The following is a 144,179-nucleotide window of genomic DNA, read 5'->3' as shown; positions in this document are numbered from 1 at the left end:
TCCACGTTTCGACATAACTTCCATGGAACAGTACCTCCATATTATAGTAATTCTGTAGGTTGCGACGTTAATATACCACCGAAAGTCTGAAATTTGTTATTTAGTCTTCCATGGGGTTATAAAATATTCCAGAAGAGAATTATCAGTATAGGTCCGCGGGTTCCTATATCGCCAATAGAAGCATACCTTTTTATTTATAGTATTCTGACTGATATTCGTCGGTATAGGTCCACTTTTCGACATAACTTCCATGGAACAGTACCTCCATATTTTCGTAATTCTGTAGGTTTCTACGTTAATATACCACCGAAAGCCTGAAGCTTGTTATTTAGACTTCCATGGGTATGGGTCCGCGGGTTCCTATATCGCCAATAGAAGCGTACCTCTTTATTTTTCGTATTTTAAAGGTTTTACCGAAATATCGAAAATTTGGTATTTAGTCTTCTTTGAGTCTATAAACTTTCCGCCATAAATTTTAAGTTATAGATCGACGTTTTGATATAGCCACCATGGAACCGTGCCTCCCGAATTTCGGTAGTTTGAAGGTTAGCCAATTTTTTTTACCGAACGTGCTGAAATTTGGTAATTAGTCTTCTTCATAAACCAAAGGAAACTCATTTTTCCATTTTACTTCAATACAATTCGTGGTGGTAAAAACCCCCTACGGCCACCATGTGTGTAGTGGCTTGTAGGCACCACAACTCTCAAACCGAATACTGCGTTCATCTAAACTTTGCATATCGTAATATTTCTACGAATAAAATATGAAGTTCGAAGATGGTGGTTCTTGGTCCACTCCTTAAGGTACCTCCCTCACAAAAGTTTAAGATTTTTGTTTAAGTGCACTTTAAGGTCTGATCGAGGATCTTTTTGAAATTTTTACCATAGGTACTCTTTGCGGTGCTGCTTACAGTGATATTATGTTTTTCGTGGGCAAGTCAATGCTACCTGATATAATGGTCCAAAAGCTCTTAATTATACAGTGACTAACGGCAATGACCGATGGGCGCGCTACCTATCTACAGGAATGCCTCCAAAATAAGATTCACTTCCAATATAGAATATGTGGTCCATTCCTTCAGGTACCATCTCCGCATCACTTTTGAGCTTTAATCGAAATCCATATTTTTGTCGGCAATTTCATACTTCCAGAAAGGGCCCACAAATTCTGAAAATCATCTTAATAAATAATTTTTGTGGAAAAGAATTTTTCTTTGTTCTCCCGTTCTAAGAATGTGGCTGTTTCGATGGGATATAACCACTTATGTACCGGAGTTATTTCAGTAGGTTTGACAGGGCAGTTGACAAGGTTCAGTGTGTCGTACGGACCTTTGCCGCATGCTGAGCAGATGTTTTGCACTGTGCCATTCATCCTTCCACTACATGAATTCAGATGACTGCACCATCCCGAGCGTAGTTGAGACAAAACTACCCTGGTTTGTCTTGGAAGGTGACGCTCCTAAGCTGCGATAGATGGGGATGTTCTCTGAGGACCGCATTTACACGATAGTTGTTTATGGAATCTGCTATTGAATCGGTGTGAATGCTATATAAACCTGCTTGATAGGCTTGTTGATCTAGGGGTTATCTCTTGTAACGCTGGATCTCTCTTTCTACATTATGAAGATTCCTCCTGACATGCCTAGGTGGGGGAGTACTATCCACCGTATTGTTCTCACGATAACATCCGAGCTAGTACTGCAACTGGAAGAATCTTTGTCTCCTCATGTAGATGGTCTAGACTAGATGAGGAACCCTATTGCAGTTCTCAGGGCGGCATTCTGACAGGTTTGAATATTTTTTCATCGCATTAGCGGATCAAACTGCAGCATAGTTTATTACAGACGACCTATCGCGTTATACATGGTCAACAAGGTTTCTTTTTCTGCACCCCAAGAGCTGCCGACTTAAGGACCCTGTTCCAAACTTCAGCTTGTCGCAGACAGTTGTGGCATGTGACATGAACATGCTGCCGAATGTTACTGCTAAAATGTTTGGGGTAGTTTGTGGTCGGATTTCTTCTACCATCGACTTTAACATTCAACTCTGTTCTCACCTCTGTAGTTCATGTGATGAACAGAGTGGCCGTAGATTTAGTGCCGGATATTTCCAAATTCAGTCAGAAGAGGGTGAGACTTTCATGAAAGATACTTGAAATCAAGATATTACATTCATCGGCATACGTTAAGATCTCAATGCCGTCTGGATGAGGCGGAATACAGGTCAGGTAGAGATAAAACAGTGCGGGAGATATCACACCACCTTGGGGAACTCCCTGTTCCACTCTACTTATAATTGTTTATCCAACGTTTCATATTTGGCCGGAGGCTTGTCTGTTCCATGTCCTCAAACAGCGCGACCTGGCAGTATCAACGGCACTGCCCTTTCGCACGGCTTTTTCTGGTTGAGTCCTCGACAAATATGTGTGGAGATGCCATGCAGCGCTGTTGTCATACTGTGCTGCTTACGGAACTCATTCTGATGATCGGCAACTGGATAGCAATTTTTGACGCTGGGGAGGACTAAGACCTCAATCGGTTTTCACCTTTGCCGGCTTCAGCAGCGGGACCACCCCATCCATTTTCCAGACTTCGGGATCGATGTAGGTGGCTAGCGACAGGTTGAAAACTTTAGTGAGATACTCGACTCTCGGCTCATCCATCTGCTTCACCATTACCATGAAGATTCCATCAGGGCCCAATGCATTGGATGATTTAGCGTTGCTGATGACATTCGCAACATCATCCATTGTAAACTGTGATGGTTCATCCTCGGCAGGAAGAGATCTAATGCGACGCAATACTCTTCTCGTCGCACCTCCCGGGTTGCTCGACAAACTTCCAATTGAAATAACTTGCTAACCTCTTCGGATCAGTTAGAGTAACGTCGCCTAACGTTACTGAGGTACTACCTTTTCCATTTCCAGGGTTCGAGAGTGACTTAACCGTTGCCCATAATTCACTTATTCCCGCTCCAATGATAGTTTAACTACTTGTTTCGCTTATGCTCACCGACCAAAATTTTAACCTCCATGTCAGCTCCCTGACTCTAGAGACAAATGAGTTGGTTGGATGAACGTGAGCGTGATGAGGTTCATTTGCTAATCCCGTCTCCTGTGCTCGGAGATTTGGTCTCACTTTAGATATCCGGCCAGCAGGTAAATGGCGATCGGCTGCAGCAGTGATGTCTCGGAACGTCCTTTCTACTACCCGAACAACAGAGACTCGACCAATGATTCATGATTAGACAGCGGAATCCTATGCAAATGCATATATGGTTAGGATGGTCGTAGAGAAAATCTGATTAGACAGAAACTCGTGTTATAACAAAATAAAACGAATTAGGCCCAGAAAATTTTGCATATTTTGCATACTACTTACTTACTTGACTTGTCTGAAGAGAATTTTAAACAGAAAAATTGTACACACAAACAGTTTTGCACCTATTATTGAAATATTTGTTGCATAAGAAAATTTATGCATTTTGCATAATATTTCATATGTCATATGTTTCGATTGCAATTTAATCAGAAGCCAAAAATATGCCCAGTCCCAAAGTTTTACATGAATCGGACCAAAAATAGGGGGTGCATAAAATTCCGCTGTCTATTCATGATTGATGAAAGTTCGGCGTTCAGCGGTGATGAAATCGGTAGGTCTGCTGATGGAGACAATTGTGGGTACATGATCTGATCTAAGAGAAACGACGTGGTGCCTGTTGACGTAATGTGGATCCTTTTAATGAGCGGATAAACGGCTATATTTGGATATCTATGGATAACAATGGACGGAAGATCATCTACATACCTTCATTGGATACAAGATCTTTTATTGAGCTTCTCTAAAGCTAACCAATGGATATAAGTTGTTTATGTGTTATATGGGTAAAATGCCTTTTTATGGTGTTTAAAGGATAAAATACTTTCTATATTTCTGTTACGGACAGTAAAAGTTTTACTTCTCCTATAAGTCTTCTCTAGTTTGAACTTTTAGAGCAGTGTTAATCACCACTGGGCTCGCGAGCCGTGTCTGTGTGAACACACACAATCGAAATTGTGGTGGGTTTAAACATTTCTCTCACCACCGATTATCTTCTTTGTTTTAGCAATGAATTAACGCACACGATGTTTATCTAGAGAGGGATAGATAATCTCGTGTGTGTGCCCAACACAAACGCAGCGGTTGAATTTGTTGTTGCTGGTGAACACTGTTTTAGAGATAGCAGTATTTTAAAAGTATTCTATAGACAGAATATCTTTCTAAGGGGTTGGAAGGGAAGAAAAAACCTCCTGAAGATCTTCTAAGGTATAAGATATTAATTTAAAGTATTCTGTGGATAGAAGGCCTTCTACAGGTCCTCGGTGGAAACATGGCCTACTATAAGTTTCTCATGCATAGGTTATCTTCCAAAGATTTTGTTATCTATAGAAGTTTTCTTATAATTCATCTATGATCTATATTATATATTTCCATAATCTATATTTTTTCTGTAAGTTTTTCATAAGTTTTTTATGAGATTTTCCATGGTGAGAAAACCTATATTTATTTTGTAGGCTACTTGATTGTCGGTTCCACCCGTCTGCGAATATTCGCCATTACATGATCTATAGTTGCATTTTTTTTGCTGTTGTTTGCCATCATGCCACTCAATTTGCTACCCCCTCTTGTTGTGCTATTCTGCATCTCGTCCTGACATCTTAATTACATTTCAATTTAAATTCATGGTGTATGCTTTTCGAATATTGATTGTTTCGAATGTGCGGTTACAGCTGCTGCTGTTGTGTGGTATCATCCGCACTAAATTGAGTTGTTTGTTTTGAATAATGGCCTATTTGGGTGGGAAAGGAGAGGTGAGAATTATTTGTAATTTTATTTAATACTTTATAAATATAATTATTTTATAAAATACCAATTAATTGCGGTCAGATTACAGTTTACAAAAAAAGAAAAGAAAAACAAAATAAATTGGTTGGGATGAGAATGAATACAAATTGATGTATTTAATGTTTGAATTGTTGGTGTTAGTACTTAATCAGTAAGTATATGGAGATATTTAATTTCCTGACTTTATTTTCATTGACAGACCCTTAACCACTCTTAAACAAAAATGTTGATCATTTGTGTAGAAATGGTTAAAGTTAGTTTGGACCAAATAATTCGAGATTCAAAGTTTGGACCAAAACGGTTGCTCCGTTTATGAGATATTGCGATTACCATTTTATCGAATATTTTCGAACTTTTGTGGGGGAGGTACCGGAAGGAGTGGACCTATAAGCACCATTTTCCAATTTTATCTAATATTCTAAGAAATATTACGATATGCAAAGTGTGGTATTCGGTTCGGAGTTGTCGTGAGCACCAGCAACTACACATACTGGCCGTAGGGTTTTTTTTTTACAGTTTTCGTGTCATTTTCTCAAATGATATGGGCATGCCACTGAAAAAACTTGTACCATAGTAATATGGGCCTTGAGTGCAACCTGTTGCAAAAACAATCAAAACGATTCGAAAGGAGGTCCTTACCTGCAGTTTTCCATTTTAACCTGATCTTTGAAATATTAAGATGTCCAAAGGTTACTGCCTTCGAGATTTATTATGCGCACCATTTTAGCGAAAAACTTTTAAATATTGTGTGGGGTGGTATCCAATAGAGTGTACCAATAAGGCCCATCTTAGTACTTGAATTAACTTTGAGCAAAATTTTCGAGGGTTCGAGAGTTATCCATCTACAACACATGGTGCCATAGCAGGTTTTTACAGCTTTCAGGTCATTTTCTCTGGAAGTATGCACTTGCCCCTGAAAAAGCTTGCACCGTCGTAATGGAGGCAGCGAATACAAGTTGTTACAACAAAAACAAAAGGATTCGAGAGGAGGTCTCTAACTGTACTTTTCCGAAATGTTGTGTGGGAGATACACGAAGAAGGGGCCCGAGACATAGAACATGTTCGAATGTTGACTGTATTCGAACTTGTTCTATGTCTCGTAGAAATATTACGATGTTCAAAGTTATGTAAAATTCGGTTAGTCCCTTCGCGAGTTATCGTGCGCACAATTTAAGCGAACACTTTTGAACTTTTATGGGGGAGGTACCCGAAGGAGTGGACCGATATGGCCCATCTTCGAGCTAAAACTAAGTTTGGAAAAAATATTACGAATGCCAAATTTTGGACCCGATCGCTTGCTTCATTCGAGAGGTATCGTGCGCATCAGCCAGACAGATGGACAAATGGACGGACATGGCTAAATCGACTCCAAAACTGTCTGTAACACATTTTGCCCAAAGATACTTAGGGTCTGAATCCATTAGTTCGTATTATATACCCTTGTCAGCATAAATGCTGAGGGTATAGAAATCGCTTATATAAATATTGTAGAAGACGGGCGCCAAAAGTTAACAATCATAAATAGTACACTTTTCCTCTGACTCGCTGCCATCCAAATATATAAAAAATTTCCTATTATTTCAAGAAAGAACGTCAAACGGCCATTGAAAGTAGGAAGTATTGACCAATATTCGGGGGTTATTACAGGGAGTTGCCGGAAAATGCAGATTCTATTGCTGTTCCCGTCATAAGGAATATTAAGTCATACCAGAATATTAAGTGTATCTGCCGATATTTTAAATAGTTAACTAAAGGCATCAGTTAACTAAAGTCCACAAGTCCCAATCGAGGCCTACGATCGGGGGATTGGGCAGGCCAATGAAAAACTTCTGTCGAATTGCTTCGAAATCGCTTCTTAACTTCATTCAATGCATGTTTTTTTTCCTTGAATGTCCACCTAATATCTTTCAAATAGTTAACTAAAGTCGAATAAGAACAAGTAAAAAAGAGTTAAGTTTCGTTGATTTTTGAGTTATCGATCTCCAACAGGTCCCAATCGAGGCCTTAGATTAGGGGAGGGGATTGGGCAGGCCAATGGAGAACTTCTGTCAACATTTTTTGAAATCGTTTCTTAACAACTTTCAATGCATGTTTTGGCTCTTTATTTTCCTGGAATATCCACCTAAGTGGCCACATTGCTTTGCGGACATAACTACAAAAAAAAAAAATTGCGTAACATTTTTGAACTTCGTAAATAGTGATTTTTTGTTTTTGTAAAAAATCGCGCGATTTTTTCAAAAATATTTTCGCCTGCGTCGGTTTTTGTTTTTTAGACGGTATTTAAATATATTTACAAGCATTTTTTATCTTCTTAAATATTTTTTTTTGAAGATTTAAGCTACATTTTCCTAAAATTAATTATTTCGCCTGAAAAAACTAAAAATGTTATATCCTCTATGCCCACAAGATGCGCGTGTGCCATCCAGAATAAAGGATACGCAAGGAAATATTCATTTCATTATTTTTTTTTCTTCCTTAAATTGGAGAGTGTTTTAGATTTCTCCACTTATATTTGTGACTTAAAACTTTTTTTTTTAATTTTAGCTTTTTACATTGATTTATTTAACTTGCATTGCACAGTGGATGCGCCCAACGATAAAAATCAAAAAATTCTTGACATCATTTTAAGATATTAAATATGTCAATCGCTTCTAAACATTCTAAATTTTTCGAAACTCAACTTTAATTTTCCATTTTTCGCGGTTGTTTAGGAGAAAACGCCTTAAAAACATGACAAATTTTGGAGAAAAGAACTGTATTTAAAAATGAGAAAAAATACTCGTAGTTATATTTAAAACGACTTTCTTAATCCAAGGACTATTATTTATGCCTTAACTTAATTTGCATCATTTAGTAGATTGCATAAGCTTCATTTTCTTCTTATAACAATTCCTCTCAATTGCAAGGGTTTCCAAATATTTTGGTTATAATATTGGGCAAAATGGAAATATTTAATGTAGATGTATGTATTTCTTTAAAGTTTTAGTTACTTTCCAAGTATATGCAAGAATCGCCACTAGTACCAAATTAATACCAAGGGTCTATTGATTTCAAAACTGTTTAGACTTTTTTCGGAAATTCGCCGTTTTTGCAGTTATGACCAAAAGTTTATCACGGTTTTTAGGTGCTGAATTTATATTTTTTTTGGAATATTTTTAAGTAATTTTATTTCATTTTCTTATGTGTATGTTCAATAAAATGTTTTTTTTTTGCTGCTGTTAGTGATTTCTTTTATCATGGCAACTAGGAGCCGCACTGAAAACTCGTGAAAGAAAAAAATCATTTCGCGGAATACACTTTAATAAATATGTTTTCTTTTTTGGGACACCCTAATGTTGCAACACGCCAAAACATGGAAATTCTCCCCTCACTGAGAACCAAAAATACGTTATTTCAGGTAATTCTGCAGAAAAAGGAGATTCAATCCTATAAAGTACGGAAAGTGGAATGAATGAATGAATGACAACCCTAAATGGAGGCTGTGGTCAAAAGTGGAGCGATATCACATTTCTTTATAAGATTATGTTCTAAACTCTGAGCTCTATATGTAAGCTATTATATGTTGTATAGTAACATGGGGCGCCTTCGTCACTGGGGCGGCTACGCCATCGCCGATTTTCTCACAAAATACAAATGATAGACAACATCCGTTAACGGAAAAATTGTGAGTTTAATGTAGATCTATCATCTGACAAAAGTTGGCAGTTGTGTCACAGGTATGATAGCGGACGCATGCGGTTTTGTGTTTTCAGAGTATTGGGAAAAATAATTATGTTAGGTATTTTTTGTGATATCTTCTTTACCTTTTGTGATATCAAAATCATGGCGCCTACGCCATGATTGGGACGTGGTGGTCTAATGTTAGAAATTTGTCATGTTTAACTTAAATTCTTTATACTATAGATATCCCACACTATAATGTGAAGTTAAAATAAAATATTATCCTAAACGTATCTTGTTTTAGTTATATTATGATTTATGTACCTAAATTCAAGGTACCTACTTCAATTAACCGCTAGAATCGGTTACTTTTTGTGAATTTTAAAATCATTTTTGATTATTCAATAGAAAACACGTTCTTTTTTGCATAATGTTGATACTTAAGGAAGAAGTGTGGTAAATTACAGTTTAGAGTCCGTTGGAGAATGTTCAATATCGACATTTAGACATTTTGTAAATTCTCAAAATTAATATTTTAAAAACAAAATTATAACTATTTTTATATCAAAACTTATAGTCAAGATACGCTAATATTTGTACCAAAAATAATATTTGAAAAAACGTTAACGATGTTGGTATGAGAACACTTTGAACAAAAACGTGGCGAAGGCGCCCCATGTTACCATATGTATTAAATGGAGATAGAAATCATGTAAAGAGTATAGCAATTCATGGACTAATATTGACAATTTTTTGGGGAGTTTTACTATGTTATAAGAACACCTAGTACCGGATTACAGCGAATTCGGTAGAACAAAGTGTCCGTAACTGTAAAGTACCACAATTCAGGATGATTCGTAATATGGGAACCACGCGAAAACGTGGACCTAAGACTCCAATATTGTTGTTAATGTGTTTTTAGGCCACGAGGACCCATTGTAAAATTTTCAGTTCGATATATTATCTAGAAATGTTGGTGTCTGTTTAGTTCAAAATTTGTAACTCATTTTCCACACAGTTGTAGTTGACCACCAACTAAAACTTTGCACATTTTTCAGATTTTATCTCCATTTTCGGCCAACATAAGCTGTAATTTTGTTATGGGGTTTTCAGTGGTCAAAAAAAATGCATTTTCTAAAAAGTTAAAAATAGAAAAAATAATTAAAATAATTAAACTACAGTGTTTATTTATAAATGCACAAAAGGCTAGAAAATAAGTTTTAGCTTAGCATCAAGTAGTATATTCTTCTTCATGGTGGAATCTCTCAAATAAATGCAAGCGCTTTATTTGAGAGATTCCATAATGAAGAAGAATATACTTGATGCTAAGCGAAAAATTAGTGTATTTATAAATAAAACACTGTAGTTTAATTTTATAATTATTTTTTATTTATTTATTTTGGTGGAGAAGTTTTGTGACTTCTGTGAACCTCAAATGTAAAATACAACATTTAGCTAAAATACTCAAAACGCCGTAAATCGGGAGGTATCGTTATATGGGGGCTATACCTAAACATGGAGCTATGTTGAAAATTTTTTGTGAATAAGTGTTCTTACCCCTTACTTATTTACTGAGCTGGTTCATTACAGAACATTTGTTCTATAAGCCGAACTAAGAAAAGATCTCCAATTCCATCTATTTGTTGCTTCGCTCTCTGGAATACCGAGACTTTTCATCTCTTCTTCCACTTGTTTGTTCCATGGATTCCTTCGCCTTCCAGTTTTGCGTGTACCGCCATGTGGTCCGTATTTATACACCTTTTTAGCGGGTTCATCATCGTTCATTCTTATGACATGGCCTAGCCAACCCAATCGTTGTATCTCGATACGTTTATCTATACTGATGTCGTTGTATAGTAGATACAGCTCGTGGTTCAAACGACGTCGATATTCGCCATCAATCCAGATTGGTCGGCAGATCTTTCGAAGAATTTTTTTCCCAAACACAGCAAGCACTGCCTTGTCCGCTTGTGCAAGCACCCATGTTTCGGAGCACGGGTAGTATCAGTGTTTTGTAAAGTGTTACTTTTGTTTGACGAGATGTGGCTTTGTTTTTAAACTGCTTACTTAAGCCAAAGTAGCATCTGTTAGCCAATATATTTATTCTTTTTATTTCACAACTAATGTTGTTTGTTGTTATTACGGTGGTGCCGATGGGATGCAACCGTAGTTCGCCTCCTCGTGGTGCATCCTGGGTAACGCTAAATGAACTACAGCGAATCGGAAGCCAAAGAATCAAGTTTTATTCAATATCAACCGAAGAGAACCTCCTGGCTTAAGAAGAAAAAATACACAGAGTTTACAAGAAATGTCGAATAAAACCCAACAAATTGATAAATAAAAATAAAAGAAAAAAAAAACTGTCCGATTCTCAGGTGAACATATGCCTGATATTCGTATTGATATCTATCCAAGATAATTATATATACATGAGCAAAAAAAAAAAGGTTAAAAGGAACCAGAAACCACCTAAGCACACATAATTGAACAAATGGCAAAATCATAATGGCAAAAATAAAGCAGTAGGACCGCAGGTCCGAGTATGCCAACTAAACATTGAAGGCATCAGCAATGCTAAGTCAGACTATCTGTCCCGCATACTGGCAGATGAAAAAATTGACGTTGTCCTAATACAGGAAACCCACACATCATCCCAGCAAATATTAGACAACAGAGGCCACATCCCCGGCTATAAACTTTTAGCAGCCATCAACCACCCAAAATACGGTATCGCGACGTACATCCATAACAACATTAGCGGCGCCGAGGTTATCCAATGTACAGACGAAGGTGATATATCCCTAATCACAACACGAATTCAAGGTCTGCATATCTCTAATATATACAAACCTCCTGCTATATTTTGGTCTGAAAATGTACTCCCCACTTATCCCCACCCAGCTATATATTGTGGAGATTTTAACAGCCACCATAGCCTCTGGAGGTACGTCAACGAAGACGAAAATGGTGAACAACTATCCCAATGGGCCGAAATGAACGATTTGCACCTGCTATTCGACGCAAAAGATCCCGGTAGTTTTCACTCGGCGAGATGGAACCGCGATTACAATCCTGACTTATGTTTTGTATCCTGCGTTAACGGCACACCGCTCCATGCATCACGACATATACTCCCCAACTTCCCACAAAGTCAACACCGGCCAGCTATAATAAATATCGGTGTTACAATACCAGCCATACGGTCCAACCCAAAACCAAGATGGAACTTCAGGAAAGCCGACTGGTCGAAATACACAACAAAACTTGATTGCGATATCAGATTCATCCCTCCAACTGCAAGGAATTTCGATCGGCTCACCGGACTTATCATCGCAACAGCAAAAAAGTGTATCCCCCGTGGTTACCGAAAAGATTTCATCCCTTGCTGGAACGAAGAAAGTGAACGCCTTCTGGAAGAGTTCCGTTCCACACAAGACCCAGAAGTTGCAGATGAATTAATAAAAAGCCTTGACGAAGCTAGAAAATCGGAGTGGGTCAACACCGTCAACACTATGAACTTCAAGCACTCCAGTCGCAAAGCTTGGAGTCTCCTACGAAAGCTCGGAGCTGCTAACCCTCCTCCATCTTCAAAACCATCTGTGAATGCAAATGCCATCGCTTCACATATAATAAAACTATCTAAAGCCGATCAAGACAAACCATTTTCACGCAAAATCAACCTCGAAGTCAAACAACTACGCAACAACACAACCCCAAACGATCTCTATTCACATCCTTTCTCTACATCTGAAATCGACCATGCTCTCTCAAAAATGAAACCAGGAACAGCCGCCGGCGTCGACTGCATCTACCCTGAATTTATTCTACACAGCGGACCACGTACGAAAGCATGGCTAGCAAGATTTTACACAGACATTCTGCACTCTGGCCACCTCCCCCGCTCCTTTAAAAGATCAAAAGTAATCGCGCTTTTGAAACCAGGTAAAGATCCAGCGGAAGCATCGAGTTATCGGCCCATTGCTCTTCTTTCGGTGTGCTTGAAGCTTTTCGAGCGTCTAATTTTATGCCGCATTGAAGATGAAATTGACAAATTCATCCCCAACGAACAAGCAGGTTTCCGCAAGGGCCGAAGTTGCACCGACCAAGTACTGGCACTCACGAACTACATCGAGAATGGTTTCGACAGAATGCAGAAAACCGGAGTGTCCTTCATTGATCTAACGGCAGCCTACGACACAGTCTGGAAGAATGGTCTGTTACTAAAACTAAACAAAATAATCCCCTGCAGTAGGATATGCAACATTATACAGGATATGCTCAGCGACAGACTTTTTACCGTCCACTTAAACGACAGCTCCAGCAGAACCAAAAAACTCAATAACGGCCTTCCCCAGGGTTCGGTCCTTGCCCCAACCCTGTTTAATCTTTACATCCATGATCTTCCGGAAACAGCTTCCCGTAAATTCAATTATGCAGACGATATGGCAATCGCAACTCAAAACACGAACTTCGAAATCATAGAGAAGGTTCTGGAATCAGATTTGTCTTTAATATCATCGTACTGCCACAAATGGAGACTAAAACCTAGCCTCTCAAAAACAGAAGTCTGCTGTTTCCACCTCACTCACGTCGAAGCAAACAGGAAACTTTTAATAAATTTTAACGGTGCCACCCTCTGTCACAACTTCAATCCGAAATACCTTGGTATAATTCTTGACAGAACCCTATCTTTCAAACAGCACCTAGAAAAATCGGCCCAAAAACTGAAGACAAGAAACAATTTAATCCAGAAACTCGCTGGAACAACTTGGGGAGCATCCGCCAGCTGCCTTCGTACGTCTGCTCTGGCCCTGGTGTATCCGACTGCTGAATATGGTTCTCCGATCTGGCTGAATAGCCCTCACGTAAGACGCATCGACACACAATTGAACACCTCCATGAGAATCATAACTGGAACATTAAAGGCCACACCGACAGATTGGTTACCAATGTTAGCTAATATCCAACCCCCCTCTTTAAGAAGAAGACAATCTCTGCTCCAAGAGTATACAAAAATAGTGGCAAACCCCAGTATCCCTCTTAATCAAGACTTATCGATAAACTACGCATCGAGACTCAAGTCAAGAAAACCGCCATTGCTGTTAGCTAAGCAACTCCATATCGAGAATTATAATATACAACAAGAATGGTCGATGCGGTGGAATGATTGCGGCCGCAGCAGCCCTCTATTTAATCCTGATAACCGGACAACAGAATTCAACCTTCCCAGAAAAACATGGTGCAACCTAAACCGCTTACGTACTTCCACAGCCAGAACATCAGAGTCTCTAACAAGGTGGGGCCTTTCCGATGACGCTAGCTGTGTATGTGGTGCGCCTTCCCAGACTATAGAACACATTATCCACACCTGCCCTATCCTTTCATTCTCAGGACGCATTGAGGAAATCCAATCCCTTACACCAGAAGCAATATCCTGGCTCAGTTCATTAAACCTTTAAAATCTATATATCTGCTAAAAATAAAAAAATTATATAATATATAGTTTATACTAAACTCTGTACCTATCTTCGGAAAATCCATACGCTAAATAAATAATTGCGTGTCGACACCATCAACTTTGTCTTTTCGCCGTTTACTGCCAAACCCACTTTTGCTGATTCTTCTTCGACCTTCATAAAGGTATCGGTTACTTCTCTTACTGATCGTCCCATGATGTCTATATCATCAGCATAAACAAGTAACATGTGGCTGTTGGTGTAGATTGTGCCAATTCTTTTGACGTTTGCCTCTCGTATAACCTTTTCTAGCAGGATGTTGAATAGATCACACGAAAGGCTGTCTCCTTCCCTGAAACCTCTTTTGGTACAAAACTCTTCGGAGATGTTGTTTTCTATTTTAACTGAAAATATCGTGTCAGTTAGAGTCATTTTACAAAGCCGAATGAGCTTTGGTGGATACCAAATTCAGACATGGCTTGGAATACCTTTGAACGTAGGGGGCTGTCGAAGGCTGCTTTATAATCGACAAAGAGGTGGTAGGTGTCCATCTGCATCTCTTGGATCTTCTCCAGGATTTATCGCAGGATAAATATCAATGGTGGTGATCAATAGTGGATTTGTCAGGTCTAAAGCATTGGTACGGTCCAATTATATCGTTGACAATAGGCTTTAGTTGTTCGCACAATATCCCTGGCACTATCTTGTATGCAATAGGATGAAGACTTATGTCCCTATAGTTAGAGCATACAGTTTTATCCCCTTTCTTATGGACGGGACACAGGATGATCAGGTTCCAATCGTCGGGTACGCGTTCTTCCTGCCAGATGGTGCTAACTAGCTGACGAATACACCTTCTCAGCATGTCGTCTCCGCTTTTGAACAGTTCGGCTGCTAAGCCATCGCACGTAGGGTTAAAATTCGAAAAAACGGCGCTTAATTCAAAAATCAAAACATACTTTTTTAATAATCTGTCTTGACAGGATCAAAGAGTACAAAATTCTAGCTCACTACCCAAAATAGCAATTTCGTATGTTGTTTAATTTCTTTTTGCACTGTGTCAAAGTTGAGAAAATTTTCAAGTTTTTGCGAACATGTACGAGGGCGGTTCGGAAACTTCTTAGCCTATCAATGAAAGAGAATAGTTAGTTTTTCAAAAATATTTTTATCTCCTGAAACTTCAATACACTTAGTCCAACGCTTTTCTAGCAATTCTATCCCTTGATTAAAATAGTTTTCCTCAAGGTCTTCAAAATAGTGGTTTACAACTGTAATTGCATCTTCATTTGAGGTAAAACGCTTGCCAGCAAAGAATTTTTTAGATTTGGGAACAAGTTGAAGTTCAGGAGAATAAGGTGGGTGGTCAAGCAACTCGTATTTTAATTCATTGATTTTAGCCATTGTTAAAACACTCTTGTGCGCTGGTGCGTTGTCTTGATGAAAATTTATTTTTTTGTGTTGTAAGCCAGGACGTTTTTCTCGAATTTGTAAATTTAATTGATCCAAAAGGTTGCAATAGTACTCTGAATTTATTGTTTTACCCTTTTGCAGATAGTCAATCAATAAAATACCTTTGAAGTCCCAAAAAACCGTTGCCATAACCTTACCAGCCGATTGAATTGTTTTTGCCTTCTTTGGGGCACTTCCTCCAGCTTCAGTCCAATGTTTGGATTGTTCTTTGTCTCTGGAGTATAGTGGTGGATCCATGTCTCATCAACAGTTATGAAACGACGCTTTAAATCCATTTTATTTCGCTTAAAACGATACAAACCAGGTTGAGAAATGTTCATTCTTATGTGTTTTTGATCGACTGTTAACAAATGCGGCACCCATCTTGCAGAAAGCTTTTTCATCTGTAGTTCTTCATGCAAAATTAAATGGACTCGATCATTTGAGATGTCCGTGATATTAGCAATTTCACGCACTTTTATTCGTCGATCATTTAATACCATATCATGCACTTTGGCTACAATTTCTGTTGTTGTTGCTGATTTTGGACGTCCACTACGTGGTTCATCTTCAATGCTTTTACGACCACGTTTAAATTCAGCAACACAATTTTTTACTGTTGCATATGAAGGAGCACTTTCACCTAACACATTCACCATATCATTATGAATTTCTTGTCCCGATAAACCTTTTTTATGTAAATATTTAATGACAGCACGCATTTCTACTCGTATTAGAGTATAGAAAAAAAGAGTGTCGAGAAGGTCGTAAGAAAATTGTTTGTACATATTTTTCTCTTGACTGTTTTCTATAATTTGCCGCTAAAACCCCATGCCATTTTTTGCGCATTTTGAGTTATGTCAAAAATGGTGAAAATAGTCATGGTTCATATTTTTTGGCTTTTTGGGCTTTTCTCTTCATTTGCTCTGGCCTTGTTGTATATTATGTCGTGTTTTGCATTGATGCCTGTGTTCACCCTAGATAAGACTATGTGTGCAATTTGGATTTCATTTCGTTCTTATGAAAGTTTGTTTTAATTTTCATATAAACTTCCACTCAAGGTGCAATCCCAGCTAAAGTCTACTTCTGCTATGAGAATATACGGAGGGACGAACTTGCATGAAAACCCAAAAAATAAAATGCAAAAAAATCATAGCTCTACTATTTTTCAACCGACTCCTTCTTGCTTTAAGTAAATAATTTCTCAGTTTGGTATCTTCTACTCAGCCCAGAGAACAAGGAAAAGCATTTTCCTGATTTTTAATTCGTTTTTTATTTTCACACTTAAATCACTATAACATATCCAATTATTAACCAATTTTAAACAGTTATGGCTTGTTAGAAATCTGTTGTTTAAAAATAAGTTATGCCCGTTACAAGTTTATAATCCAAGCAACTCCGTTTTTCACTACATTTTCAGTTATAATATCAAAAACCGAAGTGTCTCAAAGACACCAAACGTATCTTCATCTTCCATGGACTCCCACAAAACAATTTATGCATCAGAACACCTGCAAAATTTTTTGTCAACTTTTGTATCACTGTGTTATTGATCAAACAAAATAAGTTTCGGCAATTGAAATGAAATCAACACAGTAAATTTTACAAAAATTGAAGCTGAAATAAAAAATGCACAACTCTAGCTCGAAAACTAATACCAATATTTTTGTGGGCTTATTTAGGACATCGAAATCTAGACCTTTATTGACAGATGTATTTAAAAATATTAATTTGAAATTTTATGATAAAAACTTGGTCCTTTTAACGTAGAAATTTGTAATTTGATTTGACTGTCCACCATTTGTGTATAAACTAATATTTTGTAAAATCCGCCCATGAAGAACAATATTTTTATATTCTAAATAACCCCACAAAAATATAGGCTGAATTTATTTTCTAGTTAGAGTAGTCACCGCTTTATTAAAAAAGTGTTTCGTAGACGGTCATTTGCCACAAAACTATGTAATATTTTTAAAAAACAAAAATTTAGAATTTAGCTTAAAATGTGCTCTTTCAGATGAAAAAACAAAACACCGAAGAAGTTTTGTAGTTTTCTTACAAAAAATTAATAAAATGGCAGCACATATGGGGATTAAGCCTTGAAAACTAAAATATTAATAGAATACATATTTATTAACTTTAAGTTGTGTTTAGAAATAGTTTTTTGAGATTAATGTGTCACCGGGATTCAAAAAATACAAAGCTTTGTGTTCAAAATGATTCCCTGAATTAATCTCCGTTTTTATGGATTTTACCCCAATGTGCATCGGTTTGTTGCTGTCTTTACCTCATCTTGGCTGTGTGGTATACATTCAATACCATCTTCTGGGATTGGATCTGTGGTATCTTCGCCGTCATCGCTAGTAGCGGATACCAACAGTTTGGAAAAATGTTCTTTCCATAACCTGAGCACACTATCTGCATCAGTTACCAAATTACTTTGCTGGTCTCCACAGGAGGATGTGCCTGTACCAAAACCATCAGTTTGATGCTTCACTCTTTGGTAGAATTTTCGAACTTCATTCTGGCTCCTGTACATCTGGATTCTTTCACACTCCCGCTTTTCCATTTCTCCCTTTTTCCTGTGGAAAAGATGTTTTTTGAGATTAATGTGTCACCGGGATTCAAAACAATACAAAGCTTTGAACACCAAAATGATTCCCTGAATTAATCTCCGTTTTTATGGATTTTACCCCAATGTGCATCGGTTTGTTGCTGTTATAAACTAATATTTTGTAAAATCCGCCTATGAAGAACAATATTTTTATATTCTAAATAACTTCACAAAAATATAGGAAGATAAATTCATTCGTTTTCTAGTTAGAGTAGTCACCGCTTTATTAAAAAAAGTGTTTTGTAGACGGTCATTTGCCACAAAACTTTGTAATATTTTTAAAAAACAAAAATTTAGAATTTAGCTTCAAATGTGCTCTTTCATATGAAAAAACAAAACACCGAAAAAGTTTTGTAGTTTTCTTACAAACAATTAATAAAATGGCAGCACATATGGGGATTAAGCCTTGAAAACTAAAATATTAATAGAATACATATTTATTAACTTTAAGTTGTGCTTAGAAATTGTGTTTTGAGATTAATGTGTCACCGGGATTCAAAAAAATACAAAGCTATGAACACCCAAATGATTCCCTGAATTAATCTCCGTTTTTATGGATTTTACCCCAATGTGCATCGGTTTGTTGCTGTCTCATCTTGGCTGTGTGGTATACATTCAATACCATCTTCTGGGATTGGATCTGTGGTATCTTCGCCGTCATCGCTAGTAGCGGATACCAACAGCATGGAAAAATGTTCTTTCCATAACCTGAGCACACTATCTGCATCAGTTACCAAATTACTTTGCTGGTCTCCACAGGAGGATGTGCCTGTACCAAAGCATCAGTTTGATGCTTCACTCTTTGATAGAATTTTCGAACTTCATTCTGGCTCCTGTACATCTGGATTCTTTCACACTCCCGCTTTTCCATTTCTCCCTTTTTCCTGCGGAAAAGATGTTTCTCCCTTCTATTTTTCTCCCGATACCTACGCTACGTGTTGCTACTGATTGTAGAGTAGCCCTATGGCCGCATTTTTATCTTCGATAGCAACACGACACTCCAGGTCATACCATGGGTTCTTTGGTGAAAGTCTCTGGTATCCATCTATCACAACATGATGAATTTGATTACTTGTTCTTTGATCTGGAGACAGCCAGATGCTTAAATCTGGTAATGCTAACTACCATGTTTTTTGCCGTTGCGAAGACTATCAACCTCATTTCATTGTCTGATGTTTCACTGTGGAGACTGAATTTCCAGACTGTAGGGCCAAACAGTGATGCCAGATTTGCCGATTTATCGGCATTTTGCCGATTTTTAGTCCAAAAAATAGAAATGCCGATTTGCCGATTTTTACCCCTAAAATGCCGATTTTTAGTTAAGGCAGCTTGTTCACATAAAATTTCCGTTTTGTATGAATATTGTGGTTGACAACAATATCGTCAAGAGTAGTTTCATTAATTTTTTAACATATTTTTTAACATATTATAAAAACAGTTTGAATTTTCTTGATTACCAAAACGTGTACTTCAGTATATACGCCAAGGAAATTGTTCAAAAAACGAAACTGTCGAAAAGTGGGTTAGTGGAAATAATTAAAAACTGCACAAACTTTTACATTGAACTTTGTTGTCAGATTTTGAAGCGGTTTAATTTAGAAAATAAACTGGAGTGCCTAGCTTCAGTAAATCAAAGTTTTATAATAAATGGCACAGAAGATTCATTTTTCGACATTATAGAGGAATACGAATGCTTTATAAACATAAACGAAAAGCAAGTATCACGCGAACTTTCACGTTTAAATTTCAGAAATTTGTTTAAAGATAAAAACGTAAAGTTGCTAGAATTTTGGAAAACAGTGTGTGAATTAATATGTGCAAATTCTGAACCATTATTTCCTATTTTGTCCAATTTATTAAACATATTTTATTCTTGCCACATTCTTCAGCAAATGTGGAAAGAGTTTCTAGCCAAGTAAAATAATATATATATATATATATATATATATATATATATATATATATATATACCCAGCAAAATAAATTGGAAGTAGTGCAATGTAGACTAGTTCTGTCACGGCATGTTTTGATGCAGTTCAACTGGAGTCGTGAAAAAGGCACTCCATTCCTCACATTTTAACCGCATTTGGATGCAATCCAAAGAATCACATCCATTTGTCACATTTTAACAACATCCAAAGGCAGTTCAACGGAGTCGGGAAAAAGGCACTCCAATTCCTCACAATTTAACAGCATCCGGATGCAGTGCAAACAGAGTCCTGAAAAAGGCACTCCGTTCACTACATTTTATTAGCAGTTGTTAGAGATCCCTACATGTACATAAATCAGTTTGTACATCTCTACAGCAGCGGAATACATTTGTTAATACAAACTAAATAATATTTAATTTGTGAAAATTTTTCCGGTAACTCACGAGAAGAAAATTTCCCAATGGAGTGCTGTTGGAGTACATGTCGAAATCTTAACTGGTGATGGGAAGACAATATCAAACCCATTTAGCGGATGAAGCAAAAGCAGTTAAGCTTGGATTAAATGAAAAGCGGTTGAAACACACATGTTTGCAATTAAATTCAATAGAGAATTTTCATAATTTGAGTTCATTTAATAAAGTTATTAATATTTTTATTTTACACAAATAATAAATGCATTTTATTTTGTTATTCAAAACACGTGCTCCGGACTGCCTCCTATTCTACTCCAAAGGGTCAGTTAAAATGCAATGCCAAAGGGTCAGTTAAAATGCAGTGCCAAAGGTTCAGTTAAAATGCAATGCCAAAGGGTCAGTTAAAATGCAGTGCCAAAGGTTCAGTTAAAATGCAATGCCAAAGGGTCAGTTAAAATGCGATGCAATGGAGTGCCTCTTTCCGGGGTCACTCCCTTGTAAAAATCATGAGTGAAAATGCATAATTTGATGCACTTCCAAATCACTTATACATATCATTTAACTGCCTCTTTGGAGGCAAACTTTTCGCTGGGTATATATATATATATATATATATATATATATATATATAATATAATAATATATAATAAAAAAGACTTATAATAATGGGGGTAACTGTTATAATGTTGTCATTAAAAATGATTTGTTACAAATATTTATTACAGAAATTGAATTTAATTGTAAACCAAAATTTCAAAATTCCAATACAACTAGTAAGAAAGTGTCAGTTGGCTTTGCTGACAGAGGTATACCCTCAGCCTATGTGAATTGAAACTTTCTTCTTCGGACAGATCGAATGTTTTTAAGGTCTTTTCAGAATTTTGTGGCCTTTTTTAGATATTTGAACTTGCCGAAAAATGTGGATCAAAATTTAAATTCAAAAGTGTTGTGGAGTTGGTACTTAAAGGAATGGACCGCCATGAGAGTTATATCTTTTCGATAGATATCGCGCCCACTAGTCATTTCAGTGGGTCATCGTATAACTTTTGGAATCGGTTGATCAGTTCGAGAATTATCGTGCTCTACATCCACTACATTTGGTGCCATAGGGCTTTTTACACCTCTCGGGCTTTATTCTCATGAAGTATGGACATGCCCCTGAAAAAGCTTTTACCGTCATAATGGAGGCAGCGTATAGAAATTGTTGCAACAAAAACCAAAGCGATTCGAGAGCAGGCCCTAAACTGAACTTATCCAAAATTTTGTGTGGAAGGTTCCCGAAAGAGTGGACCGATTGCGGGCGCATTGGAACCTCATCTAAGTCTGGTAGACATTTCACGATGTGCAAAGTATGGACCAAATAGGTTACTCCCTTCAAGGGTTATCGTACGCACAAATTTTCCGAACATTTTCGAACTTTTGTGGGATAGGTACCTGAAGGAGTTGACCGATAATGCCCATCTTCGAACTTAAACTAAGTTTTTTACAAAATATTACGAAAGCCAAACTTTGGAAAAAATCGGCTCATCCGTTCGAGAGTTATCGTGCGCACCAGTCAGCCAGACAGACAGACGGGCGACTCCAAATTGTCTGAAACACATTTCGTCCAAACATACTTGGGGTCTAAAACCATTATTTCGATCAGGCACATTTTGCCCGTATGAAAGTTTATATACCCTCGTTAGCATAAAAGCTGAGGGTATAAAAACAATCACCTTATTAATTATCCTCTTAAGACAATATTTGTATACGTTTTGTTAAGCTTGACTATTGACTATTATTTTCATACATATTTTGAATTATTGTCTTGGTTTATGAATTGCTAATTGTTTCTTTGTACTTAAAATGTTATTCTTTAAACTTATGCTTATTAAATAAAGCGATAATTTGAACTGAAATAAATGTTTTTTAATTTGCCGATTTTTTGCCGATTTTGAAAATTTTTTGCCGATTTTGGCACCCGAAAAGTGCCGATTTTCGACCAAACTTATCTGGCATCACTGGGGCCAAACATATTCTACTTTCCAATTTAAGAATTAAAATCGCCCAGTATTGTTTTAATGTCATGGGCAGGGCAACGGTCATAAGTTTCTTTTAGGCGCTCGTAGAATATATCTTTGGTCGGTTCGTCCTTACCTTCCGTTGGAGCATGAGCGCAGATAAAGATAATGTTGAAGAATTTTGCTTTTATCCGAATTGTAGCAAGTCTTTCATTCACTGGGTTGAAGATGGAGATCAGATGTTTTTAGAAGGGTTTGTTTTTTCGTTCGTTTTTTTTTCATAGTAAGCTGCTTTTTTTCTAGGGGATGGTTATTAACCCGACGCATAAAACCAAGGTTTTAAAGTACTTATGGGTGAACTTCACGTGGCGTATGTTAGCTCACTACCTTTAACGGGTGTTAAAGGCAGCTCCCCAGGAGACAACACGGAAAAGTCAGTGTCCAATTGAGATAAGAGAGGGACCAAGATAAATCTTGGGCTTTGCCATGTTAAAGCCGGTCAGGATCGTTCGTTGGTCATACTAACCACTACCAACGGAAATTAACCCACATAAATCCACTGGTCGTTCTAACGTCACAAAAAATATTTGCAAAAATGTACGTAAAGCTCGGATATTTTCGCAATTTTTTGTGTTTTTTTTTTATTTTCTGTTAGTATTGTCTGTTATCTGTCATTCCATGTTTATAAAGCTTCATTTCGCCTATGCATACCCACGCAATTCGCCTAAAACGCAAGAAATTCAAAAAAATTGATTTTTTTGTAATTTTAGAATTTTTATGAAAAATTTAAATATGCGATAAAGATTTAAATATAAATTGTACATTCATATAAAGTCAGGAATTTGTTACGAAGGTAGTAAGAGTATTTTCTCAATCAAAAACCATATAAGAATACACCTCTATTACCCATCAAAGTTTTCAAAGAAGGCCCGCTTGCAGGAATAACTATTCGTTTTAGATAAAACATTTATTTGTTAAAAAATGCTTAATATGTCTAAAAAATATAATTTTCATACAAAATTTTAAGTTTTCTCGCAAAAAAAATCTCGGAGCTAAGTGGGTTAATAACATCTGGGTAATAGTCATTAAATTTAAGTTTTTATATAATCCTGGGTTGTGACTTTTATATATAATTGTTCCACAAACATCCCATACGGCACAAGGGAGACTTCTCTCATGTCAATGAGTGCACTCCGATTCATATTAGCTCAATGATAAGGGACCTACTGTTTATTGCCGAGTCCAAACGGAGTGTCCTAAGACACCACTTGTAGAGAAGTTGTACATGGCTGAAATACTCAGGAAATATCGCCAACATTGCTGAGGGGTATTTTTTGCCACCGTTGAAATTTTTGATGATGCCTGGCCGGGGAATCGGACCCACGACCTTTAGCTTGCAAGGCGGGTGTGCATACCATTGCACCACGGTGACTCTTAAAAACCTCAAATGTCAAATTACAGCTAGTTCGGTTAAAAATTGTAGCTAAAATACTCAAGATACCGAAAATCGGGACGTACCGTTATATGGAGGCTATGCCAAAATATGGGCCAATAAAGCCCATTTTCGAACTTGACCTGCCTACCTCAACTTTTGTGGACGTTACTACAGACGGAAGGCGGACATTGTAAGATCCTGATCAAGAATATATATACTGCATAGGGTCGGAAATGCTTATTTCAATGCGTTACAAACGGAAAAACAAACTTAATATTGTCTCCATAATATGGAGGAAGCTATAGAAAAAACTCTTAAATTCTTTGTCTAATGATCAGATATTTATAACACAAATTTGATTTCGATGCACTAGTCTGAACATTTTGCTCAATTAACCCTCTATATTCAATGTGCTAAGCTGTCGAGCCACTGGCATAACTTAATTTAATAAACTGACAGATTATTAATAACTTATTCGTTTACTTCTGCAACATACCCAATAAATTTATACCGACAATAAATTTCAAGCATCACCAAGTTTTCTTGTAATTAGTGTTCAATCTGTTCGACATGATGCCGTCAATAAATCACATCACAATTCTAAATGATCTGTTAAGTCTGGCAGATAACAACTTCATTGATTCCAATTAGCATTCTAGGCAGGTAATTCCGAAATCTCTGCAAAAAAAAGAACATAAAAAGTTGTTTATTTTATAGTCACATTTTCTTAACAAGGAATACAAATCGTTGATAATGATAACATCTAAGTAACAGTACCTTCAAAAAAACTGATATCTTTCATTTCATGTGGGACGGAACACACAAAAAATCGAGAAACTCCCATTTATTATTTTTTCTACGAATCCCAAAAAAAACGTAAAAGAAAACAATAAAAAAGTTTTCGGATAATTACATATTCTACTTTAAATGAATAACAATTCCCTCATTGATTTGTAACAATTGAGACGATGTTATTGTGGGACACCATGGATAACAACCACCCTACCTATATACGCCCACTTTTGGCATTTGTCTGGGCGAAAAATTCGACCAAATGTGATTATATGCTTCTCGCATGTAGAACACGACCACAGACACACATTACTTTAACACCAGTAAACCAAATCAAAACCATGGCGGCAAATCCACCAATCCTCCGTGAAAAACAAAAACAACAACCTTTATTAACAATGCACACAGGAAGTAATTACAATGTCACACGTCCCATCCCTGGGGATATGAGAATCCGACTCCATTCACATTTGAATGGTTGTTATCTCATACTCATTTGCTTGGCAAACAGTCTCTTGGGTATTTGGTTGGTTGGCTGGCTGGCTTGCACACTCTCACACATCCTCCCCCTCAAAAAAAAAAAAAACAAATAAAGAACAAGGAAACAATGCATCCAGCCAGCCATCCATCGTCGTCCATCATTGTTACATGAAAATCAATTATAAACAACAAAAAGTTTTTTCTCTCCAAAATTACAGAAATAATTCCCAGTTACGCTTATATTAGTAATTTGCGTACCTTCTGTTACTTGTTCAACGCTATTCTTATTTTGGAAAGCTTCCACCGCCACTACTGGATACAGAGTATGAGTTTTGGAATTTGTTTTCAAACGTAAACGTGATGGAGTTAATAATGGCCTTAAATTGTTTTTTAAATACAATCTCAAGGGAACCGCAAATACAGTGAGAGAAATGTGTGAATTCCACATTGGGTTTACAAAAGAAGCTTTGATACAAGAGCGATACAAGACTGATATATATAAATATCACACAACGGCCCTGATTGACTTCAACGTAGCAAAATTCACCTGTGTGGATAAAAGACTAGCAATAATTTGGAAAAAACCTGGTGTTTAATATCAGTCTTATTTGTCGCCATGACCTTATCGAAATCAAGGACTATAATTTAGAAGGCTATAATTTACAACAGTTTAGAAGGAGAAATTAAAATTGTTCTTGGGAATTTTAATTTAAACTAGTAAAAAAGTATCAGTCAGCCTGTGTATATTGAAACATTTTTTCTCAAAAAACGTATGCATTTTGGATGTATGAACCGACAAAAACGTTGATTAGGATTAAAAATCAAAAGTTTTGCGGAGGAGATACTTAAAGGAATGGATCGACATTGACCATTATGGAAGTGGATGTCCAGCCACTACATATGGTGCCATAGGGGGTTTTACACCCTTCAGGCTGTTTGCTCAAGAAGTACGGACTTGCCCCTGAAATAAATTTACCATCGTAATTGAGGCAGCGAATGCAAGTTGCAAAAATCAACGTGATTCGATTGCAGGTCTTAAAGTGAACTTATCCGAAATTTTGTATGGGAGGAGAGTGGACAAATATAGTCCATATTTAAACCTGATCTATATCTGGTAGATATATTATGATGTGTAACGTATGGACCAATTCGGCCACTCCCTTAAAGAGTTATCGTACGAACGATTTTTCCGAACATTTTTGAACTTTTGTGGGGGAGGTACCTGAAGGAGTGGACCGATATGGCATATCTTCGAACTTAAACTATGTTTGGACAAAATATTACTAACGCCAAAATTTGGGCCGAATCGGCAGATCCGTTCGAGAGTTATCTTGCGCTCCAACCACCTCACACGGTGTCATAGGGTTATTTTGCAACTTTGGGGCTATTTTCTCAAGAAGTGTCGACGGGCTCCTGATGAAACTTGTACCGTCGTATAGGGGGCAGTGAATGCAAGTTGCTAAAACAAAAATCAAAGCGATTCGAGAGCAGGTCCTAAACTGAAATTATCCCAAATTTTGTGTGGGAGGTACCCGAAGGAGTGGACCGATTGAGTCCATATTAAAACCTTATCTAAGTCTGGTAGACATTTCACGATTTGCAAATTATGAACCAAATCGGTTACACCCTTCAAGAGTTATCGTACGTACAAATTTTCCGAACATTTTCGAACTTTTGTGGGGGAGGTACCGGAAGGAGTGGACCGATATAACCCATCTTCGAACTTAAACTAAGTTTGGACAAAATATTACGAAAGCCAAATTTTGGATCGAGCGATTGATCCGTTCGAGAGTTATCGTGCCCTCCAGCCATCCAGACAGACAGACAGACTGACGGACATTGCTCAATCGACTCCAAATTGTCTGAAACACATTCCGTCCAAACATACTTGGGGTCTAAAACCATTATTTCGATGAGGCACATTTTGCCCGTATGAAAGTGTATATACCCTCTTTAGCATAAATGCTGAGGGTATAAAAATTAAAGGAAAGCAATATTTGTGCAAGTCCCAAAAATTTTGAGTACCTACCGATTTCCGGACCTATGACGATCCGATCAAAATTGCCACCTGTAGCGTGATTACAAGGTTTAGATGGACAGACGGACGGACACACAAAGCCAGATCGACTCAGCTTGTCGAAACATTCATTTTGGTATATATAAGTATGGGTCTGCGACCATTATTTCGATGCGTTACAAGCTTTTTGTAGGGTATACAAATTGTCACCATAGGTCCATGTTTTGGTATAGCCCCCATATTACGGTACCTCCCGATTTAATGTATTTTGAGGACATTTTTAACTAAACTACAGGTAAATTTGGCGACATCGATTATGCAGATGACATTTGCTTTTTCGCCCACAACTTCGACCACATCAAAACCAAATTGGAATCGCTTACCCGAAATGCCTCAAAAGTTGGTCTAAAAATAAACACCGCAAAGACAAAGCTTATGAGATTAGGCACAACAAGTCAAACGCCACTCTCAATAAACGGGCAAATTATCGAAGACGTAGAACACTTCTGTTACTTAGGTAGCAAGATTACCAAAGACGGCGGATCAGAAGCAGATATCAACGATCGTATTAACAAAGCTAGAAATGCGTTCCGATCACTCAATAAAGTCTGGAGGTGTAGTGCCATATCAATCACAACTAAAATTAGGATATTTAACTGCAGTGTCAAATCTATTCTACTGTATGGTTGTACGACTTGGAGTTTTACGCAAGCGACCACTAGAAAGCTCCAAGTATTTATCAATCGGTGCCTACGCCAACTTCTAAGAATCTTCTGGCCTAATAAAATATCAAATTCGGAACTACTACTCCGAACCAATTGTAGCCCTGTCGAGGTAGAAATTCGAAGGAGGAAATGGACTTGGATAGGCCACATCTTTCGGCGACCACACAGTGACATCGCCAGAACAGTTCTAGACTGGAATCCGCAAGGACAACGTAAGAGAGGACGCCCAAGAAACAAATGGATCCGTTGTACAAAAAGAGAGCTTGAATCAGCCCATATATCCTGGGGCCAGGCAAAACATCTGGCCAATGATAGAAGGAGATGGAGAGAGCTTGTCGATGCCCTATGTTCTACCTGAACTTTTTACATCTGTTTTTTATGTAATTAATGCAATTTTTTTATGTAAGATATACTGATGTAAATAAAGGACATATATATATACAGGTAAATTTAACATTTGGGGTTCCCTACGAGCATAAGAGGAGATTGCTACTGTTCTCCAGAAATTACCATTGTGGCACCTGGCCTGATAAATTAAGACCACCATCGTATAATCGTCTCCGAAACTTCTCCACTAAAAATTAAAGGAAAGCAATGTTTATCAGAGTTCGAAAATAAACAGTACACTAACATAGTGTACCGCTCCGAGAACAGTATCACTAAAATATTTTTAGCGTTAGTGTTCCGGAACACAAACACTAAAAAAAATTTTAGTGATACTGTTCCGGAGCACAACGAAAAACGTAGTGTACCACATTTTGGTACACTAAAAACGTTGGGTACCGCAGTCGGAACACTAAAAATCGTAGTGCTCCGCAGTCGGAGCACTAAAAATCGTAATGCTCCGGAGTCGGAACACTAAAAATCGTAGTGCTCCGCAGTCGGAACACTAAAAATCGTAGTGCTCCGCAGTAGGAACACTAAAAATCGTAGTGTTCCGCAGTCGGAGCACTAAAAAATCGTTGTGTACCACATGTCGGAACACTAAAAAATAACGTAATGATAATGTACCACACACGAGTTTATTATGATTTGCGAGGAAAATTAAATATTTATAATTTTTGAGATAAGTAGAAATTAAGACATAAAAACTCAGATACACCTCTTAAATCCATGTATGTATACATATTAATTAATAACGTTGGGAACTTAAGTAGAAAATATGAAAAACATTGATTCGGTTGTTGTACAATGGCGCACTACAAATTGTAGTGTTCTGACTGTGGATACATAAGTTTATTATGATTTTTGAGGAAAATTAAATATGTTATAATTTTTTTTAATAAATACAAATTAAAAAATAAAATTTAATAGAACACGTGAAAAACACCTGATTTGATTTTTGGACAATGGATCAATAAATATCGTAGTGTTCGGTTGCGGAGCACTAAAATCGTAGTGTTCAGACTGCCGGATCACTAAAAATTTTAGTGTTCCGACTGCCGGATCACTAAAAATCGTAGTGTTCCGACTGCCGGATCTCTAAAAATCGAAACAATGGAACAAAAAAAATCGTAGTGTTCGGCTGCGGAGCACTAAAAATCGTAATGTTCCGACTGCCGGATCACTAAAAATTTTAGTGTTCCGACTGCCGGATCTCTAAAAATCGAAACAATGGAACAATAAAAATCGTAGTGTTCGGCTGCGGAGCACTAAAAATCGTAGTGTTCCCACTGCCGGATCGCTAAAAATCGTAGTGTTCCGACTGCCGGATCACTAAAAATTTTAGTGTTCCGACTGCCGGATCTCTAAAAATCGAAACAATGGAACAATAAAAATCGTAGTGTTCGGCTGCGGAGCACTAAAAATAGTAGTGTTCCGACTGCCGGATCGCTAAAAATCGTAGTGTTCCGACTGCCGGATCTCTAAAAATCGAAACAATGGAACAATAAAAATCGTGGTGAGCTGATGGCCTTTGTCGCTAATGCTGTATCTTGTATATTAGTCTTATATTTACTATAAGCCTAATTATAAATAAATAAATAAAAATCGTGGTGTTCGGTTGTGAAAAACTAAAAATCGTAGTGCTCCATTGTCCAAAAATCAAATCAGATATTTTACACATTTACTTCTAATTTTTATTTATTAATATGTATTTATCCTAAAAACATAAAATATTTAATTTCCCTCATAAATCATAATAAACAGACGATTACCTTAACGTTACTTTTTAGCGTTTCGGCTCGTGGTACGCTACGATTTTTAGTGTTCCGACAGTCGGAACATTACGATGTTTAATGTTCTGCAGTCGAACACTACGATTTTTAGTGCTCCATTGTCCAAAAACCAAATCAAACATACATACATGGATGTAACATTTTATCTTAATTTTTATTAATCAAATTTAACCAAATATTTCATTTTCCTAAGAAAACATAATTCCTTTGTTATTTTTTAGTGTTCCAACACGTGGTGCACTACGATTTTTAGTGATCCGGCAGTCGGAACACTACGATTTTTTGTGCTCCGACAGTCGGAACACTACGATTTTTAGTGCTTCATTGTCCAAAAACCAAATCAGATGTTTTTCACATTTTCTTTTAATTTTTATTTATTAAAAAAATATACATATATATAATATTTAATTTCCTCAGAAATCACAATAAATTAATGTATGGTTCATTACCTTATAGTTTCAAAACGTGGTACAAAACGATTTTTAGTGCTCCGGCACGACGATTTTTGTGCTTCATTCCACAAAAACTAAATATTGTTTTTTCACAATTTTGACCAAATTTCGCAATGTGTTTAACTAATTTAAACATACATGGATGTAACAGTTTATCTTAATTTTTATTTGATCAAATTTACCCAAATATTTAATTTTCCTAAAAAACATAGTACCATTATTATTTTTTAGTGTTTCAACACGTGGTGCACTATGATTTTTAGTGATCCGGCAGTCGGAACACTAACATTTTTAGTCCTCCGCAGTCGGAGCACTAAAATTTTTAATGCTCCGCAGTCGGAGCACTACGATTTTTAGTGCTCCGGCACTAGGAACACTAAAATTTTTAGTGCTCCGCAGTCGGAACACTACGATTTTTAGTCCTCCGCAGTCGGAGCACTACGATTTTTAGTGCTCCGGCATGCGGTACACTACGATTATCGTTGTGTTCCGGTACAGTATCACTAAAATATTTTTTAGTGTTTGTGTTCCGGAGCGGTACACTATCGTAGTGTACCTATCCACCTTGGTACGGTACAGAACGGTACGGTACGATACCATAGTGTTTATTTTCGAACACTGATGTTTATGCAAGTCCCAAAAATGTTGAGTACCTACCGATTTTCGGTATATTGTGGATTTTACCTAATATTTTTGACCGTACTACCTGTAATTTAACATTTTAGGTTCCCAGTGGTCACAAAATATCTCCATCAACAAGTGAAAAAAGGCTATAGACGGGACGGGGCCGACTATGTGATACCCTACACCACTACCCCTAAGCATATGCTTTCACTCCTAAACATTTCTTTTAGGGAGATACTAAAGTTTTCACCTAACTGGCATTTACTCGTATACCAAATGATATAAGGCGAAGTGAACCAAAATAATTAATATTTAATTTTATATTTCACTACTGTCGACATCTACTTGGTACTAATTAAACTTTGCTTTACATGTCTTTAATACACCAAATAGAATCGGAAGTATTTGTCAATAAAGGTAAAACTTCAAAATATTAAAATTGTGATAGCTTAGCGCCTTTTGCAATAACTCTGATATTTTACCATAAATGCCACATTTTGTATTAATTTTAAGCTCAGTTTCATTATGAAGCTTTCTCCTTGGAATATGTCCAAACGAATCAGAAATATCTGACATGGAAATAAAATTCTATAAATTGGATATTGTGATATTGCAGGTTCTTTTCAACATCACAAGCACTTCATCAATTTTGGTAACGAAATTCTGAACATATTAAAGCTCAGAATGTCTTCATTGTTGAAACGCATCCAACCAAACCTGAGATACTCGTCAGTACAATTAAAATAAAAAAATGGAAATTGGGATGTGCGCCAACCTATTTAGCATCATAATAAAGGTGATATTTTCCTTATCCATTGAAAGACTTTCCTTTTGGAATACGACTACCAAAAGCGGAGATATTCGCGTAAGAATAAAACTTTGAATTTTTGTCCGCATAATTTTTTTGCCCATTCCGACACTTGAATATTATCCGACCATCAACAAACTTCTTCCTCTCTGGGAGCCCTATTAACAACCAAAATTTCGTGACGATCCTATCAAAATTGCGTGGTTATAAAAATTGAAAAATGGGATGCATTACGACTTTTGCGATATCTTCATTGTTTGACCACGTACGCCAACCTAGTTTGCAACAATGTAAAGGGAATCTTACTTTCTTCCATTGACGGGTTTTCCTTTTGGAATGCGCCTACTAGACAGAGACATTCGCCTATGAATAAAACGGTTAATGTACTCCACATAATTTGTGTGCTCATTCCGTCCCTTAAATATTTTCAGACCATCAGGCTTCTTTTTCTGTGAGACCCTCATCAACCCCCAAAATTTCGTGATGACCCGATCAAAATTCCGACGTACTTGTGATGGCACAAAAAACGAAAAAGGGATGCATTAAGGACTATTGTGATATCTCTGTTGTTTGACCACCTACGACAACCCGTTGTAAAAGTGATATTTTCACTTTCTTTGTTTTGCTTTTAATATACCTATTATAGAATCAGAGATATTCCGAACAAAATTTGCTATCTGAAGGTGATTTAAAAAAAAAAAAATGGAACAACAAATGGAAAAATGGGACCACCTTCTTTTCTACTTTCATAGTCAGGCTTTCCTTTTGGAAAATGAGAAGCTGCGTTTCATTTGACCACCTACGACAACTACTTTACATCGTTCATTGTCAGGTTTTGCTTTTGATATACCCTTATAGAAGGGTTGTCTTTTTCACAAAATCAGTTTTTGCCCATTACGACCCCCAAATATTATTCGACCATCACCAAAATCAATAGGTTTCTTTCCGGGACCCCCATCAACATTCGATCTGTGACGATCCGATTACAAGGTTTAGATGGACAGACGGAGGGACACACATAGCTGGATGGACCCTGCAATCACTTCTCCACATAGGTCAATGTGTTGGCATAGACCTCATACAACAGTAAGATAAGATTAGAACAAATCTTAATTATAAGGTGATTCGATGAAAAAGCTCATGCACAAAGTCATTTGCAAATTTTTCCATATGAGCAATTTTGACAAACTTTTGAAGTCACTATAAGCAGATATACACATGCATATCTGAAAATATGCTTTGGAGCCACACGACATATTTTCATATATAATATAAATTAGTGGTTTGTGCGGGACCTTTTTCGATATTTAAATTGTATAAAAGTTATTAAAGTCAATAATAGACAAAAGGCCATTCATTCGTGCAACAGAAAATATATTTTTGAGAATTTTTCTAATCCATACACGCAGCGAAAAATATTTTTTTAACTGGTGGTGGGGAAAATTTTATTTTGTCTGCCACCAAATAATTTTTGTGGCGCACATATTATTTTAAAGGAGATAATGTATATTGCAAATTTTGATTCTGTTCACCGTATAAAACAACAACAAATCAACAAATTTCGATATATGGTAATATTTTCATAATTATCTGATGGTCAATCCAACCACAATATGCTTAACTTGACATATGAAGTGTCAAATACTAGGAAATTTGCCGATGCACCACAACAGCTGTTCACTGCCAAAAGCTCTGTTCTCTTATTAGTTGTTCTGCCGCTGAGCAAAAAGGTTGTAAATTTTGTTTAATTTCCATTTGAATGAATGGTATAAAATTAGTAAAAACAGCATTCCAAACAAAGAATGAAATAGTTCGAGTGTTTTTTGACGGTATTAATGACTACAATATATTTGTGAATGAAGATATGAAAATGTGTAGAAAGAAAAATCAAAAAGTGACAAAAAGATATCAGTGCCTGAGTTGTGTTCAGCGTTGCCGACAGTTTTTGATCGGAAATCGTCAAAACTGATCGGAAATCGTCATTAAAATTTGGAAAATCGTCAAAAAATCGTCAAAATAGCCCAAAACTCGGTTTGGTCACCGTTTAATGCGATTTTTCGCTGATATTTTTGTGAATGAGACTGGCAACATAAGATATACAACCCGCAGCAACAAATCTAACCCAATATCACTTAAATACGCTATAAAAACAGCACTCAGTAGATGATAGTTTCCTATGGTTATCGAGTTTGCAGTAATGCAGCATGGTAAAGCTGGGTACACATTGTCATTTTGAATTACAGCTTAGCTCAAAAATAGCTTTCTTGACAGTGTGACCTCCCATGTTTGTCGGTACACGTACATTTTGGTTGTTGGGCAGTCTGAAATCGATAAAAATTGTCATACAAAACTGGCTGACAGTTTAAAGGGGGCATTAATAGGAAGTTAAAAGAGCGTGACTCATATTTTTTACAACATAATAGATACAATTGATATTTTATCTCGAAAACTTTTCAACAAAGATTTTCATCCATTAACAAAACTAAACGAACATTTTCAGCTGATGTAATTTTAACGTGGAGCAAAAACTATGAAAATACCTGTATTTCAGATATGTGCCTAAATACAGTCATTCCGTCTGGCAATTGCTATAAAACATTAAAAAAGCTAAAAAATCGAGTTTGGAACATTGTTTTCCTTAAAATCTTTCGGAAATTTTGGTCAAAGTGAAGTTATCGTCTTTTATTTCATGCATTTCTGGCTTAAGTGAAAAATCGTCATTTTGGACCATAAAATCGTCAAATCGTCATTTTTCAATTTTGGGCCAAAAAATCGTCAAAATGACGATAAATCGTCAAATTCGGCAACACTGGTTGTGTTTCATTTTTTAAGTAACAAACACTTCTTAAATAAAAAGAGTCTCCGAATATTTCGTGCAAATTTTGCGCATTATTTCGTTTTGTTATTGACCCCACATTTAATAATTAATAGAAATCGAAAAGAATGAATGTATGTATGTATGTATGTATGTACATATCGCTCATTTACTCAAAGAGTGACACATCTCAAAAAATCCAGTTTCGAGAAAAACGCGTTTTAAGTTGGCGATTGAAATTTGACTTCCCAAATTAAAAAGATTATTACACAAAAACTAAAATCAATACTTGGACCCTATTTTGCAGACAGCTAGCTAGATATCAGTGATAAATTTCAGTGCAATATCAATCATGATTTGAAGTGTTTTAGTGCTTCATAACCTCGAAACACTTTTGTGTTGAATTATTGGCAACTGGAAGTAAATGAACTGTAACTCGTCGAATTTTAGGGATATCAGCATGAAAATTTGACACAAGATAAAGTGGAAGTCGTAGAAAAAATAGAAATTGCTAACTCAGAAAACGCATTTTTTGAGTTATGCCACTCTTTGAGTAAATGAGCGATATAACCTAAACATCTGTTGTTGTTTCATAATGTTCTCCAACATAAACATGTGATCGGTTTAAGTATGGACCAAACGGAGAGACAACAGAGAGAACTGAATGGTGTTTTATTGGTATAAAGTATAAGTGTATTCTAAATTATACTCCTTTATTCTTTTATATTCAAATTGTTCTTAAATAAATAAAACTTTTATTTACAATATATTGAAAAATCTTTTAATGGGCAACTAATCACAAAGGTACAGTATAATTCCGATAAAAAAACTACTTATTAGAGGCAACCACAACATGTTTCTCCTGCTACCACAACATTTTAAAATATTTCAAAAATTGTATTATTAGAATATGATAACGGTTACCATATATTTATAATATATGTTTTTCTTTCAAAATATGGTGGCATTTTTCTCTGCATGTAGTATTTAAAAAAAATTACAGTGGTTTGTGCGTGACCTTTTTAATACTTAAATGAAATAAACCTTACTTTAGTCTTGTTGCTACACGAAATACTTTTTGAGAAAAAGGCAAAAGGTCATGACCCTGGTGTCCATACATAGATGTATAGTTGTGCCCTGCACTGACAGACACTTTTTGGCCTAAGCGTACTCAGGACAGTTTGACATACGACCAGGTGTTGGGTTGTTTACAGTAGCTTGATTGCGACACCTCCAAAACATGAATTTTGAACGCTTTTACAGCACCTTCTATCGACGAAAATCGTTGACCAAGCTTATTTTCGTGATGTGCTGGAATCAAATGAAGTCATTGGATCACCAGTCAGGGCTGCACGCATAACCCATCAATTCCACGTTTTTTTCGCATTGTCATGATGCAGAATGATTCGTCTTCTCTTGTTCGTTTTTCGAATTTCTCAGGAGACTTCAGGCAAACAAATTGTAGTGTAAAACTCAGAATTAACCGTCCTACATTACTCAAGCCGTTTAATCGCTACACTGTCAGTTTTGTCGTAGAAACAGGGGACTATTTGCTTCGAAGGTCTTCTCCCATGAACAACTTTCGTTGGATTTGGCTCGCTTGCGAAGACCCAAACGGTCGATTCCTGTTTTGTTTAGGCCTCCTAAGTATAGATCCAAGATTCGTCTGTGACAATCTTACAAATGTCGTTTGAAGCACCGCGATTGTTTTTATTCAAAATTCCTTTGCACCAATCAAGAAGAGCCTTTTTTTGAGCGAATGACCAATTTTGCTGAATCTAGCGAGAAAAATCCATTTTTGCTGCCTGGTGTTCATGCAATATCAAATGTTAGTTGGTGGAAGAAAAGCCCAAGGATGCTTCTATCTCACGGTACATAACATGGCGATCTTACATTATCCGTTCACGCAAGGATTAATTTTTTCTGCCAAAACGGTCGTTTTTGGACGACCCTCACGAACTTCGTTTTCTTTGACGAGTGTCGGCAGAATGAATTCATTAAACCAGTTTTTATACCCTCCACCATATGGAGGGTATAATTAAATTTGTCATTCCGTTTGTAACACATCGAAATATTCGTCGGAGACCCTATAAAGTATATATATTATTGATCAACATAAAAAAAATGTCGATTTGACCATGTCCGTTTGTCCGTCCGTCCGTCCGTCCGTCTGTCTGTCTGTTGAAATCAAGATACAGCTCACAATTTTAAAGATAGAGAGTCAAAATTTGGTGCAGAAGTTTTTATTACTTGCAGGATGGTTGGCATTGAAAAATGGGATATATCGGTCCACGTTTTGATATAGCCCCCATAGAACGGTACCTCCCGATTTTCGGTATTTTGAAGATTTTAGCTTCATTATCACACCGAAATGGCTCAAATTTGGTACTTAGTCTACGTTGGTGGTATAAAACTTTCCCCCAGAACTTCGTCGGTATCGGTCCATGCCTTCATATAGCCCCCATACAACGGTACCTCCCGATTTTCGGTATTTTGAACGTTGTGGCCTCAATATTTCACCGAAATAACTGAAATTTGGTATTTAGACTTCGTTGGGGGTATAGGTCCACGCCTTCGTATAGCCCCCATGGAAAGGTACCTCCAGATTTTTGGTATTTTGAATGTTGTGTCTTCAATATTCCACCAAAATGGCTGAAATTTCGTGTTTAGTCTTCAATGTGATATAAAACTGTTCGCCAGAAATATATCTGTACAGGTCCACGCTTTCATATTGCCCCATTTCTGACTAAAATTCGTCGTTATAGGTCCACGTTTCGATATAGCTCCCATAGAACGGTACCTCCCGATTTTCGTAATACTGAAGATTGTAACGTCAATATTCAACCGAAATGGCTGAAATTCGTTATTTCGACTTCCAAGAGTTATAAAATATTCCAGAAGAGTATTATCAGTATAGATCCACGTCTTCCTATATCCCATTGGAGGGTGCTTCTTTATTTTCGGTATTTTTTAAGTTTTAGTCACATTCTCTTACCGAAATATAGGAAATTCGGTATTTAGTCTTCTTTGAGCCTAAAAACTTTCCGTCAGAAATTTGTCGGTATAGATCGACGTTTGGAAATAGCCCCCATAAAATGGTGCCTCACATTGTTTTACCGAAATTGCTGAAATTTAGTATTAAGTCTTCTTCATACACGAAAGGAAACTAATTATTCCATTTTACTTCAATATAACTTGTGGTGGAGGCTATAAATAGTTCGGCCCGGCCGAACTTAACGCCGTTCTTCCTTGTTCATACGCAAAAAACGGCCTCTCTAACATATGTCCCAAACATATTTTGCAGCAAACATATATATGTTTGCAACAGTCCCAAACATAATATATGTTTGGGTCTGCAAACTAATAGATGTTTGGGTGGAAACAAATATATGTTTGGGTGCAAAAAATACAAACCCAAAAGGCACAAGAAAAACAAACACATGCACCAGTGGACGCTTACTGAGAGCAAGGGCGCGTAAAATTCAATGTAAAACACTTTAAAATGTGTGCTCACTTGCTCTCAGTAAGAACTCACAGGCTATCTCTATAGCAGGAGGAGGCATTGTGACTCACAAGAGAGCCCATGTGCTCTAAGTGAGCGTAAAGTTGTTATCGCTCACAGCCTGTGTAGATGCTAACACGTTGTGAACAACAACAAATTTACGCTCATTGAGAGCACAAGAGAGACCCAAAAATGTTCTCTGCCTCACTCTGCTCTATAGTATACACACAAATGTTGTGGTTTTTTATTGAAAGGCAAAAGAACAACAAACACATAGGTACATACAAAATTCAAAAGAAATACATAACACACTTTAATAAAAGAAAAACTGATTGAAATAATTTGTAAATAGTCACACTTTTAAAAAGGAAAAATATATAGAAACGTAGTTGAACGCTTCTCCTTAGTTGTGAAGTAAAACAAATTGTCCTCATAGTTGAAATCATCAGCGGGGAACCGGCATCTAGAATCAAATGATTATGTAATGTAATAAATAAATATGGATATGCCATATTTCAAATATACATAAGTATGTATGTAATTACCAATATTAAATTCGATTTCTTCCTTGTCCAATAAAATAATTCCATTCAACTTTCCGATTCAATTATAAAATGTATTGAGCATTTAATTTACTAAAAAGCACAATTTCTTTAAGAAAACACAAAACACAGATTTATTCACTCACTTTACCGTCTTGACTCTACAAAGGCAACTAAAACACTGAAGAAAGAAAAAAAATATAATTCATATCATTTCTTCTTTTCTTCTTCGCCAGCTAAGTTGGTTAACAACAACAAACCAAGAAACACACGAGTTTGACGCATACATGCCACCAAAGCCCCCTTCTTCGCTTCTACGTCTTCTATTATACAATACACACAACTCTTTATTATAAAACAGCATTCCACAGCCGCGTGAGCGCTGTTATAACTCTCGTTGACAAACATCCTCTCTCCACCCATGAAAAAAATGTTCTAACATAAAAAATATATTTTACCCAAACATATCAAATTGAGATATGTAACAAAATGTTGCAAACATATATTTGTTTGGACCCAAACATATTATGTTTGGATCCAAACATATATTTGTTTGCAACCGGTCCCAAACATATATTTGTTTGGATCCAAACATATTTCTAACATCAATTTTTCTGCGTGTAGTGCTATTGGCTGGTCCTTTATCGTCATACAAATATTTAATTTGATCGATGCACTTTTGCCGTGATTATCCACGTCGAAAATTGTGAAAAATTATCGCACGAAAATGTTCACAAATAAATTCCAAAGTGATTTTTTCAAGTCTCTGTAAACCACCCAACACATGGTCGTATGTCAAACTGTCCTGAGCACGCTTAGGCTAAAAACTGTCAAACATTCTTAAAAAAAAAAATTTTAAATGCAAAAGGGAATATATCATACCGGAGAATATTGTAAAAAACAATAAAACCTTTTTGAATGATAAATATTCGAGTTTTCATTACTAGGGCAGAAACGTATAGAGTAGCCCTCGTATCCCGACGCCCAACCCAAGTTTTTATCGTTCTTATGGTTCACCCAGTGAACACTTGTTAGCTCACTACCTTCGACTGGTGTTAAAAGCGATTTCCAAGGTGACACTACGGGGAGGTCAGTATCCACTAGAAATAAAATACTGAATAAGATAAGTCGTGGGCTTTGCCATGTTAATGTCGGTTAGGCCTTATGTCACCCCGAAGTAATGGGGTATTTATTCTGGTACTTCCCGAGTGGAAGCACGATATTACCTGCAAACCGATTGCTGCTTTCGGAATTATTATTAGCATATATCTAATATATGGGCATATGTCAAATCGCTTCTGAATCAGTTGAGCAAATCGTACATGCTAGGGTTTCGATAAATGGTTTTTTTTACATGAAATAACCTTTTTTTTCAAAGTGTAAATACTTACCAACTAAGAACTCACTTATAAATAGGCATTCGAAGTGAATATAACTTTGAGGCATGAAATGACAATCCGCTCAAACAAAAACAACAATAACAACTGACAAATGGAATCATTACAAAACCAAGGTTATGTTAGGTCGTCTAACTGTCTGTTTGTCGGTCGGCTGACTGGTTATTTGGTTTGTTCTTTTAAAAAGCTTTCGACATAAAAGCATTCACTTCCTTCAAAAGAGGGGAGTAAACCCCGACGTGATGTATCATCACACCGGAGACCTTGGCAACATCCTTTGACAAAAATATGCTCGCTGTGCTGAAAATTGTACAGGCCACAAAAGAACATTTTTGGACAATTGAATGTGATTTAATGTGGCACAGAATACCATCCCTTATCGGATTACAATGCATCAGTACAGCCAAAAATTAGAATGGGATCTAAAGAAAGCTTCTTATGATTATTTGCAATAAATTGAAAAGGTTTTGTATCTGCCATATGTACGCCAGAAGCACGACAACCATCATGTAATTAATAAGCAATCAAATTATCTGAATAATTATTTTTAGTTCAAATAAAAGGAGAGAAAAATTAAATGAGGACAGTTTCTATTATAATTACCCTGAGGAAGAGAGGGGAGGAGTTGAATTATTTGAATTATGATGTTGCCGTTGGCGAAATGATTGCTGGTGTTGCATTTCGTAATTGAAAAGAAACATTTAGCAGTTGAATATAGTAATGGTTGGTGGGCGTAATGTCTGCGATGGTGGTGGTGCTAATACTCTGGAAAGACTCATATGAATTTGAGGGGTTGCACAGAACGAATTGATTAGTGGGTGTGAATTTGAGGACAATGTTAATAAATTGTTTTCGTTTTTGAACTGTATTGTATTTTTGAATATTCTTCATAATGTATTTTGAATTTGTATCAACTTAGACGAATACGACATTAAATAAAAATTTGATATAGGAGATGGAGGAGTAGAAAAATTTTATACCTGGAGAAATAATTATGGTTTTTCAAAAATAACTATTGATTTATTAGAAAAACAAGTAAGAACGGCGAAAAAACATAAAATTGGGCAATACCAACTAGACCAAAACCTGGATATTCTTGATTTGGATACTTTACGAACATCGGTGGGATATTGATGGCACAACTTTCAAAATATCCAAAATTGGAGCGCTATTTGAAAACATAGACATTCTCTTTTGCAATATTTTATACCCCCTTGGAAATCTAAATACCAAATTTCAGTCGTATCGGTGGTATATTGGGGCCACAATTTTAAAAATATCGTAAAGCGGTAGGTCTATGGGGGCTATGTGAGACCACAACTTTCGAAGTACCGAAAATAGGGAGGTACCCTTTAATGGGGGCTACATGAAGACGTGGACCTATACCGAATAATTTTAGGTTTAAAGTTTTATACCACCAACGAAGACTAAATTACCAAATTTAAGCCATTTCGTTGCGACATTGAAGCAACAACCTTGACAATACCGAAAGTCGGGAGCTACCGTTCTCAGGGGGCTATATGTAGACGCAGACCTATACCGAAAAATTTAAAGTTTAAAATTGTATACGCCCAACGAAGACTAACTACCAAATGTCAGTCATTTTGCTGGGATATTGAGGACACAACCTTCAACATACCGAAAATCCGGAGGTACCGTTGTATGGGGCTATAGAAGACGTGGACCTTTACCGACAAATTTCCGGTTAAAAGTTTTGCACCCCAGCTAAAACACAACCTTCACAATAATATGAAGGCCTTGACCTATACCGACAAATTTCAGGTGGAAAATTGTATACCTTCGGCGAAAGCTAAGTACCATATTTCAGACATTCCGTTGGGATATTGAGGGCAGAACCTTCGAAATACAGAAAATCGGGAGATACTGTTCTATGGGGGCTATATAAGGCGTGGACCTATACCGACACATTTAATGTGGAAAGTTGTATACCCCCAACGAAGACTAACTACCAAATGCCTGCCATTTCGATGGGAACTATACTAAGACGTAGACCTTTACCGACAAATTTCAGGTTGAAAGTTTTGCACCCCAGCTAACACTAAATATCGAATTTCAGCCATTTCGGTGGAATATTGAGAACACAACCTTTAAAATAATATGAACCCGTTGACCTATACTGACAGATTTCAGGTGGAAAATTGTATACCTTTGGCGAAGGCTAAGTACCATATTTCAGCCATTTCGTTGGGATATTGAGGTCAGAACCTTCGAAATACAGAAAATCGGGAGATACTGTTCTATGGGGGCTACATGTAGACATGGACCTATACCAAACACTAAATAACAAATTTCAGCCATTTCGGTGGGATATTAAGGACACGACCTTCACAATACCAAAAATTGGGAGGTACCTTCAAAATATCGAAAATCGGGATTTACCGTTCTATAGAGGTATATCAAAACGTGGACCGATACCGACAAATTCCTAGGAGATAACTTAGTAGCACAAAGGAGGACTAAATACCAAATTTCAGCCAGTTTGCTAGGACAATATAGCTAAAACCTTCAAAATACCGAAAATCGGGAGATACCGTCCTATGGGGGCTATATCAAAACGTGGACCTATGTAAACATATTTTGGTAGAAATGTGTTTTTGCCTCTGCAGACACAAAATACCAAATTACAACCAATCCGGTGGTCAAATGTGACAAATATTTTAAAAATTCCTTAAAATGACGACGCGTCACTTTGTATTGGGGCTATACCAAAACGTTACAAATGGAATTACAAACTTAATATACCCCCATAAGAAATTGGGACAGGTTTTTCGGCAAAACGTCGATTTTTGCAAAACTCGCGGTATAATTCGAAGTTAAAATGAAAATTTCGGAAACAAAATAAAAACTCCAAGCAGAATTTAAACGCAATTTGTAAGGGAACAAAATTACAGTTCTTTATTATATACTTTTACAAAAGTGTCCAACTTTGTGAAAGAGATCTGAGTCAACTACACAATATACCAAGTTGCGATTTTTGAGTTATATCACTTACTTGCAGAAAAAATATTTTTTTTTTTAATTTTTGGTTTGGTGAAGAAAATATTAAACACAAAAAAGCATCCGATTTGAACTAAAAAGACATTTTCTTTAAAGAAATATTCACCATGTGTTGTAAAAGTGTACAGACGTGACGTGGTCAACAGTTTTGTTAATTATAGCTGTGATACGTTCTAACTAAGGATCTTGATTGCGTGATTTATTTCGTCCTTTAAAAAAAATAATATTTATAAAGATCTTTTCGAGAATCAATATTTTAAACATATCAATGTTTATAAAAATCTTTTGGCGGATCAGTATTTTAGTTCAACCGTTAACCCTTTTTCTTTTGTTTTAACCGCGTTCATTGGGTTGGAACGAATAAAATAGGTAAAATGAGAATAGGGGGTAGGAAAAAGAAAATTTGTTCATTATATCCAGCGTTCGTTATAAACTTGTTCATCTGTAAAATTCGTATAAAAGCTAACTTTTAAATATCATGTATTAAAATATTTGAAACAGTGCTTAAATTATTCGCTATCCGCCTGTGCTTAAAAGCGGACTTGAAAATCCTAACAAATGGTAAAAATTCCACTCGCGGGTGACAATTTTTGATCGTTATAATTGTGGTCGTTTTAAGAAGTTAAATGTGTGTACAAATTTTAAGAAAAATTCTATGGGAACACAGAACTTTGTTCGTTATAAACGTAGTTTCTTAAAACTATATCCGAATTTTGCCGTGTAATTCTCTGTTTTAGCTTACTTTTGCATACATTAAAAATTTATAAAAAGACCATAATTCCACCGCTATTAATTTTTGCCTCAAAAACAGTCGAGATGATTCAGCGTGACTACACCACGCTGAGTCGCTTCAACCCGACTACACCAAGTCTAGTGTCATCAACACGTCAACTCCAAGCCGAGTCGCTTCAGCCTGGCTATCATGAATCCGACTACACCAACTTAAAGCCACTGCCGTTTAAACGCCACCAAAAATTTTATATTTTTGTGGGGTTTATGCATTTTGTTATAATATTGTCTGTTAACTCCCAGCAAGTTTTTGCATTTTGTTTTAATATTGTCTGTCAACTCCTAGCAAACCAAATGTCTGATGTCTGACATACCGGAACAATTTCGGAAGCAAAATCGTTCAGATTTCGTTCCGATTTCTAAACGATTTTTCGTAGGGGAATTCGTTCAGATGTCGAAGAAAATACCGGAAGTAAATTTCCCTTCGAATATGATAATGTTTTTCTTCCGATTTCGCTACGAATTCAGATCGGTATATCGGAAACAAATTTCCCTTCGCACAACAGCTACCTTTTGTATATATCTATCAAGCAACATTTTAGTTTGTTGTCGAAAAACAAAGTGGTTGGTTATAAAATTCGCATATAAAATGTTTAAATATTTTAAATATAAATGCAACATATTATAATCCAAGTTAGTGTTTATATACTCAACATATTCGTGTACAAGGTTTACATTGTTCTACTATAACTACAAAATGATAACAGTGAAAATCATTACATACGTTTGAAATTATAATCTTGCAATAAAAAAAGAAAAACTGATCAATAAAAAAAGAAGCTTCAGAGAAAAATTTTTCCTTCGATATTCTTACGACATTATTCCAAAATCGACAAATCGACAAATACGACATTATTCCGAAATCTTTCAGAAATCTGTACGAAAATTTGGAGGAAAAAATTCGCATTCCGAATTTCCCAAGGATTTTCCTCCGATTTCGTTTAGAATTCTGACCGAAATCGATCCGATTTCGTTCCGATATTTCGTTCCGAAATTATGTCAACCACTCCATACAACTTTCGTTAAGATATCGTTACGATTTCGGATCCGATATCGGACGTATCGTCCGAATTTTTTCTGATTTCGTTACGATATCGGTAAGATTGGTTTGCTGGGCTATTATTTCACTCCCATAAAGTTTCATTTGTCCTACGTATTTCCATGCATTTGGTCTAAAACGCAAACAATCGACGCAAAAAAAAATCGACTTCTTTGTAATTTTCGACTTCCGATGAAAAATTTAAATATGCCATAAAAATTTTATCAAAAACGTTACATTCGATTAACTTCAGGGATTTATTAGGAATGTAGTAAGAGTATTTTCTCAATAAAAACCCAAGGGAATGTCATCGAAGAATACACCTATAATACCCTTCAAAGTTTTCAGCACTTTTAAAATAAGACCCGATTGCAGGAAACTATTCGTTTTAGAAAAAAAGTTATTTATTAAGAAATGCTTAGAAAGTCCCAAAAATATAATTTTCAAACAAAATTTTCTGTGCTAAGTGGATTAAATATCATCAGCACGGCGACACCTGCCACCTGAGCACTGCCGAGCCTACTGCCACAACTTTACCAACATCCCACATTTTTGTGGTCTCGCCAAGCCAACCCGAAGTCGATTGTTTGTTAGCCCCCACCGTACGAATCCACCCAGCAGAGACGAATACCCAATCTATCGAAGCCAAACACCATACCACGTAAATTCCACATGTTAAGCACAACTTAATCACCAGCGACTTAGCTTACATCGGCCTTAAATAAAACCACTCGTTAAAAATGATCTTCAATATATTCACCTAAACAGCTTCCACACACAAAATAATTGGACAGCTAAAATTAAAATTCTGCTAAAACTTAATACATGAAAATTTTATCCCTACGTATAAGCATTCAAAATCAAACTTATAACTTCGGAAAACTAAGCTAAAAAGCGTTTGTCATAGAAGACATTGCATTTGTAAGCTCAAAGTCCGATGGCAAGCATGATCTCTTAATCACAATAATCGCAGTTACAATATTACAATAACTTCGGTATAAGTATACGATTCGAAGTATTGTTAAGAAAAGCCAATACCTACAGCAACCGATATGTCTGATGAGCTGCGTAACTAACAGCGAAACAGCATAATTTGGTGGTTGTGTGGGAATTTCTTCGGCTTTCTTTTTCATATGCGAAAAAAAATCGTCGATCGTTCAGCATAACTCCAACGAGTAATTAATAAAACTATCTTACTTCTTTCGGTACCTCCCCAGCGTAAACGCTCAGGCAATCTTGTTTAACTGTATTTGAAGGCTACTTCTCGATATAAAGCATACGAAAAACGGATGTACATATCTCGTTATATAGCAATAAATTTACAAAAATTATTGTTTTTTTTTTGTGTTTTTAAGAATAATATTTTTTATTTATTTGAAGATTTTGCCTTTTTACGCGAAGATCATTTTTAGAATTAATTTTTTAATTACTTTCTCGTTGGAATCGAGCTTGATGATCAATAATGCAATTGAAAACGGAAAGCCGACGACTCGAACCCACACACCCACCACTATGTGACATTATATGTTTCGCCTTTGGTAAAGGCTCCTCAGACATATCGGATGTAGGACGGCTTCGCTATCATCTAACTTTTCCTCTTTCAAATGCAATTTGTTTTTACAACGCTGAATATTTGTTCAATCATTGTATGGCTTTCATGACAAACTCTTATTAGCGTAGTCTTTGAAAGTTATGAGTTTGGCTCTGAACACTTTTCAATTGCATTATTGATCATCAAGCTCTATTCCCACGAGAAATTAATTTAAAAAATTAATTCTAAAAATGATCTCCGCCGAAAAAGGCAAAATCTTCAAATAAATAAAATCAGCTGAGCCAGGCTGGGGTTTGAACCCACGTCCTTGAAAAACACAAGGAAAAAAGTGTTGTCACGGCGTGTTAGTGATCAGAGCCAAACTCACAACTTTCAAAGACTACGCTAATAACCGTTTGTCATGAGAGCCATACAATGATTGAACAAATATTCAGCGCTGTAAAAAACAAATTGCATTTGAAAGAGGAAAAGTTAGATGATAGCGAAGCCGTTCTACATCCGATATGTCTGAGGAGCCTTTGCCAAAGGCGAAACATATAATGTCACATAGTGGTGGGTGTGTGGGTTTGAGTCGTCGGCTTTCCTTTTTCAATTGGATTATTGATCATCAAGCTCGATTCCAACGAGAAATTAATTAAAAAAGTGATATTTTTTGTTGAATGGAATCTAACCACAAATGTTATGTAATGGTAAGACCAATTCTTCTTTCATTAGGGGTATGAAACATTCCACAAGAAATTTATCTCTATGGGTTAACGTTTTCGTATATACTATTATATTTTATATACGGCACTACCTAAGTGTCCACTACTGCGTATGCGGAAAGAGATTGCAAACTATTTGATATGGAAATGATGAAATATGAATATTTCGTCTTCCTCCTTTAGTTTGAATTTCCAAAAAAATTGGGCATATTCCGCCCCAAACTATAAACAGCGATCAATATTATGATTGAAAGTGGAGCAGCAAAAAAACCCTACTAAAAATGGGTTTTTATTGTACTTATTGGTAGTCGTAACTACTTACAAAACCCAACAAAGGCATGACGCACTAAATAACTAGTTATTCTGAGACCACACGCAGAAATATATGTTAGGATCCAAACAAATATTTGTTTGGGACTGATTGCAAACAATTATATGTTTGGATCCAAACACATATTTTTATGTTAGAACCATAGATGGGCTTTCTCGCACGCCAGCGTTGCTGTGGTTTGTTTCTCTTTTTCGTTGTAACAACATAAATAAACATTTATGGGTAGTTTTGTTATTGTTTTTTTAATAAAATTGTTTTTTGTAATGTTTAAGATGCCGCCAGTTTCTTAAAAATATTTAAAAAGTGCAAAATTCTAACAAAAACGCTGTTTTAATTTTTCCCTTAAAACATATTTAAGAGTAATTTTGACCATCTATGGCATAGATTCTATGGTTAGAACATATATTTTATGGGTGGAGAGGATTTTTGTCAAAGAGACTAACAACAGGGCTATCGCAGCTGCAGAATGCTGGTTTATAATAAAGAGCTGTGTGCATAGTGTAATGCGTAAAACACGTGTGTTTCGTGCTTTGTTGTTGTTAACCAAGGTAGCAAGCGAAGAGGAAAAGAAAAAAAAAAAATGGCATTAATTATGTTGGTCTTTTTTCATCAGTGTTATAGAGAACATCGTTGAGTAAAGACGGTAAAGTGAGTGAATAAATCAGTGTTTTGTCTTTTCTTAAAGAAATTGTGCCTTTTAGTACATTAAATGTCCAATACATTTTATAATTGAATCAAAAAGGTGAATGGAAATATTTTATTGGACAAGGAAGCAATCGAATTTAATATTGGTAATTACATCAATACTTTTTTCATATACATACATACATAAATACATACAGTATCGGCCAAAACTAAAGCACCCCCTCAGTAATTTTTTTTGAAATGATAATTTTTTTATGAAAACTAAATTATAAATTTATTTTTTATTTTTCTTTTTATTTATTTATATCTTTATAATTGAAAAATACAAAAATAAGGAGATCAGAATTTAATAAACAAAAGTTAAAATTCAAAAAACATTTTAGTCGCAAATATAAGCGGACAAAACTAAAGCACCCCCCCATTTGAGGTACAGCAAAAACTATTGAAATCAATATTTCGTTGCATATCCTCTATTCTGGATGACACAGTGACATCTTTTAGGCATAAAGGATACTAAATTATTAATTATTGCAGGCGAAATAATCGGTTTTCGGAAAATTTTGCTTAAATCCTCAAAATACTGAAAATCGGAAGGTACCGTTATATGGAGGCTATACCCAAACGTGGACTCAGGTCCACGATTTTTGGTGGATGGGTTTTGTGACCACTAAGAACTCTAAGTACCAAATTACAGCTAATTTAGTAGGAAAATTTGGCTTAAATATCCGAAATACCGAAGATCGGAAGATACCGCTATAAGGGGGCTATACCAAAACATTAGCCGATATTGTTCATATTCATCCAAAAATGATGCTACAGCATCCACTAGTCAAATACAATACGCTAACGTTTAAAAATTAGCAAAAGAACGAATTGCAGAAGAACGATAGACGCTGGCTTATTCAGTCGACGACCAAAAAAAAAATTATCATTTCAAAAAAATTTACTGAGGGGGTGCTTTAGTTTTGGCCGATACTGTATGTATATTTGAAATATGGATGTACCTATTTACTACACTATATAATCATTTGATTCCAGATACCGATTTCCTGCTGATGATTTAAACTTTGAAGAAAATGTGTTTTATTTCACAACTAAGAAGAAGCGTTCAACGATTTTTTTCAGATGAATTTTTGATCATAAAGCTCGATTTCCTACGAGAAATTAATTAAAAATTAATACTAACTAGTAAGAACGGCGTTAAGTTCGGCCGGGCCTAACTTGTTATACCCTCCACCACAAGTTGTATTGAAGTAAAATAGAATAATTAGTTTCCTTTCGTGTATGAAGAAGACTTAATACTAAATTTCAGCAATTTCGGTAAAACAATGTGAGGCACCATTCAAAACGTCGATCTATACCGACAAATTTCTGACGGAAAGTTTTTAGGCTTAAAGAAGACTAAATACCAAATTTCCTATATTTCGGTAAGAGAATGTGGCTAAAACGAAAAAAATACCGAAAATCAAGAAGTAAGCTTCTATGGGGATATAGGAAGACGTGGACCTATACTGATAATACTCTTCTGAAATATTTTATAACTCTTGGAAGACGAAATAACAAATGTCAGCCATTTCGGTTGGATACTGACGTCATAATCTTCAGTATTACGAAAATCCGGAGCTACCGTTCTATGGGGGCTATATCGAAACGTGGACTTATACCGACGAATTTTAGTCAGAAATGGGGCAATATGAAAGCGTGGGCCTGTACAGACATATTTCTGGCGAACAGTTTTATATCACACTGAAGACTAAATACCAAATTTCAGCCATTTTGGTGGAATATTGAAGACACAACCTTCAAAATACGAAAAATCGGGAGGTACCTTTCCATGGGGGCTATATGAAGTCGTGGACCTATACCGACAACTTTAAAAGGGAAGTTTGAGTGCCCCTAACGAAGTCTAAATACCAATTTTCAGCCATTTCGGTGGAATATTATTATTAATACCGAAAATCGGGAGGTACCGTTATATGGGGGCTATATGAAGGTGTCGACCGATACCGACAAAATTCTGGGGGAAAGTTTTGTACCCCTAAAGAAGACTACGTACCAAATTTCAGCCATTTTGGTAGGATAATGAAGCTAAAACCTTCAAAATACCGAAAATCGGGAGGGCTATATGAAGGTGTGGACCGATACCGACAAAATTCTGGGGGAATGTTTTATAGCCCTAAAGAAGACTATGTACCAAATTTCAGCCATTTTGGTAGCATAATGAAGCTAAAACCTTCAAAATACCGAAAATCGGGAAGTACCGTTATATGGGGGCTATATAAAGTTGTGGACCGATACTGACAAAATTCTGGGGGATAGTTTTGTACCCCTAAAGAAGACTACGTACCAAATTTCAGCCATTTTAGTAGGATAATGAAGCTAAAACCTTAAAAATACCGAAAATCGGGAGGTACCGTTCTATGGGGGCTATATGAAGGTGTGGACCGATAGCGACAAAATTCTGGGGAAAAGTTTTATACCCCTAAAGAAGACTACGTACCAAATTTCAGCCATTTTGGTAGGGTAATGAAGCTAAAACCTTAAAAATACCGAAAATCGGGAGGTACCGTTCTATGGGGGCTATATCAAAACGTGGACCGATATATCCCATTTTCAATACCAACCATCCTGCAAGTAATAAAAACTTCTGTACCAAATATTGACTCTCTATCTTTAAAATTGCGAGCTGTATCTTGATTTCAACAGACAGAAGGACGGACAGACGGACATGGTCAAATCGACATATGCTGATCAATAATATATATACTTTATAGGGTCTCCGACGAATATTTCGATGTGTTACACACGGAATGACAAATTTAATTATACCCTCCATATGGTGGAGGTGATCTTCGCCTAAAATGGCAAAAAAATTCAAATAAAATAAAATCAGCTGAGCCAGTCTGGGGTTTGAACCCACGTCCTTGAAAAACACAAGGAAAAAAGTGTTGTCACGGCGTGTTAGTGTTCAGAGCCAAACTCACAACTTTTAACGACTACGCTAAGAAGCGTTTGTCATGAAAGCCATACAATTACTGAACAAAACATTCAGAATTGTAAAAAAAACACATTGCATTTGAAAGAGTAAAAGTTAGATGATATCGAAGCCGCCCCACATCCGATATGTTGGAGGAGCCTTCATTACCAAAGGCGAAACATGTCATGTCACATAGTGGTGGTTGTGTGGGTTCGAGTTGTCGGCTTTCCTTTTTCAGATGCATTATTGATCATAAAGCTCGATTTCCTACGAGTAATTAATTAAAAAGATGTTTCTGTATAATTTTTTTTCTTTTTAAAAGTGCGACTTTTTATAATTTATTTCATTCAGTTTATCTTTTATTAAAGTGTGTTATGTATTTTCTTAGAATTTTGTATGTACCTATGTGTCTTTGTTGCTTTGCTTTTTTCTATGCCCTTCAATAAAAAAACACCACCATTTATAAATGTGTTTACGTGTTAGAAATAGCCAGTTAGCGCTTGCTGAGAGCAAGTGAGCATACATTTCAATGTGTTTCACATTGACATTTACGCTCCCTTGCTCCTAAAAAGCGGGTACTGGTGCATGTGTTTTTTTTTTTTGGCTTTTGGGTTTGTATTTGTTTGCACATATAATTTGTTTGCACGCAAACATATATTTGCTTGCAGGACCCAAACATATGTTATGTTTGGGACTGATTGCAAACAAATATATGTTTGCTGCAAAATTTGTCTGGGACATATGTTAGAGAGGCCATTTTTTCTGTGTGCACTAGAATAACTAGTTATTTTATGGTCCCTGGAAGTATTTTTAGAACTGTTGATGTGAAAATTTTTTTTTATTTCTACCCATTTCATATATTTATTTTATTTTATTTTATTTTGCTCTCTCTATAGGATTTGATCCGAACACACTACCCACTAGGTCAGGCGAACGAACACCAACTGCTCTTTCTTTAAAAAAGTACCCGGCCGACGGTAAGCGTTGGACACACAACCCTCGGATTTGTAGTCAAACATACACGCTCATAATTTGGTAAAGAGTAATATCAGTAGTTATTTTTGCTTACATTAACTTGTAATGGGTTACATAATGCCTAACAGATCCGAATTTTTGCTGGGGGTTTAGTGATTTATAAACTCAACAAACTTTTGATATCAACATGAAAATTTGACATAAGATAAAGTAGAAGTCGTAGAAAGAAATAGAAATTTCTAACTCAGAAAACACATTTTTTGAGTAAATATTTCATTTACTCAAATGTGGCCGATAACAACCTAAAAGAACATAATGGAATAAATCCGTTTTAGACAATCTGGTGTCATTAAGCCCAGTCCACTCGTCTGACTATCTACCTAGCGCGCATGACAGCTCTCAAACCGCGCTTTAATCCAACTTTTGGATTTGTCGACGTGTAGTATTTTGTCAGTATTAAGCAAACAGTTTCTGAAGGTTGGTTTCTGATATTGTTTTTGAGATATTTGTTCGACCATGTTTTGGCAAGGGTCAAACGATACATGTTCAATCTCGCTCATTCGAATTATTCTTCTTTTTGGAGGTAGTTAATTCAGCATTGGTGGCGATTATTTATTTTGGTTTTTCAAAATACTCTGGCTTAATCCCATTTTTGTTGTTTTAACATTTTAAAACAACTAATTTATTATTGGAGAAAGTTAGTTATCCCAAAAAAATGCCACCAATGCTTTATTTGAGAAACACCGGCACGGTTTGTATGTTTGGTTCAGTGTTCGGAAACAAACAGTACCTTATCATAAGGTACCGTACATGTACACAAACACTAAAAAAATTATAAAGTTTATGTACACTTACACAAACATTAAAAATCCATTTTAGTGTGTACGTGTACCCAACGAGATTCGAAAAGTTCGTCAAACACACATGTTTGGTACGCAACCTCCATCGTAATGTAACAACCACGTACCCAACCGAAAAGGTTGCGTACATCAGCGCGTACATTAAAAAACCACGTAGAGTACATCATAATGTACCTTTAGAAAGAAAGTGTTGGTAGGGTACACTTACATTTGTTTGGTTAATAAGGTATTACAAATATTAACTTTAATTTTTGTGGAATATATACAAATGAAATACAAGTAAATATAAATGAATATGTATCTTCAATTAAATAGGACTATAAATGTCATTATTTAAATGTCATAAATACTTATGCAAGAAGTTAGGAATGCCTAACCAAAACGCTCTCATCGAATATCTAAAATTTTGACATTTTTCAAAAGGGTTGCTATAGGGCTGTAGTTTATGGAGGAGTTTTTTTTATTATTAAAAATCGTATCTTTTGTATTGTGAAAACAGGTGGTTCATTTTCAAATTTTAGCAATGTCAAAAAAGCATCGAAGAACAGTTTCAAGTAAATTGTTTTCAGTATCATCTTACAAAAAGAAATGCTACAACACCACAATAAGAATTACTTTTTGCTTTTTTGTGTTTTTCCTAATTATGAATTGCCGTTGAGGTAATCAAGGACTGGAACCTAGGTGTGAATGCAACATCCGCTTTTTGGGTCTGCTATATTTTTAAAGTTAGATTACAGGTAGAATTATCGGAGTTTTTGGTTTTGATAAGTTGGAAAGTCAGAATTAGGTGGAAATATTTTTCCTCGCACACCAAAACCATAAAGTACCTATCCCTTCTTTTTGACATCATAAAAATTATGAGTTAAAAAATTGTAAACCACAATATTGGTTTTTACTTTTTTGTGTATTGTAATAAATTATAACCATTCTGGTACCAGATGAATGATCTAGTTTTTGAGTTTGTTACAATCGTAGTCTTATTGTATAATTTACTGAAAATTTCGCGAAAACCATTTGGAATAGTTGTTTTTAAGAAAATTCATTTTTTGCAAACTATATATGCAAAAGAACCCCTGCAAATGCTTTTTAGTTCATTTTTAAACGTTAAGTGAAAATAATTATAAAAATGCCAAGACCGAAAAATATCGTTCTTCGTGATATGTTCAGTACAAACGAATCAAATCAAACAGTGTGTAATTTACAAAATTGTGTCAACAATGTTTTAAATTGGCATTCCGCAAATTTAGAGCGACATTTGAAAAATGTGCATCCCGATTTGTATGCGAACTATATTGATCAATAGCGGGAAAACGTAAAAGAAAAAAAGTGTCATCAAAGTATTATTAAAAAAATGTGAATCCAAAAAACATTGAAAATCACTGGTGAAACTTTTTACAAAAAATGAACGTCCTTTACATATGGCCGAAGATAAAGCCTTCAGGGATATTATTTTCCCTTAAGATGGATATCGCGACAAGAGTGGACTTAAGTATGCTAGGTATTAATGTTCAATACATTAAACATGGTAAAATCGTTGCTAAAAAGTTGGTTATAAAGGAGACGGTTATGTATATTGGATGTTCGAAAGGAATATGATGTTAATATACGTAATATTTTAACGATTACAACCGACAACGGATCAAATATGCTCAAAACTGTACGAATCCTGAACTCTGAAATGCAATTGTCGATAAATAATGATGCCGTGGATTTCGAAGAAGATGAAGATTTTATCGATTGCCGAATAGCTATTGACACAATTGAATCTATTGATTTTAACATCTCGTCGAACACAATTACTAGCATTTGTTGTGGTGCTCACACTCTCCAAATGTGTGTAAACGATGTTCTGAAACAGTCGGCAATAAAAGACAATGTAGATAAGATACGATTCGTGGTAAAAAAAACTTAGAAGTAAAATGATTTTAAATTTTCTAAGAAGTGAACTCTACAAAAAACCTATCATTGATTGTGCAACACGTTTGAATTTTCAACATATAAAATGATTGAAAGAATCCTGGAAATGAAGGAAATTATAAATACACTAAGCAAGGATTATCCTGATTTATTTCTTGAATCTGAAGAATGGTCTTTCGCAACTGAATTCTTGGGACTATTTAAATCTATTTACAATGCTACCGTTAAGTTACAAAGCAAACAGTTGTGCTATAGTGAACTATACATTATTGTTATGGATATAACATTTCAAATTGACGCTTTACCGGATAGCAATATGAAAACCCTTCTCAAGGAGTCCTTGAAGATAAGAAAGGATAAACTTTTAGAAAATGAACTGTTTAACGCAGCTGTGTTCTTGGATCCACGAATCAAAGTATACTTAACCTGCGAACAAAAACAAAGGGCGAAGAACTACATACATACTATCGTTATATATACGCATGAACTCAACAGTACACAATACAAGCCACTCAATATTAGAGGAAACTCCATCACCGAGCAGACCACATGCAGCCAAATCTTTTTCCGATTATCTGCAAATGATAGATCCTACCACAGAAATTCTGAGTTCATCTAATTTACACAATTTAGAAGCTGATTTTGCCACTTATGAACGGCAATCAAGATTACCACTAAATGAAAATATAATAGCATTCTGGTACTCTCAGAAAACCATCATCAGTGAGATTGCTAATATTGTACAGGCAATACCGTCAACCCAAGTAAGCGTGGAACGCTTATTTTCTGCTATGAAATACATATTATCTGATCAGCGCAACCGCATGTCAGCAACAAATCTTGAACATATATTAATAGTAAAAGTCAATGGGGATTTCAATTATGAAAGTTGAGCTTTCTTCTGTTAAATTCTATTTTCTTTAGTATTATATATAATATGTTACATATGTTTTCACATGTTAATCTTTTATATATTCGTTAAATTTTTAAAAAATAAATAAATGTTTTCAAATTTACTGGTTAAATATAAATATATATACTTTTGTATTTTATTTATACGACATTTACTCTTTATTTTTATGGTTGTATTTTTCCTCATGCCATTCATATTTAGTATTTCTTTATAAACATCACTCAGGTGTACGCAACCTCTATTTGTTTTTTAGGGTACATAATGATGTACGCTACGTGGTTTTTTAATGTACACGCAACATTTATAACGGTTGGGTACGTGGTTGTTACTTTACAATGGTGGTTGCGTACCAAACATGTACGCTACGATTACCCAACGATAATCGTAGCGTACATGTTTGGTACGCAACCACCATTGTAAAGTAAAGTACACAAACGCTAAATTTTTTTTTAAAGTTTGTGTACATGTACGGTACCTTATCGTAGTGTAACTTTTCATGCTAGGTACGCTACAAAACGTTATTGTACGGTACCTTAATGTAAGTTTTCGAACGCTGGTTTGGTTGTTGCTGTAAAAAGCAGACCAACAAAATTTTGTTATGTTGCCTCGTTGTAATTCAACGACAAATAACAGTGTAGAATTTTTGTCTTGTTTGGCAAACACTTCCGTTTGGGTTGTGTCAGGTTACCAAAGAAAAACTTCTCACCCTTATACTGATGAGATCTTGTGGCGAGGATCGAAACTAATCTTCCCTGCCTTACCCCTTGGCGAACAATGCCAAAATATATCCACTAATAAATTAGTTGTTTTAAAATATTAAAACAACAATGGTATTAACAGCGTGTTTTTGTAAAAAGTTTTTGCCCATTCGTTCGTCGATTTCATGAACTAAGACACAATTTGGTTTTCATAGCGGTTGACGTTTGTATTCGTGTGACAAACAAATGAAAGCTTTTTATTTTCGTAATTTTTTTGGTTTTCGTAACAAAATCAGACGAACGAATACGTCAAAAATAAACGAATGGAAAAGAACCATCGTTTTGAATGAAAATTAAATAATTTGGGAAATAAATGGCACAAAACACACGAAAACTGGAAGGGAATGCAATTTTATTTATTTCCATAGAAGCACACGCGTATATGTATGTACATCCGTTTCTTCATATTATCACAATTATTTTTGGACAAATTTGATTACATTAGGTCTGTACGATAACCCAAAAGTTTGTACAAATTTGCACAAACTTTTACAAAATGCTGTTCGATAACAAACTTGTAAAGTAAAAGATAGCGAATTTGGAGACAATAGTGAGAGAATTTTGGAGAGCTTTGGAGAGTTTTGTTTACAAGTTTTTGCAAGGAAAATTTTTCTTGTAAGAACTTGCAAGTTTGATCAGCTGATTTAAATTCGAATTTTTTTGTGGCGGACTTCTTGGCAAAATCATAAACAAACGTTTGGATATTAAAAAAAATGGATATAAAAAAGGGGAAAAATTATTAAATAAATTATGGAAAAATAACTTATTTTGTAGTTTGTGGTGACTACTTTTTTATTTTATTATTTATTTAATTTTTTCCGCCAACTTCTTCTTCAAATCAGCTGACTTCTTGCAAGTTTTTGCAAATTGCTGTTCGATAACAATCTGCAAATTTTTAGCTTGGAGAGAGTAAAATTGGTGAAGAGACGTTACTGAGAACTTGCTGAGTACTTGCAAGTACTTTTCACTTGCGAAGTTATCGTATAGACCTATTTTTTTCTTATTTTTTGTTTGTCATCTGTTAATCGGGGTTGCCATCAAGTAACACATTTTACGTGCAGGTGCCTATGCAAAATTCACAAAATAAGTATCATGGAAACCCTGAAATATAAAAGCTTTTATAAAATAGACGAAAGCTTTCAGATAAAAACGAATGGTTCGTAAAATTTTACAAGAACCAAATTTTTAACGTATACGTTTTAGTACGAACGGTTCGTGTGACAGACAAGCATTTTTACAAAAACACGCTGTAAGACAGACTATTTTGAAGTAACAAACGGTAGATAATTCATAGAAGTCGTTCAAGTTGCACTTGAGAATAAATGGAAACCACTATTCACATAAATATGTTAAAAGAAATTTATAGGAAGAAAAACACTGAATTAATAAAACTTTTTGAAATATGGGACTGAAGTTAGGATGTGAAAACTCGATATGTACTATAAAGAAGAAAAAAGCGTTATGTTCGGACGGAATTTTTTATGACCTCCACGACATTAAACCCCTGTAGAAACTCTATTCCACATAATCGCGAAAATAATTATATAAAGATTGCAGTGAGATTCTCAAACCGAAAGGAATCCGAAAATCCATATTTAAGCCGATATTCTTAAAAATTAGGCTAAGATCTTCGAATACTCAAAATCTTAAGATAACAAAACCAATGAAAATTCTATTCGCGAATTAGAACCTAAAATGCCAATTAAGAGCAAATGTGAATTAACATTTTACAATACCGAAAACCGGGCGGAAAATCAACTAACACCAACCTTTAAAATAGCTTTACGAAACGCTACACAACATTTTAAAATGTTATGATTTTTTGTCAAGTCGGGCACCTGCGTACGTCCCTGATTAGTACTTTTCATATACATAAGTACGAATTTCCAAAACTTTCTGCTTTTCACCACTCTATACGCCTACTGCTATCCCAGTACCGAATTTCAAAATTCCAGTTTAGTAATTAACGTATTTCCAAAAAATCCATAAATCGACACCACACACCAACAGGAACTCTAAAACAAAATTTTAGAATTTCGGCATTGTCCGAACACGAAATTTAGGATTTTTTAGATCTATTCGTATATTTATGGTACGTATATCACGGTGCTCTTGAACCAAGTTTGAATAGAAGCTGCTTACACCTGGAAAGTTTTTGCGCATTCTGAAACTACAATGTTCATAGATGCGAAAAATAAAAAAAATCGCCGCAGCGCTTTTTAAATAAATCGCGGTGAAAGTTCACATTTTTATACCCTCCACCATAATATGGAGGGTAAAATTAAATTTGTCATTCCGTTCGTAACAAATCGAAATGTTCATCGGAGACCCTTCAAAATATTGAAATTCGGGTGGTACCGTTCTATGGGGGCTATATCAAAACTTAGACCGATATAGTCCATTTGCAATACCAAACATTCTAGTAGTAATAGAAACTTCTATACGGACGGACATGGTTATATAGACTTAGAATATTTCCCTGATCAAGGATATATATATATATATATGGAGTAAATATTTACCTTTAGTATAGCCCCATAGAACGGTACCTTCCTATTCCGGGTATTTTGAACATTGTGGCCTCAATATTCCACCGAAATGTCTGAAATAAAACCTTTCTCCCAGAAGTTTGTCGGTATAGGTCTACGCTTTCATATAGCCCCCATAGAAATGGCTGAAATTGAGTCTTTGTTGGAGGCAAAACCCTTTCTGACTGAAATTCGGCGGTATAGGTCCACGTACCTGCCGATTTTCGTAATTCTGAAGGTTGTGACTTCAATATCCCACCGAAAGACTGAAAAATTTTTTTAGCCTTCCATTGGGTTATGAAATATTCCAGTATAGGTTTTCCGGGGTTCTTATATCCCCATAGAAGTGTACCTTTTGATTTTCGTTATCGGAAATTTGGTATTCCGAATTATCGGAAATTTGGTATTCCGAATTATCGGAAATTTGGTACGTATTTAGTCTTTGAGTCTAAAAACTTTACGCCAGAAATTTGTAGGTATAGATCGACGTTTTGATATAGCCTCCATGGAACGGTACCTCCCGAATTTCGGTATTTTGAAGGTTAGCCACATAGTTCTTCTGCATAAACCTAAAATAAACCTAAAAATGTGAATTTTGACCGCACCTTATTTAAAAATCCCTTATTTAAAAATTCAAGAGAAACGTGACATATTTCCCAAATCACCTCCACATACCAACGCTGCGCTCCAGTTCTTTCCATCCCTGTATCCAATAACAAATTAATTACCATTTGGTACTTTTCGTATACTTACGGAGCGTATTTACACTACCACATCAACCCTACACCCCAAACGGTCTTTAATACCAACTTTTCGAATCCCAACTCTATTCCTTAACACAATATCAAATTCCGCATCATTTAGTACTTTTCGTACACATAAGCACTCATTTCCGAAATCTGTTTCTTATCTTCATTCTACACACCAACAGTGATCCTAATACAAAACGATATCTCAAGATGAGAGTATTTCTCAACTTTGGCATATATTTTCCTATAGTTCTACGGAACATGTAAAAATGTTCTTCAAAACTCAATCCACCAATCTACGTAAATACACCAATCTACGTAAACTGCCAAACAAATCTCGCACATTGGCCAAAAAGTGATACGCATCTGTAAATACTAAAACCATGAAAACGATTTTAAATGGGATTCTGGTAAATTAATCATTATTTGGCATTCATGCAACTAAAGACAGTGTTGCGATAGTCAGAACCTAAGTGACAAATATAACATTTATTCAGCTTCTAACTGTAGCTTAACTCTTATGGGTATATTATACTATATGTTGTCACTTTGGGTATACTATTATATACACCTGCTGATGTCATACACGTAAAAAACATATAGTGTAATATAACCATTAATAAGGCTGTAACGTATGTGCGAAAAATTTCATCGAAGCACTGTGTTGAGGATTATGAAAAACATTCGGTCGAATAAACAATTTTTTTGTGTACGTTGTTACTATTATTCAGGAAAAAGAGAGAGGTTGAAAAGTAAAGCTTCTTAGGATTATTTACAACACACAAAAACAAGAAGAGATACCTACAATGAGATAAATAAATATTTAAAAATAGCAAACTCAATTCAATTTATCACTCAATTAATGCCCATTATGGCTGGTTGGCTGCCGGTGGTATGGTCGTAACCTTTTTGAAATGTGATACAATTTATACAATTTGTATATGAGGCTAATACGCACCTCACCCTTTGACTTGTACAAACAAACACACAACGTCATGCATAAGTCGTCCTGAGGCAAACCTCATGTAAATTGCTGCCAATAGCTTTATTACCGTTTGGTAACCAAGGCAGTCATTCATACTCTCAGTCTCTCTATTATTCATATTCAATAGTAAGAAAAACAACAAAGGTGTATCCTTTTTTTTTTGAAAAATAAAAGGATTATTTAACGGTTATTATGGCAAATGTGTTTTAAGTGTTCTTCACTTGAGGAAATCGTTTTATTTGATTTTAATGAATGAAATTAAAAATCACCAGCACATCGATGAATGGATGGGTGGATATGTGCGTTGGAAATGTAACAGCCCTTAATTGAAAAATGTTGAAGTGTTTTTTGTTACTTCATTTTGTTACTTTGGTGGTGTTATCTTAAATTAAGCCATATGTTAATATTTTCTTGAAATGCTTGACAAGGAATGGGTAATTAAGTTAAACATTTGGGGGGATTTTTTATATTTTTGGGGATTTAAATAATATTGTGCTTAGAAAAGTTTTCTTTTGAGTGCACTTCAAATAAAATAATTCTAAAAAATTAAACAGAATTACAGTTGAAGTGGCAAAAAATCTTAAGAGCAGGATATTTTTTAGACTTAGTATTAGTATATACCAGAACTTTTAGTAAAATAAACTGTAAAAAACTGTAAAATAATTTGAGTAAAATAAACTGTGTTAGCCCGATTATTAAAATAATAATATGAGTGGAAGCACCACGAGTTGTATTAAAGTAAAACTGAACAATTTGTATCCTTTCGTTTATGAAGAAGACTAAATGCCAAATTCCTGCAATTTCGGTAAAACAATGTGGCTAACTTTCAAAATACGAAAAAAATATGAAATTAGGGAGGTACCGTTCTATGGGCGCTATATGAAGGTGTGAACCTATACCTACAATTTCAGGTGGAAAGATCTGCACCCCCAGCGAAGACTAAATACCAAATTTCAGCCATTTCGGAGGAATATTGAGGCCACAACCTTCAAAATACCGAAAATCGGGAAGGACCGTTCTATGTGGGCTATATGAAGTCGTGGAATATTGAGGCCGCAACCTTTAAAATACCGAAAATCAGGAGGTAAAGTTTTATACCCCAAATGAAGACTTAATACAAAATTTCAGCCATTTCGGAGGAATATTGAGGCCAAAACCTTCCAAATACCGAAAATCGGGAAGGACCGTTCTATGTGGGCTATATGAAGTCGTGGAATATTGAGGCCGCAACCTTTAAAATACCGAAAATCAGGAGGTAAAGTTTTATACCCCAAATGAAGACTAAATACAAAATTTCAGCTATTTCGGAGGAATATTGAGGCCACAACCTTCAAAATTCCGAAAATCGGGAAGGATCGTTCTATGGGGGCTATATGAAGGCGTGGACCTGTACCGACTCATTTCGGGGGAAGCTTTATACCACCAATGAAGGCTAAATAAAAAGTTTCAGCCACTTCGGAGGAATATTGAGGCCACAACCTTCAAAATACCGAAAATCGGGAGGTACCGTTCAATGGGGCTATATTAAGGCGTGGACCTATACCGAAAAATTTCATATGGAATGTTTTATACCCCAAATGAAGACAAAATAAAAAATTTCAGCCATTTCGGAGGAATATTGAGGCCACAACCTTCAAAATACCGAAAATCGGGAAGGACCGTTCTATGAGGGCTATATGAAGGCGTGGACCTGTACCGACTCATTTCTGGGGAAAAACTTTATACCACCAATGAAGGCTAAATAAAAAGTTTCAGCCATTTCAGAGGAATATTGAGGCCACAACCTTCCAAATACCAAAAATCGGGAAGGACCGTTCTATGGGGGCTATATGAAGGCGTGGACCTATACCGACAAATTTCATATGGGAAGTTTTGTACCCCAAATGAAGACAAAATAAAAAATTTCAGCCATTTCGGAGGAATATTGAGGCCGCAACCTTCAAAATACCGAAAATCGAGAAGAACCGTTTTATGAGGGCTATATGAAGGCGTGGACCTGTACCGACTCATTTCTGGGGAAAAGCTTTATACCACCAATGAAGGCTTAATAAAAAGTTTCAGCCATTTCGGAGGAATATTGCCTTCAAAATACCGAAAATCGGGAGGTACCGTTCTATGGGGGCTATATGAAGACGTCGGCCTATACCGACAAATTTCGTAAGGAAAGTTTTATACCCCAAATGAAGACTAAATAGCAAATTTCAGCCATTTCGGAGGTATATTGAGGCCACAACCTTCAAAATACCGAAAATCGGGAAGGACCGTTCTATGGGGGCTATATGAAGGCGTGGACCTGTACCGACTTATTTCTGGGGGAAAGCTTTATACCACCAATGAAGGCTAAATAAAAAGTTTCAGCCACTTCGGAGGAATATTGAGGCCACAACCTTCAAAATTCCGAAAATCTGGAGCTGCCGTTCTATAGGGGTTATATTAAGGCGTGGACCTATACCGACAAATTTCATATGGAAAGTTGTATACCCCAAATGAAGACTTATTACAAAATTTAGCCATTTCGGAGGAATATTGAGGCCATAACCTTCCAAAAACCGAAAATCGGGAGGTACCATTCTATGGGGGCTCTATTAAGGCGTGGATCTGTACCAGCAAATGTCTGTACCCCAACGAAGACTAAATACCAAATTTTAGCTATTTTGGAGAAATATTGAAGCCACAATCATCAAAATACCGAAAATTTGGAGGTACCGTTCTATGGGGGCTATATGAAGGCGTGGGCCTATAAAGACAAATTTCTTGGGGAAAGTTTTATACACCCAACGAAGACTAAGTACCAAATTCGAAAATCGGGAGGTACCGTTCTATGAGGGCTATATGAAGGCGTGGGCCTATACCGACAAATTTCGTAAGGAAAGTTTTATACCATAAATGAAGACTTAATACCAAATTCAGCCATTTTGGAGGAATATTGAGGCCACAATCTTCAAAATACCGAAGATCAGGAGATAGCGTTCTATGGGGGCTATATGAAGGCGTGGACCGATATAGCCCATTTGCAGTACCAAACGTCCTAGGAGTAATAGAAACCTCTATACCAAATTACAAAGCTCTATTTTAAAAATTGAGAGCTGTTACAAACGGAATGGCAAATTTAATTATACCCTCCATATTATGGTGGTGGGTATAAAAATGGAGAAAATCGTTGAAGGAAATGGGTTTTTTTAAGTTAATTTCCAATTAGTGGCTTTACAGCACAGTATAAAGCTCAATGTTCTATGAAAAGGTTGAACAATGGACTTCAAAGATGAGGTTTCTAATGTATGAGTTTTTAATATATCCGCTGTATCTAAATCAAACGGATGCTGACATTTTGAAATGGTGTTTTTTGAATTTTTGTTCTAATCGGGACGCGCAGCTGGATTTATCTTAACATTTAGTATCTGATTGTAGTACTCGCGATTACGCATGTTTGCATGTATAACTCGATAGTGTAACCTTCATTGGATCAGTGCAATCCACTCTCAAAACAAAAATTTTTGTGTGTAAATTTTTTGAAAAAAAAACTTTTTTTTTAATTTACAATTGTCATTTCATTTCCGGGGAAACACGCATTTTCGTGTTTTATATGCATTTCAAAAGTTGTAATATCGAATAGAAGTTTATTTTAATTTTATGCGCCAATTGCAAATCCTTCCGATTTTATATAATGACCTCAAACTTTTCGCCAATAGGAAAACTTTAAGTCAACATTTGGATCCAACGGAATATCTTCAGTATTGCGCGATGTTTTGACGAAAAAGCTGAAAAACTCAAACAATTTTTTCCCTTCAACTTTTCCTATAAAAGCATAAAAAATAAAATTAGAATATGATTTGTATTTTTTCATATTTTTGCAAATAACGCGAATATTATAGCTCCAACTTTCACGAAATGTTCAAATTTAGTATGTGTTATTTTCTTAGGCCCCTTATATATATATCTTTCCCGATTTTGCTATAATTCGCTCAATTTTTGATGAATAGCCTTCAAATTTAACATGGGATTCCTCAGGTCCCTGTTCATATGAGTTATTAAGTTTTATGAAAACCCAAGTAGTATTTTATTTTAATTTTAAAAAAAAAATTAAATTTTTTGTATTTTTTTCGTGAAAAATTTGTGAAAAAAAATTTAAAAATTTTTATTCGAAAATGTTTTTCTTTAAGTTTTTTTTTGGTATTTTTATAGTTTATTTATTGGCGTTTGACAATCTTTAATATATAAGAAGATATAAAAAACACAAAAACACTGATATTTTGATGAAAAATAGTAGAAAAATTCAAAAGTTTAATTTTGACCATGAATTCCTCTGCAACTAACAGGCCGAATTTGACCGCTCACCGGAAAGCTGATTATGTTATCTGTCTAACAAAAAAAATAATAATAAAGAATTGTGAAAATATCTCTATCCGTTCAAAAGTTACAGAATTTTGACCAGGAAAAAACGATTCTGAACCACTGTGCGCTGATACCTTTTCCGCGCAACGATCAGAGTTAGTTACAAAAACATTTCTCATGATATATCTGCACAAGCTGAGTGGCTCTAAACTTCTTTACTGGTCTTTCATTGAAATCGAAAATTATTTCTTGCTCGATATAATCATTACTTTCCAGCAAAAATGTCATTACCAAGTAATGACTTTATTCAATAAATTTTGGCAGTAGTGACTACTTACAAATTGACCGTGAAAGCCATTATTTTTACACGAGGATGTCATAGAAAGGCAATACTTCTTTAATACAGTTTGACAACAAATGTATTGCAAAAGCCAAAATTGTAAAAAATGTCATATAAATTGTTCGCTTACGGCAACAAATTATGTAAAAACTATACGATTTTTTGTTCACAACTCTTGCTGTTGGTCCTCAAAACAATATTCCGTCGAAATCTACAAAGTTTTTTTTTGCAATTTATAACAAATACGGACTAAAATAAGAATTACCTACTACTTTGAGGTGACAATAAATGTTTTGCATAGGGATAATACTATAAAACTAATCATTTTTGAAAATTTGTGTAGTCATTATGCATTTTTATGACTTTTGCGGCTAATAATGGACTAACAGTATTGAATGTGCTAAAGTCCAGTGATAAAACAAGCCATCGTGGAGGGTCTTCAGACAGGTAAATAACGTATGAGACCATATTGACATTAAACAATGACGAATCGGCCGCAAAAAAAGTATGAAAATAATGAACATTTGACTCAATATGTATTGTCGGATAATGGACCAATGCAAAACAGTACGATTTTGGCTTTGAAAACATCGAAATACCTCTGGACACTATAGGGAAAAATAGAACGTCTGTGTATTATTTTGAAAGACAAACAAAAGAGCTCTATTTGCTCTCTCAATATTATTGGAATCACTTCATTTTTACTAAATGGATAGATATTATACTCTGCTATCATAATAAATCCTAAAAAATGTGCCAAATCTAATTAAACCCATCTAATATGGAAATTATTCACCTTCTAGAAAAGCTGGAATACCGAATATTTGGATACTATATTTTAAACCAAGCAAAACAGTATGCAAAATCGGGTTCACGGACATAATAGTGATTGGGAAGACATCTCCACTGACATCATTAGGAATTATTTAATAGTCATTATTCTGAAAGTCCGTAAAACGGGTCCAAAAAGCTCAAACACGTACAAATACCACCATTCCAAAGGTCAGATCATGACATATAAATCTTATTTAACTAAGCTCTATGCTGCTCCAATGAATGTCCAAAGTGGATAGGAAACTCATTAAGGAACATAACTTTGGTAATTCTCCAAAAAACTTGGCATATTTTGTCGGAATATTGTTTTGGGGACCAATAGCAAGAGATTTGCACAAAAAACCGTATAGTTTTTAAATAATTTGTTGCCATAAACAAGCAATTAATATGCAATTTTTTACAATGTTGGCAATGTTGGTTGTTAAGTACATATTTAATCACAAGAAAACATACGTTCTATTTTTTAGAACAATTGAGGTGAATTTATGTTCAAATTCAACACCACATTTTTCTTGTTTTTATTTTTCTTTTATTTTGCTCTCTGCTAGTTTTGAACACACGAACTGTTGATTGGTAGTCAAACACATGTTACACTAGGCCATTCGTACGAACACACAGTAGTCGCTGCCATTGACCAAAATTAAAAAGAATTAAAGTTTAACTTTTGGTACCAAACGTGTTCATATCTACTACATGTTAAATTTCTTTAAAATAAATTTGCTATGGATTACTTTTTACTGTACTCTTTGAGAACATCATCAAAAAAGAGAATATTTAACAGGTTGGATTTCGAGGTAAATGCAGTGAAAAAGTTAGGTGAAAGTAAAATATTAATATCAAACTGAATGAATTCTATATTGACCAAACTAAATTCGAATGTTTTTTTATCATTTTTTCAAATGCGCAGTTGGTACATTTCAGTTTTTAAATACAGTAAAGACATTGTGCGGTTCAGTTATATGAAGGATACCTCAAAATGTGGTCCTCAATGTAAATTTTCAAAAATTCAAACATTTTGATTTTTACGGCTAGAACCGTAAAAATACGGAATATTGGGCGGTACCAATTTATGGGGCAACATCAAAGGGTGCCATTTCGGCCATGTCGAATTAATAATTTATATAAAACCTTCAAAATTATATGGGGACCCTATCAAAACGTGGATCCGATTCAAACATTATTGCAAGAAGGTTTTCTAACACTAAGGAATACCGATAGCCCAGTTTTAGCCAATTTCATTGAAAGATGTGGTCAAGACCCTCAAAATGCCAGAAATCATGGGGTATCGTTCTATGGGGGCTATACCTAAAGTTGGACCTGTGTTGAATTTTTCTTTTGATTTTTTATTTGTGTTGTTAAACTAACCATTATTGACATTTTCGTATTGATATCTGCACAGGAAGTATTTTTGGCCGCTCTTCCCATACAAGTTCGAACACAGTGGAACAGTTAGGGTTGTTTAAACACATGTATGTACATCAACATTTCATCGTAATTTTGTTAACAAAAAACGTCCATGCCGACGCACACTGGTCTGAAATCCTATTTTTCTGGCCAAAACTATTTGTACGTCCTTTTTGTTTTGATATTTAGTTTAATTTATAAAATAACGTTCAAATTGTCAAATTATCTTAAATTGGGGGTACCCTTATATGGGGGCTATACCCCAACATGGACCTATGTCGAAAATTTTTGGTTAAAATATTTTCTGGACTCTCAAAATAAAAATACCAAGTTTTCAGGAAAATCGGTTCGAAATTTCTTAGAATTAAATTTGTACCAGCCGAATATGAAATATTTCGGAATTTGATGTAGCCTGAAAAAAATGTGCATCATTTATCGCAACGAATCGCACCTTGAAATGATTTTTTTATTAAAGTATACATCAAAGTAAAATTATTTCGGTCCAGAACAATTTTACCTTGAAACAAAATGTAAGAATTTAAGAGTGTTCCAGAAATATGTTGATAACTTTTTTTAGATCGAATTTTTCTTCTGTTCTTTTTGGAAAACGAATCTATTAACATTCGTCTTTTTTCTCCATATTTGAGTTTTACCTTTACATTTTTACTCATTGCGATTTTATAACCCACAAATTATCACAAAATGCTGCGCACTCAACTCAATTAATAACACAGTAAACAAATCTCTACTTTGACTCCCTCTCGTCTAACGGTAAAATCAAATTTGGAAAAACCAATTTTTGTTGTTTTGGAGTGTTTACTTTCATATTGCGAAGAAAAAATTCAAAAGAATGTCAAAAAATTTACCCTTAGCCAAAGAATTCACATTTGCGACCAATGTGCGACGGTGAGCTTTGAACAAACAACCCCAGTATTTGTAGGCGGACACAGAAGCTCCGTGCCACAGCACTCGTTACTTAATAATGAGTAAATTGAGTAGTTATGTGAAAGCCATTATTTATGTACTCCCTGATAATGCGGAGAGTAATGAGCTCTCATTACTCGGTAATGCATGAAGTAATGTGCGCCTACCATTTTTTTTGCTGGGTTAGAACACTCACAAGTCGGCAACATTTTAGAGAAAATTATTTTTTTCCTTTGAATTGATCTATTATGTTTTTAGGATTTTCATTGTACAAATATTATTGTGTCTGTAGAAGTCTCCCACATTTAAAAAATATGAGTACGTAAATCGTCCGACTACTATATGACCGTGGCAATGCAGTGATTAATTTTTTAAATTTCTGTGTTATGTTATAATTTTTGTAATTCCTGCATACAATGCAAATGTTTTAAACGGATGGTAGATTTCAAAAAACTAATATTTTAGGTGAAGTTGGAGGTGAAAGAAACCAAGCTTTAACATAACAAAGTCCAGAGCTCAAACACACTTTAAAGTTTGCGAACTAAATTCTGCCGCACGTTCTCACATAAGAACTATTAAAATTTGGGTTGGGTTAGAACCCTTAATGCTAGATATTGTCAAATTCGCTCAGAAAATGTAGCTAAAAAATTCAAAATACCTTAAATCGGGTAATACCGTTATATGGGGGCTAATCTAAAACATAGCACAAAATTACATCCACTTTGGGACGAAAACGTCGACGTAGACGAAAACATCAAAATACCTGAAATCGGTAGTGCTGTTATATGGGCCTATACCGAAACGTCGACCTATATAGTCCATCTTCGAAGTTGAACTGCCTATGAAAAAAGACACTCGTTCTGCCTCAATTATTTTGTACACTAGGGTGATTACAACTGACGGAACTGGTTAGATCGGCTCAGAATTTTACCCTGATGCAGAATATACATGGGAAATTTCTAGGTGAAATCGGTAAATTTTTCAAAAAATGGTTTTTGATTTAAATTATTTTTGGTGTGTTGATGATGCTCAAAAAAAAAGCATTTCAGTATATTTTCAAACTTTTTTCTAACGGTTCCATATATCGCGCCTTGATAAAGTCGAATTCTGCAAAAACTATGTGCAAAGAAATACTAATATGTAACTTCTTTAATGTTGGTCCAAGTAGAACATTTTTTTCTGTATTTTTTGTTTTATCTAATATATATTAGAAGAAAATTTTGCACAGTGGTATTGGATGAAATTTTCGCTCTTTAAAATTTAAAATCAAATTTTAACAATTTTGTACTCTTCGATATTCTTGAAATTTTTTGGTATTAAACTACGATTAATTACAAAAATTGTAAGTCCTCTGTGCAAAATATGTTATTTTCCAAAAAAAAAAAAAAGAAATAATACATTGCATTTATTAACATTTCTTTTGTTGTTTTATTTAGGAAATTATCATAAACAGCTTAAAAACTTCTTCATTTTACGATTTGAAGAATGGTTTAGCAATTAGTGGGTATTACTGAATGAATTTGTTTGTGCCCGTGACAGGTTTAACCATTGCATATTTAAAATTCAAATCCTCTTTCGTATTTAAATAATCTGAAGAAAATATCACTTTAATATTTGGAAGATTTTTTGGATCGGATGCCCAGTCATATAATTCACGAGCTTTAGTTTTTTGATCATCAGTTTAAAGCATTGTGGCGTTTTTTTATTGGGATAGCGTTTGCAATTTTGTTTTTTCAAAATAGTCTGGCTTAATCCCATTGTTGTTGTTTTAATATTTTAAAACAACTACTTTATTAGTGGAAAAGATTAGGCATTGTTCGCCAAGGGGTAAGGCAGGGAATACTATAGTTTCGATCCACGCCACTGGATCTCATCAGTTCCCTTGTTTCTTGTTTGTGGATATTCTCCACCGAAGTTATTTTTCAATAACTTCTTCAACAAGAAACTTTTTATACCCAAACATCAATCGTCAGCTCGAAGTATAAAGGTAAGCAAAGAAAAAAGTTCAATGAGAAGTTTTTCCTTGGCAACCTCATACAACTCCGACGAAAGTGTCTGCGAAACAATTCAAACATCTTCCACTTGTATGTGTCGTCGAATTTTGACGAATGCACACACCAAAATTTGGTTGGTCTGCTTTACAGCAAAAACAACACACGTCGTGCCAGTGTCTTCAATTTGAAGCATTGTGGCGTTTTTTTTTTATTGGGATAGCGTTTGCAATTTTGTTTTTTCAAAATAGTCTTGCTTAATCCCATTGTTGTTGTTTTAATATTTTAAAACAACTACTTTATTAGTGGAAAAGATTTGGCATTGTTCGCCAAGGGGTAAGGCAGGGAATACTATAGTTTCGATCCTAATAAAGTAGTTGTTTTAAAATATTAAAACAACAACAATGGGATTAAGCCAGACTATTTTGAAAAAACAAGATCATCAGTTTAGTTAGTTTATTGCCCGGTTGGTACAATAATTGCTAATCCATTTTCAAAATCGAAAAATAATATTTAAGAAAAATGTCGAAATAAAACAATTAAACAAATCTTAGAAAAATTTTTTTAATTTTTTTTGGAAAATAACAAATGATTCACAAATTCAAATTAAAAAAAAAAACAAGTAAGAAAAATCTATAGTCGGACGGAGCCGACCATGGGATACCCTATACCACTATCCCTGGACAATCGCTCTCCACGGAACTTCTTTTCAATGATTTTGAAAATTTAATTATCAAATATCAGAGATGTAATGTTTTTTACTTATGACCAAAACGTTATCTAGCATGACAAAGACATTTTTGTAGCAGGAAAGGAAAATTTAGTTCAAACAAACTAAAAGGTATTGAAACCCACTTATGTAGCACTACTACTTCCGTTGTTTAACCACTAGGTTATTGACATTTTTACCAATTTCACACAAAAGTTTCAGTCCATTTAACCCGCTAAGTATTATCTGATCTTCACGTTTGTTTGTACGCTTCTTCTTCATCAAAAACTCAAACTTTGTTTAAAATTTTGGGGGTTATTATTTTGACCTACAGAGCCGCTACAAAATTGGTTAAAATTTTGTTTTTGCTTCATTTCATCTCCTGAACATTTCACGATCATCACCAAAAACTAATCATTTCTATTCTGACTCGAACCCAACCTACCTAAAAAAATCGTTACAATCGGTCCATAATTGCGGCCTTAAGCTTGTTTACAATTTTTAATGGACGGACACACATCGCTAAATCACTTTATCTCGTCGAGATATGAATTTTGGCATACCAAATAAGGGGTCTAGGACGAATATTTCGTGGTGTTACATACACTTTTAGAGACAATATGTAGCATGGGATAAAAATGTGGTTCTCTACACATGGGTTCTGTGTATATATTAGGCAGTAGGCCCGTTATCTAGCAAACACTTTATTGCAATTTACATCAGAGGAAAGGTCAGTAGTTTTTTCCCATATGTAGGCTACTTTGCGAAATATATATGTCCTCAAGGAATTAAAATATCGACAAAAATAAAATTGTTATATTTTTCATACAAAAGTAATGGTCCATTTCACCCGCTAAAGAATATCAGATCATCATTCAAAATTGTAGGCATCTTTTTCGACCTATACTCTTACCCGGTGCAAAATTTCGTGACTATTGATGTATAATTGCGACTTCTATCGAGTTTGTTATTACACTACAAACAAATAATGGAATATATTAGGCTGTAAATCTGTTATCTTAGCATGTACACCAACATAATTGGCATCAATTGAAAGGTCAAGCGTTCCACTTTCAAGTATATCTCACTTGTCCGGAATGTCACTTCCAGGAATGAAAATATAAGCTGTATATTAAAATTTTTCACAATTTTCACACAAAAGTTTTGGTCCATTTAACCCTGTAAATATTATCCGCTCGCTATCTCAAATTGCAAGCTTCTCCTTTGTGATATACTCTTACCTTATTTAAAATTACGCGTTGATCGGACTATTATTGAGACCTACAGAGCCGCTAGAAAATTGGATAAATATTATGTTTTTGGTCCATTTCAATCGCTAAATATTTCACGATCATCACCAATAAGAATAGGGATCTATTCTGATCTGAACCCGACCTCCATACAAAATTTCGTGACGATCGGTCCATAATTGCGGCCTGGAGCGTGTTTACAATTTATAATGGACAGACGGACGGACGGACGGACACACATCTCAAAATCGCTTTATCTCGTCGAGATATGAAGATTGGTATACCACATTGGGGGTCTCCGACGAATATTTAGCGGTGTTACATGAATTTTTACCAAAACAAACTTATAATACCCTTTTCCACATTGTGGTATAGGGTATAAAAAATAAGAAATAAATAGTTATTATTCGAATTCCACTACCAAATAGGACTCAAAATTTTTGCAATTAGTCGTAGTTTAATACAAAAAATGTCAAGAAAATCGAAGAGTACAATCATTTATAATAATTTAATCATTTTTAAATATTAAATGGCGAAAATTGCATCCAAGCCCACTGTGCAAAAGTTTTGTCTTTTAGATAGCTCACAAAAAAAATATATAAAAAAAGATTTTTCAGTTGGACCAATATTAAATAAGTTATGAGTATTTTTTTCATATAGTTTTTTCAAAAATCGACTTTTTAAAGACGGGATATCTCTGAAACCTTTAGTCGAAAAAATCTGAAAATATAATAAAATTATATGCTGATGAGTAGCATCACCACAGCAAAAAATAAAGGAAATAAAAAATCTCATTTTGAAAAAGTGTCCGATTTAACTCAGAAATCATAATCATACATGATTTCTGAATGTGTTTAATAAAGCTAAGTTTTGAATACATACGAAGAAAAATTGTTTTATTTATATAAAAACAAAACTTATTTCTTATTTTTGCCTTATTAAGGCGAAGGTCATTTATAGTGATATTTAATTAATTCTCTTTCGAGTTGAGCTGTTAGACCTTAGATATACATTGAAAAATTAGGAGTCTACCGAAGTCCCACGCATCCAACCAATACGCTACGTTTCACGGGTGGTTAAGCCGATTTTCAGGCGTATTATGATGTTGTTTGTGTGGCAGACGAAGGCAAAGCTTGGTAACTAGTATATATATCGCACTTCATTAGATAAATGCATATTCGAAAATATGTCAGTTAATTGAAACTCCACACTTTTCCTATAGTCCTGCTTGGTAATCCCATTTTCAGTGTTCACAAACAACATCCTAATACGCCTGAAGATCGGCTTAACCACCCATGAAACGTAGCGCAATGTTTGGATGCGTGGGACTTCGGTAGACTCCTAATTTTTCAATGTATATCTAAGGTCTAACAGCTCAACTCGAAAGAGAATTAACTAAATATCACTATAAATGACCGTCGCCTTAATAAGGCAAAAATAAAAAAATAATTTCAGCATGAGCCAGGCTTGGATTTGAACCTGGGTCTCCGACAACTGAGTGTCAAGGTTTGCCGGCGTCTTAGCGTTCTGAGCCACCATCAACTTGTCAAAACTCTAGTAGACAATAATTGATGATCAAAAATCTTCTGATATAGAAGAGCAATTACTAATGACGTAGGAATAAAACTTACCATAGTATTTGTGAACATTGAAAAATGGGATTACCAAGCAGGACTATAGGAAAATTTGGAGTTTCAATTAACTGACATAATTTCGCATATGCATTTATCTAATGAAGTGCGATACATATAATAGTTACCAAGCTTTGCCTTCGTCTGCCACACAAACAACATCCTAAAACGCCTGAAGATCGGCTTAACCACCCGTGATACCTAGCGTAATGGTTGGATGCGTGGGACTTCGGTAGACTCCTAATTTTTCAATGTGTGTATATCTAAGGTCTAACAGCTCAACTCGAAAGAGAATTAATTAAATAACAAAATTTATTTTTACTTAATAAACAAGTAAGAAGGCATCTGACCAAAAAAAGCAAGCATAATATTTATGCCGTTTATAAAATATATTGATTTTGTATCACGAGTTTGCTTCCAAATACGTGGAATCTGTAGGTACCGTAATGTGAGGCCAGATCATTTACATATACCAAAAATCTATGGAAGCACCCTTTCTTTCAGAAAGGAAGAAATTTTAAAAAAGTTTGAGAGTTATCTTGTACCCTAGCAATTTTAGTATGTGCCGGGAGGCAAATTATCTCAGGAAGTATGGGCTTACTCAGGAACTGTAAAAACAAACAACAAAAATGTTCAAATACATTTATCCGAGACGAGTACTCTAACTGCTCTTTTCCCAAATTTTGTGTGGGAGGTACCAGTAGGACGTTACCGATATTGACCAACCTGATAAATGCCTGGATGAAATAATACGATGCACAAAGTTTGGTCAAATCAGAAACTCCCTGCGACAGGTATCTTGCGGATTTGCAATTTTAGTTGGTACCATGGTTTCTTGGAGCTTTTTGGCCATTATCGTTCACAAAATTTTCAAGAAAATGTTTTGCCTCCGCTCGTAGTAATCAATTTCATTGCCCACTGTTAAACATTTTGTTTCTTCAAATATTGAAGCAACAAAATATGGACTTTAGCTGAAATAAATACACAAAAAGGAAAATGTTTTAACATTTGTGGGGGAGGTATCCGAAGGAGAGGCACGAAATGGCCCATCTTCGAACTAAAACTAAGTTTGGGCAAAATATTACCAAGTGCAAAATTTGGTTTGAATCGGTTGATCCGTTCGAAAGTTATCGTGCGCACCAGCCAGCCAGACAGACATATGGACGGACATGGCTAAATCGACTCAAATTGTCTGAAACGAATTTCGTCAAAACATACTTAAGGCCTCGTCACATAAGAGGATTTCTGGCTTAATTCATTAAGTTGCACATTCTTCCGGCTTTAAGTCAAAGCATACGAAAATCGTGTTTCAGCACACATTCGCTAAGAGATGCGGCAACTCTACGCGGCTGAATGTGTGCTGAAACACGATTTTCGTATGCTTTGACTTTTGACTTAAAGCCGGAAGAACGTGCAACTTAATGAATTAAGCCAGAAATCCTCTTATGTGACGAGGCCCTTAGGGTCTAAAACCATTAGCCTAAAGGGTATAAAAATACTAGCTGAACCCGGTGTGCATCGCTACCCCGACCAAGATAAAATATAATGAAATGCTATACTTATATTGAAATTATTCTTTAAAATATTTTAATGCATAAATATAGCAGATATGAAGGCTTTCCGTGTATGGAGCTTATGTTGCGGTATTTTTGTATGGCGCAGGTAGTAAGACTCCTGCTAAATGCTTTCCTACTATAACTACACCTACGTGGGTGACATTTGCAAATGTCATATCGTCACCATTAATGTCCCCTTTAAGGAAGAGAATTAAATTAGGAATAACGTTAAGATTGAGAACGTTTTTCCAATGGCATATATCAAGCTGTTGTGACACCTTAAATTACTATTAGGGTAACTCCCACTTGCATTGACAATTTTTAATCCAATAATAATAATGAGGATAAGGACATGTCTTAAGTAAATATAGGTAACTGTTTCCCCTTCCCCCATCCCACCTAGGAAGTCTCTCAGATATATGATGTTTAATAATTTTAGCGTTGATTTTCTCCAACTAAAAGTACACGCATACTTTAATGATGACTTCTACTGACTTCAAAGACACTTCCTTAAATAATGAATCAGCGATTCATTTTTCAAAATATTTTCTCGAACATTTTTAGTCCAAATTCTGCACACAATTTACAAATCTCGACCGATTTCAATATAGTTAATATATAGTCCCAATTCCTTCACACTTAAAAACTTCATTGAAATTGGACATTCATAGCGTGTTGGTGCATCAGATACCTCAAATCGGCCAAAATTTTATATGGGAGCTACATCCAAATCTGGACCGATTTCGATATATTTTGGCACATTTATTTGTAGGCAGAATTCCGTAACAAATTCCAAAATTTATTGCAATCGGGCACATATTGCATATTTGGTGCGTCAAATGGATTAAAAGACTTATATTCAATAAAATATAGCTTTTTTAAGAACGACTTTCTGCCGTAATGGCGAAATGAAAGAAATAACTGCTTTTTACAACACTATGTGGAATTTTCGATATTTGTAAAATATACAAAAAATTTATGACCCTAGTTCACATATTTTTAATCTGCATAAAGTACCAATTCGATGTCCCTCAGTCTGCCCGTCTGTAGAAAAGTAGACAAAGCTCTCAACATTTTTGATAGAGTTTTTAATGAAAATTATACAGCTCCTTAGACTTTGGACGGGTCTGCAAGAGGAACGAAGTCTATAATTGAATAAAAATGTATTTAAATAATTTTAACAATAGTTAAGTTAATTATGGCAACACGAAATTGTAATTGTGTAATCGAGAACATCCGAAGAAATATTGGCAGATGAAGAAAAATAGGTGATTTTGTTATTGAAGATGATTTTATCGGTCGTTGTTTTAAAATAGACTCCATAGAACTGTTTATGCATCCGAAAAATATATAAAACAAGTAAAAAAGTATCAGTCGGCTTTGCCGACAGAGATATACCCTCAGCCTGTGTATATTGAAACAATTTTTTCCCAAAATACGTATGTATTTAGGGGGTTTTAAGACTTTTGGGCGTTTGAACCGACAAAAATGTTGATTAGGATTAAAGATCAAAAGTTTTGCGGAGGAGATACTAAAAGGAATGGATCGACATTGACCGTTATGGAAGTGGATCTCCAGCCTCAACATATGGTGCCATAGGGGGTTTTTACACTCTTCGGGCTGTTTGCTCAAGAATGCAAGTTGCTTCAACAAAAATTAAAGTGATTCGGTATTAGGTCTTAAAGTGAACTTATCCGGAATTTTGTGTGGGAGGTACCGGATGGTGTGGACAAATATAGTCCATATTTGAACCTGATCTATATCTGGTAGATATATTAGGATGTGTAAAGTACAGACCAGTTCGGACACTCCTTTCAAGAGTTACCGTACGAACAATTTTTCCGAACATTTTTGAACTTTTGTGGGGGAGGTACTTGAAGGAGTGGGCCGCTATGGCTTATCTTCAAAGTAAAACTATGTTTGGACAAAATATTACTAAGGCCATATTTTGGACCGAATCGGCAGATCCGTTCGAGAGTTACCTTGCGCACCAACCACCTCACACGGTGTCATAGGGGTTTTTCGCAACTTTCATGCTGTTTTCTCAGGAAGTATGGACTTGCCCCTGATGAAACTTGTACCGTCGTATGGACGGCAGTTAATACAAGTTGCTAAAAGAAAAATCAACGCGATTCGAGAGATGGCCCTAAACTGAACTTTTCCAACATTTTGTGTGGGAGGTACTCGAAGGAGTGGACCTATTGAGACCATATTGGAAACTCATATTACTTTGGTAGAAAGTTTACGCTGTACAAAGTATGGACCAAATCGGTCACTCTCTACAAGAGTTATCGTGCGCACAAACTTTCCGAACATTTTCGAACTTTTGTGGGGGAGGTACCGGAAGGAGTTGATTGATGTAGCTCATCTTCGAACTTAAACTAAGTTTGGACAAAATATTACGAAAGCCAAAATTTGAACCGAATCGGTTTATCCGTTCGAGAGTTATCGTGCGCTCCAGCCAGCAGGACAGACAGACAGACAGACGGACGGACATGGCTAGATCGACTCCAAATTGTCTGAAACACATTTCGTCCAAACATACTTAGGGTCTAAAACCATTATTTCGATGAGGCACATTTTCATCGTATCAAAGTGTATATACCCTCCTTAGCCTAAAGGCTGAGGGTATAAATATGTACGTAATCTAAACATTGCGAAGATTCAAATGAAAATGAAAACTATACAAATCCGCTTAGTGGTTTGCATATTGTAGCAAAAACAAAAAAATATATTGAGGAAATTTATAAAATTTTTGTAAGAGAAAATATTTATTAAAATTTATTTTGTGAGTTAGTTGAAGAACTTGTAGTAAAAATAGGTCGGAGTTATTCCTTTATTTTAGTAAAATTTCACGCAAAAAATTACATTTTTTATTATATTCACTTCTCGAATACACGCTACCATCTAACGGAAGATCAAGTTCAAACACTTTTTATGCGCATCCGATGTCACTATCATCCAAGAACAAATACATCGATCTAAACCTATTTCGATAAAATCCATCAAGAACCGTGGATGTAACATCAAACACTATTTTTGGGATAAATTGGATACAGCTCCCATGCCATTAAATTTTTTAAACCGATGTTTTCGCAAAAACGCGAGTGATGTGTCAATTTCTTCATTGAAAAGGAAACGATCCACAGAAAACGCGACTAAATCCGCGATATTTCCAAAAACATTTTACACACATTTTTCGGTTTTGGCAGTTGCTGTTTTCGCCGTTCTAGTGGACCGTCAAAACACTAAAATATCTTGGGGTCACAGCACAATCAAACGGATATTGTAAATACTGGACCCCAAAAATAGGGTTTTTCGAAAAAATATCGCACTAAATTTTACTCTGATGCTGTCTGGGCTACATGGTCAATATGCGTAAGGGGGATGCAGTGGAAATGTTGAAATGTGATACATTAGAAGTGTAATCTTCATTTTTATTCTTCTACTTTTACTTTGGACAGATATCGGTTATTTAAACGGTTTAACCGTCAATCGATTAACAACGTAAAAAAAATCGTTTGCTTCAACGTGTTTTTACCATTTACGTGTTTTTATTCATTTACGCGGTCACAGCTTACGCGAAAATTAACTTTTTAGTCAAATCACACTTCGTGTGATGCAACTATGGTCATATAACAGTGCAAACCTTGGCTTCATCAATGTTAAATTTTTTTGACTTTTCGTCATATACACTTTTCGCTAAAAAGTTGAAAAGGTGGAAATAATCAAGTCGACAACAAAAGCCTCCAACAAAATGTGAGGAAAAAATTATATTTCTTCAAAATATATTTTTGCAAATTTTAGCGGATTTTTCGCCCTAAAAATTTAAAAAAAGTGGAAATAAGCAAGCCGACAACAAAAGCCTCCAACGAAATGTGATGAAACAATTAACTTTCTGCAAAATATATTTTTGCAAATTTTCGCGGATTCTTCGCGATATCTCAATACGTCAGATCCTTCCTTGGATAAATACGAACATTTTAAGACAAACGCGAAACAAATCGGTTGTAAATTGATCGAGTTTTTGATTCACGTACGAACGTCATTTGAGTTTTATATAATAGATATTTATTCATATAAATATGGCTGAAGAATTCTATACTTGTATGATAATGAAAATTAGTTATGATATTAGGAATTAATTTACATGTTAATGCATAACTTTTACGGTTTTTAAATACTTTTCCACAAATTTGTTTATTGGCTTTTTTATTTACTTCTTATTTTAATTTTGATTTATTAAAAAAGCAATATCTTCACATTCTTATGCCCGCTTCGAACAAAGAACTGCGAGCAACTACCACGTGTTTTTCAGTTTTTTGTTCTTCTGCTTTAAAAGAACACATTTTTCTTGTGGGAAAAAGAATTCGCTACTATTTGTTTTTAATAATATTAAGGATATTCTGTTGAAACTAATGTTTTTGCAATAATTTGTCTTTGAAATTACGCACTTCCATAAATTGCACTACAATTTGTTAATTAGTACTCAACTACTAAAAAGTCAAAAAAAATCACAGTGATTTCATTACAATTTTCAACTAATAATTTAGAGTGTACTTCATATTCGAGGCTGATCTATCTATGTATGGAGGAAATATTACGATGTGAAAAGGACCGATTTGGTTACTCCATCAGAGAGTTATCGAGAGCACCAAAAATTTAGAACTTTCGTGGGGGAGATATCTGATGGAGTTGAGCAATATGTCTCATCTTCGACCTTAAATTAAAGGTAAGGTCAAAATAGGCAAATATTTTATCCAAATTTGTTTTTCCATTTTTTATTTTTGCCTTATTAAGGCGAAGGTCATTTATAGTGATATTTAATTAATTCTCTTTCGAGTTGAGCTTATTAGACCTATTATATACATTGAAAAATTAGGAGTCTACCGAAGTCCCACGCATTCAACCATTACGCTACGTTTCACGGGTGGTTAAGCCGATCTTCAGGCGTATTAAATGTTGTTTTTGTGGCAGACGAAGGCAAAGCTTGGGAACTAGTATATATATCGCACTTCATTAGATAAATGCATATGCGAAATTATGTCAGTTATTTGAAGCTCTATATTTGCCCAAACAAGTGTGAACTTCATACAGAGTTGAATTTGTTTTGACGCTATTCTCATTGCGAAAGAAAAATTCGATTTTCCATGAACTTAGTATCTTTAATATGCATTGCAATTCAAATATTTCCATATGGTTAAACATATTTAAGCCATTTTGTTGCATGTCCTCCCCGTCTAAATAACTTTATGATGTAATCCGATTTCTTGCCGTTGTTTGCAAACAAAGTATTCTTAAAATAAACAGATACCCATAAATCTAAACCAATTTCCGTTTTCATTGTTTTTTAAGGTTGTTTTGTTCTTTTTTTATAACAAACAAAACGAAAGAGTGTCATCATTCATTGTTTGTTTGTAATTACACAATGTTGTATGTTAGAACAAATCGCATTGCATCCATCCATTCTAACGATCTAAATCATGCAAAAGGATTACGCATACATTTTATTGCTCTCCTTTGTCATTTTTTCATGACATTACATTACAGATGTCCACTTCTAAAACTCCGCCTTTTTATTTGAACAAACCAAAGTCGAAATATCCTCAACTGCTCTTCTGTCTATCTCTCTCTTATTCACTTCTCTTTGTTACCATTAAATACATTTTAATACTCTATTCCTCCTTACAACTACAACAATGTACATAAAACTACTATGTTTGGGGTATCCCCAAACGACTCTCTATAAAGGACCCTTGGGTAACATTTGTTTGTTGTTCGTGAGGTAATTACTGATCCTATGCTCTGTTGACTTTGATTTAATTGAAAAAGTTTTTTTGGCCGTTTGTTTGCCAAAAAACAACGAAATCTGCCTGCAATCTTCGTAAAACTGACAGACAGGCTGACTGCAGCATCCATCTTCTTACCCATGTACTTGCCATGTTTTTGAGAAAGTGGAGCAAAAGCGTATACACATATACGTACACGTTTTGAGTGGCTGTTAGGAGGTAGTTTCGCCAAATAAATCATTAATGGCGATACTAAACACCATTCCATTGTCCATCGTCATTTTCTTCGTAAAAGGACACACCCCTTTCATATGAAATGAATTCATTCATGCTTACGGTTTTGTGGTGTTGCCGTTGTATACTTACTTACTATAGTGCACTTGGAGAAATTTTTACAATAACTGCTGTTTCGTATAAATGACAAAATGTTATATAATATCTGATACTTTTGTAAGGGTCCAATCTGGAACATTCACAATGCACCAGATTTTCACTTTACTGAAAATCTCAAAAAAGAAAACGAAAAAACCGTTCGACACATCGTGGACTTTAATGATGCCTTCGTCAGCTCAATAAAATCATAGATGTTCCAAGCCAAAGAAAATTTAGACAAGATGATAATTTGTCGTGACTAATCACACAGAATTTCTGTTTATCTTATCTATGGATACCAGCAAAAATATTATTTTCCATAGAATATATTTGAAATGGGACTTACCTATATAACGTGCATTGATTTACACTGAATGATTTTTAAATGATATTTTGCCAACTCCATTAATATCACACATTTTCTGTAGATGTCATGCCGGCATCGACGTTAATAATTAATGTATTTCGCTAAAACTTCATAAAAATGTGGTTTACCATCACGAAAGCTCAGTTGTTTACTGTGATAAATTGCAAGTACTGAAAATTAAGAGTAATATTGAAGTTACTTATCCAAATTGAAAAATAAGAAATCATTCAAATTATGAAAACTAAAAGCGTGTTATTCGCGAATTAGTTTAAATCAGTCGATGCGCATCCTATTTTGGCTATAGCAAACGATATCTTAACGAAAGTTGTATGAAATGGTTGACATAATTTCGGAACGAAATGTCGGAGCGTAATCGGATAGATTTCGGTCAGGTGTGTAAACGATTTCGGAATAATGTCGTATGAAAATCGGAGGTACCTTCCGAATCATCGTAAAGATTTCTGAACGATTTTGGGATAATGTCGTATGAATTTGAAGGAAAAAAAATTTCTCTGACGCCTCTTTTAATGTAATTTCAATTTTAATGTAATTGTAATTTCAAACGTTCTAATGATTTTCACTGTTGGTATTATTTCGTAGTTATAGTAGAACAATGTAAACCCAGCAAAATTAGAAGGAAGGAGTTCCATGCGATGACGTGATTTCATGGCATCTTTTGCATTGGTTCAAACGAAGACGTGAAAGATCCGATTTTTTCATTAGCAGTTGAACCAATGCAAAGGAAGTCGTGAAAGATCCGATCTTTTCTTCAGCATTTGAACCCATACAAAGGAACTTGTGAAAGATCCGATCTTTTCATCAACATTTGAATCCATTCCATCAATCCAATAGGGATGAATTTTTCTAAATATATAAGAATAATTATTTACAATAGGCTTGATGTTAATGTTGTCGGAGACTCGAAATCACAACCAACGTTGTTAAAACTCCCGTCGTAATGATAATGTCATTGTAAAGGGTTGGTGAAGATGACATGCAAAAGCATTGGTGGAAATGACATGCCAAATCATTTGTGAAAATGACATGTCAAAGCATTGGTGTAAATGACATGCTTTAGATCCACAAATGAATAGCATCTTTTGGGGTCCACGCTCATATAAAATTCATCGATGAAGATGCTAAAAAGATGACATGCCAGATCACTTGCACCCATGATTGAATGGCATTTTTGGCATCGAACATTTTGCTGGGAACTTTGTGTACGAATATGTTGAGACTACCAGCACTAGGTTGAATTATTATATGTTGCATTTATATTTAAAATATTTAAAAATTGTATGTGTGAATTTTATAACCAGCCATTTTACTTTTCGACAACAAACTAAAATGGAACCAACCAGCTTTTGTATAAATCTAACAGCAAGGGGTTAGATATATACAAAAGGTGGTTGTTCTGCGAAGGGAAATTTCTTTCCATCCGTATTCGTAAGAAAAACATTGGTATATTCGAAGGGAAATTTATTTCCGACATCCTCTTCAAAATCGAAACGAAATCTGAGCGAATTTCGCTACGAAAAATCGGAACGAAATCTGATGATTTTGCTTCCGAAATTGTTCTGATGTGTCGGACTTCTGTATCGTCAGTTGCTTTGTTTTGCTTAAACTTCGTCATAATATTTCTGTTGTCCACTCATGCTTTATTCCTCGAGAATGCAACAAAATGCATCAGAAATAAAAATGATACATGTTCGCTTTTTACCTGCATAAAAAATGCGTATTTTTGACGTTTTTAAACACGTAGTTTCGCAGTTGTTAAGTACTACGGCGAACTATGTTGCGAGTTCATATAAACGGTGGCCAAAATTAGAAGGAGTTGGTGTAGGTGGATGAATTTTGGTACAAATACTTATTGTTGGCTTACAATGTCGAATGCAAAAAATTGGCAAGATCGGTCAACGTTTTAGTATAGCCCCCATATAACGGTACCTCCCGATTTTCGATATTTTGAACATTTTACCTAAGTTTTTCGACCAAATTGGCTGAATTTTTGCATTGAGGATTTCCAAAGGACAACAAAATGTTCTGATAAAAATTATGAGCATAGGTCGACGTTTTGATATAGCCCCCATAGAACGGTACCGCCCGCTTTTCAGAATTGTGAAGGTTTTAGCCACATTATCCAACCGAAGTACCTGATATTTGGTATTTAGTCTTCGCCAGGGCTGCGAAATTTCTCTACAGAGAATTGTGAGTATTGGTCCACATTTTAAAACGGTAACGCCCGATTTTCGGTATTTTGAAGGTTTTAGTCACATTACCCACCCGTAATGACTGAAATTTAGTGTTCAGTCTTCATATATTTTTGAGCCCTTATTGAATACATCAACATTTTGTTTTTAAATAAGAGAATTTTCCTTAAAAAAGTTTTTTTGACCAATTAATGGTCAAAAGCGGTTCATTTTTATACCCTCCTTCATAGTATAGAGGGTATATTAAGTTTGTTTTTCTGTTTGTAACACATCGAACTAAACATTTGCCACCACATAAAGTATATATATTCTTGTTCAGGATAAAATTCTAAGACGATCTAGCCATGTCCGTCTCTTGTAATCACTCTAGCGTTCGAAATAATTGAGCTAGAGCGCTATATTTTCGCACCCGAGTGTCTTTTTTTCATAGGCAGGTCAAGTTCGAAAATGGACCACCCATATAACGATACCTCTCGATTTTCGGTATTTTGGGGCTTTTAGCTAATTTTTTGGACCTGTAACTTCACGTTTTGGGTTCCCAGTGGTCACAAAATATCTCCACTAAGACTGTCGACATAAGTCCATGTTTTGGTATAGCCCCCATATATTCGGTATTTTGAGGATTTTACCTAAAATTTTTGACCGAACTACCTGTAATTTCACAGTTGAGGCTCCTAGTAATCACAAACCATCTCCACCAATAACTGTCAACATAGGTCCATGTTTTGGTATAGCCCCCATATAACGGTACCTCCCGATTTTCGGTATTTTGTGGATTTTAACAACATTTTTTGACCAAACTAGGTCCACACTTTGATATAGCCCCATATAAGGTTCTCGACCGATTGAATACATTTTTGTATGCTTTTTACCTTATTTAGGTATCAGTGGTCACAAAATATCTCCGCTTAAAACTGTGGACAAGGAAGAAAATAATTATTCCGTTTTAGTTCAGAATATTTTATGGTGGAAGTTTTAAAAAGTTCGACCCGGCCGAACTTAAAGTTTTTTACTTGTTTTTACTAAAAATCGGATTTTTGATTTTAACAGTTCAAGCTTTTTTTATAAACGGATATTTCTAAAAATCCCTCGTTAAAAGACAATATTATTGGGTACCTAATAAGCCAACAAAAATATATGATAATCGGGCCATTCGTTTTCGAGCTTTAGTGGACACCCCAAAACACTTGTATAAAATGGGGGTAACGCCTTAATGTCTTAATGTGGTGGTCTTTTGCAAGCCTCTGCAGCTGGTTTTATACATTTTAAATACTCACTTTTCACAACCAAAAAAGCAAATAAGATCGATATACACTTTTGTACAAGCTTTTTCCCACTCCACTTATTTTAAAATTTGGTTCACAAAACCTATGTACTAAGTACTACAGACTTGGGTAAGTGTAAACACTATATGATCATTATTTACCTCCAAACAAACAAAAAAAACAAGTTTATTACATCCCAAGCAACTGTAAAAATTACTTTTAGAACGACCATTACTTTAAATATTATAATATTGGCGCTAATACAAGTTATTAATTCTAGTAAAATCGGGACAAAAATACTTATTTCCAACAATTTTCTGATTTGCACTTTCACATTGACAAAACTACTCGGCTTATCAATGCCATAATTTAAATTCGTTCAAATTAAAATGTTTTCTAGTAATTCCCATCAATAAATTTGTATTCAGAAATACTTGGTTTTTACTATTTTTTGGCCACGGTCGTGACACTGTGCGGCGTTAAGAAACATAATAAGTCACACATTATCAGTCATTTGCCAAGCAACTGCCGACACGGAAGTCAGCCTATATTTTGATGTTTTACTCAGCGGACAAAGTGTGCCGTCAGTTGCATCACACCAATCAAAAAACCTTGAAGTGGCTAAACGTCGCGAAATGTGCATACGATTTTGATTTCAGTAGCACCCATCAAGAATGTGTCAATACACACCTATTTCAAATAGATGTGCTTCCACATTCTATTGTGTGGTGGTGTGTCACAAATGACACATTTTCGCGAATATTATAATCGCGTATAAAGTATTTCATATATGAAAAAATAATCAAAGAGAATCGATTAAAATTTATTTTTGCTGATTTTCCTATTTTCAATGTATCTATATCCGCGGTATCATTGGATGGATTCGAAATGACACTTTTAAACTTTACACGCACTTTTAAACTTTACAGCAAAAACTAGGTTTTTTAAGAAATTTGAACCGATATGGATCATAGTTGGAATTTTTCATTCCTATGACATTTTAAGTAATTGTACAAAAATTCATAAATCTAGCTCAACTCCTTCTATTTTGGTCCACGTTTTCAAGGAAGCGGCACCACTGTGCGCCGCATCCATCGTGTTCCCGACCATCAACACCCGAACGCTGAACCCATGGTGTTCCCGAACATCAACAGCTGAACCCATCGTCTTCCCGATCATCTGCAGCCGAACACCGAATACATAGTCTTCTCGATCATCTGCAGCCGAACACCGAATACCTTGTCTTTCCGATCATCTGCAACCGAACACCGAATACATCATCTTCCCGATCATCTGTAGCCGAACGCCGAATTCATCGTATTCCCGATCATCTGCAGCCGAACACCGTTTCCCTCGAAGAAGAACACGCTAATTCAACACGAGCTCCTCAGCTGCCAAAACCCCAGCGGGTCTGCATAATCCTCACGCCAAATATTAATCCAAATATATACCCATTGAATTCATTCATATCACATTTAAACACAAGTTGATTGTAAATTAGTATTTAATCAATAAATCTCCGATTTAGACCCCAGGAAAGGGAGAATACTATTTATTGTTTGAAGGCTCAAATGTGGTGAAAAGAAGTTTAAAAGTCAAAATATGACTTTACTTTGCTAAAAAAAACAAACAAATTTTACATTTGGCATTTTTTATTTGGATGTGACAAATTTTTGGCTTATTTTGTTAAATATTAATTTATTCCCTAATGAAACATTGGAAGGGCCTAATATTTTCTGGATTTTAATTCACCACTTAATACTTAAAAAAGTTACAGTTATATTCCATATGTATAATATTAAAGTAATTATAAAATTGTTGAGAGGTGTAAAGTTTATTTTGGCGCTCATTTTTTCTCATGTACCACGTGTTATGTCTCCAATATACCAAAGCTAAATGTTAAATAACTGTGACAACACGTGGTATAAATAATATTCCCTTATTTAATTTTAAACAAACAAAATTTTAATTAAACTTAAAATAATACTTTAATTAAACTAAACCAAATTCGACGCATGCGTGTTACACTTGAAATAATTTTAACAGTGTACCCAATAAATGCCGAAGTGGCAACCTTAGCACAACGCAAAACCATCAGATGTTACAACCACTGCAACAATAAAGTAAACAGCCCAAATATATGGCATCTTTGGCAAAATATTAAAAACCGAAGTTTCATCGTTACGAAAAAACCGTTAACACTTTAGTCACAACCAGTTGTTCATAACCAACAGTAAAGTGATCCCAAAAACAAACAAATTGTTTACAATTAACGGAAACGAAATTATTATTGTTCAGTTAACTAACAGTTAAGTGTTATTCCTAACTCAGAATAATTGCATATTCTAGCCCAATGAGTCAGGAACAACAACAAGTAAGTATGAAGGTATTCCATGTACCAAAAACAAAACAAAAAACTACGAAACACGTGACACATCATCGACACGTGTAATATTTTTCCATCCTCCGTATTATTATGAGAACAAAGCTTTTAATAATCAGCGATCATCGTCGATTTTAGTAAACTAAAACGTGTTTACAAATCACCGCCCGCTCTCTATGTCCAATCACAATATCAACCACACACAAATAGATACAAGATGGTCCAAAAGTCTATCGTGACTGTGCCAGCCATCACAAATAAATGGCACTTCAAAAATGGTTCGTAGGCCTACTGGGGATGCTAGCCATTTAAAATAACTGGCAACGCACAGTGTGTAGTACCTCAAGGGTTGTGTGGAAATCTACACGAATGTGAAAGAATGCGAGACTGTGACAAATATAAAGTGTCAAACAAATACAAGTGACCTAAATGTTGTGAAATTTAGCAAATCCGTTTAGTGCATAAAATAGTGTTACATGGAATACGTTTAAGGTTTCTTGTTGTGGAACATGTTAATACGTGTTACATGTTAGCGTAGGTAGGTACTACACGTGTTGAACACTTTTTTCGACAAAGTCTGATATTAGGCGCTCAGCGCCAAAACGACCTAAGCCAACAAAATGGTTCTGAGAAAAACGAAGTTAAAATAAAATAAGTTTTTAAAATATTTTTATTATTTTGTTATTAATTGTGAATAAATATTTATTGTAATATTTGTTTTATGCTAATCATAAAGTCCTAATTAATATAGATAAAGACTGTATTAAACGGTTAACAAAAAAATAAATAAAGAGGCTTGGGCCATTTTGGAATCCATTTAAAAAAACTATATTTATAGGAACTGGGGGTTAGACCATTTTGGCTTCATTTCTTAAAACATATAAAATTTTTATACCCTCCACCATAATATAGAGGGTATAATTAAATTTGTCATTCCGTTTGTAACACATCGAAATATTCATCGGAGACCCTATAGAGTATATATATTCTTGATAATGGTAAAATTCTAAATCGATATAAACATGTCCGTTTGTCAGTCCATCCGTCTGTTGAAATCAAGATACAGCTCCCAATTTTTAAGATAGAGCTTTGTAATTTGGTATAAAAGTTTCTATTACTCCTAGGGCTATATCGGCTTCATTATCACACCAAAATCGCTGAAATTTGGTACTTAATCTTCGTTGGGGGTATAAAACTTTCCCCTAGAATTTTGTTGATATGGGTCCATGCCTTCATATAGCTCCCATAGAGCAGTACCTCCCGATTTTCGGTATTTTGAAGGTTATGGCATCAATATTCCTTCGAAATGGCTGAAATTTGGTATTTAGTCTTCGTTGGGGGTACGAAAATTTCCCCCAGAAATTTGTTGGTACAGGTCCACGCCTTCATATAGCCCCCATAGAACGGTACCTTCCGATTTTCGGTACTTTGAAGGTTTTATCATCATTATCAGACCGAAATGGCTGAAATTTGGTATATAGTCTTCGTTGGAGGTATAAAACTTTCTCCCAGAAATTTGTTGGTACGGGTCCACGGCTTCATATAGCCCCCATAGAACGATACCTCCCGATTTTCGGTACTTTGAAGGTTTTATCATCATTATCAGACCGAAATGGCTGAAATTTGGTACATAGTCTTCGGTGGAGGTATAAAGCTTTCTCTCAGAAATTTGTCGGTATAGGTCCATGCCTTCACATAGCCCCCCCTAGAACGGTACCTCCCGATTTTCGGTATTTGGAAGGTTATGGCCACAATAATCCATTAAAATGGCTGAAACTTGGTATTTAGTCTTCGCTAGGGGTATAAAACTTTCTTCCAGAATTTTGTTGATATGGGTTCATGCCTTCATATAGCCCCCATAGTACGGTACCTCCCGATTTTCGGTATTTGGAAGGTTATGGCCACAATAATCCATTGAAATGGCTGCAATTTGGTACTTAGTCTTCGTTGGGGGTATACAACTTTCCCCCAGAATTTTGTTGATATGGGTCTATGCCTTCATATAGCCCCCATAGAACGGCACCTCCTGATTTTCGGTATTTTGAAGGTTGTGGCCTCAATATTCATCCACAGTGGCTAAAATTTGGTATTTAGTCTTCGTTGGGGGTATAAAACTTTCTCCCAGAAATTTGTTGGTAAAGGTCCACGTCTTAATACAGCCCCCATAGAACGGTACCACCCGATTTTCGGTATTTTGAAGGTTTTAGCTTCATTATCACACCGAAAAGGCTGAAATTTGGTACTAAGTATTCGTTCTGGGTATAAAATTCCCCCCAGAAATTTTGTCGGTATAGGTCCACGGCTTCATATAGCCCCCGTAAAACGGTACCCCACGATTTTCGTTATTTTGAAGTTTGTGGCCGCAACAATCTCCCGATTTTCGTAATTCTAAAAGATGTGACGTCAATATACCACCGAAATGACTGAAATGTGTTTTTTAGTCTTTCATGGGTTTATAAAATGTTACAAAAAAGAATTATCGGCAAAGGTCAATTACTTCCTATATTCCCCATAGGAGCATACATCTTCATTTACGGTATTTTTTAGGTTTTAACCACATTATTTTATTGAAATATCGGAAATTTGGTATTAAGTCTTCTTTGAGTCTAAAAGCTTTACGCCAGAAATTTATCGGTATAGATCGACGTTTTGATATAGCCACCATAGGACAGTACCTCCCGAATTTCGGTATTTTGAAGGTTAGCGAAATTGTTTTACCGAAATTGCTAAAATTTGGTATTAAGTCTTCTCCATAAATGAAAGGAAACTAGTTGTTCCATTTTATTTAAATACCACCCGTGGTGGAGGGTATAACAAGATCGGCCGAACGTAACGGCGTTCTCACTTGTTCAAATATACTCTTGACACATATGTATATTGTGTTGTGTAGAACACAACATTTTCCTCTCATGCTACAATTTGTCTCTATTATGATAGAGAAATTCCCAGCATTATTGCAAATTACGTGGAGCCCTAGCATATAATTTGTCCAATTGAATTTTTTATACATATGTATATTTCAGCATGGGGTCGCTTCGCCAACTTTTTTTCAAAATGCCCTCGGTTCGCTACCGTTAAAGTTTTTTTTTTGAATATTAATTTTGGTGAAGGCCCCCACCCCCTTTTGGCGCATAATTAAATATGAATACTTTTGGGAGTCATAAGTTTGCATGCAAATTGTTTGAATTTCTACTCATTATTAGTTGTTTTTTATCGGTTAAAATATATTTTTGATATCACAATATATATCTACAATGAACTATTTTCGAAATACCCTAAAAAGCACAAAATCACGTGCATTTCCAGGCATATGTATGGTACAAGTGCACTTTTTTTGGACGTGCACTTTTTAACTCACAATGTTCCCTTTGAAAATTTCTATATAGCGTTTGTAGTGTTCAATAAAATTGGAGCAGTGCACAGAGGCCAATTTTCCAAAAAACCTGGCCAAAACTCCAAAAATGAATGGACATAACCTTAGGTTCTTATGTTTTTTGGGTCGTTGATTATATTTTCCGTATTTTTTAACCCCTAGACGGTCATAAAAGGGGTCTTGTTGGTCCCTTCTCGTATAAAATGAGATCGTATCAGATCAAAATATTCTACAAATTTGTTCGCCATCAATTTCTACTATAGGTCCCACAATACACCTAAACTCTATATCTTACCTAAACTCCAGATATATGCAAAATTATAAACACATTTTAGGGTTAAGGTCGTACTTCATGTGGGTTTTGGCAAAATTGTCATACAAATCATCATTTTAGAAGAACGGCGTCAAAGACAAAAATGTTCTCAGCTAACTATAGCTCACTATAAGTCACAAAAGAAATGAAATCTCTATTTGCATTACATACCAAGGAAATAACGGTATCAATTTTGCCAAAAAACCAAGAAACTAAAATAGGGGTGCAAGCTTCCACCATTTCTACAGTTTTGGAAATATTTGAGTTAAGATCACTTGGAATCCTTGCACTTTAGGTGTATAATGTCTTTGGCAACTTTACTGACAAGAATGCGAGGAATACTTTTCTTAAAAAAACAAGTAAAAAAGTGTCAGTCGGCTTTGCCGACAGATATATACCCTCAGCCAATGTGAAGTGAAACTTTCACATACGGACAGAGCGAATGTATTTAAGGTCTCTTCAGAATTTTGTGGCCCTTTTTGGACATTAGGATTAGGAGTTAACTGCACTAAGACACAAATGTTGAGCCTTTGTGGGGGAGGACATATATGTGCCATTTTAGAAGTTAAACTAAATTTTGAAAAAATATTAGGAGATCCAATGTTTGGACCAAATTGGTTGCCCCATTCAAGTGATATCGTCCTAGCAGTGTATTGACATTTTTTAAATATTGGGGAGAAGTACCGGAAGTTGTGGACCGGTATTGCTCCATGAAACTAAGTTAGGATATAATATTACGAAGACCAAATGTTGGACCAAATCGGTTGTACAGTTCGAGAATTTTTTACACCTTTCGGGCTGTTTTCCTAAGAAATATGGACTTGCTCCTGAAAAAACTTTTACCGTCGTAATGGAGGTAGCGAATGCAAATCGCTTCAACAAAAATCAAAGTGGTTCGAGAGCAGGTCTTAAAGTGAACTTATCCGAAATTTTGTGTGAGAGGTACCAGAAGGAGTAGACAAATATAGTCCATATTCGAATCTGATCTATATCTGGTAGATATATTAGGATGTGCAAAGTATGGATTATATCGATCACTCCCTTCAAGAGTTATCATGCGCACAATTTTTCCGAACATTTTTTGGACTTTTGTGGGGGAGGCACCTGAAGGAATGGACCGATAGGGCTTATCTTTGAATTTAAACTATGTTTGAACAAAATATTACGAAGGCCAAATTTTGGACCGACGATTTGTTTAAGTAAGAATTGACTTTGTTTATTTGAAATATAACAACTGATCGTTTATACATTCGTTGAAATCTGCTTAGTACTTATTGCACAACATTGACATGTCGAAGTACAGATTTTAACGAATTGGCGCGAAAGCTGTCTTACTTGCATAGTTCGAAAATAAACAGTACACTAACATAGTGTACCGCTCCGAGTACAGTATCACTAAAATATTTTTAGCGTTAGTGTTCCGGAACACAAACACTAAAAAATATTTTAGTGATACTGTTCCGGAGCACAACGATAAACGTAGTGTACCACATTTTGGTACACTAAAAACGTTGGGTACCGCAGTCGGAACACTAAAAATCGTAGTGCTCCGCAGTCGGAACACTAAAAATCGTAGTGCTCCGCAGTCGGAGCACTAAAAATCTTAGTGTTCCGACTGCCGGATCACTAAAAATTGTAGTGTTCCGACTGCCGGATCTCTAAAAATCGAAACAATGGAACAATAAAAATCGTAGTGTTCGACTGCGGAGCACTAAAAATACAAAATATATATAAAATATTTAATTTCCTCAGAAATCATAATAAATTCATGTGTGGTTCATTACCTTATAGTTTCAAAACGTGGTACAAAACGATTTTTAGTGCTCCGGCACGACGATCTTTGTGCTTCATTCCACAAAAACTAAATATATTTTTTTCATAATTTTGACTAAATTTCGCAATGTGTTTAACTTATTTAAACACATGGATGTAACAGTTTATCTTAATTTTTATTTGATCAAATATTTAATTTTCCTAAGAAAACATAATAAAGGTATTATTTATTAGTGTTCCAACATGTGGTACACTATGATTTTTAGTGATCCGGCAATCGGAACACTAAAACTATTAGTGCTCCGCAGTCGGAGCACTACGATTTTTAGTGCTCCGGCAGTCGGAACACTAAAACTATTAGTGCTCCGCAGTCGGAACACTACGATTTTTAGTCCTCCGCAGTCGGAGCACTACGATTTTTATTCCTCCGGCATGCGGTACAATACGATTATCGTTGTGTTCCGGTACAGTATCACTAAAATATTTTTAAGTGTTTGTGTTTCGGAGCGGTACACTATCGTAGTGTACCTATCCACCTTGGTACGGTACAGAACGGTACGGTACGATACCATAGTGTTTATTTTCGAACACTGCTTATTTGCCACCTTGTTTACATCATTCTGGTTTGAGTGTTCGTGATCTAACATTGTAATCATTACACGTTCGTGTTTTCAGGTAAAATTACATTACCTCTGCCTTTTTACAATAAAGGAAGCTGATTCTTCATATTTAATATTGAAACTGCAACGATGTTTATACCCTCAGCATTATGTGCCTCATCGAAATAATGGTTTTAGACCCCAAGTATGTTTGGACGAAATGTGTTTCAGACAATTTGGAGTTGATTTAGCCATGTCGGTCCGCCTGTCTGGCTGGCTGGAGCGCACGATAACTCTCGAACGGATCAACCGATTCGTCCAAAATTTGGCTTTCGTAATATGTTGTCCAAACTTAGTTTAAGTTCGAAGATGGATTATATCGGTCCACTCCTCCCGGTACCTCCCTTACCAAAGTTCGAAAATGTTCGGAAAATTTGTGCGCAAGGTTACTCTTGAAGGGAGTAACCGATTAGGTCCATACTATGCATATCGTGAAGTTTCTACCAGACTCAGATGAGGTTCAAATATGGACTCAATCGGCCCACTCCTTCGGGTACCTTCCACACGAAATAACGGAAAAGTTCAGTTTAGGACCTTCTCTTGAATCGCGGTACAAGTTTCATCAGGGGCAGGTCCATACTTCATGAGAAAATAGCCTGAAAGGTGTAAAAACCCCCTATGACACCGTGTGTAGTGGTTGGAGCGCAATATAACTCTCGTACGGATCTGCCGATTCGGTCCAAAATGTGGCCTTCATAATATTTTGTGCAAATTTAGTTTAAGTTCAAAGATAAGCCATAAAAAAGTTGTGCGCACGACAACTCTTGAAGGGAGTGACCGATTTGGTCCATACTTTATACATCCTAATATAGATAGGTTCGATATAGATTAGGTCCGAATATGGACTATATTTGTCCACTACTTCGGGTACCTCCCACACAAAATTTCGGATAAATTCACTTTAAGACATGCTCTCGAATCACGTTGATTTTTGTTGAAGCAGCTTGCATTCGCTGCCTCAATTACGGCACCAATTTTTTTTTTTTTTGAGGAAACAGGTCAAAATTTGTAAAAATCCCCTATGGCACCTTATGTAGTGGCTGGAGAGCTCGAACCGAATACTGCGTTCGTCCACACTTTGGATATCGTAATTTTTTTCGAATATTAAATGAAATTCGAAAGTTGTGCTTATAGGTCCACTACTTCCGATACCTCCCCCACAAAAATTTAAAAATCGATTTGGTCCAAATTTTCGATCAATGGATTTTATTCAAATTTGGATTATGTTCAAATTTGGGCCCTATAGGTCCAATTCTTGGGGTCCCACCCACACAAATGTTCAACATTTTTGTGTGGTTAGGGGTCTGTTCGAGCATTCTTTGGACATTTTTACCGAAGGTTCTTTCTAGAGGCCCTTTTTACAGCGATATTATATTTTTCGTGGGCTAGTATGGTAAAAAAGTCCTATATATCGATATCCCCGCAAATTTTGGAGCTTTAGTCCTATCCATATTTTTGTCGGTCTATATGTCCAAAATTTTGAAAACCACCCTAAATACATGTTTTTTTTTTGGAAAAAAAAAGTATTTCATTCCACACCGGCTGAGGTGTGTTGTTTTAGGAAAAATTCATGTAACACCGCGAAATATTCGTCGGAGACCCCCACTGTGGTATACCAATCTTCATATCTCGACGAGATAAAGCGATTTTGAGATGTGTGTACGTCCGTCCGTGTGTCCGCCTGTCCATTAAAAATTGTAATCAAACTCCAGGCCGCAATTATGGACCTATCGTCACGAAATTTTGTGTGGAGGTCGGGTTCACACCAGAATAGATCCCTATTTTTATTGGTGATGATCGTGAAATATTTAGGCGGTGAAATGGACCAAAAACATAATATTTATCAAATTTTGCAGCGGCTCTGTACGTCGCAATAAAAAAATATTTCGGGATTTTTGGGGAAATTCTTTTTTGAGTATTTATTTCAGATTGTCTGAACTTTTTTTAATAATAGCGCACGCGTAACGCAAGAATAACATGCATCATATACAAAATGGTCACAGTTGGTATAATTTTTAACAGCATTGAATTGTTATCATGCGGTTCGGCAATTGATCGTGTACTAGAACAATGGTACAATGATTTCTGGATTGATAAGCAATGATGAAATTAAACTTTATTTAACAATCATGTCTCCAATTATAAAAGAGATAAATATCTTAATCTAAGTTTTAAAATCGATAAAATGGCCCGGGAACAGCTTATAATAATTGCCCTCAAATTTTGCAATCGAATAGAGGCTTTACTTTTGAAAAAAAAATGAATGCTTGCATGAGTCAACAATTATTAATTAATCTTAAACGCTTAAACGAGTATCTTAAACGCTTGTTAATACGCTTATCAAATGCTGAAACGGATGCATTTTTTAAACTTACAAGCAAAATTTGGAGAAGTTGGGGAAAAGATGCTGAAAAATACTGGCAACGCTGGTTGGAACGAATAAAATACATAGGTAAAATGAGAATAGGGGGTAGGAAATAGAAAATTTGTTCGTTATGTCCGGTGTTCGTTAAAAACGTGTTCATATATAAAATTTCTTATTAAATTCTTATTAAAGCTTACTTTTAAATAGCATATGTTAAAATATTTGAAACAATTTTGGTTCTTTATAATCGTTAAGAAGTTGAATGTGTGTACAAATATTAAGAAAAATTCTTTGGAAACACAAAACTTTGTTCGCTATGCTCGCTATATCCGAATTGTATTGTGTAATTCTTTGCTTTATGTTACTTTTGTGTATAAAGCAGTAGGCCAAATTACCTATAGTGAATTTTACAGAATTTTTTTTAACTTTTGTGGGGGAGGTACCCGTGGGGTGGACCGATATTTTCCATCTTCGAAATTAAACTAAGTTTGGACAAAAAATTGCGATACCAACATTTGGTTCGAATCTGTTGATCCGTTCGAGTGTTATCGTCCGCACCAGTCAGACAAACGGACAGACAGACAGATGGACTAACGGACATGGCTAAATCAACTCCAAATTGTCTGAAACGAATTTCGTCCAAACATACTTGGGGTCTAAAACCGTTATTTCGATGAGGCACATTTTTGGTCATATCAAAGTGGATATACCCTTCCTAGTCTAAAGCAAATGTGTTCTTCTTTGACACAGCGGTGCCGAAGTTTTTCGGCAATTTACACACATACGACCCCAATACATAGAAAGAGCGTACGAAAAAGAGATAATGTTTTGATTTGTTTTTGTTTTGTAGCGTGCGTGCATAAAAACACACTAACACACAGTCATAAGTTGCCAATAGTTTGAATACATTCACATTTTGGGCTGTTCTCTTTTGGTCACGTCTGGTCTAAAGGCTGAGGGTATAACACCGTCCGACAGCCAAAATTACACTTGAACTGGACTATATACGTTTGAAACTACACACAGAAAAAAACGCCTCTCTAACATATATCCGATTGCCGGATCACAATACGGTCATTCAAGCGGAGATCAGGGCGATCACAGAGTGTCTGAACTGGTATAATGCTGACCCCAGACCAACTACCGTTAACGTCCTTACGGACAGTAAAATGGCAATCAATGCAATAACATCCAAGACAGTAAAATCGAAAACTGTACTGGACTGCATAAATACGATAAACAATTATTCCCAGCAAGGAATAGTGCGTATCATATGGGTACCAGGCCATGCGGGGATTAAAGGTAATGAAATAGCAAATTCTCTGGCAAAAAATGGCAAAACAGAACCATACATCCCTATGGAATAGAGAGGAGATATGGAAAACCACTAAGATTCTCTGGGGGGACACAAACGAGGATAAAACTAAAAACTTACTATTATTAGGTAAGGCAGACATTAGTAGGCTAACAGGTATCCTTACTGGTCACTTGGGCCTACAAGCTCATCTGCATAAAATTAAATGCGCAGATAACAGCTTAAAAAGAAATAAATATATTGAAACATCGATGAACGCCTTTCCTTAGTTGTGATCTAAAACACATTTTCCTCAAAATTGAAATCATCAGTGGGAAATCGGCATCTGGAATTAAATGATTATATAATGTAACAAATAGGTACATCCATATTTCAAACATACATATGGTAATATTCAGAAAAGTGTTTCAATCGTTGAAGTTAATAAGTCGCGAACTGTTAATATATTTTATAAAATATGAATATATTTATATTAAAGTGTTTTAGCCACGATCTCATAATATGGACCATAACAAATCATTTTCGTGGAAGCTGCGTTGTTGTTAATATAAAAAATGGGAAAAATGTGTTGAAGTAAACAAGTCTTTTTGTGTTCTTTTTTCATTTCTGGCCAAACCACGCAAAATTCGAACCTGTGCTCAAAGAAAGAACTAAAGAATACCCCTTGGGCAACATGGTTCTAGTGTATGACTTTTCGATATATACACTGCTTCCCCCTAAAATCGATGCTGACATTTTGAAGTTTTGATTTCAGTGTTTTTCGAATTTTTCTTATAATTAGAGGGTGCAACTAGATAATAATCCAAACGAGTTATAGGATTGTAGAACTCGTTCGATGTATATCTCATGAGTGTGCTCCGTACAGCTTCCTAGTAATAGGAGTCCAAAGGCGAAAATTTGGTGCGTAAATTTTCTGAAAAAACCTATTTATTGGCTTTAAAATTTACAACTGTCATACACGTACCCCTGAACCCCGCGTGATTTTAGTTTTTTAACGTGCCGGATCTAATAAGCTCTTCCGCGTTCGAATCCATCCATTAAAACGGCGGATATAGATACCTTGAAAGTAGGAAAATCTGCAAAAATATATTTTGACAATTTCGCGAATTGAACCGCGATTTTCTTTGATTATTTTTACATAAATGTAATCCTTTATACGCGATTATAATATTTGCCAAAAAGGTGTGTCACAAATTACAAGGATTCAGGATAATTTATATTGACGTATTTTTAATAGGCGGCCATTGAAATCGGATGCACCTTATAATAATATGCACATCGGGTAATTTTTGCCCACTTGAAGGTTTTTTGAATAGTAAGATGCAACTGATGGCACACTTTGGCCGCTGAATGAAACATGGGAAAATCCATGCATATTGATAGACATGGACTCCCTGTATCCGAAAAGCTCATGCACCTCAACTGATTTAAACCAATTCGCGAATTATACGGGTTTTAACTTCTATGGTTTTTCTTTGATTGTAATTTCAATTTTACTCTCTACTTCTTATTTTTCTTGCTTATCACAGAAAGCAAATATACTTTCACGATGACTAATTACTTTTCTTGTAGAAGTTTAAGCAAAATACTTCAGGATTTGGATAGAAATTTAGCGAAATAATAGAATAACTCCCAACATTTATTTTTCAAATTTTTCGTATTTAACCAAAAATATATTTTTAAAATAATGTCCAAAAATAAGTTTCCGTTCTTTGTTGTTGCTGTAATATGCAAGTTATAAACGCGATCTTTATAATTTTGGTCTCACATTTTTCTACGCGTTGTCTATATTCTGTGCGTATTTTTAAATTATTTTTTTTAGAGATTTTTAGACTCTGAGTTAGAATAAATAAAATTTAGTCCAAGATTTCCTTAACATTTTTTGATTTACCGCGAAAATAAAAATAAATTTAGCAACTATTTTAGCATCTACGGATAGATATCAAATGCTGTTGACGATTTATATATGGGCAAATCCCAGAAACAGTCTACCAGCGAATTTTTTTTATTTTATCCAAATTAACTTATTTTCTCACAGAAGATTAGACTGGATATCTAATTTTAGAAATATGTTAAAAACTTTTTTTCTATCATTATTAACACAAAAATTATTACAAAATTCTACCCTACCTCAGGTTTTTTTTTTTTAATTTTATACAAAAATTGTACATTTTTTACATGTTCACATTATTACTTGTGTTAACATACAGTGACACAGAAAAGTATACATACACCCTACAAAAATGCAGTTTTGGCTAATTCGTTGAGTTTTTTGCAGCAACGACTGCACTGAGCCACACAGTGCTTGGTGACAAAATAACCATAATTACACAAATTTATTTTAATCTAATACGTATATTTAATACAATTAAAGAAATTCAATTTTCACAACACAGAAAAGTATACATACACCCCAAGGAAATACGAGTATTATCGTAAAATTTATGGAATTAGTAGCAAAATTTATACATTTTTTAGTTTTGGCGAATGTCTCTGGGGGTCTGAGATATATTTTAGAGAAAAGAAAATAATTGTTGGGGGTCAAATGCCGTTATTTAGGGTCAAATTCCTTATATACCTCGTTAAAGCTGACGCTTGCTTAATTTTTTGCGTTTTTAGGTATTGTACTTTATAAAAAGCACAATATTAGTTTCAGATTGCAAATCTTGAGACCCGAGAAAGCTTTGGAGTTGTTATTGAGCAAAATATTCCTTCCTGGACTTCGATTAATGCACGTTTTTCTTCAAATTGCTCAGGAAGTTAATATATTCCGCGGAATTCCTGGCGCAAATTACATACAAAATGCATTGAATTGCCTTGTAATATGGTCTGATACAATCCTTTGGCATTAATTGAATCAGAAATGTGACATATTTTGTTACAAACCTGTTCCCAAACCTTCTAAAGCAACGAAATATAAGCACTACCAAAAAAGCATGAAATTTGTACTGTGAACAACGTCGTTTTCGTATTATGATCATTACCGTTACTATAGGCGCGAAACGTTTCGTATAATTGTACATTTCTGAGTCAATTGATGCCCAAGGATTATATTCGACAATATTACAAGGCAATTCAAGGCCATATATATGTAATTTGCACCAAGAATTCCGCGGAATCTATTCACTTCCTGAGAAATCTGAGGGAAAACGTGCATTTATCGACGTTCAGGAAGGAATATTATGCACAAAAGCAACTTCAAAGCTTTCTAGGGTCTCAAGTTTTGCCATCTGATACGAATTTTGTGCTTTTTATAAAGTACAATACTTAAAAACGCAAAAAAATAAGCAAGGGTCTGCTTTAACGAGGTATATAAGAAATTGAACCCTAAATTACGGCATTTGACCCCAAAAAATTATTTTCTTTTCTATAAAATATATCTCAGACCCCCAGAGACATTCGCCAAAACTAAAAAATGTATAAATTTTTCTACTAATTCCATAAATTTTACGATAATACTCGTATTTCCTTGGGGTGTATGTATACTTTTCTGTGTTGTGAAAATTGAATTTAGTTAATTGTATTAAATATACGTATTAGATTAAAATAAATTTGTGTAATTATGGTTATTTTGTCACCAAGGAATCACACAGTGCAGTTGTTGCTGTTAAAAAACCCAACAATTTAGCCAAAACTGCATTTTTGTAGGGTGTATGTATACTTTTCTGTGTCACTGTAAGTGGTAAACTCGAAAGCCATATTGTTATTCACTCAATTCTCTTAGATTTTGACAGAAAATAAAATCTTTTACTATTTTGGAAAAGTGAAATTAGGTATGAAAAGATAGATCCAAGTGGTGTAGCGTTCGTCACGAAAAATTATGTTTTTTTATACTGTGGGCAGAAATTTCTTTTTTTTTTTAAATTCATCTATAAAGTTAAGTTAAATTAATATCCTGCTTTTAAGGAAATAGAAAAAAAATCTACAATAATAAAAAAAATACAGTGCATTAATTTCTGTAGCGTTCGTCACGATTTGAGTTCTCCCAAAAAATAAAAAAAATTTGCCTTTTAATTCTGTTTTCACTTTCTCTTGTATTCTTTTTTTGTTTTATTCTGTTTTCATCACGATTTGAGTTCAGTTAAAATGATATTTCAAAGTTATATTTATTTTCTGATGGATGTGCAAGTCAATTTAAAAACAAGTTTATTTTAAGTAGTATACCCTTTTTCAAAGAAGAATTTGAGTGGAATTTTTTGCAACTGCTCACGGAAAGGGTGCAGTAGACGGAATCGGAGCTGTCGTAAAGAAAAAATTTTGGCAAATGGTGAAAGCTCAGAATATTGTTCTTAATAATGCCCATGATTTTTTTAAATTTGCAAATATGAATATAAATGGTATTTTCATTTTATATGTAAGCAGTAGTTATAAACCAAAATCAGCTGGAATTCTTTCGGAGAGATGGGCTAACGTTAAGAGCATTTCCGGAATTAAAAGCAAACATTATTTTTCGTCATATAACAAAAATGCACTCGAAATCGCACTAACGTCAGATTCAGGAAGACATGAAATTTATTTATAAACATATACGCATTGATAAACTTATTTATGAACATAAAATATGACTATTTCGTTAAAATAAATACACTGGTTTTTATTTACTATAAACTGAAAAAAATGTACCGTGCATCACGCAGCGTGCGTCACATTAGGTTCGCTGATTTTGAAAAAAAAACAAAATTGTTGGCCTAAAAATTAATTGTTTTAGAATTCTCTTATATTAATCTTTCTTTTAAACTTTTCATTTTGTGTGCTTTATTATGCAACATTTGCTAAAAATTATGAAAACATATCACAACGTCGGAAGCTACTTCCACTTTTTGTAGCGTGCGTCACAAGAACTTATAATCAATGTTTTTTCCGCTAATTATACTTGTTAACATTTTTTATAGCATTCGAAAGTGCTCTCAGATTCTATTAAATACCACGTATAGATTCAATGCATCTATCTGGAAAGTTCAAAAAATTTTAATAATTATGCCCGAAAACGCGTACAAATGTTCGTCACGCAGGATTTACCCATATGTATACATGTTCTTATTACAACACAATAGGAATTTTTAAATATTTTTCTTTATAAGAGAGTAAAACCTCATATAACTTTTGAGTGCAGCATCCAATTTTGTGAACGCGAACAGATTTGATGTGCTCGCCAAAAAAGTTTTAAATTTGTTTATGTAATTGTAAAGGAAATTTGAAATTTACCATATGTATGTATGTATATGAAAAATGTATTGATGTAATTACCAATATTAAATGCGATTTCTTCCTTGTCCAATAAAATATTTCCATTCGCCTTTTTGATTCAATTATAAAATTTCCAATTATAAAATGTATTGGTCATTTAATTTACTAAAAAGTACAATTTCTTTAAGAAAACACAAAACACTCATTTATTTACTCACATTACCGTCTTTATTCAACAATTGTATTTAGACATCTGAAAAAGAACAACATAGTTAATTTTTTTCTGTTCCTCTTTGCTTGCTACGTTGGTTAACAACAAAGCACGAAACACATGTGTTTGGCCAAAGCTTCTGCGTCTCCTATTACATCATACACACAGCTCTTTGTTATAAAACAGCATTCCGCATCCGCGAGAGCCCTGTTGTTACTCTCTGTGACAAAAATCTCTCTCCATCTATAAAAAATATATTCTAACATAAAACATATGTTGGTACCCAAACAAATAAAATTGAGATATTTTACAAAATATTGTAAACATATATTTGTTTGGACACAAACAAATTATGTTTGGATCCAAACATATTTCTAACATATATTTTTCTGTGTGTATAGGCAAAATTGAGCAAAAGGTCATTTTTAATTTTTCGTTTTCTCATCGTTTTGACCTTTTAGAGGACACTCAAATTATAAAGGTCAACATTTTTCAAAAAAAAAAAATATTTGAAATACTTGTACTCGTCGTACGATGCTGGTGTTGATGTCATATTAAAGAGGAGAGTATAGGCTTTATATAATAATTAGCGGAACGCCTTTAAGACTTTTTACTGAACCGTCCATAAAAAGACGTCATTCTTTAAGATCAAATGAGTGGCCTATGGCTTCAAAAACTTTCTCTACATCCGTTGCGTATGTTATACCAGTTTCCTCGTCGGTATTAAAGCATTGGTCGAAAGTACGCACCTTGAGACGTTTTCGTGAAGAAACTCTGATGAAACTAGTTTCCACTCTTGCAATCGCGACGCTAAAAGTTCTGATTTTCTTTTAATATTCCTAAATCACGTACTAGGTCGTCAAAATCACTCTGCGATATTAAATAAAATTCTTCACTTCTCAATTTACTTTCCGGTAGCTGAAATATTGATATATTTTCATCATTGTCTTGGTATTCTACGTTATCTTGATGTTCATCTGGATATTTTAAATGTACTTCAGATGGAGCGAAGGGGTTTGATTCAGAACGCAGTAGCAAGACTTTTCTGAATGTTCACTGCGACGTAACCGTAAAATTATAGGCTTCTTTATCAGATTTTGAGCGAAGGATACCTCTATAACAATATTTGCACACTATTTCGGGAACGTACCATCCCAGCAAACCAATCGTACCGACATCGTAACGAAATCGGAACAAAATTCGGACGATACGTCAGATATCTGATCCGAAATCTTAACGATATCTTAACGAAAGTTGTATGAAGTGGTTGACATAATTTCGGAAAGAAATGTCGGCGCGACATTGGATCGATTTCGGTCCGATTTCGTAACGAAATCTGAAGAAAATCTTTGGGAAATTCGGAAAGGAAATTTCTTTCCGACATTCGTTCCGAAATCTGTACAAAATCAGAACTAATTCCTAACCGTACAATTATAGGCTTCTTTATCAGATTTTGAGCGAAGGATACCTCTATAACAATATTTGCACACTATTTCGGGAACGCACCATCCCAGCAAACCAATCGTAGGGACATCGTAACGAAATCGGAACAAAATTCGGACGATACGTCCGATATCTGATCCGAAATCTTAACGATATCTTAACGAAAGTTGTATGAAGTGGTTGACATAATTTCGGAAAGAAATGTCGGCGCGACATTGGATCGATTTCGGTCCGATTTCGTAACGAAATCTGAAGAAAATCTTTAGGAAATTCGGAAAGGAAATTTCTTTCCGACATTCGTTCCGAAATCGGTACAAAATCAGAACTTATTCCTCTCCGAAAAATCGTTTAGAAATCGGAACGAAATCTGAACGACTTTGTTTCCGAAATTGTTCAGACGTGTCGGACATCAGACATTTGGTTTGCTGGGATGCTTTAAGTAGGTTCAATATAAAATATGATTCATAGCATTTTATAAAATCTGCCATGATATTGTGTTTTTGATTACGCGGAACATAAAATCAACATACATACATGACAGAACTTGTTCCGATTAGGGCACTCCATAATAACGTTTACTCACTTTTCCAATTCTCCAAACATAGAATATAGTTTGTTATTTGCAGATAACAACGTATGACCTAATATAAAATGTTAATTTAATAAAATTATGGCGCTTAAAATTGCCTGCATATGAAAGACAATAATTTTGTCCGTTGATCTTATGATGCTAATCGTGTGGTAGGAATTTTCTAGTGACAGCAGCAAATCATTTGGTGAAACGTATAAAGGGTTTAATGTTTTATTGTTATATGTTTTCAATAATTTACTGATGACACATATGACCAAATAAAAGAAAATGCCAGCTTATTCCGATGTCTTTATGTGTTGTACTGTGTTTTGAAAAAAATATCTTAAAGTAAATTTTTTTTCTTTTCCGCTAAAAAGTTTACTAAGAATATTAAAGTGTTGCACTACATGAAGGACATGAACATGTATTTTTTTGAAAAAAATTGGAGGATGTTTTCAAAGTATTTTTTATGATTTAATTTTTCAATGACATTTTTGATGTCCTTGTTATCCTGGAATTAATAATATATAATTATTATATAAAGCCTTTGAAATTTAATTGTCCTCTAAAAGGTCAAAACGATGAGAAAACGAAAAATTAAATAAGACGTTTTGCTCCATTCCAAACGTATTTAGTTCGGTTCAAGTGTAATACATTTTTTTTGAAAATTGTCGGACGCGTCCGACATTTATTCAATGAAACTCGACGGTTCAAAATCAATGAAACATTTTTCTTTCAGAGTATCATTTTTATTTCTGATGCATTTATTTGCATTTTCAAGGAACAATGTATAAGTGATGAAGAAAATTACCTGTAAAAGCATTGGTGAAAATGACATGTCAATGCATTGGTTCATATAAAATTCATGAGTGAAAATGATAAAAAGATGACATGCCAGATCGAACATTTTACTGGAAATAACAAATATGTATACGAAATGTCTTTGTCGAATGCTGTAGTCTGGTAAAACTTCTCGGAACTGCTTCCGACAAATTCAGACATAATTTCGTTTGGATTTTTTAGCACTTAATGCGATGCGTATTTTATATGTATCAAACTAAAAACGCATTTCTCTAGAAATGACAGTTTGAAATCGGTGCCAACTAAGCAAGAAAACTAAAAAACGATTGCCGTATATTTTTGTAGGCTTATCAAGGGCATCAAAATCTAGCCCCTCTTCGATCGATTTTTTAACTAGCAGACCCCGGTCCGCGTTGCTAGCCCATCATAATGAGTTTTACTGACAACTTTTTATGGATTTATGTTTGACAATTCAAAAACAGTTATTTTCTACCTCACTTCTTGTCCATTGTCAAACAAAGGTGAATTTTAAATTTATCAACAGATTTCGTCTTTAGCAACTCTTTTCTCTCGGACTTTGTCGGATTTTTTCGCCCATTGTTACTGTTTAGGATTTATTATCGTACATGTCCCCTGTCTTTATTCTAAAGCGTTCTAATTATAAAAATTGAGACTTATATTTTTTAGTTTTTCATGGTTGATGGACCGTTGAACCTCACCATTTAAGGAAATTTTTAAACATTTCGTTTTTGTTGATGGGGGCGCACACACCGTTGTATCGAAAATTAATTTGCAAAAAAAAATATTAAATATAAATATTAAATATAACATATTTAAAAAAGTGGGCGTGGTCCGGTTTTTTGGCTCCAAATACGTAGGGTACAGACAACACCATTGCCTTCCAAAATTTATGCTGAAACCGATATAATCATAAGTTTGACTTAGACATATAGCGTTTACAAGCAAGGCGTGGAAGGTACCCTTCCTCCTCCGATATTTATAAAATATACATAACAACGGCAAACATTTAGATTTGCTGCAAATTTGACGAAAATCGTAGAATTGGAGATATAACATATTTAAAAAAACGGGTCTTTAGGCCCCAAATCCGTAATCCGTAAATTTTTAAACCGATACATGGGTAATTTTGTGCAAATATAGCGTTTTTTAAATATAGCATAGGGGAGGTACTCCGCCCCCTCTGGAATTCAGTAAAATATGTAGCCTGTTTTAGGTGGCCATCACAGTTCATGAGATAATTGGAAGTTCAAGATAATTTAACCCAACAATCCCCATGAAACTGCGACTGCTTATGTACAGGCTACCCAACAAAAATCCTTTTTGCCTACAAATATGTACAATTTATTACACGACCCCCAATTTCAATCTGGTTGATTACATAAATTGACAATTCCATCAAATATACTCAAATAAAATCCATTTTCTGATAATTCCTAAAAACGTTAGACGAGACCTTCAATACCAATATCATGACGGAAACATGAAACATTATAAACTAAATGTTAATAATAATCAAAATGGAAAATGCATTTAGAAAATTTTCTGTATTAAACTTACCTTTCAGAACATAGGCATTATTGAAAATTTTCATATTCAAATTTCAGATTCATATTCCAATTAAAAATTTTAATATTGCGACTTTCTCACAAGAATCGGTATTTATTACCGACGATTTTAATTAATTTATGAATATCTTAAATTCATTGCTTAACTAAAATAAGTCATCACATTTAAGAACGACATTCAACGATGATGGTACCAAAAAAGTATTACTACATTTTTACTCCACACGTCATTTACATTTTGCCATATAAATATGGCAACAATAAATTTGAAAAATGCAAAACCGTTAACATTCTATCATTCTTAAATACATACATGCACACTCATACCTCGCGTCTTTTCGATATTAACCCAGCAAACCAATCGTACCGACATCGTAACGAAATCGGAACAAAATTCGGACGATACGTCCGATATCTGATCCGAAATCGTAACGATATCTTAACGAAAGTTGTATGAAGTGGTTGACATAATTTCGGAACGAAATGTCTTAGCGACATCGGATCGATTTCGGTCCGATTTCGTAACGAAATCTGAAGAAAATCATTTGGAAATTCGGAAAGGAAATTTCTTTCCGACATTGGTTCCGAAATCGGAACGAAATCGGTACAAAATCGGAACTATTTCCTATCCCAAAAATCGTTTAGAAATCGGAACGAAATCTGAACGACTTTGCTTCCGAAATTGTTCAGAAGTGTCTGACATCAGACATTTGGTTTGCTGGGAATGTACAATTCCTTACTGTGGTGAAAATGCCACAGCTGTTTAAAATTTGCAACAATGTAAAATACCTGAACATTTCATAAAATGAAACGAAAAGAACACATCTCAATGCAGGGCGTCCTAAAAGTATTATCCATCTTGCTATGGGGGTCCTGGGTAATTAGATTTTTTGCTTTTTATTGTAGTTTACTCTAAAATGTGTTTAGATGGTTAATCTGGATTTATAACATATTTAACGCCATTGTGTACTATATTTTTCCCGAAGATATGAAAAATTTAATTGTTTTGGAGATTGGTGGGAAATATATACAAATTATTAAAATTTTAGATATATTATACAATATGAGGCAATAAATGAAGTTGTTCCTCATGCTCCTTTCTACCAGTTTGCTGCAGATGTTAAAACAAGATTCGAATTGCTTTCAGAGATATAGGCCCAATTTGCTCTAAAAAGTCAATATTTAGAAATGTTTAAATGAGGGCATAAAATCTGGATCTGACGACACAAAACCCAACTAGGGTTTTTGTCGTTTGAGTCCCTACTTTCATAGAATTCTCAATAGAAGTTGTTTACACATTATTAATTTAAAAATGTTACACAGCACAGTGGCTAATTTGCCAAAAAAAGTCTGGTCAAAAATCGAAAAAAATATCAATTTTGCGCGAAATAGTTTTAAATGTTGTTCAAAAGAGTCCGTTGAGTGTAGTTATGAAAGAAACAAATATATTTTTTGTCTGTAAATGTACTCGCAACGTTTCGTAACCTCAATTTTTAATCGTTTAGAAAAAAAATTAATATATCCAAAAACAATAAATAACACACGGTGCGCATTAACTAACTTTGAATGAAACGTGCTTACACCAGGGAAGTTTTTGCGGATTCTGAAACTACAATGTTCACAGAAGAGAAAAATCGAAAAGCCAAAAAATCGACGGGAGGTTTTCAAATAAATCGCGGTTAAAGTTCACATTTTTAGGGCTTTTTTAAGTTTTCATGATTTTGCTAGGAAACCGCAAGCCCCATCAAAATGGGATTAGAGAAAATGTTGTAGCAGTGAATATTCTCTACGAGATTGTGCTTAATGGTATTTCCGTCGGTTTTACCATTTTTGAGATATAGAAGTTCAAATTGGGACAATGTACTGACTGTATAGCCTCTTTATAAAGCAATGTCATGCATGGTGCACCTTAACTAACTTTAAGTGAAACCCGCATACACCCGTTAGCTACAATTTGGAGTTTTGATGTATTATGACAAACAATTTCGTGGAATGTTTTGATCTTATACGATCACATTTTAAGGGGGATTCTTAACGACTTTTGAAAAAAATAAATCTAAAGACCCCTTAAAAACCCCCAGAGACATGATAGAACAAACCAGGTAAAGTAAGTACTACAACAAATACAACTTAACAACAACCACATAGGAATTTGTTTATGTTTGTAACATTACTGTCAAAGATAAATGTAAACAAAATAAGGATATCGTCTATAAATTATTGGAATTTAAAAAAGCTAATATTTTTTCACATTTGATTGAATATTTTGGAAAACATGAATGAAAACCAGATACATTTTCAATTTGAATGTTTCCATATCAATCCACTAAATACATAATTTCTCGCAGAAAGTAGAATTCTTGCGAAAATGATTGTGGTCTCTGGTAATTCATCGAAAAATGGGAAGCTACTTCAAACTTTTGTTTTTGAAATCAAAATAGCACACGTTTATTAGGGCTTTATACTTTCAAGTTTAATTCGATAAATTAAAATTTTAAAATCATTTTGTGCCTGAGGCTTTTTCACCAATTCACCTTATAATTAAGATTTTATGTAATATTTTATGGAAACTCATCACGCTATGATACAGGGATATGAAGTTGTAAAAAAGTCATAACCCTATTGTGCATAGATAGTGTTATTCGAGTTCTTTGCCCACTACGTGGCATCCTAACTTATTTTAGGTCTTGACCCAGATTTCAGAATGTACATACATATATCGATTATTTTTTGTAATTTAGTTAAACATTTTAAATATTAATGTTGGAGATGTTGGAAAATCCCAACGCAACGTCGGGTAGAAAAATGGAATGAATAGTCTTTATTTTTCATTGATAAACGTAGACCTAACTAAGACGAAGTCCTTATAATCGTACAATAATGTTTCTAATTGATATCAGTTTTGAAATTGTTTTCAGCAACAGTTCGTTTCATTGCATTCCTTAACGTACACAATACGGCATCCTTGTTGACCTTGACAGTCGTACATATTTTAATGTTCAACTCTGACACAAGATGTCTGTCTACACGTCCTTTCATCCCCCATTAAAGAGATGCGCAAACTCACCACAAATTCATCAGACAAAGGCAATGCAAGCATTGTCTACGTTTGCAAACTTTTACAATTTTAGTGTCTTTTAGACAACCCCAACGTTTACAACCGCGATTAACCGTACAGTTTCAGTATTAGATCAACCTCTACAAACGCCTTTCGCCAATTCCATATAGACATTTGCATAATTTACACAGATTTTCTTTGTTTGTCAAAGTCAAATAAACGCAGCCGTTTAAAGTTTCGAAATGAATTTCAACAACAACAATCCCATGAATTTCGATAAAACCAATCCAATTTTTAGTGCACCCATCAACCCAATGGGAGCCAATGCAACAGCTACCAATCCCTTGGCTACCAATCCAATGGTTGCCACTTCAACGGCTACCAGTCTATTGGGTGCTAATTCAACTGCTGCCAATCTCTTGGGTGTTAATCCATTGAGCGCTAATCAATTGAGTGCTAATCCATTGGGTACCAATCCAACGGCTGCCAATCTATTGGGTACCAATCCAACAGCTGTCAATCTATTGGGTACCAATCCAACGGCTGCCAATCTATTGGGTACTAATCCATTGGGCACCAATCCTTTGGGTGCTAATCTCATGAATCCCAATCTCATGAATGCCAGTTTATTGAATCCGAACCTCAATTATTCCAACCTCCTCAACAATCCAAATTTGTTGAATCCCAATCTTATGAATTCCTCACTACTTGACCCCAATCTCCTATCTGATCTGAAACTAAAGAATTTGGTGAGGTAAGTAGAATTTCCAAAAAAATAATATGAAATACGAAAGCACGAATTTATCTACTTCGATTATAACCTATCGTGGTTGCCCGCCCAAAAGGAAAACAAAAAGGGCTAAAATGGTTTGTAGGCCTCTTGGGGATGCCAGCCATGTAAAATAATTGGCAACGCACCTACGTGTAGTACCTCTTGGGTGGTGTGGAAAACTACATAATAAAAATATTTGTTGGATTTTGTTGTTACGGATATTTCCAGAAATAATGGGAGGAAAGGAGAAATTAGTAGAACATTGGCTTTCTTTGTGTCGACTAATGGTTGTTACTTTCTGTGATAACAGATAAAAGTGCTTAACAATGTGCCATAAGATGTACTTATGTATGTATACTACTGTCTGATTTGTATGATTTCGGCTACTTCTGTTAAATCACTCACAGATGGCACTGAAAAGTTAGATTTTTGTTGTTATTGACCAATGGTAATTATTAATTATCTGCTGTTTTTAGGCTATTTGGCCGAATTGTGAATGAATAAAACTCTAATTTAAATTCAGAATTTTTCCCAAAGTTTCGTCGGCTTGCTTCCAACTTCTTCAAGGGATATTTTTATTAGGATTTCAATTAGCCATTCTTATATCACTTATAACACTGCAACAAAATTCATTTTTTTCGAAATGATGGGAAATACTGAGTAGATTATGAAAGTGGAGCTAAAAATATGAGGCGCGTGTATCGGCGTTTTTAAAGTTTACATCGGGCAAATTCCACCCATTTCTAGTTTTTTTTATATCGATATTTTTTATTCGAGTTAAGATATCTTGGAATTCTTTCATTTTAGGTATATAGTTCTTTGGCAACTTTACAAAAGAGGATGTGGGGAATATTTTTGTTAAAAATTTTAACCCTCATGCGGTTCATCAAAGGGGTCTTTTTGGTCCTTTTTCGAAAATCTCTCAAAAACTCCTTTAAAATGTGATCATATAAAAACAAATATTCCACAAAATTGATCGCCATAAAATTTTACTATAGGTCTCAGAATCACCTAGAACCAAGTTTCATATTACTTTCATGTATCAACCCGAAAAAAGAAGGAAAAAAATTTAATCAAAAAATTGGGAAATATTTTCATGTTTTTCAGCAAAATTGATACTGATATTTTCATGATATATAATGTAAATAGACATTTAATTTCTTAGGTGACCCATGGTGAAATTTGACGAAGAATATTTTTGTTTTTGACGTCATCTCTCTAAAACCATGTTTTGTGGAACAATTTTGAATAAACTCAGATGAAGTCCGACTTTAACCCTAAAACGTGTTTTTCATTCTTAGAGATTCTTGGCGATTAGATAAGATCTACAGATTTGGTTTATTCTGAGACCTATAGTAAAATTGTATGGCAAACAATTTTGTAGAATATTTGGATTTGATACAATCACATTTTAAAGGAGTTTTTTAAAGATTTTCGAAAAAAGAACCAAAAAGACCCCTTTGATGAGCTGCTTGAGGGTTACAATTTTTTACAAAAATATTTCCCACGTCCTCCTCTGTAAAGCTGCCAAAGACACTACATACCTAAAGTGCAAGGATAGCATAATTTCTTAACTCGAATATTTCGAGAAAAAAAACTTGCCCCGCCTACTTTGGTTACTTTCAGATATAATATTTAAAAACGCCGATACTCGTGTCTCATATTTTTAGCTCTACCTCCATAATCTACTCAGTTTTCCTTGTAATTTTTTTTGTCGCACATTGTAATTATAAACAAGTAAGAACGGCTTTTTGTTAGGGAAATACTGCCTGGACTAAAACCCGGCTATAAATAGATAGTTTTTTGCGAGTAAGTTTTACATATTCTGGGAACACAAAATTCTAATTAACAACCAATTCGGTAGAAAATATGTGACATTATTATTGTTCCACAAACATCATACGGGACAAGGGAGACTTCTCTCATATCAATGAGTGCACCCCGATTCATATTAGCTCAATGATATGGGACCTACTGTTTATCGCCGAGTCCGAACGGTGTGTCTTAAGACACCACTTTGTAGAGAAGTTTTACATTGCTGAAATACTCAGGAAATGTCGCAAATATTACTGAGGGGTTTTTGCCACCGTTGAAAAATTTTTTGATATTGACTGGCCGGGGAATCGAACCCACGTGGGTGTGCATACCATTGCGGTGGCACCCAGCAAATATGTGACTATGATCTTTAAAAATCTTAAATGGGGCACCCTTATATAGGGGCTATACGAGAACGTGGGCCTATGTTGCATGATTTTTTGCAGAGGATCTTTTGCACCTATGAAAAATGCTTTGTGCCTTTAGCGAAGACTAAATACCAAATGTGAGCTATTCTGATTGCATAATGTGGCTAAAATTTTAAAAATACCGAAAATCGATGGGTATCCTTCTATGGGGCTATCTGAAGACGCAGGTTTGAAACCCTCAACAAGAAACAAATACCAGTTTAGTGGGATATTGGAGCCAAAATCTAATACAACCGAACATTTATACCCCCAACAAAGACTAAATGCCAAATTTCAGTCTTTATGGTGGGATATGAGGGCACAACATTTAAAAATACGGGGGCTATATGAAGCAGTGGACCTATACTGATAATTCTCTTCTGGAATATTTTATACACCCATGGATTACTATATACCAAATTTCAGCCATTTCGGTGGAATATTGTGGCCACAACCATAAAACCTTCTATGGGAGTTATATGAAAATCGGAGGTTACCGTTCTATGCGTGCTATTGGAAGACGTGGGCCTACATATACCGACCAATTTCAGGTGTAAAGTTTATGCCCCTAACGAATCCTGAATCAGTTAGATAGATATTTAACATATAACATTATGGTGGTTTTAACTTAAAGGGGAAAGATCGATGTCGTATTTTTAGGCAGAGTTAAGGAGTTAATGTTAGTTCTGTTAGATTGTAAGATTGCCAAAGTTTGGAATATGTTTCCATAGTAATTTTTATGGGACCAAAGGCGAATTTTCACGAAATCGCTCTACAGACCACATTTATTGTCCAATCAATGAAAAAAATTTACCAGTTCCTTCTTGTGGCTAAAAAACCAATCTTAAAAAAATTGTGAAAATCGGCTTGGATTTTAATATTAGCTATATAGATGGCCCATGGAAACTTTGAGGGCCAGTGGCACGTGTTAACATATTCCGTCTGTGCTCAAACTTTGACAATCTTAAAATTTAACAAAACTTAAAAACACTTTAGGGGTGCCGCTTAAAAAATTTGACATCGATTTTTTAAATCCACCCCAATATCACTTATATATGAGGATTTTTGAGTGAAATCGGACACCTTTTCAAAATGAGGTTTTTTGATTTCCTTTATTTTTTGCTGTGGTGATGGACGCTCCTCAGCAGCAAAACTTTTAAGTATATTTTATATTTTTTGTCTACGGGTTCCAGAGATATCGCGCCTTGAAGAAGTCGTTGAATATTGGTCCAATTTGAAAAAATATTTTTTTGTATTTTTTGTTTTTATCAACTACTACAAAAATGAGTAGTGGGCTTGGTTGTAATTTTCGCGATTTATTATTTTAAATTAATTTTTTTTTATTGATTGTACTCTTCGATTTTCTTGAAATTTTAATGTATTAAACTACCATTAATTACAAAAATTTGAGGTCCTTTTTGGTAGTGGGATTCCTATAATTACTAATTTTTCATAATTTTTTAAAATTCGTCAATACAATTGTTCCTCTATACCAATGTGATGAAACATTTGTTATTTGACCAAAAAATTAAGAAATAAATTTTTTAACATTCATTTTGCTGTTTTTTAGGATTTTAAAAATGGGTTAGCAATTACTGTACCAGCATTAGTGGGTATTACTGAATGAAGTTTTCTGTGCCCGCGATAGGTTTACTTAAATAATCATCTTCTGGAGAAAATATCACTTTAATATTTCTATCTTGTTTTTAATAAGTCTACTAACTCATTTTTGCAAAAAACCGACAATTTTATCACAATTATCAGCCAAAAACGAAAACAAGAAAATGATCGTTTTCTTGGTTCGAAAACAATTAATTGACAAACTAAATATATGTATGCATAGGTGTGTCTTTTTACGTGATCATTTGTAATAATTATTACGGAATGTTACTAAATGCTGTCTTTTTACACAAAAGTTCAGTAAAAGAGAGCGAAGTGAGAGAACAATTTTGACAGATGTTTGCTGAGAAATTGCTAACAGTTGCTGAAAGAATTTTTCCCAACAACATTTAGCAAGTTCGATCAGCTGTTTTTTAATAATCTGGGAATGATCAGCTGCTCAATGTTTATCTTATTTTTGTGGAAAAATACTATAAATATTACTATTCAGGTTTATTTATTGATTATTTTATGAATATATTAATTATTTTTTATTTATTTTGAAGAACTTTTTCATTGCTTTGGAGTTATTTTTTCGTTCATGCATTGGCGCCAATGTTTTTGTTTTGGTTATCAACTCGTCGGTGTCATGCTTAAGTGTATGTCATGCTTAAGTGTATGCCATTTGCCTGTTTTGAGATAATCGCATTTTAATGTTTTGTGTCACAACTGTGTGGAGCTGGCTATAGCAAATATTTATATTTTTGACTTGAAATATTAATAATAGTATATAGAACATATTTGCAAAAATTTAGAGGAATATGTATTGGAATATATAAGTTATAGAGATTTTTAAAAAAAAAAGAATTTTTGTCGATTTTTTCCATACCCGCACTTATTACACAAATGTGAAATATTGTAAATCACATGGAACAAAGTGACAAAAAAATTGTCCATCTTTGCCTCAATAAATTAAATACTTCTAAATCGAAAATAAAAATTCTGATTTTTGAAATGTGTTTTTAAACTTGTAAGTTTTTAAAATATTAATTTCATAACTGAAAAAAGTTGATACTTTCCCGTCGAGGCGTGGATATCTCGGAAACTAGAGCAGATAGGAGAAAGCCGACTAGAAAATCCGGAAAAAAGCATACCGGAAAACCCTAGAAACCACCTGTATCTTAAAAAGTCAAAAATGGCGTATGGAACACTTAAGCATGACACCGACGAACTGTTATCTTGCTAAAGTTTACTAAATGCTGTCTTTTTACTTTTTTCTCTATTTTCGTATTACTGAAAAAGTAAAAAGACACAACTTATATCAACACAGCAAAAAATAAAGGAAATCAAAATCCACTTTAGAAAAAGTATCCGATTTCACTCAGAAATTCCGATATACAGTCGAATTTCTCCATAACGTAGCAGTTGGGACTGACGAATTACTACGTTACACAGTGGATCCACCCATTGGCCAAAAATAAAAATATTAATGTCAACATTTTGGTACAACATCTGGCAACTCTGACAGCTATGACATGGACCTTTTTAAAAATATATAAGTTTTTGTTTCATTCCAACGCGATCTTCGTAAGAATAGCTTCAATAGTCGGAACATTTAACTAATATTTTTTGTTGTGAGTACAACCTATATTTTAAGTGCAAGTAAATATATTCAAAATATCGCGAAACTAATACGTATAGCAAAATATTATAGTGGATTTTGAGGGAGGAGGTAATAGCTTAATTTTCATTGAAAAGTAGTGTTTTAGCGTGTTGTGGAATTCTAGTTAGCTGCATATTTTCTTAGTGTATTTTGTAATGCCAATTCGATCATATACTTAAATTTGACCTAAAGTTTTAGTCATGATGCCCACCAGTGCCCACCTCGGGAATAATTTTCCAAAGTAGGTCATGGGTTTAAGATTATTCAGTATTAAAATCAGCTGTCATCTAGTGCCAGACTATAAATGGCGGATCGCAGGCTAAAGCTGCCCTATAATAGGGTTTCTACGGATGTATTAGCTTATAACTCTGTTATCTGACCACGTACATTAACATTATTGGCATCAGTGGCAAGATGAAGAAATCTTCTTCCAAATTTGTCTTACGTTGGGGGTACGTGCCTTCCAGGAAGAACGCTAGAAGATCTATATTAAAAATTTTACCAATTTTCAGACAAAAATTTTGATTTTTTTAATCCGCTAAATTGGTTGGATTTTATGTTGTTTTGGTGATTGTTTTGTTTCCCCAAGCCTATTTTTGCACCATAAGATAATCGCGAGCTTTGCTTATGTCATTTTGTATTAACAGCATAAAACAATTCTTACCGTGTAACCCCTCCAGAGGGGAACCGGGGAAAATGTTACGCTCTTGGTTTCTTAAAACACTCTTCGCAGCAGCACAAAGCTGTAACCGAAGTATTGGCTTGATTTTTACACTCTAAATATTTTTGGCCACTTTCTCCATACAAGTGGATCCACTGTGCGTTATAGAGAAAATTCATTATAGAATATTTTGTGTGAGAATTTCCATTTGTGCCCTAAAAACATTTTCGCCATAGAAGAAAGTTCGTAATAGAGAAGTTCGACTGTACTTTATAGGGTCTCCGACGAATATTTCGATAATCTTCTAAAATAATCTTCCAGAGACTCACTTCTAGAATTTCTACTAATTATTATTTCAGTTTGCTTAATAAGTAGATATTTAAGTTGCTACGCAGTACTGTGCACCGAAGCAGCCACAACAAAGCCACCATTGAAGATGATGATGACCACTTTATAATAAAGAAATCACCACTAAAAATTGCCTAATTAATGTATCGCTTCATATTTCTTATCGTTCCGCATTAAATCGAACAGCGGCCGCTGGTCATTTAAATGGCATTTGTTTTGTTGATTTTTTTGTGGAAAGCCATTGATCAAACGATCGATAGATTGAATCAAAGCATAACATACGAAAGAAGTGAAATGCGCCAGCCACTGTTGGAGGAGATGGTAGCATAAAATGTTGTTTTGTTTGTTTGTTGGGAGCCCAACATATTACAATGCATTCAGGCAAACAGAAAGGCCGGTTGGTAGAGCCTAAAATAGTTGGAGTACTTGTGTGTGATGTGAGAGATGGAGAGAGAGCGAGTAAGCAAGCCTATAGTTTTGAGTTATTTTTTCCAAGTGTAGATTTTTCTATCCAAACACATGGCAACACAGGCATCTGTTTGGGTAGGAAAGAAGAGGCAACATTGACATTGCATTTTGTGCAAAACAAATGCCTCATGGCAGCATTTCAATACCTCTTTGTCAGTCTCTGTCGGACAAGCAGCGGAAGCACTCGCGTTAGAGATCAGTTTTAGTTTTGTCGTATTTTTAGTTTTTCTTTAATTTTTTTCGATAGTTTAGTTTTTTTGTTTGTTTTCATTTGGTAACGTTGCCCTGCATGCAGAGAGTTCTAGGGTCGTAATAAAGTTGTCATCCCCCCCTGCCGAACGAAACGATTGGGAAAGTGCAAAGTTGTCCGGGATTGTCTTATTTGTTATTGTCATCAAGTTCGGTGATTGTTTCTATATGAGTTTTTGGCATTTTGTTTTGGCGGTGTTTCAGCAGCAGCAATACCTCTGGACGAGGTTATAATCACATTTGAGCAACATGAATTTTGATAATAATGCCACGATCTACAATGATCCGAAGCTTATAAATCCCAATCTCTTTAATCCCAACCTCTTTAATCCGAATTTAATCAATCCGAATTTTGGAAATCCCAACTTTGGCAATCCCAATTTTGCCAATGCAGCTGCGAATTTCTCAAGTGGCCATTTCCCTGCAAATCCCAGCAGTGATCACAATCTCAGCCATCATGGGGATCCGAATCGTTTCGATCCAAATCGTTTTGATCCGAATCGTTTCGAACCAAATCTCATACCGAATCCCAATCTCAACTATAATGATATGTAAGTATGGTGATAGGAGTGGGCTGGCCATTTATGGCCTCCCACCCATTGGTAAGTTCGGTTTAAAGAAAATAATTAAAAATTTTAGTCATCGTTATGAACCAAAGAAAGAAAAAAAAAATAAATCAAAAGGTAAAGCCTATCGTGGCAGCCAGCCAACCAATAAAATGGCAATTGAATGGTTTGTAGGCCTATTGGGGATGCCAGCCATGTAAAATAATTGGCAACGCACAGAGTGTAATACCTCATGGGTTGTGCGGAAACTTACACAACAACAACAGCAACGCTAACCACAATGAAATGGAAATACTTTTATTGGACTACCGGTATTTACATTGAAACCCATAAAAATATTTAACCACAAAATGGATAAATGGCTGAGTAAGTGCTTGGTTGGTCGGGTGTCATAACCTCAATTCTTGAACTTTTTACAGAGATCAATTTTTCATCACACATTCACACAATGTAATTTAGCAAACATTCACGTACCCGTCCATACACTTGTAGCAGCTTCACCACTTAATCGTTTTCGGCTTCATGTGATACCCATATGCGGGATATAACCACATCTCTCCTCCATTGCTTTTGCTCTGTTTTGGAACCAAAGCGGAGTTTAGCTCAGCTCAATTCTGATACGGTGCTTAAGCCACCACATACAATTGAGGTAAGTTTTATAGCTCGTGATCGTTTGGGGTTTTGGTTGAAACTCGTGTCAGTAACCACAAAAGAAAGAAATAACAAACGTTCATCGATATGTCTGTCCATAACATACCTCCATCCGCCTGCCAATCTGTCTGTCCGTCCTTCAATCTATCCTCTACCATAAAATAGAAAACCAAAACATATGGAAATGTGGGAGAAAACCTTAAACTTCTCTTTTGCTTGTTTATGCCCTTGGGCGCAAACACTGAAATCCGTGTTCGCTTGCAAAGTGCCAAGCAATAAAGAGGAGGAAAGATGCCATGCAATATGTATTGCCTGTTTAGTTGCTTCATATGTTTTTCGTTTCCTTCTCACAGTAATCATCAAGATATTGCCTGATTGCCTGCATAGCCAACCATCCATCCAGCCAGCCATCGAGTCATCCGGGCAAGCCGAGAAACAAACATATTTAAAGGTCTTGTCATAAAATTGCGTTTGAACGGCATCGATTTTCCACTGAAAAATAACATTTAAATTCTACGCTTGCGTAAAGTAAGTTATTATAGTTAATCAAGACATAAGGGAATGAAATTGGCACAGTCTAACGAAACTGAATAAATATTCAATGTGATTTTCAAGGTATAACAGAATGAAGAATTATTTCTTCCATGTGGCAAGAAGTGAAATCAATCTGACCTACATACCTGGATACGTATTTATGTGAGTCGATTCGTCTACGAGAGAAGCCAAGAAAGGGTTTAAAGTGCAAGAAGAAAAAGGAAAGACTTGATCTCACAAAATAAATCGATTTTCGTTGACTTAATTTTATGAACAGTTCACGTAGTTTATAGTGTTTTATTTATAAATGCAGAAAATAATTGTTCGCTTAGCATCAAGTAGTATGTTTTTCTTCATGATGGAATCTCTCAAATAAAACGCTTGCATTTTAATTAAAAATGGTGACAAAATTAAACGACAAGCGTTTTATTTAAGAGATTCCATTATGAAGAAGATTGCATATACTACTTGATACTAAGCGAACAATTATTTTCTGCATTTATAAATAAAACACTGTAGCTTAATTATTTTTTATACCCTCCACCATAGTATGGAGGGTATATTAAGTTTGTTTTTCCGTTTGTAACGCATTGAAATACTCATTTGCGACCCTATAAAGTATATATATTCTTGATCAGGATAAAATTCTAAGTCGATCTGAGCACGTCCGTCCGTCCGTCCGTCCGTCTGTGGTAATCACTCTAGCATCCACAAAAATGGAGATAGGACGCTGAAATTTTGGGAAAATGCGTCTTTTGTTTGCAGGCAGGTCAAGTTCGATGATGGGCTATATAGGTCCACGTTTTGGTATAGCCCCCATATAACGGTACCCCCCGATTTACAGTATTTTGACGTTTTTAGCTACATTTTCAGACCGATTTGGCTATAATTTGACATTTAGGGTTCTTAAGTACAAATAAACATATATAACAAAACTTGTGGACATAGGTCCACGTTTTGGTATAGCCCCCATATAACGGTAACCCCCGATTTGCGGTATTTTGACGTTTTTAGCTACATTTTTAGACCGATTTAGCTATAATTTAACATTTGGGGTTCTTAAGCATCAATAAACTTATATAACAAAAGTTGTGGACATATGTCCACGTTTTGGTATAGCCCCCATATAACGGTACCCCCCGATTTGCGGTATTTTGACGTTTTTAGCTACATTTTCAGACCGATGTAGCTATAATTTGATATTTAGGGTTCTTAAGTGTCAATAAACTTATATAACAAAAGTTGTGGACATAGGTCCACGTTTTGGTATAACCCCCATATAACGGTACCCCCCCATTTGCGGTATTTTGACGTTTTTAGCTACATTTTCAGACCGATGTAGCTATAATTTGACATTTAGGGTTCTTAAGTGTCAATAAACTTATATAACAAAAGTTGTGGACATAGGTCCACGTTTTGGTATAACCCCCATATAACGGTACCCCCCGATTTACGGTATTTTGACGGTTTTAGCTACATTTTCAGACCGATTTGGCTATAATTTGACATTTAGGGTTCCTAAGTAACAATAAACATATCTTACAAAACTTGTGGACATAGGTCCACGTTTTGGTATAGCCCCCATATAACGGTAGCCCCCGATTTACTGTATTTTGACGTTTTTATCTACATTTTCAGACAGATATAGCTATAATTTGACATTTAGTTCTTAAGTGTAACTAAACTTATATAACAAAAGTTGTGGACCTAGGTCCACGTGTTGGTATAGCCCCCATATAACGGTACCCCCGATTTACGAAATTTTGACGTTTTTATCTACATTTTCAGACCGATATAGCTATAATTTGACATTTAGGGTTCTTAAATGTCAATAAACTTATATAACTAGTGGACATAGGTCCATGTTTTGGAATAGGCCCATATAACGTTACCGCCCGATTTCAGGTATTTTGAGAATTTTACCAACAAGTTTTAACCGAATTATCTGTAATTTGAATATTTGACATTTGAAATTCTTAGTGGTCACCACACCTCTCCACCAAAAATTGTCAATAAAGCCCCCATATAACGGTACCTCCCGATTTTCAGTAATTTGATGATTTTAGCTACAATATTAAACCGAACTAGCAGTAATTTGACATTTGAAGTTCTTAGTGGTCACAACACCTCTCCATCAAAAATTGTCAACATAGGTCCATGTTCGGATATAGCTCCCATGTACCGGTACCTCCCAATTTTCAGTAATTTGGCCATTTTAGCTACAATTTTCAACAGAACTAACTGTAATTTGACATTTGAAGGTTGTAGTGGCCACCACGCATCTGCATCAACAAGTTTCAACATAGCCCCAATATAACGATACTTCCCGATTTTCGGTACTTTGAGGATTTTACTTAAAATGTTTAACCGAACGTAGGTCCATGTTTTTGTATAGCCCCAAAACAAACCTCCCGATTTTCCGTACCTTAGTTTTATTTTTGGACGAACTTTCTGTAATTTGAAATTTAAAAGTCAACAAAAATTCTGCAACAAAAATTGTTCATTTAATTAATCTTAATATGTTTAATTAAACCGAGCTCGAGGTCTTAAACATATTAAGCTCGGTTTAATTAAACATATTAAGATTAATTAAAATAAAGGTCGAACTAAATAACGTAAAAATCAAAAATTGTTCATATAAGTTCATATTTTCGTATAGCCCAGATACCTCCGAACTAGCTGTTAATGACATTTGAAGTTCCCACGTTATGTACCGATTTTCGATATTTTGAGGATTCTAGCTAAATTTTTTAACCGAATTAGGAGTTATTTGACATTAAAGCCTCCCATCAAAAACTCTCAACATAGACCCATGTTTTATTATAACCCCTATATAACAGTACCTCCCAATTTCTAGCCCACCAAAAATTGTCAACAGTTAGATATAGGCACCATAAAAAGGGCCTCCCGAATGAAGCATTTTATGTACATTATCTGACATTTTAACGTACTCACTTAAAGTTGGGGACAGGAATGAGTATTTTATGGTGGAGGGTATGAAAAGTTCGGCCCGGCCGAACTTAATGCTTTTTTACTTGTTATTTTTTGGGTTGCCCTAATGTGCATATAATAGGGTTATAACTTTTTTGCAACAAAGCCGCACGGTGTAGCATTGAAAAATATTAAGAAATGCGTAATCACTTTTGCCTTACCAATAAAAAAGTTCCTCACAAATAAAGCGATTCCAGAGTAGTCCTATAAGTGCACTTTTCCGAAATTGTTTGTTAGAGGTACCCGAAGGGGTCGACCGATATGACCCATCTGCGAACTTAAACTAAGTTTGGACAAAATATTACGAAACCCAAATTTTGGACCAAATTGGTTGATCCGTGCGAGAGTTATCGTGTGCCAGACGGACATCGCTAAATCGATTCCAAATTGTCTGACACGGATTTCGCCTAAGCATAATTGGAGTCTAAAACCATTTTTACGATGAGGCACTTTTTGACAGTATGAAAGTGTATGTATGTACCCCCCGTTAGTTTTAGAAATCGCGTTTAGGACGGGAACTTTTTAACTGAATCGACCTTTAAACTATTTTTTCGTTATGGCGTGGTATTTTTTGGTTATAGACCTATTGTATAGCTCCACTTTTTAAGCTAACATAAACAAATTTTCCAACTTTAAAAAGTTTACAAGCAAGGATTGGGTTTCCATTAAAAACAAACTATAGTCGGACGTAATACCCAACACCACTAACGCCATATAACGGTATAATCCGAATAACGGTATTTTTGAGTTTTAAGCTATATTTTCTGTCCAACTTGGATATAATTAAGCGTTTAGGGTTCAAAGTGGTAAAAAACCAGCTTTGCCAAAAAATGTGGATAAAGGTCCAAGTTTTGAAATAGCCTCCTCCGGTACCACCCTATTTCCGATATTTTGAAGTTTTTTTACATTTTCGACCCAAATTGAATGTAATTTGGGGTTTAGGGTTTAAAGTGGCCAAAAACGTTCTTCCTCAAACATTGTAGATATAGATCAGTGTTTTGGAATAGCCTCCATATCAAGGTACCACCCTATTTCACATATTTTAAAATTTTTACCGACATGTTTCGCCCAAATTGAATTTAATTTGGCGTTTAGGGTTCAATGTGGCCAAAAACGTTCCTCCGCTCTTCCGTTCCGCAAAGGCCCACGAATGGGAATAGCCTCCACATAACGGTACTGCCTCACTTTAGGTATTTTGACGTGTTTTATCAATAATTTCGGGCCAAATTGGAAAAAATTTGATTCAATTTGTTCCGAAAACTTCTCCAACAAAAATATTGGACATTGTAGGTCTACGTTTTGGAATCTTCCCCATATAACGGCACCGCCAGATCATGATTGTATATCAAAATAATAATTATAATGAATACAGGGAAAACCACTGTAAAAAACGCGCCGACTAGACTACCTCACTGTTGGTATGGGAGTATGTGCATTAGAGTGGTTTTAAAAAATCGATGTCAGATTTTTTATGCGGTACCCCCCTAAAGTGTTTAGTTTTGTTAGATTTTAAGATTGCCAAAGTGGATGCTTCCAACGACAAAAATCGAAAAATTCATTTCATCGTTTTAAAATTTTAAAGATCCAAATCGCTTCAAAACATTTTTCAAGGCTCAACTAATTTTTTCCATTTTTCGCGGTTCTTAAGGAGAAAACGCTTCACAAACATGACTAATTTTGAAGAAAAAATTTATTTAACAAGTATGCCAAGGCTATAGTCGGACGGGCCGACCCTACAACTTTACCCCTGGGAATTAGCTTTCCACATACCAACATTTCTTTATGGAATAAATAAATTTGTTGTAAGAAATAACTTTATGGATACTGGTACCGTATCACACCAAGCTTATACAATAACATAATAATTGTTTCACAAACATCCCAAAAGGGACAACGCTCAATGATATGGAACCCACAGCTTATCTCCGAGTCCGAACGGCGTGTCCTAAGACACCACTTGTAGAGTAGTTTTACATGAATGAAATACTCAGAAAAGTCGCAAACCTTACTGAAGGATATTTTGCAACCGTTGAAAATTTGATTTTGCCTGGCTGGGGAATCGTTTTGAAACAAAGGTGGCAAAGCGACCCATGCTGCAATGTATGTATAAAAATCCAATTGGACAATTAAAACGTTAGGGAACCATGTAACTTGCAATAATGCAACAACTGGGAATGGGAAAATGTGGTTCTCTACACAAAACCCATTATATATTAAGCAGTAGGCCCGTTATCTAGCAGACACTTTATTGCAATTTTCATCAGGGGGAAGATCATTAGTTCTATTTTCATATGTAGTCTACTTTGCCGTTATAAGGCCTCCAGGTAATAAAATATAGACCAAAAATATGTTTTGTATTTTTCATACAAAAGTAATGGTCTATTTCACCCACTAAATAATATCAGATCATCATCCAAAATTGTAAGCATCTTCCTCTACCTAAATCCCAACCTTTTTCGTGATTATTGGGCTATAATTGCGACCTCTAGCGTGTTTATGATTACACTACAAACAAATAACAGGGTATATTAGGCTGTAACTCTGTTATCTTATCATGTACACCAACACAATTGACAGCAATATAAAGGACAATCCTTCCTCTTCCAAGTATAGTTTACTTGCTCGGAATGTCTCTTCCAGGAATAAGTTGTGGTCCATTTAACCCTCTAAATATTATCTGATCGCCATCTCAAATTGCAAGCTTCTTATTTGTCATATACTCTTACCTTATTTACCTACAGAGCATCTACAAAATCGGATAAAAATTATGTTTTTGGTCCATTTCGCCCGCTAAATTTGTCACGATCATCACCAATTAAAATAGCGATCTATTCTGATGTGAAACCGACCTCAATACCAAATTTCCTTACGGTCGGTCCATAATTGCATTCAGAGAAGAGATATTGTAGGAGCAATCATATTTTAAGAACAAAATAGTGTATTTTAAAAATCTGAATATATATATATTGTTGTTTCAACCATATATTTTGTGGCAAGTACCATAATGACACAAAATATATTGTTGGGCCAAAAATATACATTTTCAGATTTTTACAATACAGTATTTTGTTCTTAGAATATGATTGTTCCTACAATATCTCTTCTCTGTGTGTGCGGCCTGGAGTTTGATTACAATTTATAATGAAACGGACACACGGACGGACACACATAAAATCAAAATCGCTTTATCTCGCCGAGATATGAAGATTGGTATACCACATTGGGGGTCTCCGACGAATATTTCGCGGTGTTACATGAATTTTTACCTAAACAAACTTATAATACCCTTTCCACATAGTGGTGTAGGGTATAAAAATGAGAAAAAATAGTTATATTCTAAGCCAATTTATGAAACAAAGGACTATTATTAACGCCTTACCTTAAGTTGAATCATTTAGTAAATTGTCTAAGCTTCATTTTTCTTGTTATGAAAATTCCTCTAAATTGCAAGGGTTGCCAAATATTTTGGTTATAATATTGGCCAAAATGAAAATATTTAATATAGATGTATGGATTTCCTTAAAGTTTTATTTACTTTCCAAAAATTCGCAAGAATGGCCACTAGTACCAAATTGTAGCCTAGCGCCTGTAGATTTCAAAACTGTATAGATTTTTTGCGGAAATTTGCGGTTTTGGCAGTTTTGACCAAAAGTCTAACTCTCTTTTTTAGTTGCTGCATTTATATTTTTTGAATTTTTTAAGTTATTTTTATTATTTCTTACATTTATGTTCAATATAATGTTTTTGTACTATTAGAGGTTTCTATTGTCATGGTAACTTAGATCTGCATTGAAAACTCGTGAAAGAAAAAGAAAAAGTTTTGGACGTATTCACTTTAACAAATAATTTTTCTTTTTTGGGACACACCAATGTTGGGCCACGCCAAAACGTGGAGATTTTCTCTGCACTGAGAACTATTATTACTAGTAATTCTGCAGAAAAAGATGATTAAAGCTTATAAAGTACCGAAAAAGATGGTAACCCTATATGGAGGCTGTAGTCAAAAGTGTACCGATATAAAAGTTCTGAACTCTGAGTTCATTATAAAAACCTATTCGGTTAGAATATTTGGTTGACATCTGCACAAATAAATCGATATAAATCATATGGGGAGTAAACTAAATCATGGACCAATATTGACAATTTTTCGTGGGTACCGGATTACAGCAAATTTGGTTGAACAATGTCTTGGTAACAGTAAAATACTTAAATTCAGGATGATTCGTTACATGGGAACCACACGAAATCTTGGACGTAGGACTGCAATATTTTTGTTAGAGTGTTTTTAGGCCCCGAGGACCCACAATTTCAGTTCGATATATTATCTAGAAGTATTTTTGTCGAACCTTCTCATGTAAGTGCCACCACTGTGCACAGGGGCCTCAAAGTTCCATAGTAATTTGTATGGGGCCAAAAGTTAATTTTCACGAAATAACTCTAAAGGCCACATTTATTGTCCAATCGGTGAGAAATAGCAGTTTTCATTTCTTTGGCTACACAAGTAATCCTACAAAACATTTTGAAAATCGGGTCGGATTTTAATATTAGCTATATATAGGGCCCATGGAAATTTTGAGGCCCTATTAGCACGTGTTAACATATTCCAATTGTGCTCAAACTTTGGTAATCTTAAAATCTAACAAAACTAAACACTTTAGGGGGGTGCCGCATAAAAAATCTGACATCGATTTTTTAAAACCACTCTAATGTACATATGGTTCATATTGTTATGCTATGCTCACAAGACGACAACAAGTACAGTGAAAATCATTAGAAGAAACAGTAAATTACAATAATACAAAACAAAAGTATCAATAAAAAGCGACAAAATTTGACTCTGGTTTAGTCGGTGTTGGTGTGTGGTGGTTGTTAGGCCAATAAAAACAAAACAACTCGCCAAAATAGTTTTTTTTAATCTCTCAAAAGAAACCAGTATGTTTTTGCTTTATGAAAGGCGTTCATAAAATGCAGAAATTTGAACCTTGGCAAGACTTATGAACACTATTCCTAAAATACAATATTGTTTTTTCTACGTATCAAAATTCAGCTTTGTGTAAAATTTTGCTATTTCAATGTCTATTTTGACTGGTCTAATGTAGAGCTATGTACAGAACAGACTGATTAACATACATTAAAGAAAATAATTTTTCGCGGTCTGAGGAAAATGAACTATGTACAATTTTCTTATCGCTGACATTATAATCTGGCGTAAGTCAAACATTCTAGTATTTTTTGTGGCTACTGTTCTTTATGATCACCCTTGCTTATATTAGTTTTCCTTTCATTTCGGAATACTGTCATTGATCACATGATATGATGCGTTTAGCTGACTGTACACACATCTTTAGCTGCATGGATGCCAACTTTATAATTAAGATGCTATTCCCGTCTTTGGCACCCTACAGAGTTTCAGTGAATATTAACGGTGTGAGAATATGATTGGATTAAAAACTAATTAAATTGTGTATTTTTTAGGGAGGAATGTTTAAAATTATTCATTAATTAGAAAATATCTCATTTTTCATTAAGAGTTAATTAAATCACATCAAAAAAGACCTGTAGTGTGAGACTTAAGGTTGTGTGAAATTTTAAATTTAAGATTGCCTTTTTCACTATGAACTACAAATGTTTTCTTGATTTTGGTCCAGATAAAAACGAATAAAAAACAATTAAGAAAAGAATATAGTCTAAAGGCGGCGATTGTGTTATACCCTACCCAAGTGCTTTTCGTCATTAACTTTCCATGAATAAAAATTCATTCCGAAAGAGAGAAAAGCCTTGGCATTTAAAGAAATCAAGCATCTATATTATCTCCCATACTGCAAATGGATAGCATTAAAAATTCCGAGAGCTTTCTTTTTTGGAAATTCGTACTTGAACGGTACGAAATGTTCTAAAATGTACTAAATATGGTGCCGTTCCTATTTGGCGAACAGGAAGGGAAGTCCGAAATTTGGAATGAGGATCACTGATGGAATCTAGGATAAATGTACCAAACGGTTTTTAGAAATCCAACAATAAGTGCACGAAAAGTAATAAAATTTACTAAATTTGGTACCATTTGGATATGAACGGAGAGAGCTAAAAGCTTGAAATTTTGAAATAAGAATGGTTTTGAACTGTGTACATATGTACGTAAAGTACTAAATGGTACTGGATTTTGTACAATTTTGATTTGAGTGAGCGAATAGAGCTACCGTTGGAGTGTAGGATGGAGATAGCTTTGAAAATTTGTACTTATGTGAACTAAATGGTACTAACTTTGGAACAATTTGAATTTAGGTGATGTGATAGCCGGGGTCCTGAAATTTGGAATTAATATTACTGTTGGATTGTGATAGTTTTGAAAAGTACTAAATACGGTACAATTTGGATTGGTGCTAACGAATAAAGCTGAAATTTGAAATAAAGATTACTGTTGGAGTGAACTATTGTGATATTGTGGTAGTTTTGGAAATTGCTATTTATGTGTATGAAAAGTGTTAATTGGTACTAAATTTGGTAAATTAGTACTTATTTGTACTAAATGATACTAAATTTATTACATATTTGATTTAACTGAACGAATGTAGTTGGAATTGGGATTGGGATATGGAGGTAGTGTTTGTGTACGAAAAGTGTTAATGTTTGCTAAAATATAGAATTCTGAATTTTGGTGTTAGGATCACTATTGGTATATAAAGATACAACGATTGCGTTGGCTAGAGCAATGATGAACCCGCTAAAGACGTGGCGGTACATTCAGAAATGGCAGGCCAAGACTTCGATGGAGCAAACAAGTGGAAGACGAGACCGAAAAAGGCGGTATTCCAAATTGCAAAAGCAAAGCCACAAATAGAGAAAAATGGAAATCTATTCATAATTCAGCTTATAGGACAAACTTTCTGTAAAAGGCCAACTAAGTAAGTAATATCCCGTTTATATATAACCGGATTTAACAAACCGGCTGGGTTTTAAATGTCAATTCCATTGCTTATATTTCAAATAAATCGTCATAAAGAAGGTTAACCCTGCCAGATTGGAGATAAGAAAGAAATTTCGTAAATAATAAAATATTTGTACCAAAAGTACTAAATGATACTAAATTTGATATTGAGTGAAGGAATAGAGATGAAATTCTTTATTTTGAGGTTAGGAAAGGTGTTGGTGCTAGCATTTGTATACGGAGTAGATTTAGGAAATTTTACTATTTAGCGAACGGTTAAAGCAATGAATTGTCAAACCTGCGCGAACCTGCAGCTATTTTTTGTTTGCCCAACGAAAAATATCATACCTCTCAGAAAATGTGCGATTTATTCTGCAACTCGCCAAAAATCATATAAAAACCTCCAGAGGTTATAAAAAAATTTGGAAGACTTTTAAAAAAGCACATTTTTGGGGAACGAATAGCAGCCAAACTAAATTAGATATTACAACTCTATAAACGCCAAATATTACAACTTTATAAACGCCAAATACAACGAATATTTTGCGGTTTACATGAATTTTCGGAAAACAATCTTATAATAACCTTTCCAAATTGTGTGTAGGGTATAATATTCTTTTAGTTTTCTTATGTCAGAAATTAAGCAAGGCAGCAAAGCCAGGCGGCTATGCTTCTTATGTGCCGAGGCCTTTATATACATAATTTGTAGCATACCCAAATAAAGGTATCTCCCGATTTGAGATATTTCATGGTTCTAGCTATGTTTTCTGACCCATGTAGCTGTAAAAAAAGCTTTCGAAGTTCTCAGTCAGAAAACCTAACACAATATTCTAGCGGTTTTAATTCCTTTTTCCGACCTAATCAACCAAAATTTTGTAATTTAATTTCCTGGTGAATTGGAACCGTCCCCATACAATGGTATCTTCTGATATCTATTATTCAGGTTTTAGTTTCCGTAGTCTACCGATTTAGCTGTAATTTCACATTTGAAGTTTTCAGGCGTGAGTTTTCCAACAGAAATTATGGACATAGTTCTACGTTTTGGCGGCAGTGCAGAATGTCCAATGGACATACGGCCCATAATGAATTCTCGGCATGACCACCTGACAGCAGTCTTTAAGCCCAATTTAATTTTGGACGCTATGAATGGCATAACTTCAGTCATAAAGGTCTTTGGATGTTCTATTTGAGGAACAGTTAATTTTGAACGTGTATCCGGCTTTGATGCGTTACAAGGGTGAATGGCTTAAGCCCCAACCTATTTATACATTTTGAAATGTATAGGTTTTTATAGGGTGCCCCCGTGGTGCAATGATATGCACACCCGCCTTGCACGCTGAAGGTCGTCAGTTCGATTTCCGGGCAGGCAACATCAAAACAATTTTTCAACGGTGGCAAAACACCACTCAGTAATGTTAGCGACATTTCCTGAGTATTTAAGCCGTTCGGACTCGGCGATAAACAGTAGGTCCCATATCATTGAGCTAATCTGAATCGGGGTGCACTCATTGATATGAGGGAAGTCTCCCTTGTCCCATCTGGGATGTTTTTGGAACAATTATATTATAGGTTGTTGTAAAGCAGGTGCTATACGCTTAGTCCACTTTGCATCTGTCCAAGGCTGATAGTCTTATATGCCCGACGAATGCCGACTACACAAGAAAACTTATTTCTTAAAAAACAAATCTTGGCATGTCCTATTTAATTTAGGCTTTATCGTTTGGTAGGTCATAGCGCCAAAATGAAATCGGGCCTTATGGCCGCAGTGTGAACCGTCATAACGAATTATATATTAGTGGGTACAAAACCTTTCTGCAACAAGTAAAAAACGGCCACCATAAAAATAATTGAAACCCGATTTCAGCAATTTCGGTTGAAATATGTGGTTGGAACTTTAAAATTATACAAATCGGGAGTTTCCGTTCTACGAAGTCGACATGAAAACGTTGACATTTACCAACAATTCTTTTATATTCTATGTGGGCTATATGAAGACGTGGACACGACGATTATTTCGATGTGTTACAAACGAAATGACAAATATAGATATACCTTCTATATTTTGGTGGAAGGTGTAAACATTTTTCACAATAACAATATGGTTTTTTTTATTTTTTGTCAGGTTCGGCCACCCGAACTTAAATCTTTTCACTTGTTCCTCCTTATTCATCTCGCTCTTTCTCGCAAAATCTTTTAGTTTACTACATGCTCCAACAAATTGCAGGATAGGCTTCTACACTGCATTATTTTTATCCTTAGCAGCACAACATTCCCGATGGTTTCATGAATTCCTTAACGGAGGCCCCTATTGCGGATACGGCAAATTTTGCAGCAATCTACATTGATAGTTTAATGTTATTTACCCAATTGAACTTTAACGTGGTATTTTTAAGAAGATTTCTAAAACGGAACTTCAGCTTATCTATATATATAAAAATGGTGTAAAAAATGTATAGTAATTCATAAAATGAGAACGGCTACGCCGATTTCTGTAAAATTTTTTGTCAGTTATTCGTATTTTCGAGGAGAAGGTCTTTACGGAAGAAAATTTTGGAAAATCTCTCTGGAAAATTCGGAAAATTGAAAAAATCGAAAATTGAGTTTTTGTATGAAATTTTATTCCTTAATAGCGAGACGAAGTTCGGCGGGTCCGCTAGTTTCCTATAATTTAATAGGCTTCATAAAAGGAATATTTAAATTTTTCAACGGAGTTGTCTTAAATCCCGATTTCACCACCATGTTTACATTTCAATATGTACTATTTATAAACAGGATTCACTGTGATCCACATGTTGACCAGATTCTTCTTACAGATCCGATTTCCTTCCTACAAACAAATTTGCTGGTTTAGTCAATCAATCACACCTTCCTCTCTCGACTCCCACTCAGAACACAAACATAACATTGAACTCAAAACACCAGCCTTTAAGAGGGTAGCTACAATTTATAGTTCGCTTGAAGTATACACAAATTTTCGTGGACACACGCCAGCCAAGTCAGCAAGAAAGAAAAAACGAAACAAACTGAAATGAACGAAGGGATTCGATCAGTGGCAGGCTACAGACTACAACCAAAATAAACAAAAGCAGCATAAAACTCCAAATGTAAGAGGAAGGGTATACACAGCAAGCAAATATGTTTATGGGCTCCTCTGTAGCCACCAACCACCAACACTATGCTTCTTCACGACATACATAGTACCAATAACAACAACAGCAGCAGTAATGGACAGACTGGAAGACAGGCAAACAATCAGACCGACAGACATTCAAAGAGGCACACACAGTAGTTCATTTTACAGTCTGTTCAATATAAGCAGCCCCGGTTTCGGTGTTGTTCCTATGTATGGGGATCGTTGTTGCTGGAAGAAAGGTTTACTTGTTGCCATATCGTAGAACTGGTTTCATCCAATCATCAAGTCTTCAGTCTGCCTCTTCTGTCTTAATCCAAGTAATTGAGTCATTTTGTTCTCTTTTGGAGTTGCGTCCGTTTATACAGCATTAATTGAGTCATTTCTTGACCGTCGCGCCAAAGCACACACACCTACGTACCAACAAATAAATAAAATGCAGCAGCAACAACAACAACAGCAACAAGAGCAAACAATTTTATTGCCATCGTCAATTTGAACAAGGATGATTGGTATGGGTATATTAGTTTGGTCACGGCATTTGTAACATTTGGTGGAGAGGGTAATGTTGGTGTAAAGCAGCCATGCACGCGTCTTTACGAAAAAGATAACTACAACTCTCTTTCCCATACAAAAACCCAAAATAGCATTTTCTTCTTGTGCACTATTGGTGTAAAGAGTTCGGAAGCTATAATATTATAGTTTTAACCCCAAATGGGTGGGTTTGACATCGGGCAAACAGTCGCAGGCAGCTGATGTTCTTCTTCTGAGATGGTCTCCGAGTATTTAAGACACGCCACTGGCTTGGAGACTGCATCAGTGCTTATCGTCGTCCATATTCTATAGCAAAATCTTGATAAAATGCTCCTTCAGTCTGGTATTTTATGCTCCGGTATTGGGATACGCAGTGAAATGCAATAATCGGTTTTTTCGATTATACGGTTTTCGTGAAAAACTTAAAACTCGATTTTCGGTTAGTGGATTATTTGAGTGTGTACTAAAAGTCGAGTTTCGATTATTCGTTAACCGCGGAAAACCGATCATAATCGATATAATCGCCCATTTTCGTTGATGCAATCTGTGATGTACATATGTACAAAAAGTACCGTCCATTATGCGGTTTTAGCACACCCAATAGTCAACAACGACTTTTAATCGTCCACGATTAATAGTCGACTACGACTAATAGTTGACTCCGACTTTCGAAAGTCGATTAAGAATAATCGGTTATACGGGTTTCGCACAGTCAATAGTCGACTACGATTTTTAGAGATTTTACGGCTAGTAACCGATTAATCGATTAACCGAAATCGGGTTTACGTATACTTACTCCGGTAAAATTTTCAGACTTCATTCTGATTTCTGAACTTTTCGAATTTCTCACCTTCACGTTTTCCTGCTATTGCTTCTTTGAATGTACCTTTCCTCTCTTCTTTTCTGATTTTTCGGTAGCAACTAGTGTTGCTACTGACTACAGGGTTGCCTTCTTTTCATACCCTCAGCCTTTAGGCGAAAGAGCGTATTTACACTTTCATACAATCCAAATGAGCCTCATCGAAATAATGGTTTTAGACCCCAAGTTTGTTTGAACGAACTGCGTTTCAAACAATTTGGAGTCAATTTAGCAGACAGGCCTATCTTTCTGGCTGGCTAAAACGCACAATAACTTTTAAACGAATGAAACGATTCGGTCCAAAACTTGACCACAGCAATCCAAACTTAGATCGGTCCTTGCACAGGTACCCTCTCCACAAAAATTCAAGATTTTTATATACTGCTTTTGTTTATCGATTTTACTCACGCATCGTTTTGATATTTTTGCAACAGCTTAAAGGGTACAAGGGGCAAGTTCATACTTAAAAAACCTCCTACGTATCACTCCTTCCGGCACCTCCCCCACATCACTTTAACATAAATAGCATAAATAGCCCTCCATAATAATATGGAGGGTATATTAAGTTTGTTTTCTGTTCTAACGCATTGAAATAATCATAAGTATATATGAACATATATTCTTGATCAAGGTAAAATTCTGAATCGATCTATGCACCTTCGTCCGTCCGCCTGCTGTATTCACTCTAGCATCTACAAAAATGGAGATGGAACGCCAAAATTTTGGTAAGATGTGTCCTTTGTTCACAGATAGTTAAAGTTCGATAATGGGCTATATCGGTCCACGTTTTGGTATAGCCCTCATATAACGGTACCACCCGATTTCAGGTATTTTGACGATTTTACTCATATTTTCAGACCGAATTAGCTATAATTTGACATTTAGAGTTCCTATTGACCAAAAAACTAATATTTCAAAAAATATGGGCATAGGTCCATGTTTTGGTATAACCCCCACATAACAATACCTCTCGATTGTCGGTATTTTGAGGATTTTAGCTAAAATTTGGTGGGTTTTAGCCACACTGTTTATCGGATTTACCCGTAATTTGACATTTCCGTGGGTCACAAAACATTTTCCCTAAAATGTTCTATATAGTTCCACTTTTTGGTATAGCCCCCATATAACGGTACCTCCGGATTTTCGGTATTTTAAAGATTGTAGCTACAATTTTCAACAGAAGTACCTTTAATTTGAGATTTGAGGTTCTCAGTGATCACGAAAGTTCTCCACAAAAAATCGTCAGCATATGTCCATATTTTGGTATAGCCCCCATATAACGGTACCTCCCGATTTTCGGTATTTTAAGGATTTTAGATACAATTTGTAACTGAAATAGCTGCAATTTGACATTTGAGGTTTTCAACATATGTCCATGGGTGATTTACCCATGTAACGTTTCCTACCGATTTTCGGTATTTTGTGGGCTTTAGCCACGCTGTTTGTCGGATTTACCCGTAATTTGATTTTCGGTATTTTGAGAATGTATTTTTGACCGAACTTGCTGTACTTTGACATTTCTCTTTTTGTGCACACCAATTCGGCACCAAAAGTTTTCAATATAGGTGCATGTTTTGTATATGCCCCATATAACGGTGTCTCCCGATTTTCGGTTTATTGAAGGGTTTGGCAACATTTTTTGACAGTCACGAAAATTCCCAGCCAAAAATTGTAAACATACGTTAATGTTTTGGTATAGCTCCCATATAACAGTACCTCCCGATTTTCCGTATTTTGAGAATTTTAGGAACATTGTTTAACGGAAGTACTCGTAATTTGACATTTTAGATTCCCTGCTGTCACAAAACTGTTCCGCCAAAACATAGGTTCACACTTTGATATAGCTTGATTGAGCACATTTGTTAGCTTAGACTAGATTATTTAAGCATCTGTACAGGAAAGGAAACGAATAATTGCATTTTTGTTAAGAACATTTTATGGTGGAGGGCATAAAAAGCTCGACCCGGCAGAACTTGGCGGCTTTTTACTTGTTAAGATGCAGTTTATGGTATGCTCAAGGATCCTTTGGAAATTTTTACCAAAGCTACTCCTTGTGGTCCTGTTTACAGCGATATTATGAGCAAGTCCATGCTTCCTGACGTAATGGTCCAATAGCTCTAATTTATACGATGATCACGTGAAAAAACTGATAGGCGCGATATCTATCGAATGGAATAACTCCCAATATAAGATCCATTTCCATAATGTACTATGTCGGTATATTCCTTCATATACCTCCTCCGCAACACTTATGAACTTATATCGAAATCCATATTTTTGTCGACAAATTCGTACATCAAAAAAGGACCAAAAATTTCTGAAAATCCCCTAAATACATCATTTTTGAGATAAGCATTTTTCCATAAAATCCATATTTTTGTCGACAAATTCGTACATCAAAAAAGGACCAAAAATTTCTGAAAATCCCCTAAATACATAATTTTTGAGATAAGCATTTTTGTTGTGTAACCGGCATTCGCCCTGCCCATAGATGAAAATCTCACACAAGCTGAGGGTATAACACACTGGAAGAGTGTCTTCCGTCCATCCCAATATGATTAATGTAATTTTTGGTTTTGTCATCTGGAGCGTCCACGTGGCCTTATGAACATCGAAGTGTGGGAATTTTTTGTCGTTGTTGGACATTACTTTTTATTTATTTATTTGAAATTGTTATTATAAATACATTTACATTAAAGTTACAATAAAATTATACAAAAAATAGCACCAGCATCTAAGGCTATCGGCTATTGTCGGACATTACCTCGTGTAGGTTGAACTTGCTCTCTGTGGGTCGAAATATATTTTCCTTCCCAATGTTAGCATTAAAAACACCCATGACAATAGTAATATCATATCCTCGACAGTGGTTATATGTTCTTTCTAGGCGCTCATAGAATATATCTTAATGGTTTTATTCGGTCAGGGCATGGTCGCAGATAAGATTGATGTAGAAAAACATTGCTTTAATGCGGATAACTGCGATTCTTTCGTCGACTGTAGTGAATCTGGAGACAAGATCTTACTTCTTCGATTTACCAAAAATCCAACAAATAGCTCTTGCCTCGTTTCATCGGTGCTATAATGAAGGTAGTAATTTATTGTGTCTGTCCGATTTTTTACTTCGACTTTATACTTCGTAATTCTTGCTATACAATAATATTAAAGGTATAGTTTGGAAGTACATCCGCCGGGGCGCAAACTGCACCATCTCTGTTTAGAATCCGGTCATTCCATGTCCAGTTTCGTAGATCATGGCTTTAAGAGGTTATGAAGTTTCGTGGCCTAATCTCAAAAATGATGGAAGAGAGTTGGTATGAGTCAAAGGACTCCATTATTTTCGAAAACTTCTCACGCCTGATGCCGCAACAGTCACGTCTGGCTATGAAAATGTTCTTGTATACGGTAAGCAATCTTAAGTGGCCGTTTGGATTTTTCTAGAGGTAAAACCAATTTTTTTAATTCAAATTACATATATAACAATTGCTGCAGTGGTGGCTGAAGAATTGAGGGTCAAAGTCCAACAATGGCCTTAAACCATTATTTCGATGAGGCACATTTTGACTGAAGGCTGAGAGTATAAAAAAATGTAGATTAGGAAAAATTGTGTTTATAAATTTTTGCTAAAAGATTTATGAGAAGATCAACAATAGGAAACAGAATTTCTGTAAGATAAGTCCGACGATTGGACGCCAAAATTAGTCTATTAACATATGCACGATTGGGCGACAGAATTTGTCATTTACATACCCTCGATTGGGTACTAGAATTGGGTACTAGACTCACTATTGCTCAACATTAGTTCTCCATCAAGAAAACCACTATCGGCCTTCAGAAATTCTTTGTGATAAGATCTACGATTGGACACCAAAATATCTTTAGGAAAATAACTGAAATTGTTTTCTTTATAACAATAACAACAAAAATAGTAATGAAAATTGTTTCATTAGTAATATAAGTCTAAAATAAGGTTTACATCATTGCTAAATAAGAAATTTTCGCTAACGTAAACTTTCAACATGTTGGTCAAAGTAAGTATGTAGGATCATATTTGGTTTAATAACGAATTAGAGAAAATGTCTTAAACTACATTTAAGTGCCTAAATATTTCAAGAACAGATCCAACACCGACAAGTCCAACAAGATCCTATTTCCTCCTGCATACTTCCAAAAAACTTATTTTTGATTGACACATAAGGTTTTGGAAAATGTTGGGTCCACAGTAAACAATCAAACGGCCACAAAGAATTCGTACTGAAAATAATTGCAAAAGGATCCATGAAGTGGACTTAAACTGGGCTTAAACGCAAAAACGATTACTGAGTTTAAGAGATATCGCGCCCATCAGCCAGCAAGATAAACGGTTCGATTTGGCTAAATCGATTAGAAATATCTGCAATGACTTTGGTCTTAACATATATGAGATCTAAAACCGTTATTTTAATGAGACACATTTTCGTTCATATGAAAATACTATACCTCAAGCCATAAAACTCAGATCATATATGTATACATCTCTATTTTTTTATTTCTCCCTTGTCACACAAACTGCGTTATGACAGCATCATCGCAAATGCGGCATTTCCAATGTAGAGTATGTTGTCATTCAATGTCGACCGTATGCAACAAGCCGTACGTTGTTGTTATATTTTTTGTTTTTTTATGTGAGTTGCACATTCACATGTTTTCAAAAACTATAAAAAAAGATCGCAATCCCAATCTTTGGTTCAAATTCCTTTACAAACAACCCGCCATATTGTCAGCAAGACCAGTTGGAAGCACAATTGGGGGGATCAATCATTAATGCAATGTTGCCATGTTCCTGGAAATGAATGAGAAATATCGAAATACACATAAAGAAATGTGTTAAAAAAAGAAGCAGTGGGAAAGGAAAAGGATAGTGTCTTCATAAGGGATGCTTGTTTTGTGCAGCAAGTTATTTATCCATACAATAATAACACTGTACAACAAAATTGAACTTTTTTAAAATTACAAGAAACGATGCACAGATTATGAAAGTGGACCGAAAAAAAGAAGACACGTGTATCGGCGTTTTGAAAGTTTACGTCGGGAAGCAACCTAAATAGGCGTGGCAAGTTCCGCCCATTTCTACAGGTTTTGAAATATCCGGGATCAGATTCCTTGGAATCCTTGCATTTTAGGTATAAAGTGTCTTTGGCAATATTACTGACAACAATGCGGGATATCTTTATGAAAAATAGGTCCCCGAATACACCAAAACACTAAATCGTACCTAAACGTCAGGGATCTGCCAAAAATAAAATCACGTTTTAGGGTTAATGTTGTATGTTATAGGAGTTTATTAAGTTTTTTCCCACAAAACTTCATTCCACATAGAAGTTGCCAAAGACAAAAATTATCTCCATTAAGTTTCAAAATAAGTCGCCGAATAAATAAAATATGTATTTACAATATATATCAAGAAAATATTTACATCAAGTTTGTCAACAAAACACCCTAGTATTTTTTGAATAAATTTGTTTTGTTCTTTTTTCGAGTTCATGCATGAAATTAACATGAAATTTAGTTTTAGGCGAAAGGTGTTAAAATATATTCTACCCAAAATTTCACTGTAAATCCCAGAACAAACTAGATATCTAAGTAAAATACTTTGTTAAGAAAATTACTTTACAAAACTAGATATTAAAGATAGAAATTATTTGTTAAACCTTTAGACTCTTAATTAAAATTTATACCATTTTGAGTCAAAATATCCTAAAATACTTCACTTTTTGGGGATTGTGTCAAGAGAAGAAATGACCCAAATGAAAATTTATTATGAGTCTCTGAACGAAAGAAATTTGTACCTATAATATTTAACATCTCCAGAAGCTTTCGCCTTTTGTATATGATTTAGGACCATATTCTACCGATTTTATTCACATTTTCGTTATATGCGGTCACAAAATATATTTTATTGATGTATTTACATACTAAATTCTTTCAGAATATTATTATGTGTGCTCGATCCAAACTGGTTTTGAAATATCTATGGTTAATATATATAGGGAAAATATCGATAACCCAGATCGGACTTTGTAGAATTACGTATTTTAGTACTATAAACTAAAATAGAGTCATCAGTATGAGTCATAGGTTCCTGATATTGTATGTGAAAATGCGGGGATAGTCCACGGCTTTTGTCCAGTGAATATATCTTACATACGAGCCCTTACATCCATGATTGTGGCATGGTCCTAAATACTACAATGAAGGCAGCTACTCCTGCTCTGATAAAATTGAATTAACTCTAGAAACTGACATACAGAATGATCATAACAAATTTAGTCAGGGTATGGCTATTTACTTCAATTTAAGGGTTAATTCAGTCAATTTTGTCAGAGCAGGATTTAATTTTTAACAAAGGATTTACAGTGAAATTTTGCGTACAATATTTCCTCTTTTAACACCTTTCGTCTAAAACTAAATTTCATGTTAGTTTCATGCATCAACTCGAAAAAAGAACAAAAATTTATTCAAAAACAAGTAAGCAAAGGCTATAGTCGGACGGGACCGACCATGTGATACCCTACACCACAACCTCTAGGAATTAGCTATGTGCAACAAGTTTGCACGCTGAATGTCCGGGTTCGATACCCAAGCCTGGCCACATCAAATTGTCAACCGACCACGTGATACCCTACACCACAACCTCTAGGAATTAGCTATGTGCAACCACTTTGCACGCTGAATGTCGGGATTCGATTGTAAACATACGTTAATGTTTTGGTATAGCTCCCATATAACAGTACCTCCCGATTTTCCGTATTTTGAGAATTTTAGGAACATTGTTTAACGGAAGTACTCGTAATTTGACATTTTAGATTCCCTGCTGTCACAAAACTGTTCCGCCAAAACATAGGTTCACACTTTGATATAGCTTGATTGAGCACATTTGTTAGCTTAGACTAGATTATTTAAGCATCTGTACAGGAAAGGAAACGAATAATTGCATTTTTGTTAAGAACATTTTATGGTGGAGGGCATAAAAAGCTCGACCCGGCAGAACTTGGCGGCTTTTTACTTGTTAAGATGCAGTTTATGGTATGCTCAAGGATCCTTTGGAAATTTTTACCAAAGCTACTCCTTGTGGTCCTGTTTACAGCGATATTATGAGCAAGTCCATGCTTCCTGACGTAATGGTCCAATAGCTCTAATTTATACGATGATCACGTGAAAAAACTGATAGGCGCGATATCTATCGAATGGAATAACTCCCAATATAAGATCCATTTCCATAATGTACTATGTCGGTATATTCCTTCATATACCTCCTCCGCAACACTTATGAACTTATATCGAAATCCATATTTTTGTCGACAAATTCGTACATCAAAAAAGGACCAAAAATTTCTGAAAATCCCCTAAATACATCATTTTTGAGATAAGCATTTTTCCATAAAATCCATATTTTTGTCGACAAATTCGTACATCAAAAAAGGACCAAAAATTTCTGAAAATCCCCTAAATACATAATTTTTGAGATAAGCATTTTTGTTGTGTAACCGGCATTCGCCCTGCCCATAGATGAAAATCTCACACAAGCTGAGGGTATAACACACTGGAAGAGTGTCTTCCGTCCATCCCAATATGATTAATGTAATTTTTGGTTTTGTCATCTGGAGCGTCCACGTGGCCTTATGAACATCGAAGTGTGGGAATTTTTTGTCGTTGTTGGACATTACTTTTTATTTATTTATTTGAAATTGTTATTATAAATACATTTACATTAAAGTTACAATAAAATTATACAAAAAATAGCACCAGCATCTAAGGCTATCGGCTATTGTCGGACATTACCTCGTGTAGGTTGAACTTGCTCTCTGTGGGTCGAAATATATTTTCCTTCCCAATGTTAGCATTAAAAACACCCATGACAATAGTAATATCATATCCTCGACAGTGGTTATATGTTCTTTCTAGGCGCTCATAGAATATATCTTAATGGTTTTATTCGGTCAGGGCATGGTCGCAGATAAGATTGATGTAGAAAAACATTGCTTTAATGCGGATAACTGCGATTCTTTCGTCGACTGTAGTGAATCTGGAGACAAGATCTTACTTCTTCGATTTACCAAAAATCCAACAAATAGCTCTTGCCTCGTTTCATCGGTGCTATAATGAAGGTAGTAATTTATTGTGTCTGTCCGATTTTTTACTTCGACTTTATACTTCGTAATTCTTGCTATACAATAATATTAAAGGTATAGTTTGGAAGTACATCCGCCGGGGCGCAAACTGCACCATCTCTGTTTAGAATCCGGTCATTCCATGTCCAGTTTCGTAGATCATGGCTTTAAGAGGTTATGAAGTTTCGTGGCCTAATCTCAAAAATGATGGAAGAGAGTTGGTATGAGTCAAAGGACTCCATTATTTTCGAAAACTTCTCACGCCTGATGCCGCAACAGTCACGTCTGGCTATGAAAATGTTCTTGTATACGGTAAGCAATCTTAAGTGGCCGTTTGGATTTTTCTAGAGGTAAAACCAATTTTTTTAATTCAAATTACATATATAACAATTGCTGCAGTGGTGGCTGAAGAATTGAGGGTCAAAGTCCAACAATGGCCTTAAACCATTATTTCGATGAGGCACATTTTGACTGAAGGCTGAGAGTATAAAAAAATGTAGATTAGGAAAAATTGTGTTTATAAATTTTTGCTAAAAGATTTATGAGAAGATCAACAATAGGAAACAGAATTTCTGTAAGATAAGTCCGACGATTGGACGCCAAAATTAGTCTATTAACATATGCACGATTGGGCGACAGAATTTGTCATTTACATACCCTCGATTGGGTACTAGAATTGGGTACTAGACTCACTATTGCTCAACATTAGTTCTCCATCAAGAAAACCACTATCGGCCTTCAGAAATTCTTTGTGATAAGATCTACGATTGGACACCAAAATATCTTTAGGAAAATAACTGAAATTATTTTCTTTATAACAATAACAACAAAAATAGTAATGAAAATTGTTTCATTAGTAATATAAGTCTAAAATAAGGTTTACATCATTGCTAAATAAGAAATTTTCGCTAACGTAAACTTTCAACATGTTGG

The sequence above is a fragment of the Musca autumnalis genome, unplaced genomic scaffold (genome assembly GCF_047663935.1).
Source record: "Musca autumnalis isolate F117 unplaced genomic scaffold, ASM4766393v1 scaffold_3, whole genome shotgun sequence".
Lineage (NCBI taxonomy): Eukaryota > Metazoa > Arthropoda > Insecta > Diptera > Muscidae > Musca > Musca autumnalis.
The sequence above is the reverse complement of the archived record's forward strand: the minus strand, read 5'-3'. Positions refer to the sequence as shown.